General features: G+C 43.3%; 3 protein-coding genes and 3 long non-coding RNA genes across 9 annotated transcripts; 3 read left to right on the plus strand and 3 right to left on the minus strand.

Annotated features, from left to right (window-relative positions):
• The first annotated feature begins 8313 nt into the window (after positions 1 to 8313).
• Positions 8314 to 10611, plus strand: LOC125449134 (uncharacterized). The gene is made up of 3 exons (XR_007246842.2): positions 8314 to 8434; positions 8710 to 8817; positions 9597 to 10611. It is a non-coding gene; the product is annotated as an uncharacterized LOC125449134 (long non-coding RNA).
• Positions 10612 to 28982: 18371 nt separating this feature from the next.
• LOC125449174 (uncharacterized) lies at positions 28983 to 53750 on the plus strand. The gene is made up of 4 exons (XR_007246854.2): positions 28983 to 29156; positions 33892 to 34069; positions 47719 to 47808; positions 53588 to 53750. It is a non-coding gene; the product is annotated as an uncharacterized LOC125449174 (long non-coding RNA).
• Positions 31583 to 46286, minus strand: LOC125449172 (uncharacterized). Its single transcript, XR_007246852.1, has 5 exons — positions 46189 to 46286; positions 40807 to 40920; positions 40219 to 40340; positions 38480 to 38643; positions 31583 to 31694 (listed from the first exon to the last, which is right to left on the minus strand). It is a non-coding gene; the product is annotated as an uncharacterized LOC125449172 (long non-coding RNA).
• Positions 49757 to 64409, minus strand: LOC125449156 (gastrula zinc finger protein XlCGF26.1-like). 3 transcript variants are annotated; one of them, XM_048524825.1, is made up of 3 exons: positions 64373 to 64409; positions 62045 to 62158; positions 49757 to 53702 (listed from the first exon to the last, which is right to left on the minus strand). In XM_048524825.1, exon 3 carries the CDS (start codon positions 53397 to 53399, stop codon positions 52263 to 52265), a length of 1137 nt encoding a protein of 378 aa, XP_048380782.1. In that variant the 5' UTR covers positions 53400 to 53702; positions 62045 to 62158; positions 64373 to 64409; the 3' UTR covers positions 49757 to 52262. The 3 variants fall into 3 exon arrangements, with proteins under 3 accessions (XP_048380782.1, XP_048380781.1, XP_048380783.1); XM_048524824.1 differs by having other exon boundaries at positions 64316 to 64405; XM_048524826.2 differs by having other exon boundaries at positions 62045 to 62098; positions 64316 to 64404.
• A 378-nt stretch (positions 64410 to 64787) lies between these two features.
• Positions 64788 to 78717, plus strand: LOC125449154 (zinc finger protein OZF-like). The gene is made up of 2 exons (XM_048524822.2): positions 64788 to 65058; positions 77001 to 78717. The coding sequence occupies exon 2, from the start codon at positions 77108 to 77110 to the stop codon at positions 78647 to 78649; it is 1542 nt and encodes a 513-aa protein (XP_048380779.1). The 5' UTR covers positions 64788 to 65058; positions 77001 to 77107; the 3' UTR covers positions 78650 to 78717.
• Positions 78718 to 94007: 15290 nt separating this feature from the next.
• LOC125449159 (zinc finger protein 239-like) lies at positions 94008 to 99113 on the minus strand. Of its 2 annotated transcripts, none has more exons than XM_059641887.1 (3): positions 99006 to 99113; positions 98600 to 98707; positions 94008 to 95196 (listed from the first exon to the last, which is right to left on the minus strand). In XM_059641887.1, the coding sequence occupies exons 2-3, from the start codon at positions 98629 to 98631 to the stop codon at positions 94287 to 94289; spliced, it is 942 nt and encodes a 313-aa protein (XP_059497870.1). In that variant the 5' UTR covers positions 98632 to 98707; positions 99006 to 99113; the 3' UTR covers positions 94008 to 94286. The 2 variants fall into 2 exon arrangements, with proteins under 2 accessions (XP_059497870.1, XP_048380792.1); XM_048524835.2 differs by having other exon boundaries at positions 98992 to 99107.
• Between the last annotated feature and the right edge of the window lie 45066 nt (positions 99114 to 144179).

The raw sequence follows: 144179 nt of genomic DNA on the forward strand, positions 1-144179 counted from the left end.
TGGCTATCCCACTGCAACTTGCAACCATGCTTTAGAAGAATATCCGTAAAAGTTTCTTTTGCTTCTGATGGCGATTACCCTACCCAGCATTCCGGGCGCTTTGGAAAGTCCTGTCAACAGGTGCACAGAACGAGCAGTGACGGTGGAGTTTTCCTTCTTGTCTCCGGGGAAAGTTACAAGGGAGGTTGGAGACGACGTATCGGAGAAGTAAACGAAACGACTTCGTGATCATGGTAGGTACGGCACAAAACCCAGAAAATACCATTTGGACGGGTCGCTTGCGCGCAGCGAGGGCGAACTGAAGACCAAAAGCTTGCCCTCAGAGACAAGGCCCCGTGTGATGGGCGCCATCTTTATTGGGGGCAGTGGGCGACAGGCTGCTACCATCTTTAGGGGCAATATTTGGAATGACTGGGAGAAGCTTGCTGCCCATTGTTCAGAATGGACGCAACTTGTCCATCAAGCTGCATTAGCCCTTCACACCCAATGTCTTATTGATGAGGCAGAGTGGCCGCAGATTCTACTGGCTGGATCCCACTATCTCACGGGACGTCTTGCACCAAAGTTCAAGGAACGGCGACTTTGTTCAGTCACATGAAAACTGGAGCAGAAATTTCTGACCCTGAGCAGACTTCGTGGTCAAATTAAGAGGCTGTCCGTAATGAGCAGCAAGGAACCTGCGAGGCCATCCTGAGAAAGGATGGGGGAATGTTGTGAATTTCTATTCTGAACTGATAAAAATGGAGTTTTGGGCTTAGAAAGGGAGGATCTGCATACAATGAAATCAGACCAAGAGAGATGTTTGTCTCTTCTGAATGCTTATCTCGACTGATGGTGAAGGATTTTGTCTATGTCCTCTTTCAGATCCTCAATGAGATTGCTGTGGTATCGCCTGCGCCCTATACATTTTCTCAACTTTGAGACTTTTCTCTGACTCCAGTATTTTTTTTTCTGACACCTTTCCAGCTGCAGGCTCCATGAGATTTCAAAACTGGAAACAGTTGTTGTTGTTCCGGAAGTGTGTATTTTTGATCAATCATCAATAATTTTGAGCTTTTTCTGTAGTACTCTGTTATCTTTAAGATGTTTGATACATCAGATATTTAGTTTGTTCAGCTTCCAGAACAGATAAATTTAGTTTGAAGTCTGCAAATTATTACAAGCAGAGAATTTAAGCTGACTGTTTTGAGTAGTCATGTAAGAAAATTCCACAGTTCAAGCCAAAAAAAACTGGGAAGAATCAATTAAGTAAAATTTAAGAATGGTATATGTAGGTGTGATTTCTGTGAAGTTCAATTTTTATAAATTGATGGTACTGGGAAGGAGATTGAAAATTTTGTTTTGCTTGGAGTTTAAAGACTTTCATGACATGGTCTTGATATTGAGAAGGTTTTTTTTACCCCATCTTTATGTGGTAAATGCTGCTCTCTTGTGGAGACAATAACGATTGCTTCATATGAATATGTCTCAATGGTAGTTCAGTATGTTCCCCAACTAAAGAAGATCAGAAACATTTTATCAAACCATGTTTCATTCTTGATATTGAATTGTCCAATCATCCCATCAGCTGGAGTCACAACAATTAGGGGAGTTAATTCCAGTGCTAACAAGAGAATTAATAAGAATTCCAGCAGCAGATGAGCAGAGATTGGAGTGCAGTGATTTTGCTGACATGGGAAGAGGCAGACTGAGTGATGATGAAGGTATATCAGTGGAAAGTCATCTTGGTGTGAAATATTTTCTGAACAGCCCAGTTCAGCCTCAGACATTTACTAGAATGTGGGGTGGAGTCAGTGACAAAAGGTGGAATTTGTCATTGGGGTATGAAGACAATAGCTTCAGTCTTCCCAGTATTTAAAATGATAAAATGTCAGCTCATTCAGAATGGGACGTTTTTGTGATTTAGAGGTGATTGTATTCTCATAGTCCTGCTATCCTTCACCACCTCAGAGGTGGAGAATGAAGGTTTGGGAGTTTTTGTCAAAGTTCTAGAGAAATGAATGGTGTGAAGTCTCCCTCTCTCCTCTGTCTCCTGTATTTCTCTCCCTTTCAGTCTGTCTCTTCTGACTGCCTCCTTCCACCTCTCCCTCCTTCTAAAGAGGCTAGAGTCTTTAGGTGGGTTCAGTCTGGCTGATGGGTCTCCCTTCCCTGGGGGTGTTACTGAGCCATTTGAGTTTTTACCACAATCCAGCAGCTTTTATGGTCACTTTCTACTGAGATAAGCTCCACAAATTACCGGATTCATCCCCATCCATTTCACAACCTGACTTTCCATTTTGTGCATTCTCTCTCACTCCCTTCTTTCTGTTTCACAACAATTTCGCAAGGTATTAGAAGTGGAGAATCTGCAGTTAGGAAACATCATACCAGGATCTGTCAGAGTCACTCGAGTTTGTCATGACCTGAAAATCACTGGATTTTGAAAACAATAGGAAGAAATACCATTGAAAATGGGGAGAAATCATGGAAATGTAGAGGCTGTGACAAGCATTTCAGATCGCCATTCACACTAACAGTGCATCAGCAAATTCACACCAGGGACAGGCCTTTCACCTGCTCCAAGTGTGAGAACGATTCACTCAGTAAACCCACCTGCTGACACACCAGCAAGTACACACTGGGGAGAAAAATTCACCTGCTCCAAGTGTGGGAAGGGATTCACCCTGCCATCGACACTGCTGAAATGCCAGTGACTGCATACTGAAGAGAGATCATTCATTGTGAGATGTAGGGGGCGAGGATTCACTGATTCATCCAACCTGGTGAGGCATCAACAAGTCCACACTGGGGAGAGACCATTCACCTGCTCTGAGTTTGGGAAGAGATTCATTTGATCCTGTCATCTGCGAAATGCCAATAAGTCCACACTGAAGACAACCCATTTATCTACTTTGTGTATGAGAAGGGATTTTCTGATTCATTCAGTCTGCTGACACACTGCCGGGCTCACACTGGCGAGAGGCCGTATTCCTGTTCCGAGTGTGGGAAGATGTTTGCACTGCCAACTATTCTTGTGAAACACCAGCCAGTCCACAGTGGGGAGAGGCTTGGTTTAAATTGGCTAAATTTGAAGACTTGATGTCATGGTAAAAATGCTGCATGGCTGTTCAACACAAAATGTTTCAATCTGGGTGTTATCTGTGCACCATCACTTTAAAATGCTGTTTAGGCATCATTTCAACTCCACGCACTGGAAAGAAAGTCTTTTAAAGGGACAATGCAATACTTTCCCCCATTTTACAATCTTACACACAACAACTTCGCAACAGTTTCCAAGACGATTGATGAGGGTAGTGCTGTTGATGTGATGTATGTTGACTTCCCAAAGGCATTTGATACATTGCCTCATGAGAGAAATGAGAGTGTTAATCCTGTTCCTCTTCTGTTGGTGCATGTAGACCAGCCTGGTCATTGCTCCCATGCTTCTTATTTACTCTGTTAAACATGACTGAACTCCTATTTAAATCAACTGTTTTAGAGGAGTAAAATGCATGTGGACATGACAGTAAGGCATGATGGCTAATCTGTCATTGTCATGCTGGGATACCCATGAGGGAATTTAAAGTCCATAGAACAAACTTCGATACAACATTGGCTGTATAATTAGAAGCAGGGTAATGGTTAATGGGGATCTTTTGGGTTGGAGGAAGGATTGTGTCGGAGCTCCCTAGGGATCAACATTATGACCATTCTTCATCCTGGTTTATATGAATGAGCAAGTGACTGGTGTTCAGCATACAGTTTCAAAGTATGAGGGAAGTATAAAGCTGGGAAGCATTGTTAACTGTGAGGAGAATAGAGTTAGACTTCAAAAGGACACAGACAATGTTGTAGGAGTGAACTGATAGCTGGCGGATGATGTTCAATTGGATGAAATGTGAGGTTACTGCTTCTGGTAGGAAGATCAGCATTCTCTTGTCTCCTACAGTTTAAATATTGTTCTCCCTTTGCATTGGGATTATGAATTGTTCTGACGAGTGCAAGAACTAAAGTTTCAACAAAGTGGAGAGGACAAGTCAGTGGCAGGTGAAGTTTAATATGGAGAAAGTGAGCTGACAGACTTTGTAGGGAACATTGTCCTGTAATGAGTCCTAATCTAAAGGATGTGCAGTCCCAGAGGCCCAGGTGTGAACATGCAATAAGCAGTAAGGGTGTTTGGACAGCTGGAGGGAACTGTTCATAAAGCAGGCCGTATCAACAATAGGTTCACACATAAGAACTGTGACAAGGTTATGGGGAACGTGTGTGAGCCACTGGTCAGACCTTGGCTGGAGTATTGTCTCTTGATCTGATGCCACACTTCAAGAAGGATGTAAATGCATTGACAGCATGCAGAAAAGTTTGATGAGAATGGTTCCAGGAATGAGAAACTTCAGGTATGAGCTTAAGTTGGAGAAGTCGAAACTAATTTCCTTGAAGAGAAGAAGGACAAGAGGAAGTTTGTTGCAATATTTCAAAATTCGGAGAGGTCCTGACAGAGTCGACAGGAAGAAACTGTTCCCATCAGGAAGAGGGTCATGAATAGGATGGCACAGATTGAAAGTGTTCTGTAAAAGAAGCAAATGTGAGAAGTGAAAACAATTCTGTTTGACACAGCATGTAGTTAGGATCTGGAAGGCACTGTCTAGTTCAATTGCCACATTCATGGGAGCATTGGATTATTGCTTCCATTTCAATAATGTGCAGGATATTGGGGAAAGGGCACAAGAACCCAGAATTGTGTGTATGGAGAAATTTAAGAATATATATTTCACCGCAGCTTGTGACAGCAAAGTGACAATTGTAATGCTGTTTGTTTAAACTTCACAGTTGAAGTATAAATAATATTGGACTGCTGTCAGTGAATTGAAACGTGGTAATCCAGTTGGGAGTTCAGCTGACACTTATTGTGCCTTATAACAAGGTGTGGAGCTGGATGAACACAGCAGGCCAAGCAGCATCTTAGGAGCAGGAAAGCTGACATTTCTGATGAAGGGTCTAGGCCCAAAAAGAATTTCTTTTCTGATGAAGGCCCAAAGCATCAGCTTTCCTGATCCTAAGATGCTGCTTGACCTGCTGTGTTCATCCAGCTCTACACCTTATTATGTCACATTCTCCAGCATCTGCAGTTCCTATTATCACTTATTGTGCATTGACTGGAGTTTAGGAGGCTGCAGGGGAGTGACATTATAGAGGCTGATAAAATCATGGGGAACATAGATAAGGTGAATAGCAAAAGTCTTTTTCTTATGGCAGGGGAGTTCAAAATTAGATTTTTAGGATTTAAAAGTGACCTGAAGGGCAGCTTTTTCACACAGGGTGGTTCATATGTGGAATGAACTGCCAGAAGAAGCAATAGATGCAGTTACAGCTACAACATTTAAAGACATTTGGACAAGTACATGAATAGGAAAGGTTTAGTGGGATATGGGCCAAATGCAGGCAAACAGGACTAGTGTGGTTTGGGAAACTTTGGTCGTCATGGATGAGTTGGACCAAAGGGTCTGTTTTCATGCTGTATGACTCACGTTTCTCAGTCATAATGCTCATACGCAGAGCCAGTGCAGACACGATGTGCCAAAAAGCCTCCTGCAGCATAACAATTGTATCATAGTTTGGGACTTAGCCATGTTCATCAATGTCTGCTTCTGTTGATGTAAATAAATTCCAGTCCCAGTCAGCTGCAAAGGAGTGAAAAGGAACACTACCAACCTGCCTGGATGAATGCAGCTCCGAAGCACTTGGCACAACACCATCCAGCAAAACACTGTCTGTCCGTCTGACAAAACTTCCATGAGCTTCAATATCCACTTCCTTCAACACTCAAGTGCAGTGTGTGCCATCTACAGGCTGCACTGCAGCAAGGCTCCTTCAATAGCATCTTTGAAACCTACAAACGAGAAGGACAAAGGTATAGAAGTATCCGAACACTACCACTTACAATTCACTTCAAGCCATGCGCCATCCTGAGTTGGAAAGAAGTTGCCACGAATGCACTGCGGTGGGTCAATATCCTGAAACTCCTCTCTGCACAGCACTTCAGGTGTCCCTACACCACATGGACTGCAGCACGCAAGAAAGCAGTTCACAACCCCCTCAAATTTAAGATGGGCAATATATCTATGCAGTGAAGACTAAATCCTATGAATAATTAGAAGATGAAGGGTTTCTGTTATGTGGGGAGAGAGAGAGAGAGAGAGAGCAGCTCAGTTTGTTTCTAGGAGATTTTATTTGCAGAGAGAGAATTATTTACACTGGCTGCATGTTTCGCAAGTACAGAATGCAGCTTTCAGAGAACTGAAAGATAATGTAGGGTGCCAATGTCGAGATTATTTTACTCAAGTCCTGACGATCTGGAACAGACTAAATGGTAGGTGGAAACAGATTCTGCAGTCATTTTCAAAAGTGATTTGGAATTTAACCCAATGAGGAAATATTTATCAGACTGTGGGCACAGGGCAATGAAGTTGTAGATAGATTTGCAGTATTTCACAAGTGAGAGATTGTACCAACAATGGGCTGAATGGCCACCAGCTGCTGTGCTCAGTGATACTGTACCATTCACTGTGATTGATGAAGCTCATTCCAGGGCAGCAGAGAGAGAGATGCTGTTGAATTGGGAGAAGGATCACACACATCGCTTTTAAAAAGATATGTTTCCAGAATATTTTACAGGCAGTTCATGGGTTGCAAACAGGTTCCATTCTGGAGTCTTTTGCAAGTCAATTTGCATGTAAGTCAGAACACAATGTAGGAAGATATAAAGGAGCCACTTGTTAGTACAGAAAATGTTTGTCTGTTGGAGCTGCAAAATTATATCCCTCTAGGAGATTGCATTTGTATATACTAGCTTTCGTATGTTGTACATAAGGGAACCCCTGTCCTGGAACCAATTAATTGGGCTAGTAACATCAGTAAAAACAGATTATCATCAGATCATCAAACTGGTATGTGATTAACAGCAGCAATAACAGATGGAAACTAACACCTACAGTTAATCAATTACCTTGCTGGTGTGTCAGTGGGTGCTGTTGCTTAATGAATCCCTCCCAAAACACTGAGCAGGTGGATATCCTCTCCCCTGTGAGAGTGTATTTGTGTAAATGCAGGCTGTCAGACTATTCCCCATACCCTAACCACAAAAATCAAGGCAAAAGTTTGTTGGTCATGTACTTCTTTTCTGCTTTGAACCAATTTCCTTAATTTCGACTGTACCTGCAAGTCATCTTTTTCAATAGCATTTGTAAGATTAGCCCTTGTTATGCTGTAGCTTAATCTCACAATTTTCAATATACTCCACAGTGTTGTGCCTATGATTTCCCGACTTTCCTGAGCTCCTTTTACAGAGTGGGAAGTTTGTGAGTCTGGAGGAGTTTGTGGAGATAGAGATGATTGTTAAGGGTTGGGTGTGATTGTAGAGATAGTGAGAGTTCTTAGGCTGGAGGAGATTGCAGAGATAAGGAAGATTGAGAGTCTGAAGGAGATTACAGAAAAAGGGAGTTTTGTCCAGATTGGAGGAGGTAAGACATAGGGATGTTTGTGAGGCAGGAGGAGATTATAGAAATAGGGATGATTTTAAGGCTGGACGGATTTACAGGGACAAGGAAGAATGTAACGTTGGTGGGGATTAAGCGGGGGGGGGGGAGCAGTGAGGTTGTGCAGGATTACAGAGAAAGGCGGGGGCTATAGTGCTTACAGCACATGGACTGCAGCCGTTCAAGAAGGAAATTCGCCACCACTTTCTCCAAGTCAAATAAACAGGGACAATAAATATTCGAGATAATGGGAACTGCAGATGCTGGAGAATTCCAAGATAATAAAATGTGAGGCTGGATGAACACAGCAGGCCAAGCAGCATAAATATTCGTCTGGGCAGCAAAGGCCACACCCATGAATAATTTAAAATTAAGACGGATTTTCGTTTCGTAGACAAATAGAAGCTCAGATAATTCTCCTTGGAGCTGAGAACGTTAACCAGTGACTTAGTTGAAGTGTAGATTTGTTTTCAGTATATATCATTTGGAGAAAGGGAGATACTGTTCGCACTGTCACAGTGTTTGGTCGCCACGGAGGACAGCTTTCACAGAATTGGCGAATAATCCAAGGTGAAAATGTGAAGATTATTTCACTCAGCAACTTCTGAGAATCTGGAACAGCCTGAACAGCAGCTGGATGGAGATTCAGCATTCATTCTCAACATCGGTGAACTGGCTTGATTCAGATCACAAGCCTTCGAAATGCTGCTCCCTCGTCAGGTGAGGGCACTGTGTCAACTTCTAACCAATGGGAGTGAATGAGGGGCGGGGCGAGCCCAACGACACGTGATCAGTAAAGCCCCTTTCCGGCTTTGCTGCGTGAATGCCGAACTGGCGCCCGAGTGTTTGCGGGAGAAGGGAACGGGTAAGGTGAGGAGGTACGGCGGACACCGGGAAGAAAATTGAGTCCGACTGGAGTGGTAGGTTTCATGAACACTCAGTGTAGGCTGCTAGATTCGAATGAGAAACTCGAAGTCCCGCGTTTGCAGCAAACGGCTGCGGGCCCCAGGCCACGGTAGCCATCTTTGTTGGGGGCAATGCGCAGCAGCGCGCATCCGCTTGCTTCTTGGAAGGGGCGGGGCGATTTGAAGAGTTGCATTTGTACAGTAACTTGAAAACCAAGAGAACTGTCTGTCTTTACTAGAATTCTGCCCTGGACTGACAGTGATTTTACTTTTGTGAATTCGTATTACAGGATATAATTGAGAATAATTTGCAGACTGGGATCTCAAAACAAGTTCTGACAGCCAGCGGCGCCATCAGGATCTGAATATCATTGGCATTTAACTGTGGAAGGAAAAAGGTTTGTCTGTCCTGTATGCGGGAAAATATCTCCGATGTGTTTTTAACTCAAAAGCCAGCAACATGTTCAAATGGGGTGTGTGCTTAGTTCTGCCGCTGAGGAATTAGATATTGGGCTGGGAGGCAGCGTAGCTTTATCTAAATAACGCATTAACGCTTTGAAAGAACTGCCATATTTCATCCCAATCGCCCACTTTATGATTTTAACCTATACGTTTATTATTCTCAAATACCTGTAACCTTTCCTTAAAATTCTTTATGAACTCAAACACTGGCACCCTTTCAGGTGGAACGTTCCAAATGCTGACAACACTCAACTGATCTTGAGCCTTCAAATGTGCTGAATTGAAAGATGAACTACATTGGATCAGTATAGGAGGATGAGGTCAGCGTAGGTGTGAGGAGACAATTAAAATGACAAGGCTGCACTGTTGAGTGCTGCTTGGCTCGGTGAGAGTGCTTTGGAGCTGAGTGTTTTCAGTCAAAAAGTTAGGTGAGGCAGGGAGATCTAAACCTATTAGAAAACAGGACTGAGTTGTAGATCTATAAATGCCTCTTCCTCGTGCCTGCCTCTCCCACCTTTATCTCTTCCTGTAGTTTTGTATAAACGTTGACTGGTTCCCTTTTCTGGAGGAGATTCATGAACAAGTTCAGGTTTAATGATAACTCAGCAGCCTCTCTCAGTCTCTTCTCCAAAACTGACCAGATTAATTGCTCTCAATTTCACAAGCTGTGTGTCTTTCTGGTTTCTCCTAATACATTTGTTTTCTGTTTGAAAAGTTGATTTGCACTTCGACTTCAAATGAAGCCACATCGAGATCCGATGGTCACTTTGAAGGAAAAAGACCCATTCACACAGGGGAGAAACATGCACTGTCTGTGTGTGGAAGAGTCTGTGAAGATTCATCTGAAATGTCCAAACGCCAGTGCAGTCACACTGGGGAAAGACTGTGGAAATATGGGGATTGTGGGAAGGGATTTCTTTACCCATCCCAGCTGAAAACTCACCCATGCAATCACACTGGGGAGAAGCCATTCACCTGCTCTGATTGTGGAATGGGATTCACTCAGTCATCGAAACTGCAGATACACCAGCGAATGCAGAGGAGAAAGACACCATTCACCTGTTATTATTGTGGTAAAGGATTCACTCACCCGTCTAGTCTACAGGAACATCAGTGTGTTCGCACCGGGGAGAGACCATTCATCTGCTGTTCGTGTGGGAAAGGATTCACTCAGTCGCCTTTCCTGCTGATATACCAGCAAGTCACACTGGGAAGAAACATTCACTCAGTCATGTCACCTGCTGATATACCAGCCTATTCTCTCTGTGGAGAGACCTTCACATTTTCTGTGTGTGGGAGGGGATTTCAAACTGTTAACACACCAATGAAATGACACTGGATGGATCCCGTTCACCTGCTGTGTTTGTGGAAAAGGCTTTGCTGTTTGCTAATACACCAGCAACTTCACAGAAAGGCCACAGGTGAAGGATCTGGCTTTGACTCACACCAAGGAATGAATCTTGGTTATTGGATTGATGTTATTAAACCCTGCTCTATTAAATGGGCTGATATTGTACATAAAATGTTGATGCAATTGTTTATCTTTAGGATAGGTTTTGAAAATAACCACATTGCAGCTGCACATTAACATCTTTACACTTGCAAAGACTGTCCACTTGTTTATTGTTTGTGAAGTAATTTTGAGACTCTGCACTCTGTGCCGGGTTGAGTACAGTGATTCTCCACAGCTTGTACTTGCTTGGTAATAAAAGGATTTGTATTTTTCTAAACAGGTCAGTGTCTTCTTATTGCAGCAAGAGTGTGAGGGTCTCTGAAAACGAACTTGACACCCAGTATCTGTCAGGATTGGATTTTGATGCTATTGTTATCCAAATCCAAACCATGCTTTCTGGCCCTATTTCTGTTGTTTGTAAACGCCTCAGATTCAGTTACCTGTTGGGATAAAAATAATACAAATCTAAAACTAAATCGCATCAAGTCTTTTTCTTACCTCTAAGGCACTCAGAACGAGAGAATCAGTACCCTTCACGTGACCAGCTGGGAGAAGGCACATCCCGGTGAGAGAGAGCCTGAAATGCTGGAAATTTAGTTACAAGTGCTGTTGGGGAGTGTGCCACTTAACTTTAGCAAGAAGATGGAATCTAGAGAGAATGCCCAAAAGAGTCGGAAGAAAAGCGAAGAATCAACAAGTGAGTCAGGAAGGCATCAACATTGGGGAGAAGGGTGTTTCACATTGTTATATGGCATTGATTTTAATGCTAAGATTGTGCCAACTTAGGCAGATGAGTTGAGGATACAAATTAAAACTGGGGTATGATAACATTGCTGTCACTGAGACATAGAACATTACAGCACAGTACAGGCCCTTCGGCCCTCAATGTTGTGCCGACTTGGCATACCGATCTGAAGCCCATCTAACCTACACTATTCCATGTACGTCCATATGCTTGTCCATGGTTGAGAGAAAGACAGGGTTGGAAACTCAGTATTCTAGGGTACAAGGTCTTCATGTGAGACAGTAAAGGAGGCAAAAGAAGAGAAGGTGTAACAATTATGTTTAAGGAATTTATTATAGCAATAAAGAGCGATGATGTCTTAGAGGACTGAAACCAAGTGGAGCTGGTCAGCAGGCAAATGTCAGGGTAATAGGGTCATGACAGTGGCAGATTTCAACTTCCACAAGATAGTGTGAAAAGTTTAAAATAAAATACCATGGAATGTTTAAAATAAATCCAGAACAGCTTTTGAAGCCAGAATGTAGAAGTCCCAACAAGAAAGGGGGAAAATCTAGACTTTTGGTAACAAAGGTGCACAATTAGCAGAAGTATTAGTGGGGGAACATTTTGCAGACAGGATTGTTATGGAAAGGACCAGGATGGGCCTCAAATCAAAGGACTAAATTGTTTGATTTTAGTAAGGCTAGCTACGATTTGGCCAGAGTGCACAGGGAGCAGATACTTCCAGCTAAATGTGCAAGAGTGAATTTAAGTGGGGAGATATGTAGAGCTGTAAGGGGAAACATGAATTGATACAGCCAGGTAAAATTAAGGAAAATGCTCAGTTGTTTTACAGTAAAGGATACAGGGGGAAAGAGTAAGGCCCATTAAATGCAATCACAAACCTCTCCCTGATTTGTCTCTCTCACTAGTGAATACTGACACAAAGAATTCATTTAGAACCAACCATACATCCTCTTGTTCCAGGTACAGATTACTGCTGTGTTCCTTGAAGAAATTAGAATAGAGAGAAGGCCTCGAGTCATCTGACAAGCTGAAATGTGGGTAAACCTCCAGAGTCAGGTGAAATGTATCCTCCGTTGTTGAGACGAAAATAGCAGGGCTGCCTGCAAAAATTTTCAGTGCTGGTTAGAGCTGCCCATGACTGAGCAGCACAAAATGTCCAACAGCTGCCAATGACTACTGACAGTCACAGTTACTGACAAGGTTGCTAAATGCGCATAAGATATAAATAATAACATTTAGTGTTTGAGTAACAATACTGCCTCTGTAAGACATAGAGGATAACATTTAACTCTTGATTCAGCTAATGCGTAAGACAGGTAATAATATAGTCTTAACAATAGCGGCTCTGTAAGACATAGATAATAACATTTAGCATTTGGCTTTGAAAAAGGACATCTCGCACTAACTGTTTCAGAGATAATAGCGACTGCAGATGCTGGACAATCTGAGATAATAAGGTGTAGAGCTGGATGAACACAGCAGGCCAAGCAGCATCATAGGAGCACGAAAGCTGATGTTTCGGGCTTGGATTGAGCTCTACATCTTGTTATCTCGCAGTAACTAGCTGTTTAATTAATAATTACAGATATAAACTCTGAATTAGTTACAGAAAGGAAAAGAGGCAAACCAGAACGCACGTAGTTAATATAATAAAGTGTGAAGCTGAAGTCCAACACTGAAATGCCTTCATTGTCCAGCAATAACAGTACCCCTGGACCCAGCTACCACAGGAATTCCACAGCAGTCAACATAGGAATTAGAACGGGACAGCACAGGAGCAAGTCCTTCAGCCCTTGATGGTATGCGGAACATGACACCAAATTAATTTAATCCCTTCTGCCTGCCCTTGGTCCATATCCATCCATTTCCTGCACACTCATATGCTTAACAAAAAGTTTCTTAACTGTCCCAATCATATCAGTCTCCACCACAACCCCTGGCAGCGTGTTGCACACTCCTATCACACTTATGTAAAAAAAAAGGTGCCCCTCACATCTCCTTTGAATTTTCCCCCTCTTACCTTAAATGCATGCCTCCTAGTTTTAGACATTTCAACTTTGGGAAAAAGATTCTGATCTTAACTTTATCTCATAATTTTATACACCTCTATCATTCACCTCCCAGTCTCTGCCTCTCTAGAGAAAGCAACCTGAGTTTTTCTTGCCTCTCCTTATCGTTCATATGCTTTAATCCAGGCAGCATCCTCATAAACCTCATCTGCACCCCCTCCAAAGCCTCCACATCCTTCATGAATTGATAGCAGTACTATAAGTGTTGCCTAACCAAAGTCTTATAAGGCTGCAATGACATCCTGACTCTCGTACTCAAGTCCAAGACTAATAAAGGTAAGCACACCATTTGCCTTCTTCAGCACCTTATCTACTTGCATGGCCACTTTCAGGGAGCTATGGACTTGAACTCCAAGATCCCTCTGCACATTAATGCTGTTCGGGGTCCTGCAATTAGCTGTATACATTTCCTTAATACTTGATCTCCCAAAGTACAGCACTTCACACTTACCTGGATTTTATCTGCCATTTCTCCACCCATATCTGCAGCTGATCTTTAACCTGCTGTATCATTTGACAGCCTTGTGCATTATCCATCATTCTACTGATCTTCGTATCATCTGCAAACTTACTGGTCTATTCATCTACATTTTCGTCTAAGTCATTTATATATATATATATCACAAACAGCAGAGGTCCCAGCGCAGATCCCTCCAGAATTTCACTAGTCATGGACCTCCAGCCTGAAAAACGACCTTCCAACACTACCTTCTGCCTTCTATGGGGGAAGCCAATCCTGATTCCATGCAGTGAAGTCACTGTGGATCTCATGCATCTTAATCTTCTGGGGAAGTCTGAAATGAGGGATCTTGTTGAAGCCTTACTAAAATCCATATAGACAATATCCACTTGTCATCGATTATCTTCATCAACTCCTCAAAAAATTCAAGTAAGTTAATAAGACATGGCATGCCCTGCACTAGGTCATGCTGACTGTCGCTAATTAGGCCATGTTTTTCCAAATGTGTGTAAGTCCAATCCCTAAGAATCCTCTCCAATAGCTTCCCAATCTCCGATGTGAGGCTCACCAGTCTATAGCCCTACCATATTTCACATGGCCTGCAAAGCCACTTGCCAGAATGACCTCTACGCCTGCTATGGTTATTCAGTACATTGGCCGTAATTCGGGAAGGCCCAAGAGCCCACTACTATCAACGAACTCAGATCATCGTTAAGACTGAGACTTTAACAGGAACTGGATTGACTCACACAGTCAGCACAGCCACTGAATGACGTCTTAAAGGGCAAGAGAACATCAAAGGAGGTTATCACCCACAGCAGAGCAAAGAGATGCTTTTAGTAATCAACAAGAAAGGTCTTATCCTAGGCACCAGCTTTGGGAATTCCTGACAGTGGGAAGCCATTTACCCTTTTTGTAAATGAAAAGGAAAGATACTTGGGGAAGAATATGGGGATTTACAAAGACATGTTGGATATTATCAGCTAAACTGGATGCAGTAGCCCTGCAATGGTGAAGCCGCATGTTGGGCCGTGATGGCCACCACAAGTTTGGTCCTCGCCAAAAACTAACTATCAAAGTGTCCCCACACCTTACTCACTTTACTGTCAGTGAATAGAGTAACACCAGCAACAGCAGTCAGGTGGACCCACTGGACAGCAGTCTTAGAAGCCCCCAGTCTCCGTATCGACTGAGCCAACCAAGGTTAAATCTGAAACTAAGGTCCCAGTGTCCAAAGAGCGAGAAGAGGGAGGAGGTAGATACGAAGAAGAACATGACTACGTGGAAATTTTAAAACAAATAGATGAAGCAGCTCTAGCAGCACAGGAGCCTCTGCAGAACGCACAACTTATTCTTTTTACAGACCAGTCTGCTTTCATTGAAAACAGGATCAGATAAGCAAGATGGGCAGTCACCAGTCTGCATGAAGTCATGGCGAAAGGTAATCTACAGGCTCGATCATCTACCCAACAAGCTGAGCTAAATGCTCTATTGGAAGCAGCCAGGATAGCAGAGGGTCAGGCAGCAAATATCGACATGGATTTCCTCTCCACATTTCGAGTAGCTCACAATCTTGGACCATTGTGGCAAAAGGGGAGATTCCTTACAAATGCAGGTACCCCCATCCAAAATGGTATTTAAGCCATACAATTACCCGAGAAATCTCCATCCTGAAACGTAAAGCCCATGCCAAAGACAACACCGTAGAAGACCATGGAAACACTCTGGCTGACGAAGTGGCCTCACAAGAAGAGCCTCCGATGGAACCCACCTTAAGGTATAAATTAAAGATGCTCAGGACTTTAACACAAGCCCTGAAGAATATGCAGTGTCAATGCTCCCGAGAAGAAAAATGTACTTGGATTGAGGCAGGAATTAAACTGTGCGATAATGGTGCCTGGAGACAAAGAGAGATGGACAAGCCCATCGCCACACAGGCATTAGTGCCCTACTCATGAGGGTATTTGGCTTTCAACAAGTGATAGCACAATTCCATAAGAACTGGTGGCATTCGGATTTTAGAAAACATGCCCAGGTGATAGGAGACCATTGCATGACCTGTCAAAAGAATAACCCTGGAACCATCACAGCTATGCCCCCTAGTGAGACCATTCCAACAACTACAAGTCAATTACATACCCTCCCTCCATGTTCAGGCTATACTAAAGTCCTAGTTATCATCGACAAATTCTCCAGATGGGTAGAAACCTCTTCAACCCAATGAGCCACGGTCAATCATACAGCTAAAGTTTTGTGCGAGGATTAGATTCCTCAATGGGAAGTCCCAACCAGTGTTGACTCTGACCAAGCGACACACTTCCAAAATGCTGTCTGCCAGAAAGTTTGCAGTTTGATAAACATTAAATGGGGCCTCCACTGCCCTCAAGTCCTCAGGGCAAGTGGAACACACCATCCGCACAATAAGCCAAAGATTCGCTAAGCACCACTGAGAGGGAGTGGCCTGGCCACAAGCCCTGTCAATCATACAATGCAGCATCCACGCAAACCCCAAGTGGACAACAGGACTAAGCCCTTTTGAAGTCATCCCCAGAAATCCTATGTCAATGCCAGGAACAATTGATTGATGCACAGCTGATTGCCACTTGATGGGTGATGCGCCATTGAAGTATTTTCAAGACCTAACCAATGTTCTCAGATCTGCTTTCCAACAGGTATTGGCCGCTTTGGGTGATCCACCAGTGGGAGGATATGATATCATCCATAAAAAACCATTGGGAGCCAAGTGAGAAGGACCCCACCAGATGATGCTGACCACTCCAGTAGAAATAAAAAGTCCATGTTCGGGATGCCCAAGACAGAACAGCATAAAATAGCTGATGAAAGCCCCAACAAGTTTTACAATACATGTTTAACAGAAATTAAAGAGTGTGGGAAAGGCCTGTATTCTAAGCACTTAAAACAATAGCTGTCTAAGCAAGATTGTATGTGCTGGTATCTGTGATAAGAACAATTCACACCATTTAGTTGTTTCTCTGAAGATTTTTCAAAATAATCTGTTTGACTATTATGACTCGCTTTTAATTAATTAAGATTATCAAGACAATCATAGATATAGATTCAAAAGTGGCTACATATATATGCAGATGTATAAAAATATAAAAATAAAAATACAGGCAAATTTTAAAAAATGAGAAGGAATAGTTTATTATCTCTTCACAAGGACAGTTTGAGAATTAAAAGGGACATATTGTATCCACTTCATGAAAGAGCTCAGAAACCGCTGTCGATGTTGCTGTCTTGTATGAAAACATAGATTAAGCATAATTGGAAGATAAAAGTTGCCAGAAATACCTGAATTTAACCTTCTCTTGCATTAGATTAGGCCAATCAGGACACAGCAACAAGCAATTACTAATTGGAGGGATGTACTAAAACCCAAGCATAGTTGGACAACTCAGCACTAATTAACCAGAAGAATATAAGGGGAGGGAATTTGTGCTGCCACGTTAAAACATGAAGAAAATGTATAAAAGACAATTTGCTTGTATTAGAGTCAGAGCATCATTGACTCCTCTCCAGATCTCAGCCAAAGATTAGGGGGTGGGTGGGGGAAATTGTGCCTTTAAATCAAAGCCAGATTCGGGGTGGTCACTGGCCCCTCCCTGCATAACACAGGTGAATGCTTCAATGAACTACCATGTGCCTGAACTTTGCTGTCTCCTGACATTTATTGCCTTCTAAAAGTTGTTCCTACACCCATTTTCTTCACAAATTCAATTTCACAGAACATAAGGGGAGGGCTTGCAGTCAGTGAAACTCAAACCAAATAACAAATCAGCATCTGACAGAGCTATTCAGTTCACCAGGACTTGAAAATCATCACCCTTTAACCGCGGCAGCAAAAGGTACCAAACAATCTTCGGAAAAGTCATGGAAATGTGGACATTGTTGGCAGGGATTCAGTGGCCCATTGGAACTGGAAACGCATTGCCACAGTCACACTGGGGAGAGACCATGCACCTTCCCACAGTGCGGGAAGGGATTCACTCAGTTATCCAACCGTTTGAAACATCAACAATAACATACTGGAGAGAGGCTGTTTGCTTTCTCCAGATGTGGGAAAGGATTCACTCAGTCATCGCACCTGCTGACACACTGGCAAGCTCACACTACGGAGAGACCTTCTAAATGCCTAGACTGTGGGAAGTATGATAAAACCTTGGGAGAACTGATGTCCCAACAATGTGCTCACACTGAGGCGAGACCGTGGGACTGTGCTCCAGTGATTATCTCAATTCAGTGAACATCAGCAGATTCACATTGAGGAGAAGCATTTTAAATGCCCAGAACTGTGGGAAGTGCTATAAATGTTCTGGGAAATTGACATGTCATCAACGGGTTCACTCTGACTTGAGGCCATTCATAGTGGGATTGGGTTCAGACAATCATCTCAACTCCCTGTACACACTAAGGAGAGGCTGATCACCTGCTCTGACTGTGGCAAGGAATTCACTCAGTCATCCCACCTTCTGACACACCAACTAGTCAACAATTAACAGGCCCTTCACTTCCTCCAAGTGTGAGAAGAGATCCACTCACTCATTCAACCTGCCGAGACACCAGAGAGTTCACTCATCACGATCGTGAGCACATTTGGGGCTGGGCTGTGATCATTGAGATCAGTTTCTGATAATGGTGGATAAACTCCAGCCTGGTCATAGGGATTAATATTCTGAATAAAAGTCAAATAAATCAGATGTGTGAAAATGTTGCAGCTTCTTAATACCTCTAACACAAGGTAGCTCCTTTTTGAGGGACACCCTCTTCCAGTCTCCTTCATTCCTATCCCTAAGTCAAGGTGAATAGCAACGGCCTTTTCCCAGAGATGGGTGAGTTTAACACCAGGTGGGCATATTTTTAAGTTGAGAGGAGAAAGATTTAAAAAGGACACAAAGGACATTTTTTTGTTACACTGCCAGAGGAAGAGGTGGATGCACTCTCAGGGTAAAATGTAAGAGCCTTTGGCTTGTTATGAGTTTGCACGATATATGGCAAGAGATCAGATGGTATTGTCACGGGATCCTTGCAAACGATTTGATTAGGTTCCCGGAAAAATGTATTATCAAAGGAATGATGCATAACCTGTCTTATTTTTCTTATCAGTTTTGGTCACCCTGTGAACAGCTTTGGTCAACCTGTTATAGGAAAGACATAGTTAAACTGGAAAGCGTGCAAAGAAGGCTTACAAGGATGATGCCAAGCCTGTAGGCCATAATCCTGAAGACTGGCTGATCATATCAAACAGCATTTCCCTTTGATTGTTCACACAGCAATGTAATGACCATACTCAACCAGTCGATGCTGGCAAAATTCAAAACAGTCTCCAGCATTAAATGCAATTCTGCAATTGGACGATATACAAAGAACAAAGAAAATTAAGCGCAGGTACAGGCCTTTCGGCCCTTCAAGCCTGCGCGGATCTAAATATGTTCAAAATATTCCACAGTTACTCATTACAACTGCTAATTGCTAAGAATTACACTGATAATCAATTCAAAGTGGTCACTTCAGATCACAGTCTGGGTGAATTTGCATGCACTGGAAACTACGTGTGTTAGTAGATAAAGCCCTGCTTTTCGCACACGGAAAGGACACGGACATACATCGCGTCACTTTCCACACAACAAAATAGGTGTCAACATTCGGTGGTTAATTTCTCAGGGCAATGCCAATCACAGGCCTGAGTTAAAACTTCAACAACGCTGTGAAATCTTTGAAACAGCCCCACAGGGTTCCGCCTGAGTAAAGGCACAAACAACTGCACCTCCCAGTCGCAAACCATTTCCACTCCCCCTCCCATTCTCTTGATGACATGTCCATCATGGGCCTCCTGCACTGCCACAATGATGCCACCCGAAGGTTGCAGGAACAGCAACTTATATTCCGCCTGGGAACCCTGCAGCCATATGGTATCAATGTGGACTTCACCAGTTTCAAAATCTCCCCTTCCCCCACTGCATCCCTAAACCAGCCCAGTTCATCCCCTCCCCCCACTGCACCACACAACCAGCCCAGCTCTTCCCCCCCACCCACTGCATCCCAAAACCAGTCCAACCTGTCTCTGCCTCCCTAACCGGTTCTTCCTCTCACCCATCCCTTCCTCCCACCCCAAGCCGCACCCCCAGCTACCTACTAACCTCATCCCACCTCCTTGACCTGTCCGTCTTCCCTGGACTGACCTATCCCCTCCCTACCTACCCACCTACACCCTCTCCACCTATCTTCTTTACTCTCCATCTTCGGTCCGCCTCCCCCTCTCTCCCTATTTATTCCAGTTCCCTCCCCCCATCCCCCTCTCTGATGAAGGGTCTAGGCCCGAAACGTCAGCTTTTGTGCTCCTGAGATGCTGCTTGGCCTGCTGTGTTCATCCAGCCCCACATTTTATTATCTTGGAATCTCCAGCATCTGCAGTTCCCATTATCTCTAACAGAAAGGACCACTTTGCTCATGGAGTTCAAGAGAGTTTCAACCAATAGGGGAGCTCCAGATCTAGTTTCCCAACCTCTGTCATTCCGATTGGTTTGAGGAACTGCCATTCACACTCAGCCCTGTAACCAACAAGGGTTTCATTAAGCTGAAAAAAACATTATGAATCCCGACAAATTAACTCGAAAATAAATGAGTTATCATAGATTTTTTTCCCACTGTTTCTTAAATTCTTCTATTTCTTCAGGAGCGTTCAAACTCCACTATCTCGAGATAATTAACTGAGCTTTTAAAACTTTTTTCCCTCTCTGATCGGTACTGAAGGTTCGACCCTTGCTGGTTTCAATCCGACAGCCACTGATTCGAATCTCATTCTCTACCTGTGTCCTAAATATTCGAAATTCATGGAATGATGCAGTCAGGTAAAGTTATTCGGCCCAACGCATTTAACTGGCCGCTTAGCAATTCATAACCAATTCGTTTTACTGGCAAAGTCAGAGGGAGTCGATATCTGCTGTAGAAGTGTCAAGGGAAACTTTCCAGTTAGTTGCTTCTCACATGCACGTACGCCTGTGCAAAGACCGATTACTCAATGTAGTTCGCAAATATTAAGAGTTCACTGGATAGCTGAGTACTCAGAACACGAGGTGGTGTGTATTTTAATAATTCTATTCTGGTTTTAAATCTTTCATGAGCTGCGTGCTCATAGTCAAGTGGGGACATCCCGACTGTCCAGGTGTTTATCTCCCTGAGGTCTCTGTAATTCTCAGTGCTTATTTTTGTGTTTTCTACTATATATCAGTGTCATGCAGTTCCTCATTTTTAAATACACAGATTTTACTCATTTAGTTGCATGGTTTCATATTAAAATTGTACAGGAGTAAAATGGCAGGAAGGTCTAAAAGATGCAAGAAAAATGTTTTTTTTCTAAGTGGAGACTGCTAAGTCAATTGTTGCTTGTTGGTTGCTTGACATTTTCATTCAGTAATATTCAACAGTTCCGGGGGAGAAAAATTACCTTGGAAGCAGCTGAGGGCTGGTGCGGAGGGGACTGGAGGCTTAGAGCGGACCATGGACAGTGTTGGACTGGAGACTGGTTGGACAACGTGTGGAAGCCCCTGTACTCAGCTGCTGTTTTGTTTATTTGATTTTTTTTTTGTCTGACTGCAATGTCAATCTTCCAACTATGTCGTATTTCGAACTTAGTTTTATAAACACTGTGAAGTAATCTAACTTCTTTTTCCTTGTTCCTTATGTATCTAAGATTTGTGCCTAGTCACATGTACCGAGGGTAGTGCCAGTAGACATGACAAACCTTTTCACTGTACCCCTGTGTTTCTGTACTTGAGCACATGTGGTAATAAAGGACATTCTTTTCAATTCCAATTAATCAGACAAACACCTAATTCCTGTTAAATTGATAATCCAACAGCCACAGAGAGAATGATGTTGTAAATCCAAACAGCCCGAACTGAAATCCCTCAGGAATGAAACATTTCTGCTGCTGTCATAATTCACAAGAACAAAGAAAGAGCAATATCAACCATTCATATCACACAAATGGATATATTGCAATGACGAGGAAAATCTGAAAGTCTTTTCCTTGGAAAAGAGAAGGCTAAAAAATGATAAATTAGCGATGGAAGGCGTTGTTCTTGTTTTGCATTTACCAATTCAGCAGAACCTACTGGTTCACTTCCAGCCAGGAAAGGTCATATTTATGCATTAACCTCACAGCACATTTCCAGCCTTCATCATTATTATTTCTGATTCTAAACACAGTGGGCGGCACAAAATGAGCTTAATAGTGGCTGGGGCAGCACAGTGACTCAGTGGTCAGCACTGCTGCCTCACAGCACTAGGGCTTGGGTTCGATTCCCCTTGGAAAACTGTCTGCATGGAGCTTATACATTCTGCCCATGTCTGCGTGGGTTTCCTCTGGGTGCTCCGGTTTCCTCCCCCAGTCCGAAGATGTGCAGGCCAGGTGGGTTGACCATGTGTAGATTAGGTAGGTTTGGGGAATGGGTCTGGTTGGGACGCTGTTAGGGTCAGTGTGGACTTCTTGGGCTGAAGACAAAACCAGCCCAGCTCGTCGACTCCTCCCACTGCATCCGTAAACCAGCCCAGCCTGTCTCCGCTTCACTAACCCGTTCTTTCTCTCACCCATCCCTTCCTCCCACCTCAAGCCGCACCTCCATTTCCTACCTACCACCTCATCCCGCCTCCTTGGCCTGTTCATCTTCCCAGGACTGACCTATCCCCTCCCTACCTCCTCACCTATACTCTCCTCTCTACCTATCTTGTTTTCTCTCCGTCTTCGGTCCGCCTCCCCCTCTCCCCCTATTTATTCCAGAACGCTCTCCCCATCCCCCTTTTCTGATGAAGGGCCTAGGCCCGAAGCTTCAGCTTTTGTGCTCCTGAGATGCTGCTGGGTCTGCTGTGTTCATCCAGCTCCACACTTTGTTATCTAGGGCTGAAGAGCTTGTTTTCACAAAGTAGGGGGTTCTTTGGATGCTCAGGAATTATAAGGGATTTCCTATTCTATGTCCAGGAGCTCTGAACCATAGAAGGAAGTGGTTGGAACAATACTTGCTCTGCTCAGGAGTAACTTGCTAGTTCAGCCCTGGCTGTGGTAAAATGCAGCAATATCCTCAGAATTAAACCTCGACAGTCGTTTGTGAACTTGATGTTGCAGCAGCTCAAATGACTGAGTGAATCCCTTCCCACAAACAGAGCTGGTGAACAGCCTCTCCTTAACGTGAATGTATTGGTGTTTCAGAAGTTGGGAAGCACAATTAATTCTGTTCCACTCATGGAGCAGGTGAATGGTCTCTCCCCAGTGTGAGTTCATTCATATGTCACAAGGAGAGATGAAACCCTTCCCACACACTGAGCAGGTGAATGGCCTCTCTTCAGTGTGTGTGTGTTGGTGTCTCAGCAGATTCTTCATGCTTTTAAAACACTCCTTACGCTCAGAACATTTCAAAGCTTTCATCTCAGTACGAACTCGCTGGTGTCTCAACAGGTTGCTGAATTAATGAACCTGTCTCTAAATACAAACTAGGTGTATGGCCACTGCTGATGTGTCCGGGGTGGGGTGGTTCAGATGGTATTCTGAATCCAGTGCTGCAGTGAGAGCACCTGAAAAGGAAGATCTGAGAATGGATACAGACAGATTAAGTCTGTGGACAAAAAAATGGCAGATGTGTGAAATGAGACATTGTTCACTCTGACAAGTAGGATAAGAGGTTAACTATTCTTTCAGTGGAGAAGGAATGCAGAATGCTGCAGCTTTGAAAGAACTGGATGCCCTGATACATGAATTATAACAATAAGAATATCACGGCTTAAGGAGTGGGAACATAGCAGCTGAACATCCCTGGATAATCCACTATGTCAGGCGGGAGAAGGGCATTAAATTGAAATAGAGGTTTTACATTATTGGTTAATAAATCATAATTATGATCTGGGATGATTTAATAACCAAACCGTAACATAAGGCCTGATGGGTAGTGCTCCACAGAGACCGCCAGTTTGTCCTGAAATGGAAACTTTAAACAGAAATAACAGCTACATTTTAAAATATCACTGCAATGTGATCTGTAGGACGCTGCACTGAACCTGTCGCCAGATGTTTCCACCAGACAGTGGTCCGAGGTTTATTTTCTGCTTCAAAATGAGATGTGCGGTTTCAAACCGGCAGCAGAGAAACGGGAAGTTGTGCTGTGTGAGAATGAAACAAGTGGTCAGTTTCATGTCATCAGCACGAACAGATTTCCTGCCTGTGATGGTGACAGCACACTGACAACGCCAAGAACAAACCCACAGATTGCTACTGCCCAGCATTTTAATTCAACACCACCGTTCATCCACTTATACCTTTTCCATTCCTCTCTGCATATACCATGCAGTCTCCATACTCACTGCATCTACCTGAGCACAGTTGACATAATTAATATCTTCCTTCTCTGGAGCAAAAAACCTAACGGAATTTGGACATGCAATGGCAATGTCCCTGCCTCTGGGCCAAAAGGTGCAGGTTCACATTTCACTTGCCTCAGAGGTTTGTCAGAGCTTATCCAAGCAGGTTGATGGATAAATATAAAGAGCAGTAACTGACATGGAAGTCAGGAACTGTGTATCTTTATTATTTCATCTTTATAAAAATGATTGTTTGGCCTGTTTCTCTAAACAGCCTGCTCAGAGATGTTATTGCACACCTCGACAGCAGGATGGGACTTGTACCCAGATCTCCCTGTTCAGGGATAGGAATACTACCGCCACACCATGAGAGGTCCTACCTGCTATGTTTTACTCTCTATAAGTAAATCTGTTCCAGACTATCCAGTAACGACTGACTCCGGTTTCTTCCTTCACCAATTGTCTATCAGGAGTATTACAACAGGGTCTGGATTAATACTCATTAAAGTTAATGTTATAACTTGGCAGGACCAACCTTCAGTACTTATTTCCCAGCCTTGTTGTTCCCAATGATTGAAACTGCAGCCCTGATAATGATCCTGGATAATTAAGAGTTTATCGCAAATTCGAATAGGCAATCTATGATTAACTGTTTGTGGTAAAGTATATGAATCCACCAATGTCACAGCTTCTATTTTCATGAGTTGCTGACAATCAGAATCGTCTGAGCATTAAATGTAGTGTATGCATCACTGACACACACAAATACAGGTCTAGTATGTGAATGTTGGTATAACAGGCTCTGTATTAATATGAACTGATACAAGCTGGAGAACTGTAATTACTCATGCAGCCTGGATTACTTTCAACCGACACAGTTTCTTGTGCAGGAATTCCTGATCCAGGGCCAAGGTTAAGGTAAATTACAACCTGATCAACTGCAGTGATAACTGTCAGAGTATTAAGTGTATCATTGTCCAGTACAGTGCAATTTGGGTAAATTCTTACAAATCCAACAGAAACACAATTAAAGTTTTATTCATTCAGATAGTTGCCAGAAAGACGATGCTTTTTCAGCACTGCAGTGATTGAGACAACAGGTTAATGTGAGGCTGTGAATCAGACGTCAAATTCACAATCCAGTGTTTTTGAAGTTAGATTCAAATCTACAGGTTAACCATAACATTGGGTAGCACTGTTGCTGTTAAATTTCCATACGCTAATAACTCAAACAGTAATTTCAAGAATGAAATTGCATTGATTTGGATGGATGAGAGTGATACCGCTTGAACAACAGAATTTTACAGGAGAACAAGGCCATTTGGCCTATCTAGTCAGCTGTTTTAAACAATCATCCAATTGTTCCACTTCCCCAATCTTTGTCCAAAGTCCTTGGAAACCTTTCTTTTCAAATATACTTACAATTTCCTTTTGAAAGTTCCTATTGAAACAGTTTCCACCAGGCGATTAGGTAATGCTTTTCAAATTAGATTAACTCACATGTAGGGATGAGGTATGTTCAAAAAAGTGTTGTTTTTAAAGCATTATCAATGCAAGAAGAAATTATTGGCCATAGTGCAGGCCCTTTTAACTGGGAATCAAACTATAATCAATGTGAAAGGAGCATAGAGATCCAATTGTATACCTCCATTTGCAATTTTACTACAGATTTTAACTAATGCATTTTAAATGTGCTTTGGTCAATAAATGAATATTGTAACACAAAGAGGTTCAAATGTTGGAGAATTATCAAGTGCCATTTTCAGACTGGAAACTTAAAGTGTTGCTTCACTTTCAGTCAGCATAGATTAGAAACAGACATGCATGTGTTTTAGATCTCCAGCACCTGCAGTTCTTTGTTTTGTCTGATAAAACAGGTCACAGTTTTGACACCAATTTCTGATTTTTCAGCATGTTTCCAGTATTCATTGTTATTTTTCCTGACTTTAAACACATTTGCAAGGGAGCTGCTGTTTGGTGTCAAGGGCTCTGAACCAAGGAAGAGAGTGACTGAGAACTATTTAGTGTGCACCTCAGGATTATACCATGATAACTCAGTTGTCTTTGAAGCGAGATGAGAAAGATTGAAGTCCATTTGTCCTTTGCAATGTGACCCTAATAGACTGTGTCAGGGTTAAAGACCTGTTTCTGACATATGATCCTCCTCCCAGATTGTCCTTTATGACTCCAACCAGGTGATGTTAAACATTCAGGTGAGAAAGACAAAGATTACAAAAACGCGTCCAAAAAAGGTGATTAATTTTACATTTATGCAGAATATAAGAACTCATCAATAAATCAGGATGAACAGAGTGAATATGGTTCAGTCCTGTATATGATGAGCAGCAGCAGAAAGTGCAGAATCCAAACCCTGTTCTCCTGGAACATTCCTGCTCTTCCAGAAACCTGATTCAACCAAACCAAAATAAGTCAAAATGAATAACAAAGCATCAAGAGATACAAAGGGAATCCATCTAACAAAGCCAGAATATTAAATTGAGTGATTGATTTATTGTCACATATACCGAAGTACAGTGAAAATCTTTGTTTATGAGTAGTACAAGCAGATCATAGTAAGCAAAGATGTACAGATCGAAAAGACTTAGACAGAAGCATTCAGGTTACATTACACAGGGTGTATGCTAGGCGAGGTCAACGTTCGCAAGATCAGCATTATTTGAGGCTCAAGAGTTCCATTCATCATGTTAATCACGACCAGGAAGAAGCAGTTCCTGAACCGCTGAAGTGTGTGCTCATGCTTCTGTATCTCTTGCCTGATGGAAGAAGTTACAGGAGATCATTGCTGGGGTGTGATGGATCTTTGCTGGTGATTACAGCCTTTCTACAGCAGTGGACCATGTAAATGGAGTCCATGGACAGAAAGTTAGCTTCCATGATTGTCTGGGCTGTGCACACCACCTTCAGTAGTTTCTTACGGTCCTGGGCAGAGCAGTTGCCATACCAGACTGTTATGGGCCTGGACAATATGCTTTCAATAGTGTATCTGTAGAAGTTTTTGAGGGTCCTTATCGATATGCAAAATTTCCTGAGATGTCTGAGAAAGGAGAGGCGTTGTTGTGCCTTCTTCACTGTCACACCTACGTGGGAAGTCAAGGACACGTCAGTTATCATCATTCCGAGGAACTTGACGCTCTCCACCCTCTCAACTTCAGACCATTGATGTAGGTGGGGGCACGTTCTCCTCCTTTCTTTCTGAAGTCAATGATCAGTTCTTTAGTTATGTCGATGTTGGGAGAGAAGTTGTTTTCATTACACCACGTCACCAGCCTTCTTCCTCCTTTCTGCATCATGGCTCATCATTGTAAAATATCCTTCCCAGTTTGGTGGTATCCTCAGCAAACTTGTAGATGGAGTGCATTTGGAATTTGGCAATACAATCGTGGATATACAGGGTGTAATGTAGGGGACTGAGGAGGCATCCTTGCAGGGGCTCCAGAGGGAGTGTTATTGTGGAGGAAGTCCAGTTACCCATCTTCAATTATTGCGGCCTGTGCGCCAGAAAGCTGAGGATCCAGTTGCAAATGGCAGAGCTGAAACCAAGGTTGAGGGCCTGTTACATCAGTAGGCAAATTGTATGGGATCGAGGCAGGTTAGAAGACTGCAGTTGATGTGGACCATGACCAGCCTCTTGAAGAACTTCATAATTATTAAGGTCAGAGCCACTAGGCGACAGTTATTGCATGTGCCTTATTAGGTATGGGATGATGGTGCTCTTCATGAACCAGTTCAGGGCTTTGGCTTGTAGGATGGTGGTGTTGAAGATGTCTGTGAGTACCTCCATCAGTTGGTCTGAGTCCTTGGCTGAGAACACTGTCTGAGCCCGTCACTTTCCTTGGGTTGACCAATCTGATGTCTGCAGCAGTGACAGAGAGAGCAGGTGTGTCCAGGGTTATCAGGGTAGGCGTCACTGTGGATTCTGCTCATACCAAGCACAGAAAGCATTGACAGTGTCACATAAGGATGTGCCTTCGCCCACTATCTTGCTGTACTTAATTTTGTATCCCGTAATGTCATTTACGCCTTGCCATAGGTGGCGGGAGTCTGTTTGGTAGGTTTGGGCTTCTAACTTGGTCTGGTACTGCCTCGTGACAACCCTGAGAGGCTTGCAGAGGTCATACGCGGCACGGTGGCTCAGTGGTTAGCACTGCAGCCTCACAGTGCCAGGGAACCGGGTTCAATTCCAGTCTCGGGTAACTGTCTGTGTGGAGTTTGCACATTCTCCCCGTGTCTGCGTGGGTTTCCTCCCGGTGCTCTGGTTTCCTCCCACAGTCCAAAGATGTGCAGGGTTGGTGCATCGGCCATGCTAAATTGCCCGTAGTGTTCAGGGGTGTGTGGGTTATAGGGAGATGGGTCTGGGTGGGATGCTTCAAGGGGCAGTGTGGACTTGTTGGGCCAAAGGGCCTGTTTCCATACTGTAGGGAATCTAATCTAATCTAATATCTGAAGTTCTTGTATTAGTCTGGGTCATCCGACTTGAATGCTGCACATCTGATAGTAGGGAGTGGACTTCCTGGTTCATCCAAGGTTTACAGTTGGGGAACACTCAGATCGACTTCTTCGGTACACGGTGTTCAAAGCATTTGCTAATGAAGTCCGTGATGGTGGTAGCGTACAAGTCTAGGTTTTCCACTGAGTCCTTGAACATAGTTCAGTTCACCAATTCCAAGCGGTCCCGGACACAGTCTTCCAAAGCCTCGGACCAGCACTCTACTTCCTTTGTTGAAGGTTCTTCCCGTTTCAGCTTCTGTTTGTAAGCTGTGGGGAAGAACACAGCACTGATTTTCTTAAGAATAGGCAGGGGAATGGAGCGGTAGGCATCTTTGATGGTTGTGCAGCAGTGGTCCAGAATGTTTGGTCCTCTGGTGGGGCAGATATTATTTCCACTGTCGAAGAGACGTTCCATACCCAAGCTACCCAATAACTGTGGAACGTGTCGTCACTTTTCAGTACCCTGTCCCGTTAACTGGCACTAGGACCCAGTTGATACCAGACAACGCCCCCCACTGCTCTCAAGCAATTACGTCAATACGCCGGGACGTAACGGCGCTGCTCCCATGGATGCAAAATGGCGGCAGTTAACCTGAACTTCACCTCTGGAAAAGGCCCCGGGGGACACGCATCCAGGACTTGCCAGTTGTTCATCGCAGTTTGAGGTATTTAATAAGTATTTATAAACCTTCCCCATCCTTCTCCCAGCTCCAGCGCTTCCTCCACGTTCTCACCGCCTGCAGATGAGAAAAAAACAGCGTATGTTCGTGCGCATGCTCCAGTCACTGCGTGGGACGGCTGCGCACAGCTCCCTCGCGACCAGGATCCAGGGTCATTCACCACCGCGTGGCATTGTGGGTACATATACTTCTATTTGGATAGGGGACAATGATCAATAAGACTGGGACGAAAGTTACACTGAAATATGCATGCACAAAGGACAGATAAGGGCAAGAGTTCCTAAAACGTTTTCAGGAACATATTCGGCAGGGTTCTTTTTTGTTGCTTCATTCCGAGGATCCGGCCAATCTGACTGGGCCAGCATTTATCACGCATCCCGAATAGACTTCGCCAAGGTGATGGAGCGGTGTCTTGAAGTGCTGCAGTTCATTTGGTGTGGGACGACTACCATGTTGTTCGGAACGGAGTTCCAGGACTTTGTCCTAAAATATGATTTCAGTCAAAGTCTAAAGTGGCAGTACTGGACCTAATTCTAGTTCACGAGGACGGTCGTGTAAGTTGAATATGGAAGGATTAATAATCGTTGTGTCAAAAGGTTTAGGCTGACGATTATGAAAGTGATGCTGAACAACCCAGAGCACAAATAATTAAATAAGGAAAGCCAATTTAGTCCTCTCAGTCCAAGGGTCCATAATAACGTAACGTAATTTTACGTGAAAGGCTGAGAGGGGAAAATATTTCACCCAGAGGGTAGTGGGGTTTGTCATGCACTGCCTGGGAGATGAATTGGTGTGGGTAGCCTCAACTTTTGCAAAGTACTTGAATGATCAAGTGAAATGTCATGATGTTCAAAGCTCTGGACTTGGGCTTGGACGGTGGTACAAGTGTAAATTTGGTTCAGATTTGACATGACTGACTTGATGACCAAAGGGTCTCTTCTGTCCTGCATGGTGTCTGATTCTCATTTAAGTGGAGTAAGAAGAAAAGTTCACTAAAAATAATTAGGTCAAATATTAACAGGAAAAGAAATGTAGCTGATTAACTGGCTACCTTTTACATAGAACATTACAGCACAGTACAGGCCCTTCGGCCCTCGATGTTGTGCCGACCTGTCATACCGATCTCAAGCCCATCTAACCTACACTATTCCATGTAAGTCCATATGCTTGTCCAATGACGACTTAAATGTACCTAAAGTTGGCGAATCTACTACCGTTGCAGGCAAAGCGTTCCAATCCCTTACTACTCTCTGAGTAAAGAAACTACCTCTGACATCTGTCCTATATCTTTCACCCCTCAATTTAAAGCTATGCCCCCTCGTGCTTGCCGTCACCATCCTAGGAAAAAGTCTCTCCCTATCCACCCTATCTAACCCTCTGATTATTTTATATGTTTCAATTAAGTCACCTCTCAACCTTCTTCTCTCGAATGAAAACAGCCTCAAGTCCCTCAGCCTTTCCTCGTAAGACCTTCCCTCCATACCAGGTAACATCCTAGTAAATAACAACATCGTGGGCTGAAGGGCCTGTTCTCTGCTGTACTGTTCTATGTTCTATGTTTCTATGTTCTAAATCTCCTCTGCACCCTTTCCAAAGCTTCCACATCCTTATTATAATGCAGTGACCAGAACTGTACACAATACTCCAAGTGCGGCCACACCAGAGCTTTGTACAGCCTCACCATAACCTCTTGGTCCCTCTATTAATAAAAGCTAAAACACCGTATGCCTTCTTAACAGCCCTGTCAACCTGGGTGGCAACTTTCAAGGATCTGTGTACATGGACACCGAGATCTCTGCTCATCTACACTGCTAAGAATCTTACCATTAGCCCCGTACTTTGCCTTCCGGTTACTCCTACCAAAGTGCATCACCTCACACTTGTCTGCATTAAACTCCATTTGCCACCTCTCAGCCCAGCTCTGCAGCTTATCTATGTCTCTCTGCAACCTACAGCATCCTTCATCACTATCCACAACTCCACCAACCTTAGTGTCATCTGCAAATTTACTAACCCATCCTTCTACGCCCTCATCCAGGTCATTTATAAAAATGACAAACAGCAGTGGACCCAACACCGACCCTTGCGGTACACCACTAGTAACTGGTCTCCAGGATGAACATTTCCCATCAACTACCACCCTCTGTCTTCTTTCAGCAAGCTAATTTCTGATCCAAACTGCTATATCTCCCACAATTCCATTCCTCCGCATTTTGTACAAGAAGTATTTCAAACACATTCAAAAAGCAGGGCAGAGAAAGTTATGAGATAAGAATGAAGATAAGCAAGAAAAAGTGCATTTCTTCTGGACATGAGAAAATACAGTTGAGAACCTGTATGGTTCGGATGGAAGTGGACTGAATTATAGAAAAGCAAAAAGCAAGTATGCAATGAGACTAGCAATTAATTTGAAAGGGAATACTTTATTGATACAGAAAAAGAGTGACAAAATAGAGTTTTCACAGAGGAAATGATGTAATCAGTTGTGTCCCGTAGGGTCAGTCATAGGAACATTTCTGTGATCTGAAATTGGGAAAATTAGCAGATTAAAAATGAGCAGATTAAAATCTCCAGAGAATGCTAAAGCAGGTACAGTGAGAACTGTTGTCACCCTCAAGAAAAATCATGAATACTCGCATTAATATAACATTAGTCACAATGTCGGGGCATTACACAGCACTTCACGAGACAGTCTGGGAAACGGTCATATAGTAGGAACAAAACGTCACTCTGCAATGTACCTTCATCTACCTAATATAATCTGTTCTAAACTTGGTCACATCTGTCAAGTCTCCACTCAAACTCAATGTCTCCAACCCAATCTTGCTATTAAAATTTCTCTTCCTTCAACTCTTCTTGTGATGTTACATGCTAGTCTGATTTTGGAAACAGGGCAAATTTCAACCAAGAGAAAAGTTTGTCACTGAATTTCAATTTTGACTGACACCCATAACTTTTGGAATCTCATTTTACAGGGAGCTGAAGATTTTGGACAACTAGGCTTTTTCTCTTACAACAATTCTTGGACTATCTTTCCAGCTGCAACATCCAGCAGGAGAATTTAAATTTGAAATCAGTGAACTTATTTCAGAATTGAATGTTGTTGAGCATCCATTTATGATTTACAGCTTTTCGTGCTATGCTGTTGTTCCATCTCTCTGGGTCTGATGTGAGTCTTTTACAGTGGTTCTAAATCCATGTCCTTTGTTTCACCACTCTCGCCCTGATCATCTTTTTACCATTGTCCAACTTACCGTTTGGTATTTTGCTGTTATGTTTAACAATGTGTCTACATGGGGTTTCCATTGCTACTCATCTGCTGATTATGTGCTGCTGATTCACCAGCATTGCCTTCCAATGGTCAGCAATTTTATTTACTGAATGAGTGATCAATTCTCTTCTGAGCTAACATAAACCATCATAGTCTTTGCTATTTTAATTCACCACATGCATTCTGCACATTGTTGAATGTTAATTCTGTGCTGCCTTGACTACAAGTACGTTTAAGCATTTGATAAGGTTCCCACAGTAGGCTATTGCAGAAAATTTGGAGGCATGGGATTGAGGGTGGTTTACCAGTTTGGATCAGAAATTGGCTAGCTGGAAGAGGACAGAGGGTGGTGGTTGATGGGAAATGTTCATCCTGGAATTCAGTTACTAGTGGTGTACCGCAAGGATCTGTTTTGGGGCCACTGCTGTTTTATCACTTTTATAAATGACCTGGATGAGGGCATGGAAGAATGGGTTCGTAAATTTGAGGATGACACTAAAGTTGGTGGAGTTGTAGATGTTGCGTGTTACAGAGGGACATAGATATGCTGCAGAGATGGGCTGAGAAGTGGCAAATGGAGTTTAATGCGGAAAAGTATGAGGTGATTCACTTTGGAAGCAGTAACAGAGTACTGGGCTAATGGTAGGATTCTTGGTAGTATGGACGAGCAGAGGGATCTCAGTGTCCATGTGCATAGATCCCAGAAAGTTGCCACCCAGGTTGATAGGGTTGCTTAGAAGGTGTACGGTGTGTTAGATTTTATTGGGAGAAGGATTGAGTTCCAGAGCCATGAGGTCATGTTGCAGCTGTATGAAACTCTGGTGTGGCCGCACTTGGAGTATTGCATACAGTTCTGGTCTCTGCATTATAGGAAGGATGAGGAAGCATTGGAAAGGGTGCAGAGGAGATTTACCAGGATGTTGCCTGGTATAGAGGGCAATTCTTATGAGGAAAGGCTGAGGGACTTGAGGCTGTTTTCGTTAGAGAGAAGAAGGTTAAAAGGTCACTTAATAGAGACAGACAAGATGATCAGAGGATTAGATAGGGTGGACAGTAAGAGCCTTTTCCCTCGAATGGTGATGGTTAGCATGAAGGCACATACGTTTAAATTGAGGGATGATAGATATAGGACAGATGTCAGAGGTAGATTCTTTACTCAGAGTAGTAAGGGCGTGGAATGCCCTGCCTGCAACAGTAATATGCACGGCAACTTTAAGGGCATTTAAATGGTTATTGGATAAACATATGGATGATAGTGGAATAATGTAGGTTAGATGGGTTTCACATTGGTTTTACAGGTCGGTGCAACATTGAGGGCCGAAGGGCCTGTACTGCGCTGTAATGTTCTATGCTCTAAGTACTACATGAGCTGTTGAGTTTTCCAGCCTTTCATCTTTTGTTTTATTTTAGTTATCTGATATCTCTGGTATTTTGCTTGTTCTATTCCAGGGCTTGTTCGGAGAACTGAGTCCACATACACAGACAGACTAATCAAGAACTGGTTTGCAGTACGGCAGTGTTGGTTCCAGAGGTTTACTCCCTGTATCCGATTCATGTCCGTTTTCCTAGAATCATGGAAAGATCACAGAACAGGAGGCCATTTCATACATTGTCAAAGCCAAAGCAGGTCAGTGAGTTTCACTCCCTTTTTCATTGTAACCGAAGGAGGTTTTTTTTCCCACTTGACCTGGTTCTTGGGAATGAGCAGGGCCATGTGTCATTTGAGTATTTAAGGGATGGTGATTGTTGTGTCAAGAGGTTTATGCTGATGATTATGAAAATGACACTGAACAATCCAAAGTACAAATAATTAACTCGGGAAAGCCAACTTCTTAGTTGAAGGGTCAATAATTAGTCAGCGTAATTTTAATGTGAAAGGCTAAGACGAGATTTGTGGTGAAAATAATTCACCCAGAGGGTGGTGAGGGTCTGGAATGATCTTCAGGTGCTTATCCAGTTCTCTTTGAGCTGGAATGGAGATGGAGGATGAGCTGCTCAAACCTCCAGAACCCAGTTAACTCCTGGAATTTCCGATCTCTAATTGTCAAAGGATGGTAGGATTTAGGGGAGATCAGGTTGTGAAATGGAAATGGTGCATTTAATCAAATAAGATGCTATGTTAGGAACAAGCATTTCTGCAGATGCTTCTAATCCATTCTATATGTATGGCCATGTTTAAAATTTTTTTTTTAATTGATCTTGGGATTTGAGAATCACCACCGAGATCAGCAGAGTATATTGTTGCCCCCGAATTACCCGTGGACCTTTTTTGAATGCTACAGTCTGTGGTGATGGGAAGACATTTCGATTTAAGTGGTCTGTTTTAGTGAGCATCTTTAAGAACAGTGCGACCTGGAGAAATTTAAGGAGGAGTTTCCAGAGCCTGGGGACTTGGCAGCGAAATGAATGGCCACTGGTGGTGGAATGACTTAAAATTTAGAAAATTCAAGAATTTGGGGTTAGATGAACACTGATTTCTGAGTGCTGGAAGAGATTAGAGAGATAGGGATGATGGCAGCCAGGAAGGGATTTCAAAATAATGCTGAGATTTTTTTTAGCTTTTGTGCTTTGTAAGCGGAAACAACAGTGATGATGGGTGAACAAGGATTAGTGTGACATGAACAATAGAATGAGGATAACCTTGAGATTACAAGGAAGATGAATGTGGGAGGATGGCCAAGAATGTGTTAGAACATTTAAGTCTACAGGTAACAAAGAACTGGATGACCGTTTCAGAGGAGATGAGACGAGGGCAGAGTTAAGTGATGTCATTGAGCCGGACATAGACAATCTTGGTGATGAGGGTTTGAGGTCACACTCTTGACTGCTTTCTCATCGCCCCTATGCTCTCTTGTTGCCATCATTCCCACTCTTGCCCCTTGCTCTCACTTTCACTCCTCAATGCTGCCTTCCTCACACCCAATTCTTCCCCCCCCACGCCCCCCGCCGAGCCAGTCCCCGCTTTCCTCATGCTCCCCTGCTTTGAGACCTGTCCTGTCCTCCATACTCTCTCTTTGTTCTCTGTTCTTCCATAGACGTCAGAGATTTTGTCATCCATTACTAGGAGGGGAATACACTCATTTAATGTAATCTGAATACGATCGGATTTTGAGTATGGAAAGAGAAAACACTGTTCACCGTGGGGAGAAACCGTCCATGTTTTGAGTGTGTGGACAAGACCTCAGTCAATCCTCTGACCTCACAAACCACAAGTGCAGTCACACTGGAAAGAAGCCATGGAAATGTGGAGATTGTGAGAAAGGATTCAGATCCCTGTCTGAGCTGGAGATTCACCAACACAGTCTACCACTGGATGTGGGATAATCAGTCTGATCATTTAGTAACAGAAGAGAAGGGAGATCGATGTTGTTGAGGGTGGAGTTGGCTGCTGTCAGTGTTGATGTGAAAACTAACGTAGTTCTTCTGGATGCTCTCATCTTGTTGTAATCTGAAACAGGAGGAGCAAAGGGTAAATGTGGGGTGGCTGTGTGGTGACCATTGCTACCTCACGGCACCAAGGACCTGGGTTTGATTCCTGACTTTGACAGACCATCAGTGTAGAGTTTGTCCGTCTTGCTGTGTCAGCAGGATAGGTGAATTGGCTTTGCTAAAAATTGCATTGTTGTGTGCAGGTTAGGTGGTTAAAAACCCCGTATGGGTTCATGGGGATGGGATGGGATGGGATGGGTTGGGTTTGGATGGGATGCTCTTCGCGTCAATGCAGATTCAATAGCTGATGCTTATTTCTGCTCTGTTGGGATTATATGACCTTTTGGGGAACACCACATTTGAGGAAAAGGCAGTGAAAGATCGTGTGGTAATTTGTTCAGGCAGTGTGGTGAAGGCTTGTTTTTTCCTTTAAGGACGAGTGATAATTTGGATCTCCAGGTGAGGGGTACAGCTAATGTAGAGGATTTGAGCAGTCAGCGGTTTAATGGGAATAGAGTTTAAGGATTACAAGGTGGATCTCATTGACGTGATCAGCTTTAGCAGAGAGAACCTTGAGAATATGGGACTTCAGGATTCACACAGGAAGGAACTGTCAAAGCAGTTTTACCCAGTGAGGTCATGGGAGGGAAGCAGTAGAAACAGCCGATCAGATTGATACAATCTCAGCAAGAAAGAAGTTCCATCACCACCTCACACTTGGTGTTGTTGGTGAGGATGGAGCAAACAAGGGAGAGGGTCAGCCCTTCCAAACTAACTGGCTCAGAACAAATGTGAGAGAGATATTAAAATGATTTCCCCACACTGTTTAATTATAAAGCTGACTTATTTTATTTCTTATTCAGAATATTAACAGCTAAAACTGAGCTGGAGTTTATTAACCAATGAGCATAGTTCAGTCTTGGATGTGACTAACAGCAAAGTCCAACTCCTGTCATTCTGTGTGAGGTGAGTCAGCAGGCAGGCTTTCCAAGTGAATCCTTTCCCACACTCTGTGCAGGTGACCAGGCTCTCCTCAGCGTGAATTCACTGGTGCTCAGTGAGGTAAGATGATAGCTTGAATGCAGTCCCATAGTGGGGGCTGTCTCCTGAGTGTGAACATATTGATGGATCCTCAGCAAGGAGTCTCATAGGACTTACTGCAGTCTGGGCATTTAGAAGATTGGTCCCCAGTGTGAACATGTTGATGGGTCATTATTTCCCGAGAACGTTTAATGCGTTTCCGGCAGACTGGACGATTAAAAGATCTCTTCCCCAGTGTGCACTTGCTGGTGTGTCATGAGTTGAGATGACCAAATGAATTCTTTGCCACACTCAGTACAGTGAAGTACTTTTCCCCAGTGTGAATTTCACTGGTGGACAGTGAAATGAGATGATTGCTTGAACCCAGTCCCACAGTGAGAGCACCTGAATAGTTTTTCCTCGCTGTGAACACGTTGATGGTGCATCATTTCCTGAGAACTTTTGAAGCACTTCCTGCAGATTGGGCAATTAAAAGATCTGTCCTCAGAATGAACTCACTGGTGTCCTGTGAAGTGTGATGACCGAACAAATCAATTCCCACACAGTGCAGGTGAATGGCCCCTCCCCAGTGTGAATTCTCTGGTGGACAGTGACTTCAGATGATGATTTGAACCCTTCCCACAGTGACAGCATCTGAACAGTCCCTTATCAGTGTGAACACGTTGATGGGACAGCAGTTCGTCAGAACGTTTATAGCACTTTGCACGTACTGTGCATTTAACAGGTCTCTCTCCAATGTGAACTTGCTGATGGGTCATGAGTTGGAATGACCAAATGAATCCTTCCCCATACTCTGAGCAAGTGAATGGCCTCTTCCCTAGTGTGACTGTTCCGATGGGTCTCCAGCTCAGGCAGGATTTGAATCCTTCATCATAAAGCTAAGGTAGATCTTTTTGCAACAATAAAGGAATTAAGGGATACGGTGAGAACGCAGGTAAGTGGATCTGAGTCCACGAAAAGATCAGCCATGATGTTTTTGAATGGCAGAGTGGGCTTGAAGGGCCGAATGGCCTACCCCTGCTCCTGGTTCTTAAGTTCTTATAATCCTTACATTTCCATGGCCTCTCCCCATTGTTGACTGCACTTGTCACCACAGATCAGATGACTGGTTGAAGCTTTGTCTACACACAGCACATGTGTAGGATTTCTGTTCATTACGAACTATGCTTGTTCCTTCCATGTTCAAAATCCAATTACATTCTAGTTGTGATACATTGAAAGCCCCCATCAGATTCTGAGGTGATGCTGGATCTGTGAACCCTGACTGTAAATCCTCCTCCTCTGGCATCCTCTGAAACCTTTCTAAACAGGGGGGAAAAAAATGTGAGAGAACACTCACAAGAACAGAAAAACTGACATTGAACTGAATGAATATGGCAATTTGTTGGGCTAGCATTGAAAGAAATTAATCATGAAACCTGCCAGAATGTCAGAAAAACACATCGGGAAGGGAATCTACCACCTCAGTCTGAACATGGATAAGTTTCTGGCTTTGTGCAATGAAACAAAGAAAGAAGAGAGAGAGAGAGAGCGGCAGAAGCAAAGGAGTATGATTGAATGTACTTACAGCTTGCCCAGAACTTGGACAGAATTTTCCAAACTCAGCCTTCACTGTCTCGAAGGATCAGGGAGGAGATGTGTGTAGACACCATCATCTCTTAAGTTCCTCCCAAATCTCTCACTGGTCTGAATTGCAGAACAGGAGGAGGAGACGTATCTTCCATTAATGCACTGGAAAGATGAAAGCAGCTGCATTAATCTCTGTTACAAACTCCACCTACTAGTCCCCAAAATCAACCCTCTGTCTGACAACAGTTGATGCTCAAACAGTCCCGTCAGAACAACAGTGTCGTGCCCAAACTAAACTAAAGCTGAAGGGTTGCTTTTCAAACTGGAAGCCTGTGACCAGTAGTGTGCCACAACGATCGGTGCTGGGTCCACTGCTTTCTGTCATTATATAAGTGATTGGAACGTGAATATATAATGTATGGTTAGTAAGTTTACAGATATCACCAAAATTGGTGGTGTGGTGGAGAGCAAATAAGGTTACTTCAGATTACAGTAGGACCTTGGTCAGATGGGCTGAGGAGTGGCAGATGGAGTTTAATTTAGGTAAATGTAAGGTGCTACGTTTTGGAAAGGCAAGTCAGGGTCTGGAGAGTGTTGCTCAACAGAGACACTTCGGAGTGCAGGTTCATAGTTTATTGAAAGTGGAGTTGCAATTAGACAGGATAGTGAAAAAAGGTGTCTGGTATGCTTGTCTTTATTGGTCAGTGCATTGAGTGTCGGTGTTGGGAAGCCATGTGGCAGCTGTCTGGGATTTGGTTTGACCACTTTTGGAATATTGTGGTGCAATTCTGGTCTCCTTGCTATAGGAAAGATGTTATAAATCTTTTCCAAATACTTTTAAAATTGCACAAGGATGTTGCCAGGGTTGGAGGGTTTCATCTATATGGAGAGGCGCTGGAACGTTGGAGGCTGAAGGGTGACCTTACAAAAGTTTATAGAATCATGAAGGATATGGATGGGGTGAATAGCCAAGATTTTTCCTCAGAGCGTGGAAGTTCAAAACTGGACGACATAGGTTTTAGGTGACAGCGGAAAGATTTAAAAGGGACCCTGGAGCATCTTTTTCGTGTCGAAGGCATTGTAGGGAATGAGCTGCCAGAGGAACGTGGTGGAGGCAGGTACAATTACCACATTTGAAAGTCATCTGGGTGGGTAAGTGAAAAGGAAGGGTTTCAGAGTGATACGGGCCAATTGCTGGTAAATTGAACTAGATCAGTTTAAGATTTCTGTTTGGCATGGATGAGTTGGACCAAAGGGTCTGCTTCCGTGCTGAGCATCTTTATGACGCTAGGCAACATACTGACAACATCACCGAGACCACCTACTTCACATCAGTTACACCACCCAACATCCCTCTTGTCTTAGTTCATCCAGTTATTATGTCTAGACTTTTAGTCATCCTTCTGCACCATAAACAGAGGTGATGGCTACATGGTATTGTTGGTGGACTATAATGTAATAATAATGGCCTAGTAATGTCCCGGGGATGCAGGTTAGACTCCTACCATAGCAGATGGGGGAATTTTGAATTCAACAAAAAAATGAATCTGGACTTAACTAACAATGATTACAAATCCATTGCTGATTGATCGAAAAACCCATCTATTTCACAAATTTGCAATGTGGCTGACTTTTAAACTGCTCTCTGGGCAATTAGTGATGGGCAATAAATGCTATCCTAGCCTGTAAAGCCCTCATCCTGTGAATTAGTTTTAAAAAACAAACCTCCCAGCTGACCTTACATATTCAACTTCTCACTAATTTTCAGGCGATCCAAAATACTGCTGCTTGTGTTCTTGCTCCTAATATGTACATTTGTGTTTGCAGACTTGCTTGTAAATTCTGCAGATGCTGGAAGTCTGATACAAAAAGAGAAAATATTGAAAATAATCAGTAGGGTCAGGCAATAACTGTGGAGAGGGGGGAAAAATGTGATATTTCAGTACGTACTAAACTAAAGGGAATTAAACAGTGCTGTATTTGACTGTCTATATAAGCTCAGAGGCAGAAACAAGCTGCAGTGGAAGAAAAACAGTTACTGCTGATGGGGAAAGTAAATCTGGTAAATCAACATCAGCAGCAGCACGCTGCTGGGGCAGTGGAAACATCATTTAGACATAATCTGCACAAACAACAACCAAATACTAAATGTGGTTAAAGTACAAACATGATTAGAGACAGAGGAAGCTAGACAAGGGGAGACAGGTGATCAGGGAAGACAAAGATGTGACAAAGCAATGGATGGATATGGATATCAATTTGGATCCACAGAAATGGAGCGGAGAGCTGAAGCTTCAAACTACAATAATGATCAATAATTCTAACCTCTGAAACAAGTTCATTGTCTTCAATTTTAAAATCCCTGGCTGGATCCAGATTCTTGAGAGAAATCAGAAACCCTAGAGGCAAATAAAAATCTGTCTTCAAATCTTCTAACTCCTGTAAAAGGATATCACAGAAGTTATGTGTCAGTAAAAGACAGTACTTTGGAGGAGATAACCATATTCCTTGGTTTGAGTTTGCAGTATATATATTATCCCTTTACCTCCCCTTGCAAGAAAAGTTTTTAAATTCCCTGCCCATCAATCTAGGACAGAAACACTCAACATGAGCTTTCTCCTTCTTGAGTGAGGATGGTCATGCATGTACTCAATCTCTTTTCACACAGCAACTCGTCAACACCCCAGGTTTCTCGATTTTTTTGTCTCATGGTAGAAAACAAAAGCATCTCTGGAAATAACGAGCTGTCAATGGTCTGACAAAACAAGGAAGTTAAAGAAATCAGTATGAGGAAAGAAATTAAGGGAACTAAACGATAAGAAATCCCCTTCACCGAAGAGCTCCATTTTAGCATTTTAAAAACTGAGCTGTTGAGAGAGTGGTTGCTTTGCCTTCAATCTTCCAGGGATTCACGGAGACATCAACACTCAGTGGGAACCCAAACCCCAGCCACCTACTGATGTCAGATAGATAACAAACAAGCAGACATATGGAAGTCATTCATTAGGCTGTAGCACGAGCCCTGTTTGCAGCCTGGTCGGTCCAGAAAATTTGTATTTGTACTCAATCTCAGTGATGCCTCCATGAAATCCTGGAATTCCCTTCCCAAAGGCATTGTCGTTCTCCCTACGGCATAGGGACTGCAGCAGTTCAGGAAGGCAGCTCATCACCATCTTCTCAACGGAAACCAGGGGTGGGCAATAAATGCTGGCCCAGCTAGTGATGCCTCCATGCCACACATTGGGTTCATTTCCCATCTGCCATGGAGGTGTGTCTTCTCATGTCTGAACTGACAGATTAAAAGGAAACATTGAATTGCACTGGTGAGGGGATATTTGGCAGGACTGGAAAGTTGCAGCTAGGAGGAAGGGTTGTCTGGGTTAAGCTTGTGGCACGTGAAACACGAAGTAGGGAAAGATTAGATTGAGGTGTAGTGATTGTAACGAGTTCAGCCAGGCCAACTTCACAGAATATGAGCTCCCTGATTATGGCTGTTAACCTGGTCCAATCAGGGGGCCCTGGTTTACAGATAAGAACAGGAGTGTCAGACATCCTCTTCACTCTGAGGGAGCTGGATCATGTGTAAATAAAGGTTGACTTGCTAACAGGAAACCGGTCTATGTCATGTTCTGTCAGGAGGTGTCTAAGGTTATGAGGGTCCGTGATGGAGTGGATGAGAAGGAGTTGTTTCCCTCAACACAGAGCTCAGTGACTGGGGCTGGGACAGGGATTGAAAGGGATTGGTGAAATGACTAGAGGGAGTGGTCAGGGCCAGATCCTCACCTGTTCAATTCTGTTCTCCCTGCTATCGGAAAAATGTTGTTGAATGTGAAAAGGTTTACAAGGACGGTGCCAGAGTAGGAGGGTTTGAGGTATAGGGAGAGGCTGAATATGCTGGGGCTATTTTCCCTGGAGCGTCAGATGCTGCGAGCTGACCCTACAGAAGTTTTTAAAATGCATGACAGGCAGGAACAAGGTGAATAACCAATGTCTTTTATTCCGAGGGTAGGGGAGTCCAAAACTAGAGGGCATAGGTTTAAGGTGGGAGGAGAAAGATTAAAAGGGATCTAAAGGGTCAACTTCTTCATGTAGAGGGTGGTGCATGTATGGAATCAGCTGCCAGAGGAAGTGGTGAAAGCAGGGATGATTGGGAAATTTAAAAGGCATCTGGATGATTAAATGAATAGGAAGGGTTGAGAGGGGATATAAGCCAAGTGCTAGCAAATGGGACTAGATTAATGTAATATACCCACAAAGGCATGGACAAGTTGGACTGAAGGGTCCATTTGTGTGCAGTATGACTCTATGATGTCACAATGATGGCGGTTATCCTGGGAAATCCTAACACATCACCAGGCAGATCTCGGCATGTGACTCTATCCCTAAAATGGTGGCCGATAGTCTGTTGCTCCTTGGCTTATCTCTGCCCATGGGATAAACAGTGGGGCCTGAGTCCCAAGTATCTCTGCCAAGCTCCACAGGAAGTCTGCCTTCCACGGTTTCTATTCCTGACCTGAATCACAATGTCCTTCCGCTGTCCGCACCTCCTGTCTACTGCCAGTGACCTTGAACATGCTCAGAGCACCAGCCAGTGCTGCACCTGCACCTTGCGTGGACTTATCTAAATGTCTTTTAAATGTTGTAACTGTATCCACATCCATCACTTCCCCAGAAGGCATTTCGTGCACGAAACACTGTGTAAAAACAAAAAAATTGCCCCTTGTCTTTTCTAAATCTTTCTCCTTTCACCCGAAATCTATGTCCACCCCATCTTGAAACCCCCCATCCTTGGGAAAAGACACCTGCCATTCACCAGATCTGTTGATCTATATACTTCTATAAGATCATCTCTCAACCTCCAACGCTCCAGTGAAAAAGTCCCAGCCTATCCTAGGAGCAGCACGGTGGCTCAGTGGTGAGCACTGCTGCTTCACAATGCCAGTGACCCAGGTTCAATTCTACCCTCGGGCGAATGTTTGCATGGAGGTTGCACATTCTCCCCATGTCTGCGTGGGTTTCCTCCGGCTTCCTGCCACAGCCCAAAAGATGTGCAACTTAGTTGGGTTGGCTATACTAAAAATTGCCCGTAGTGTTCAGGGACGTGTAGCTTAGGTGCGCTATAGGGGGATGAGTCTGGTGGGATGATCCGAGGGACGGTGTGGACTTGTTGGACCGAAGGACCTGTTTCCACAATGTAGGGATTCTATGATTCTTGATTTTGTTTTTATCCAGCCTCTTCTCAAAACTCAAATGCTCCATCCCTAGCAATATCCTGTCAAATGTCTGATGAACTATCTCCAGCTTAACAATATCCTTCATTATAACAGAGAGACCAGAACTGGAAACAGTATTCCAGAAGAGGCTTCACTGATGTCCTGTAGAACCTCAACAAGACATCCCAACTCCTGTTTCCAAAGGTCTGAGCAATGAAGGGAAGCACACTAAGCCTTCTTAACCACTCTATCGAGATGCGATGCAAAGTTCAAAGAATTATTGAACCCTTCAATAACTCTATTCTACTACACTACCCAAAGCCCTACCATTAATTGTATAAGCCTTGCCTTTGTTTGTTTGTACACCATTGGGGGTGTAAACCACAGGCAGAGATTGAGCCTAATGAGAGAGAAAAACAGTTGGATAGACATTGATGTGGGGAAAGGACAGTCTGGGAGAATTAATAGTTGCTCATGTCGACTATTAGCAGCCAGCAATAGGTTGTATGTGGTAGCAGCCCATGTGATGACAAGGCTTGGCGTGTGGAGGTTGTAGTGAGGATAATGGGAGAAGGTGCTCAAGCCCTAAAGTTGTTGAATTCAAGTTTGAGTAGAGGAGACTACAGAGTTTCCAAGTGGAAAATGAATTGTTGTTCTTCCAGAGATAGAATGTACTGCTGATGCTGGATTCAGAGAACACAGTGTGGAGCTGGAGGCAAACAGCAGGCCAGGCAGCATCAGAGGAGCAGGAACACTGACGTTTCGAGCCGGGACCCTTCTTCGGAAATGGAGGGATAAGGGGCCTCTGAAATAGAGAGAGAAGGAGGGGGTTGGCCTGGGGAAGGGAGATGAGATGTGATAGATCATAGTGGGGATTAGTCAGTGATGTGGAAGGAGCGGACAGGTGGGAGAGAAGATGGACAGGTTAAGGAGGTGGGGATAAGAGGGAGGGTTGGTCTTGGGATGAAACCGGGGGTGGGGACATTTTAAACCCAGTGGTCTCAACGTGGACTTTACTAGCTTCAAAATCTGCAGCCACCATCAGTTCTGAGGAAGGGTCATTGAACCCGAAATGTTAACTCTTTTTTTCCCCCCTCACAGATGCTGCTGACTTTTTCCAGCAACTTTTGTTTTTGTTCCCTCTTATCCCTGACCTGTCTGTCTTCTCTCCCATCTATCCACTCCTCCCAGCTCATTGACCATCCCCAGCACTACCTACCTACACTCACCTAACACCATCCCAACTACCTTCCTTAGTCCAGAACCCCCTCCTCCATTTCTAAAGAAGGGTCCCGACCATCATCCTCCGAAACTTCTGCCACCTACAATCCGACCCCACCACCCAAAACATTCTTCCATCCCCACCCTTGTCTGCCTTCCGGAGAGACCACTCTCTCCGTGACTCCCTTGTCCGCTCCACGCTCCCCTCCAACCCCACCACACCTGGCACCTTCCCCTGCAACCGCAGGAAGTGCTAGACTTGTCCCCACACCTCCTCCCTCACCCCCATCCCAGGCCCCAAGACGACTTTCCATATTAAGCAGAGGTTCACCTGCACATCTGCCAACGCAGTATACTGTATCCAATGTACCCGGTGTGGGTTCCTCTACATTGGAGAAACCAAGCGGAGGCTTGGGGACCGCTTTGCAGAACACCTTTGCTCGGTTTGCAATAAACAACTGCGCCTCCCAGTCACGAACCATTTTAACTCCCCCTCCCATTCCTTCGACAACATGTCCATCATGGGCCTCCTGCAGTGCCACAATTATGCCACCTGAAGGTTGCAGGAACAGCAACTCATGTCCCGCTTGGGAACCCTGCAGCCCAATGGTATCAATGTGGACTTCACAAGCTTTAAAATCTCCCCCTTCCCCCCACTGCATCCCAAAACCATACCAACTCGTCCCGCCTCCCTTACCTGTTCTTCCTCTCACCCACCCCCACCTCAAGTCGCATCTCCATTTCCTACCTACTAACCTCATCCCACCTCCTTGACCTGTCCATCCTCCCCGGACTGATCTATCCCCTCCCCACCTATGCTCTCCTCTCCACCTATCTTCGGTCCACCTCCTCCTCTCCCCCTATTTATTTCAGAACCCCCCGATGAAGGGTCTCAGCCCGAAACGTCAGCTTTCTTGCTCCTCTGATGCCGCTTGGCCTGCTGTGTTCCTCTAGCTCCACGATGTGTTCTCTCAGGTTATTCCAGCTTGCGTTGAGTTTCATTAAAGCCCCGCCCCTCATCGCTACTATTGGTTGGAGGACCAGCCGCACCCGTTAGGCCCGCCAGTCCTCGCCCGCTGTTTTCTATTGGTCTAGGGCTACTGTCAATCAGCCGGGACGCTGTGAGTTCACGTGCTCAGGCAACTGCCTTGTGCTATTACCTGGTGAGGTCCCTTCCGAGGAACCGGAAGGGAACGTTCTTTCCAGTGGCTGGATTACCCAGATTCAGAAATACACCGAGACCAGAAGACTGAGAATGTTAAATAAAACCTACGTTTAGGGTGTTTAATCTGGTGGCAGCTTCTCAGGGTCTTGCTCTCATCGGACCCGAGTTCGATGCCGCCATCTTCGAAGAAGCGGGTCCGCGGCGATGGCGCATGCGCAAAGCCTTTCCTTCACGCTCATTGGTTGGAGGACCAGCCCCGCCCCTCTTTCACTCCCATTGGCTCATACAGCAGTAAATGAGGAGCATTGGAGCGAGGATCAGAGATACTGGGAACTGCAGATGCTGGAGAATCCGAGGTAACAGAGTGTGGAGCTGGATGAACACAGCAGGCCAAGCAGCATCTTAGAAGCACAAAAGCTGACGTTTCGGCCGTAGGCCCTTCATCAGAAAAGGGGGATGGGGAGAGGGGGAGGCGGACAGAAGATGGACATGAGAGTTGCAGTGGGAGAGAGATCCCTTGAGGTTGGTCCGGAGGGAGGGTAACTTTTTCAGGTTAGGCATCCCTGGAAGAGGCTTTGCAGTGGAGAGAAGACAGACAAGTTAAAGAGGCGGGGATGGAGCCAGTAAAGGTGAGTGTCGGTGGGGACTGCATTTTATTGATTTATTATTGTCACTTGAGCCGAGATAGAGTAAAAAGTATTGTTTTTGTGTGCTATCTGGACGAATCATACCTTACATTCTGACATCAGGGCAAGAGAACAGAATGCAGAATATTATGTTGCAGCTACAAAAAGGTGCTGAGAAAGATCACCTCTAATATGAGAGGCCTGTGCATAAGCCCCATTGTAGCAGGAGAAGCTGTTCTTGAATCTGTCAATATGTGTCTTCAAACATTTGTATTTTCTGCTCGACAGACAAGGGTGGAAGTGGTCTTTGATTATGTTGGCTGCTTTCCAGAGGCAATGGAAAGTGTATACGGAATGAATAGAAAAATGGCTGGTTTTCATGAGCTGGGCTGTATTCAAAACTGAAACCCCCAGAGTAGGTATCAGGCCATGGTTGGGAAGTTCAGAGTCCCCTGGTTACACTGATTCTGCAGCAGTGGGGCTTTACACCAGTTACATCCAGGGTTTACAACCACAGTCTTTATGTGGGACAATGGGAAGCGGTGTACTTTGTTGTTTTAATCATGTTGGGCAATTGGCAAAGGATTGCGTTTTCCACAAGTTGAGCAGTGTGTGTAGTTCTGGTCACCTCATTTTACAGAAATGATGGAATCGCACTAGAAAGGGTGTAAAGAAGAATGCTGAGGGTTTTGAAAGATTTGGGAAAAATCTTTTCTCCAAGAGGATGGTTGGAACTCAATTACAAAAATGACAGAAGAGACAGAAAGACTTGATTCACGTGTAATGTGTCTGGATCAGCATGTAAAGTTTTGTACTCTCGAGAGTTACAGGTCAGTTGCTGCAAAGCAGGCTGGGGTGGGTAGCTCATTTTTCAGCTGGCACAGACACAATGGCCACTTTCTATATCTTGACCTTTCTATGATTCTATGAAGCAAAGCCAAAACAAGAAAAATGTTCATCATTCTCTTCTATCCAGGAGTGACAGGTTTTTTTTTGTAATCTCCTTTTGCAGGACATTGGAAGTGGATGTTTTTAAAAGAAATCACAATACACTCTGGTGACATTTAAATAATCAGGAAATGGGTGTTATCAGACTTTGAACGTAAGTGTTGTTCTCCGTGACTTGTTCCCAGTTTATATTACTCATCCTCCCACTCCCTTTATCTCCTGCTGAAAATAGGAAACCTGTGCCTTGTAATTCTTTTACTGCCTGCTAACGGGAACAGCATTTCATTTCTTTTACTAAACTATCTTGATCTTGCATATCTCAAGTCTCAAACTAACTCCAATGGAAACCAGCTCCAGTTCAAAGACAACTGTTGATGACTCTGTTTCCTGTCACTCAGTCAATTTCAGATCGATTTTAATACTGTCCTTCTTATTCATTTTGATCTAGGTTTTGTTCACTGGGCTGTAACATAATTTTATCAAATAGCTTTTGCCAGACAATGTTCATCCTATAAATTGAAATATTTGCCACGTCAAAAATATTGAGAGTTCATCATGATTTTCCGTGAACAATATGATTTTTGCTTTCCCGAATGAACCCACATTTTTGAATGGCTGCTCACTTTGTCTTGTAGGACTTTTGTGATATATTTCCTACCACCCAGGTTTATCTGACTGTACTTTCAGTGCTGAATTAACTGACGCAAGGTTTCATGTGGCAAAATCAAAGGGAGTAATAATGGAGATGTAAAGACAATGAGATGTGTGTGGATGAGGTGTGAATGTTATTCAGATTTCCTAAATACAAAATGATGGTTTTGACCTCGACCACAATTTCAGAAGCTGCCAGTTCTTCTGGATGTTTCCAACATTTTCTGTTTTTACATCAGTTTGCCAGCATTTTGCTTTTGATCTTATTCTTAGGACCAATTGTAATTAAAAGGTGTGGAGACTAAAACAGGAACAGTTTCCTCCTTCAGTCCTGTATCTCCCAGCTCCGCCTCTCCTTTTTGTAGTTTTGTGCAAACACTGACTTTAATGTTGGGTTTTAATGATAATCGAAGAATTTACATGGTAATATTTCTCCCCAAGTATTGGACCCACAAAGGATCAGATTAGTTGCTCTCAATTTCACAACCTGTGTGCGTCCTTCTAGATTCTCTATCACCATTCTTTGTTTTCCATTTGAAAGGTTGATTTGCAATTAACAGATTGATACGAAACCACATTTGGGTCTGACAGGCATTCTGTTCAGCAGAACCAAATATCAAAGGATTTTGAACATGACAGGAAAAAGCACTTTCCAACACTGGGGAGAAACACACCTACTGTGTGTGTGAAACAGTCTGCCAGCATTTATCTGAAATGTCCAAACAACAGTGCAGTCACACAGGAGACTGGGAATGCGGGAGTTGTGGGAAGGGATTTTTTTTTAACTCATCTTGCTGGAAACTCATCAAATGTTACACTAGGGAGAGGCCATTCACCTGCTCCGAATGTGGGAAGACATTCACACAATCATCTGACCTGCTGAACACCAGCGAGTTCACACTGGGGTGAAACTGTTCACCTGCTCTGTGTCGGGGAAAGGATTCAGTCAGACATCCAACCTGGTAATGCCCCAGCAAGTTCAGACTGGAGAGAAACCATTCACTTGCTCTGATTTTGGGAAAGTGCTCACTCAATTATCTAACCTGTTGAGACATCAGCAAACTTCGCAAATAACCACAGTTGAAGGATTTGTTTTCTCTTATTCACACCAAGGAATGAACCGTGGTCTTTGTCAATTAAAACATTAATAAAATTGTGGATCTGGATGGCTCAGTTTTGTAAACATTCAAAACACTGTCGTACATGCACACATTCACATGGGTTAGAGACTGTACATCTGTGATCTGAAATAACAATTAAAACTCTTGGAGAAAGTCTATAGAGCTAGTAGGAACTGCAGATGCTGGAGAACTTGAAATACAAGGTGTAGAGCTGGATGAACACAGCAGGCCAAGCAGCATCAGAGGATCAGGAAGGCTGACGTTTCAGGTCTAGACCCTTCTCGGCATGAAACATCAGCCTTCCTGCTCCTCTGATGCTGCTTGGCCTGCTGTGTTCATCCAGCTCTACACCTTGTTATCGGAGAATGTCAACAGGTCTGGAAGCCTCTGTGCAATATCTTCTGAAGACGAATCACTGGAATTGAAACATTAACTATTTCTCCACAGTGGTACCAGATTTGCTGACTTTTTCCAGCACTTTGTTTTTACAAACACCTTACAAGACCCTTATCTCTTGAGACCATAAAAAGTGAGGGCCAGTCAAATCCTTCTGTTCTGAATGGGGATTGGCTTTAACAAAGAGTTGAAACCCTCAGGATTTCCATGTTACAAAACACCATGATTTAGTATAGATTTAAGAAAACAAATCAAATTCTGGAAAACTGGAAAGAACAAACATGGGGATAGGTTCCGTGTCAATAGAAAGTGATAATGCAGGCATTTTCAGGTGAGACACCTTCAGATTAAACACTTCCCAACCCCAACATTGTCCTCTATTATACCCACTCTTGACCAAACTATGTACAGTTATTTAAAAATGAAAGTTAATGTTTTGTCAACCTTCCCCCATGGTCACACTGTTGGTGAAGTATAATTTGTAGCTCATCTTAGATTGCCAAACGCTGATATAGATAAAACAATGTAGGGGAAACTTAAACCTGCTGGTTCACTTCCATTCAGGAACCGATCACAGTTTTACACTAATCTCTGAATAGAAACACATTTCCAGCACTCGCTGTTGTTCTTCCACTGACTCTAAACATAGTTGTAAGTGAGATTCTGTTCCATGGCTAGAACTCTGAGCCATGACATACTATGGCTGAGACACATTTCTTACACACTGCAGGATTAATCCACACCAGTACTTTGATATCAGTGAAGAAGATGAAGACCAAAGTGCTATTTGTCCCCATCAGTGTGACCCTGAAAGATCTGTCCAGGGTGAAGTTCTGTTGCTGCCATATAATCCTTGCCTGATATTGTCCTTTTGAGCTCCAGGAGATATTAAACATTCGGGAGAAACCAACAATCTACTGTGACGTATTTGAAGCCAAGATGATTTATTTGACATTTCTCCAGAATATTCAACTCCAGTCCAATTTGTGAAGTCATTAACACCATCAGAAACAAATTCTAATTGTCAGAATAAACAAATCGGCAAGTTGCAGCACAGATGGAGGTCACTTGGACTATTGTGCTTTTATTGACGGAAGGAGAACTATCCCAGCTGATCCCAGACCATAGATGTTCTCGGATTTGAAGCGCATCCATCTTGTTTCATTTTAATGTGATGTGGGTTTCTGCCTCTAGCACCGATCAGACAACCTTCCAGCTCCCCATTATCTGTGGATTAAATAATTTCTCTCCTTCCCCTCTTGCTGTGAATGCCATTAAACCTAAAACGCCCAGTCCTTGACCTCACTGTTAATGAATAGCTTATTCCTAATCACTCTATCTGGACTCCTCAATATCATATCACTTCAATTAAATCTCACCTCAGTCTTCTCTGTTCCACAGAAAACAACCCCAGCATATCCAATCCCGGAAAGATCCTCATCAATCTCCTCTGTGCCCTCTCTGGTGTAATCACATCTATTCTGGAATATGGGGTCCCAAACTAGAGCAGTACTTTAGCTGCGGTCAATTTAGTGTTCCCAACAGTTATACAGAGTTGCCTCCCTGTTCTTATGGTTGCCCCAGACACAAGTAGTGTCCTGGTTTACCCACATGGAACTATATGTGCACTCCGTGGTACTGGGATGTGTGTTTATTTCGTAACTAAATCAAAATAAATTTCAGGTTAAAATACATAAAGATTCAGCACTACTCACTAATTTACTTCCTCCATTCTACAAGTTAGCTTACTTTTCAGGGAGTTCACCAAAATATTTTTTCTTATATCCATATTATCTAAACATGACAGATTTTGATTCGCTAAAAAAATTCAAACGTCTCCATTGCGACAATCCCTTTTTTGTTAGCTTTATCTTGATCAGCAACACTTGATGAATTTAACACTAACTTTAATTATGCAAATATCAAACTTACTTGAGTTTTATAATAATTAATGAAGTTTCACTTTCTTGTTCATTAACATGTCAAACAGAACTGCCCTCAGTACAACAGCTATGCTCTAACTAGTGTTTTTTAAAGTTCCAGCATAATCTCCTGACTGGCATTTTCTTGGATCAACCAAACACCACCTTATCTACCTGCCCAACCAACCTTCAGGAATCTGTGGGCATCACTCTGAGGTCTTGCTGTTTCTCTACAATTCCCAGTATCCAACCAATTATTGTGCGTTTTCTTGCCCTATTTTCCCCCACCCTCCCAAGTCTATTATCTCCAGAATGAATTCTATTGGCCATGTTACCGTTCATTTGCGTAGTCCATTGTCATCACGCAGGCGCAGCTTTCTTCCTCATTGTCCACCACCCAGCCAACTTCTGTGATAGCTACAAACTTCTTCAGCACGGCCCCTAAATTGAAGTCAAAATCCTTGATATATACACCACAAAACTGTGAAACCCACTGGAAACGGGCAGCCAGACAAGGTTCAGTTCTGGATGCAGTTAACAGCAGAATCCAATTGCTGCTCTCCTAGGTGAAGCTGCTGGTGTCTCAGGAGGTTGTGTGACTGAGTGAATTCTTTCCCACACATGGAGCAGACGTATGGTCCCTCCCCAGCATGAATTTGTTGATGTTTTAGCAGATTCTGTTTACTTTTGAACCTCTTCTCGCAATCGGAACATTGAAAAGGTCTCTCATCAGTGTGAACAAGTTGGTGTGTAGTGAGGTGAGATGATTGAGTGAATCGCTTGCCACACAGGGAGCAGATGTATGGTCTCTCCCCAGTGTGAACTCGCTGGTGAATCAGAAGGTCGGATGAATCAACAAATTCTTGTTTGCAGTCAGCACAGGAGAATGGCCTCTCCCCAGTGTGAACTCGATGGTGTCTCAGCAGGTGGGATAACCGAGTGAATCCCTTCCCACAGACGGAGCAGTGGAATGGCCTCTCTCCTGTGTGAATGTACTGGTGTTTAAGAAGATGCTTTCTGCTTTTAAATTTCTTCTCACAGTCAGGGCAGCCAAAAGGTCTCTCATCAGTGTGAACAAACTGATGTGTCAGAAGGTAGGATGAACTAGTGAATCCCTTCCCACACACAGAGCAGATGAATGGTTTCTCCCCAGTCAGAGCGCGTTGGTGGTTCAGCAAATCTTTTTTACTTTTAAAACTCTTCAAACAGTCCGTACATTTAAAGGGTCTCTCATCCGTGTGAACAAGTTTGTGTGTCAGGAGGTGGGATGACTGAGTGAATCCTTTCCCACACACTTTGCAGGTGAATGGTCTCTCCCCAGTGTGACTACGTTGATGTATCAATATATCTTTTCTGCTCTTAAAACTCTTCTCACAGTCAGAACATTTAAATGGTCTCTCATCAGAATGAACCTGTTCGTGAGTCCGGAGGGTTGACAAAGCATTAAATCCCTGCCCACACACGGAGCAGGTGAATGGCTTCTCTCCAGTGTGAACGTGCTGGTGTGTGTAGAGGCTGGATGACTGAGTAAATCCCTTCCCACACACAGAGCAACTGAAAGGCCTCTCCCCAGTGTGACTGCGTTGATGGGTTTCCAACCCTGATGGGTAACTGAATCCCTTCCCACACACCCCACATTTCCACGGTTTCTCCATGGTGTCAGCGGCCTTGAGTCTTTCCAGGTTCAATGAATGACTGAAATTGATGTCCACGGGCAGAGCAAATTGATTGTCTCTCCCCGTTGTCGATGGTGCAATTATTTTTCAGACTAATTAATGCCTGACGTGTGTCTGTGTCTCGGTGCTTTTGCAGTCACATTGATGATTAAATTCTTCTCTCACAGACATCATTTCTCCTTCAACATTCAGAGGCCAATGATGTTCAGATCCTGTTGGATTGAGTGACCATCAGATTTTGACGTGTTGTCTCTGGTTTGTAAATACAATCTTCTGCATACCCTGTTAAATGAGTTTAAATCAAAATATTTAAAATATGAAATAAACATACAAGCCATTCAGTTCAATTACTGCACTGTTTTTATTCTTCCCCTCCTATTTCATTCACTTCATTCCCAATTGTCCAACTGATTTTTCTGATCCTTTTTCTGACTCAGACTCCTGTGGATCACATTATCAGTTCATACAATGATTTCTCGCACTATCTGCAGCCAGGGTCTTTGAGAGGCTTCCCCTTTTTGTGAATTCACTGGCGGGTCTGAAGGGCAAATGATATAGAGTGTCACTTTCCTGACTTCGTGCAGCTGAATAGCCTCTCCCTGGAATGAACTCACTGGTGAGTCAGCAGATAGGATGACTGAATGAAGCTCTTCCCACACTCCACACAGGAGAATGGTCTCTCCCCAGTTGAACACTCTGATGTACAGTTCGGTCAGATGACCCCCAAAACCAGCCCCACAGTGACAGCATCCAATATACAGATGGATTATCAGTGCCCCAGATGTTTTTCGGCACTTCCCACAGCCTGTGCACTGAAATGATCTTTTGTCAGTGTCAACAAGCTAATGGTATTTAAGTCTTCCGCAGCTGATATAGGACTTCCCACAGTTCAGACAATTAGAATCACAGAATCCCTACAGTGCTGGAACAGGCTATTCAGCCCAACAAGTCCACACTGCCCCTCCGAACAGCATCCCACCCAGTCCCATTCCGCTATATTTCCTATGTCTAACCCACCTGAACTAAACCTCCCTGGGCAATTTAGCATGGCCAATCCACTTACCCTGCACATCTTTGGACTGTGGGAGGAAACTCACGCAGACACGGGGAGAATGTGCAAACTCCACACAGACAGTCACCCGAGGGTGGAATTGAACCAGGTCCCTGGCGCTGTGAGGCAGCAGTGCTAACCACTGAGCCACCATGCCACCCAGAATTAAAAGGTCACTTGTCAGTGTGAACTTGTTAATGACGCACCAGTTCCCTGAACCTTTATCGCATTTTACACAGTCTGAGCATGTAAAGGTATGAACACGTTGACGGGCTGTAAGTTCCCCAGAACTTTTAATGACACTTCTCACAGTTTAGGCATTTAAAAGGCCTGTCGTCAGTGTGAACACATTGATAGGACATCAGATTGCTGGAACTTTTATCGCACTTCCCACAATCTGCACATTGAAGAGGCTTCTCCTGAGTGTCAACAAGATGGATGGCTGCACAAATCCTTTCCCACACTTTAAGCAGGTGAATGGCCTTGCCCCAGCATGACTATTGGCGAATTTCCAGCTCAGATGGGGACCTGACTCCTTTGCCATAATCCCCACATTGCCACATTTTCTTCTAATTGTGTGCGCACTCGTGGTTCTTGAGGGCAGAGATTATCTGAAGCCTTTTCCACACAGAACACAAAAGTGCTTTCTCCCAGATTTATTTCTTTTCCCTCCTTCAATGTCCGTTGATATTCAATTTGTAACAAATTTAAAAAAAACCCATTATATCCTGATTTGACGTTTGACTTGAATTTCCCAACTGCAAATCTTCCTCTTCTATAATCCTGATAAATTGACTTAAAAAGGAAGAGAGAATCCACAAAACAGGAAAATCAGGTTGTGAAATTGAGCTCAATGAGTCTGGTAATTTTCAGGAATGGCAGTCATTAAAAGTGAGCATGAAAGCTGCTGAATTGATTTAGTAACTGAACTTGTTGTTTTTCGATGAGATAGAGAGGAAAGTAAAAAAAGGTGGAGGAGTTGCACTACTAATCATGGAGTATGTTACATCTGCACTCAGAGAGGACATACTGGAGGTACATCCACTGAGGCAATATGTCTGGAGCTCAAAAATAAGATGGGTGAAGTCGCTCTGATAGGATTATTCATAACAGCCACCAGGACATCGAGGCACAAATATTTAGGCAGATTATGGAAATAACCAATAAAAATAGAGTTGTCATACTGGGTGACTTTAATTTCCCTGATATTGATTGGGACTCCCTTACAGCAAGAGACTTAGATGGGGCAAAATTTGTTAAGTGCATTCAAGAGGGATTCTTGAAACAGTACGAAGACAGTTCAACTATAGGAGGGCAACACTGGACCTTGTATTGGCAAATGAGACTGGCCAAGCGACTGACCTTTCAGTGGGAGAGCACTTTGGAAACCGTCATCACAACTCATTACATTTTAAGCTGGCTATGAATAAGGATAAGTCAAGACCTTGTGGCAAGATACTAAAATGGGGAGGGCAAATTAGGACAGTATTGGGTAGAAGCTAGAGAGGAACTATTATCAGACAAGTCCACATTTGACATGCAGGAATTGTTTAAAGGCCTACTGATGAGAGTTCAGGACTACAATGTTCCAGTAAGGAGGAAGGACAAGGATAGAAAGGTAGAGGACTCTTGGATAATGAGGCAGTTTGTGAATTTAGTCAAAATGAAAAAAGAAGATTTAGAAAGCTAAATTCGGACAGGGCCTGTGAGGAATATAAAGAAAGCAGGAAAAAACTCAATTAGGGAATTAAGAGAGCAAGAAGGGGCCATGAAATTACTTAGACAAGTAGGGTTAAAGAGAATCCCAAGGCATTCTATCCATATGTCAAAAACAAGACGATAACTAGAGATAGCAAGAATTGTAGATGCTGGAGTCGGAAATAACAAAGTGTGGAGCTGGAGGAACACAGCAATCCAGGCAGCATCACTGGAGTGGGAAAATTAACATTTCAGGTCGGGACCCTGCTTCGGGGGAAGGGAACTCAGAAATAGAGAGAGGAGGCTAGGGCTAGAGAAAGTAGGTGGGAGTGGTGTGGATTGGTCAGTGAGATGGGAGGGGCAGACAGGCGGGAGAGAAGATGGACAGGTTGTGTCAGGTCAAGGAGGCAGGGATGAGAGGGAAGGTTGGACATGGGATGAGACCGGGCGGGGGGGAGATTTTAAAGCTGGTGAATTCCATGTTGCGTCCATTGGGTTATAGGCTCCCAAGGTGGAGTATGAGGTGCTGTCCCTCCAGTTTGCGGGTGGCACCATTGTGACAGTGGAGGAGTCACAGGATAGACATTTCACCCAGGGAGTGGGAGGCGGTGTTGAAATGGTTCGCGACCAGAATGTGCTGTCGTTTGTCCCAAACAGAGCGCAGACGCTCTACAGTGGTGGGATTATTGGAGAAAGTGGAGCAGATGAGGGAGTCATGGAGTGGTCCCTACGAAAGGTGGATAGGGGTGGGGAGGGAAATATATCTTGGTTGTGGGGGTCAGATTGTAGGTAGCGGAAGTGGTGGAGAATGATACATTGGATGCAGAGGTTGGTGGAGTGATATGTGAGGACCAGGGGATTCTGTCTTTACTTTTGTTAGAGGGAGGTGATGTGAGGTCAGAGTTGCGGGAAACGCAAGAGATATGGTTGAGGGCATTTTCGATCACCGGGGGGCAGTGGATGTTATGGTCATTGAAATAGGAGAACATCTGGAACCCCTCCATCTTGGGAGCGGACATGGCGGAGGGGGTGGAATTAGGAGTAGGATATCGCTTTCTTTTAGGAAGGTGGGTGATCGGAGGTGTAGTCTAGGTAGCTGTGGGAATCAGTGGTCTTGAAATAGATGTTGGTTTTGAAGCAATCACCAGAGATGGAGACAGAGAGGTCCAGGAAGGAGAGGGAGGTATCGGAGATGGTCCAGGTGAATTTGAGTTTGGGGTGAAAGGTGTAAATAAAGTTGATGAACTGTTCAAGCTTCTCATGGGAGCACGAGGCAGCACCTACACAGTCTTCAACGAAGCGAAGGAAGAGTTGAGGGATAGTGCCAGTGTAGCAGTGGAAGAGGGACTGTTCCACGTATCCTGCAAAGGGCCAGGCAGAGCTTGGGCCCATGCAGGTGCCTATTGCTGCCCCCTTAGTTTGTAGGAAGTGGGAAGAGATAAAAGAGAAGTTAGGGGTAAGGACGAGGTCAGTGAAGTGGACGAGGATGTCGATGGAGGGGGACTGGTTGGGCGTGCAGGAGAGGAAGAAACGGAAGGCTTTCATCCGCATGGGGAATACAAATGTACAGGAAATGGATGTCCATAGTGAAGATGAGGTGTTGAGGAACAGGAAGTCTTGGAGGAGGTGGAGGGTATGGGTGGCGTCCCAGACATTAGCGGGGAGTTCCTGGACCGGGGGGAAGATACAGAGTCAAGGAAAGCGGAGAGAAGTTCAGTGGGGCAGGGGCAGGCAGAGACAATGGGTCAGCTGTGGCAGTTAGGTTTGTGGATTTTGGGAAGGAGATAGAAATGGATGGTGCGGGGTTGGGGAATGATGAGGTTGGAGGCTGTGGGTGGGAGGACACCTGAGGTGATGAGGTTGTGAATGGTTTGAGAGATGATGGTTTGGTGGTCAGAGGTGGAGTCATGATCGATTACAAGGGAGAAGGTAGAACCACTCCAGGATAAAAGGAAGGAAATCATGCTTGGAAGCAGAGGATGTGGGTGAGATTCTAAATGAGTACTTTGTGTCAATATTCACTCAGGAGGTGGATATGGAGGACAGTGGGATTTTTGTGGATCATGCAAAGACTAGGGCATCTTGAGATGAAGAAAGAAGTGGTGTTGGGTCTCTTGAAGAGCATTAAGGCGGATATGCCCCAGGGCCTGATGTTATCTACACCAGATTGTTAAGAGAGGAGATTGCTGGAGCCTTGGGAAAGATCTTTGTATCCTTGTTAACCACTGAAGAGCTTCTCGAGAATTGGTGAGTAGCTAATGTTGTTCTTCAGTTCAAGAAGGAAAATGAGAATAATCCAGGAGATTATAGGCTAGTGAGTCTCACATCAGTGGTTGGGAAGACGTTGAAGAGAAATTCTTAGGGATAGGATTTACATGCATTTGGAAAAGCCTGACCTAATTAAGGACGGTCAGTGTGACTTTGTGCAGGGCAGGTCATGTCTTACTGACTTGATTCAATTTTACAAGGAGGTGACAAAGGTGATTGATGAGGGTAGAGCAGTGGATGTTGTCTACATGGATTTTAGTAAAGCTTTCAACCAGGTCCTTTATGGTAGACTCTACAAGAAGATTAAGATGCACGGCATCCACAGTGACCTGACCGCATGGATTCACAAGTGGCTGACCCTTAGAAGACAGAGTATAGTGCCTGAAGGGTGTTTTTTCTTTTCAGGCTGGAGGTCCATGACTGGTGGTGTTCTGCAGTAATCTGTATTGGGACCTCTGCTGTTTCTGATACAAAAAATGACTTGGATGAAAATGTGGATGGGTGGGTTAGTAATTCTGCGTATGATATAAAGATTAGTGGAGTTCCGGATGGTGTAGAAGGTTGTCAAAGTATATACAGTAGGATATAGGTCAATTGCAGACATGGTGGAGAAATGGCAAATGGGAGTTTAATCCAGGTCGTGTGAGGTGCTGCACTTTGGGAGATCAAATATTGAGGAAACGTATATGGCAGGACGCCGAACAGCATTAATGCACAGATGAATCTTGGGATTCAAGTCCATAGTGCCCTGTAAGTGGCTACCAAGTAGACAGGGAGTATAAGGCGGCATATGGCATGCTTGCCTTTGTTGGTCTGGGAACTGATCACAAGTGTCTGGATGTCATATTGCAGGTTTATAAGACTTGGTTAGGCCACATTTAGAGTATTGTGTTCAGTTCTATTCGCCACATACAGGAAGGATGTGGATGCTTTAGAGGGTGTGCAGAAGAAGTTTGCAAGGATGCTGCCTGGATACAAGGGTTTGTGCTGTAAGTAGAGGCTAGCAAAATTCAGTCTTTTTTTTCTGGAGCAGCAGAGGTTGGGGGGAGTGATAATGGGAACTGCAGATGCTGGAGACTCCAAGATAATAAAATGTGAGGCTGGATGAACACAGCAGGCCCAGCAGCATCTCAGGAGCACAAAAGCTGACGTTTCGGGCCTAGACCCGTCATCAGAGAAGGGGATGGGGTGAGGGTGTTGGAATAAATAGGGAGAGAGGGGGAGGCGGACCGAAGATGGAGAGAAAAGAAGATAGGTGGAGAGGAGAGTATAGGTGGGGAGGTAGGGAGGGGATAGGTCAGTGCAGGGAAGACGGACAGGTCAAGGAGGTGAGATGAGGTTAGTAGGTAGGAGATGGAGGTGCGACTTGGGGTGGGAGGAAGGGATGGGTGAGAGGAAGAACAGGTTAGGGAGGCAGAGACAGGCTGGACTGGTTTTGGGATGCAGGGGTGGAGGGGAAGAGCTGGGCTGGTTGATGGTGCAGTGGGAGGGGGGGACGAGCTGGGCTGGTTTTGGGATGCGGAGGGGAGAAGGGGAGATTTTGAAGCTGGTGAAGTCCACATTGATACCATTGGGCTGCAGGGTTCCCAAGCGGAATATGAATTGCTGTTCCTACAACCTTCGGGTGGCATCATTGTGGCACTGCAGGAGGCCCATGATGGACATGTCATCTAAAGAATGGGAGGGGGAGTGGAAATGGTTCGCGACTGGGAGGTGCAGTTGTTTATTGCGAACCGAGCGGAGGTGTTCTGCAAAGCGGTCCCCAAGCTTCCGCTTGTTTTTCCCAATGTAGAGGAAGCCACACCGGGTACAATGGATACAGTATACCACATTGGCAGATGTGCAGGTGAACCTCTGCTTAATATGGAAAGTCATCTTAGGGCCTGGGATAGGGGTGAGGGGGAAAGTGTGGGGACAAGTGTAGCATTTCCTGCGGTTGCAGGAGAAGGTGCCGGGTGTGGTGGGGTTGGAGGGCAGTGTGGAGCAAACAAGGGAGTCACGGAGAGAGTGGTCTCTCCAGAAAGCAGACAGGGGTGGGGATGGAAAAATGTCTTGGGTAGTGGGGTCGGATTGTAGATGGCGGAAGTGTCGGAGGATGATGCGTTGTATCCGGAGGTTGGTGGGGTGGTGTGTGAGAACGAGGGGGACCCTCTTTGGGCGGTTGTGGCGGGGGCGGGGTGTGAGGGATGTGTTGCAGGAAACGCAGGAGACGCGGTCAAGGGCGTTCTCGACCACTGTGGGGGGAAAGTTGCGGTCCTTGAAGAACTTGGACATCTGGGATGTGCGGGAGTGGAATGCCTCAACGTGGGAGCGGAATGCCTCATCGTGGGAGCAGATGCGGCGGAGGCGGAGGAATTGGGAATAGGGGATGGAATTTTTGCAGGAGTGTGGGTGGGAGGAGGTGTATTCTAGGTAGCTGTGGGAGTCGGTGGGCTTGAAATGGACATCAGTTACAAGCTGGTTGCCTGAGATGGAGACTGAGAGGTCCAGGAAGGTGAGGGATGTGCTGGAGATGGCCCAGGTGATCTGAAGGTTGGGGTGGAAGGTGTTGGTGAAGTGGATGAACTGTTCGAGCTCCTCTGGGGAGCAAGAGGCGGCGCCAATACAGTCATCAATGTAATGGAGGAAGAGGTGGTGTTTGGGGCCTGTGTAGGTGCGGAAGAGGGATAGGGATGACAGAAGTCTTTAAAATTATGAGATGCATCAGAGAGTTGACAGCCAGGATCTTCTTCCCAGAGTTGAAATGTCTAAAATTAGAGGCTTGCATTTAAGGTGAGAGAAGGAAAGTTCACAGGAGATGTGTGAGGGAAGTTCTTTTCACACAGAGAGCGATAGGGGTGTGGAAAGCCCTGCCAGGGGTGGTTATTCTAGGCAAATGCGATAGTGGTGTTTAACAGACTTTTAGATAAGCACATGAATGTGTAAGGAACAGAGGGATATGGAATAAGGGCAAGCAGAAGGGATTAATTAAATTTGCCGTCATGTTCGGCATCATGAGCTGAAGGGCCTGTTCCTGTGCTATGTTGTTCTGTGTTCTGTGTAACTCTTTCGTAAGTGTCCATCAGAGAAGGATAACTGCCACCTAGGCTGGACCTACACAAGAATCTCCCCTCTAAGGAACGACAGAGAGGAAAAAGAGAGAGAGAGAGGCAGACAGACAGAGAAAGAGAAATGGGCTGGAGAGGAAGACCGCAGAAGGGATGAGAAGGTGTAAAAGGGAGCAAGGTGAGAGAAAGAGAAAATACAAAGAATAGAAGCAAGGAGAAGCATCTGGGAGTTACAGGGCTGTTTGTGAGTGAGGCCTGTGCAAACGTAAGGGAGGCCACATGTGTGCAAGTGGATGAATCAGTAGCATGGAGTTGGGAACTCAGCAGTAATGGAAGTCTGATTTAAACACAACTGAAGAAATAATGATAAATTATCACAAAGGGTTAAAAGCATTCATTATTAAAGGTAGATATGGTTGAACAATGGCAAGGACATTATCAGGGAGGGCAGAGATGAATCGGAGCAAAAGATGGACAGGGATCACACCACACCCAGATCCATGAATCACAGCAGAGAAAGATAAGCATTGAATTGTAAATGAATGCTCAAAAATACTCACCTCTGAAATGATTTCGTCATTACAAAATGTAAAATCTTCTGCTGGGTCTTGCAGCTGCGAAGACAGCAGAACTGGAATTAAAGAAATACTTTGGTTTTCATACCATCCATTTCTCTGTAAAATGAGATAACAAAAGAAATATGTATCAGTCGAGACATTCAGAAGGGACAAACATTTCTCTTGCTAAACTTCCACCTGTCAAAGGAGTTTCCAAAATCCATCACCACCTGTTCAGGACAAGAATTTGCAAAATCATTAGAGGGATGAGCTATTTCAATGTCAAAGAAATGTAGAGTAAGGTTGAGAGTTTTGATAGATGTATCCAAGTTTAGGACGTTTTGTTCTTCCAAAAAGTATTTGGACAGCAGATGCTTCAAATGCAGGAAGGAGAAATATATTAAAATAGAACAATCAATCTTCAGTAATAATTGAAGTCAATGGCAGGGTATGTACTAAGCATCACCTGTCATGATTAATGTTTTCTAGCCACACCACTGGATGCGGAAGTACTCATGTTGGAATGGGGTAGATAAAGTCAAAATTCACATGACACCAGGTTTAATTTGCAATTACAAGCTTTATGAGCGCAGCCCGTTTGTCAGGTGCAGTGAGAGGTCAGCACCACAGTCACAGAGTTTATAGTCAGAGAGATCAAAGGATCATACAACTAGTGAGAGTTAGCTGCCTCCTGTTGAATCTTCAATCATTCATACATCCCTGCATTCTAGAAACTGCACAAGCAGGAGACGGAGAATGCTATTAGTTTTGATTGATTAAGCTGCAAATTCCAGAATCTGTTTGAAGTCACTGCCCTGAGATAATTATAGGTTTCATTAGTGTCTGCCTAACTCTCCAAACTTCAAACAATCAGAGCAATAAGAATATACAGTAGGTGACATCTCAGGTCAAACACTGAATTGTAGGTGTGACATCTTGTCCAAAGTCTCAGTTTTAACCTGGAAACAGGCTAGGTTTGTTCCAAAAGCAGGAATGCCATACTGACTGGATGGAACGATCTCTCACACACGTACACGCACTCTCTCACAATGGGTTTGTGTGAGTGTATTTGTGAGAGCGTGTACATATGCATGCGAGAGATCATTTCATCCCAAGATGTCTGTTTAATTGCCGATACATTCTATTATGTTCAAGAAACACACAATTTATAGTCACAGTCAGTGTGTAGCATTTTATACATTCCTATTTTTGGAACAAAATCAACCTAATTTCAGGTTAAAACTCTGGACAAGGCACCACACCTACAATTCAGTGTCTGTCCTGATATGTCACCTATTGTATATTCGTATCGCACCCCCGGTTTGAAGTTTGGAGAGTTAGGCAGACACTGATGAAATCTTCAATTATCTCCAATGAGTTGAAACAGATTCTGGAATTTGCATCTTAATCAATCAAAACTAATAGAATCCATTACTTCCACCAGCGACGCTCAGTAACAGCTGTGTGTACCATCTGCAAAATGCAGTACACAAATTCAGCAAAGATTCACAGACGGCATCTTCCAAGCCAAAGGACAAGGGCAGCAGACATATGGGAACACCACCACTGTCAATTTTCCCTTCAAGACACTCACCATCCTGACTTGGAAATATACTGCCTTTCCTTTACTATCGCTGGCTCAAAATCCTGGAATTCCCTTCCTAATGGCATTGTGAGTCAAGTTATTGGAGGTTGACTGCAGAAGTTCAAGAACGCAACTCATCACCACCTTCTCAAAGGCAACTAGGGATGGGCAAGAAATGCCGGACAGCCAGCAATGCCCACATCCCACAAACGAACAGAAAAGAAAACCAGGGTTTTCCAGCGTCCTGCTTCTGCAATTTCTGGAATGCAGGCATGGTCTGAATGATTAAAGATTTAACAGGAGGCAGTCAGTCAGCCATTTTCGGCTTCTTCACTGGCTGCAGTTGTATGATCCTTTGATCTCTCTGCCTGTAAACTATGCGTCTATGGTGCTGTCCTCTCAGTGCACCTGACAAAGGGGCTGCGCTCCAAAAGCTTGTGACTTCAAATAAAAACCGACAGAACTGCAGGTGCAATGATTTCAAATAAATCTTTTGGACTATAACCTAGTGTTGTGTGACTTTTGACCTCGACACCGCAGGAGAAGGGCGCAGGCGCAGTGCCGGCTTTATCGACGCAGTGGAAGCGGTGGCGATGGGGAGAAGTCGCTTTGCAGGCGGTGTGGATCCGTGAGGTGGGGTGGGTGGAATCGTAAGAGATTTAGAAACCCCGTCTGGGGAAGACGGGTACCTTGGAACAAGAAGCTGCAGGTCAGTGCAGTTCCGTGTCTTCTCACCGGGAACACACCTTGGAGTGTACAGCCGCCATCTTGGTCGGAGGTCCGGGCGCATGCGCGGTGGGTGTCTGCGACGTCATTGCACGGGGCGGGGCTTGTAGGCGAATCGTGCAGATGCTGGAAATCTGAGACGAGAACAGAAAGTGCAGAAGCAAAGTTGCTGGAAAAGCTCAGCAGGTCTGGTATCATCTGTGAAGGAGAAAGCAGAGTTAACGTTTCAGGCCTGGTGAGCCTTCCTCAGAGCTCCAGAAAGTGATGGAGGACTTCAGCCGGCCTGGCAGCTTCTACGCAGAGAGAAAAACAGAATTAACGATTTCAGTCCAATGTGCATCTTCTTTAGAGCCCTGGGCTGGACCTTCTTCAGCAGCTGCACGCACAAGTGATATTTGCACCAAACAACAATCACCTTTAACCCCAAAACTTGCCTGCAGAAAATATTTGTAATCAACGTGTTCAGACGTGTTATGTAACATCTCTGGAGCAGGTAGGACGTCAGAATCCAGGCCTTCTGAGCTAGAGGAGAGTTCCTCAGGATTCTTAGCTCAACCATTTTCAGCTGCATCATCAATGACTTTCCCATCAGAAGTGGGGATGTTGGCTGATGATTGCACAACGTTCAGCACCATTTGTGACTGCTCAGATACTGAAGTAGTGCATACCGGTATGCAGCAAGACTTGGACAGCATCCAAAATCAGCGTAAGTGGCAAGTAACAATCGTTTGTTAGTAGTTGGAACTATGACATTATTTGCAATTACACAGACGTGGCTGAAAGAGGGACGGGACTGGCGGCTGACTGTCCCAGGATTTAGATGTGTTAGGTGTAATAGAAAGGATGGTAAAAGGGGTGGTGCAGTTGCATTACTGGTAAAGGTGTATCTCACAACTGTACTGAGGGAGAATACATCAGATGACTCATGCAGTGAGGTAATTTGTGTAGAACTCAGGAATAGGACAGGTGAAGTCACAGTGCTGGGGTATACTACAGGCCTCCTAACAGCCAGTGGGAGATAGAGGAATAATATGTGGACAGATTTTGGGAAAGTATAAAGACAGCAGATTTGTTGTGATTTTAATTTTTCCTATATTGATTGGCGCTGACTATGTACTAGGGGCTTGAATGGAGTAGAATTTCTAAGGACCATTCAGGAGAATTTCTTGACACCACATGTAAACAGTCCACCCAGGGAAGGGGTTATTATGGACCTAATTTTAGGAACTGAGTCTGGCCTAAGTGAGTGAAGTTTCAGTGGTTCAGCATTTCAGGAGTAGTGACCATAATATTGTGAGTTATAAGATACTCATAGATAGGGATAACAGCAGTCCTTGGGTGAAGGTTTTAAATTAGGGGAAGGCAAACTACAACAATTTTAAGCAGGAACTGGAGAATGTTGATTGCTAGCGGCTGTTTGAAGGTAAGTAAATATTGGACATGTGGGAGAATTTCAAAAGGCAATTTATAAGAATTTGGAAGCAGCATGTTCCTGTGAGAATGAAGGATAGGTATGACAAGTTACATGAACCTTCGATGACCAGGAATGTTATGACCTTGGTCAGAAACAAAAAGGAACCAAATATAAGGTCTAGGAGGATGAGCATTGTGAACGCACTCGAGGTATCTCAGGAAAGTAGGAACTAACTTAAACAAGGAATTAGAAGGGCTCGAAGGAGTCATGAAAAGTCATTAGCAAATGGGATAAAGGAAAATCCCAAGGCTTTTTACACATGCATAAAAAGCAAGAGAGTCACCAGGGAAAGGGTTAGAACGTTCAAGAACAAAGGAAGGAGTCTATGTGTGGAGCCGGAAGACGTAGGTGGAGGTCTTAAACTAATACTGTGTGTCAGTACACACCAAAGAGAAGGAATTGGCAGAGGATGATCTCACAGAAGGGAGTGTCAAGGTTCTAAGCCAAGTTGACGTTAAAAAGGAAGAGATGTTGTGTGCCTTAAAAAGTATTAGGGTAGGTTAGACCCCAGGCCCTGATGGGATTCATCCCAGAATATTGAGGGAGGCAAAAGAACAAATTGCTGGAGCATTGACAGATATTTTTGCATCCCGTTTGGCCATCAGTGTGGTCTCAGCAGACTGGAGAATAGCCAATGTTGTCCCATTGTTTAAGAAGCATAATAGGGCTAATGATAGAAATTACAGGCCTGTGAGCCTCCCATTGGTGGTAGGGAAATTATTGGACAAGATTCTCAGGTGCAAGATCCATATGCATTTTGAAGCAAATGGACTTACCGGTGAAAGACAGCATCATTTTGTGCACTGGAGGTCATGGCCTCATGAACTTGATTGAGTTTTTTGGGAAGTGTTGCAGATGTTTCATGAGGGAAAAGCAGTTGATGACATCTAAATGGACTTCAGTCAAGCCTTTGACAAGGTCCCTCATGTCAGTCTGGTACAAAAGGTGAAGTCACATGGTATCGGGGTGAGCTGGCAAGGTGGATACAGAACTGGCCGGAGATAGGAGACAGAAGGTAGGGTGGAAGGATGCTTTTCAAAATTGAGAGTTGTGACTCATGGGTATTTCACAGGGATCAGTGCTGAGACCTCTGCCACCCACGATCTACGCAAATGATTTGGAGGAAAAGATAACTGATATAATTAGCAAGTTTGTGGATGATACAAAGATTGGTGGAGTTGCAGATAGTGAGGAGGATTGTTAGAGGATACAGCAGGATATAGTTCAGTTCGAGGCTGTGCAGAAAATTGGCAGATGGTGTGTAATCTGGACAAATGTGATGTGGTGCAATGTGGAAAGTCAAGTACAGCTGGAAATTATTCAGTGAATGGCAAACCCTTAGGAATATTGATATGCAGAGGGATCTGGGTGTGCAGGCCCGTAGATCACTGAATAGACTAGTTATGCTGCAGCTTTACAGATCTTTAGTTAGGCCGCGCTTAGAATATTGCACACAGTTCTGGTCACCACACTACCAGAAGGATGCAAATGCTTTGGAGAGGGTACAAAAAAGGTTTACCAGGGTGTTGTCTAGTATGGGGGATTTTACAATGACGAAAGGTTGGATAGACTGGATTTGTTTTCACTGGAATGCAGGAGGTTGAGGGGCAACCTAATCCAAGTTTATAAGTTTGTGATTGGCATGGATAGAGTGGAAAGTATGAGGCTTTTCCCCAGGATGGAGGGGTGAAGTAGAAGGGGATACATGTTCGAGGAGCAAGGGGGAAATTTAAAAGAGATGTGCAAGGCAAGACTTTCCCACAGAGGGTGGTGAGAGTCTGAACACATTGCCGGAGGTGGTGGTGGAAACAGACACCATAGCAGAATTCAAGAAGCACCCGGACGAATGCAAGAATAGGAGGGGAATAGAGGAATATGGATCCCTTGAGTGGAGACAGTTTTAGTGTGGAAGGGCAAAATACGTTGGTGCAAGCTTGGAGAACCGAAGGGCCTGTGCTGTGCTGTGTTCCTCTTAGTTCTTGCTATCGTGTAAGTGCCTGGCAATGACCATCTTCAGCAAGAGAGAATGGTAAGATTCTTAGCAGTGTAGATGAGCAGAGAGATCTCGGTGTCCATGTACACAGATCCTTGAAAGTTGCCACCCAGGTTGACAGAGCTGTTAAGAAGGCATACAGTGTTTTAGCTTTTATTAATAGAGGGATCGAGTTCCGGAACCAAGAGGTTATGGTGAAGCTGCACAAAACTCTGGTGCGGCCGCACTTGGAGTATTGTGTACAGTTCTGGTCACCGCATTATAAGAAGGATGTGGAAGCTTTGGAAAGGGTGCACAGGAGATTTACTAGGATGTTGCCTGGTATGGAGGGAAGGTCTTACGAGGAAAGGCTGTGGGACTTGAGGCTGTTTTCATTAGTGAGAAGAAGGTTGAGAGGTGACTTAATTGAAACATATAAAATAATCAGAGGGTTAGATAGGGTGGATAGGGAGAGCCTTTTTCCTAGGATGGTGATAGTGAGCACGAGGGGGCATAGCTTTAAGTTGAGGGGTGAAAGATATAGGACAGATGTCAGAGGTAGTTTGTTTACTCAGAGAGTAGTAAGGGAATGGAACGCTTTGCCTACAACGGTAGTAGATTCGCCAACTTTAGGTACATTTACGTCGTCATTGGACAAGCATATGGACGTACATGGAATGGTGTAGGTTAGATGGGCTTGAGATCGGTATGACAGGTCGACACAACATCGAGGGCCGAAGGGCCTGTACTGTGCTGTAATGTTCTATGTTCTAGAATCTGAGTATCAGTCCATAATATTCAACAGCATTACCATTGTTGAATCTTCCACAGTCAACATCCTGGGGGTTACTATTGACCAGAAACTGAACAGGACTAACCATACAAATACAATCGATACCAGAACAGGGTAGTGGCTAAAAATCTAGCAGCAATCAACTCACCTCCTGACTGCCACCATTTACAAGTCATAAGTCAGGTGTGGTGTGGAATGGTCTTCAATTGCCTGGAGGATTGCAACTTGAATAACACTCAAGCTTGATACCATCTGGAACAAAACAGCACTTTTAGCGTCATCTTCAACATTTGTTTTATTCACCATTGATGCACAGTAGCTGCAAAATGTATCATCTCTCATGTGTGACCTCCCCGTGGACAGGAAACATGTGATGTCCACCAGTCGGCTAGGTACCTCCCACAACAAGTTGGCACCAATGTCTCAAAGACACTGCGAACATCAACCTGGTTAATTCAGGAATGTTTGTGATCAGAGATAATGGGAACTGCAGATGCTGGAGAATCCAAGATAACAAAGTGTGAGGCTGGATGAACACAGCAGGCCAAGCAGCATCTCGGGAGCGCAAAAGCTGACGTTTCATCATAGACCCTTCATCATGCTCTCTGATGAAGGGTCTAGGCCCGAAACGTCAGCTTTTGTGTTCCTGAGATGCGGCTTGGCCTGCTGTGTTCATCCAGCTCTACACCTTGTTATCTCTTATTCAGGAATGTTCCTTTTTGCATCTTTTAGTGTGATTGAATCATGTTTGCGAGGGGTTGTGCAATAGAGGAAAGATGCTTGACAGAAATTAGATTTTATTGTTCTGACATTTTACCCTGTACGGACAGTGATGTTTGGAAATAATTTTACAAGAGTAGTACGAAGAAAGACATTGAAGATGGGAGAGTCAAATCTGACACTGTCAAGATCCAACAGAGTCACTCAATTCATCAGGATCTGAAGTGAAAAAAAACTCAAACATCAATGTAAGTGGTAACATGCCAATGCGCGCGCGCGCGCGCACACACACACACACACACACACACACACACAGGAGAAACTGTACACATGTCGTGTTTATGGTCAAGGATTTAGCAGATCAGCCAAAGTGGAGAGGTCCCACGAAATCAGTATCACGGAAAAACTGTGGAAATGTGTGGATTGTGTGAAGGGATTGTGCAACTACCCAGGCCAACTGAAAGCTCATTGACTCAGTCAGTCTGGGGAGAGATGGTTCACCTGCTCTGTGTGTGAGATGGGATTTGCTCGGTCATTGGCTTTGTGTCACACCAGTGGGTTCACCGACAAGAGAGCTTTTAAATGCACTGACTGTGGAAAAAGCTTTAAGAGCTGTAAAGGTCTAATTCACATGGACATATTCACACAGGGGAGAAGTCGTTCAATGGATCCACATGCAGGAAGGAATTCACTTGGGGATCCAGCCGAATGTCACACAAATGTCTTCACCAGGGGCGGGAAGCGATACACTTCACAGTCCAGCCTAATGCCAGTCAATCGGGTTCACAATGGAGACAAATTGTTCATCTGCCCTGCGTGTGGGAGGAGACTCATTTCACTTCTGTCACACAGTCGAATTCGCACTGGAGAGAGACCTTTTACCTTAGTGTTTGTGTGTGTGTGTGTGTGAGTGTGAGTGTGAGTGGATTCACACCATCATCCAGCCTGAGGTCACCTAAACTATCTTGCACTGGAGAGAGACCGATCATCTGCTCTCATCTCACTCAGCCATCCAGCCTCACTGAACATGGACATGTTCACAGTGGAGAGAAGCCATTCACCTGCTCCATGTACGGGAAGGGATTCACTTGTTCTGTACACTTCACTTATCACAGGCATGCTCATTCTGGAGAGATACCATTCACTTGTTCTGTGTGTGGGAAGGGATTTGTTCAATCAGCACAGCTTCTGATACACCAGCATGGTCACACTAGCAAGACACCACACGAATGCACTCAGTGTGGGATGAGATTCACTTGGTGATCTGTACTTAGTGAGCACCAGCATATTCACACTGGGGAGAAACCTTTTAACTGCTCTGGATGTGGAAGGGATTCATTTGGTCCTATAATCTCAGCAGACATGGGTTTATTCAAACTGATCAGAGACCAATAAATGCTGCGAGAAGAGCTTTAGAAGTAGCAATGATTTGACAAAACACCAGAAAATGCATTCTGGGGAGAAGACTCTCGGCTGCGCTGTGTGTGGCAAGCGATTCAATGATTTGCCCACACATCTGAGTCACCAGCCAGGTCACGTATGATTGTATTCTGCTGTTACTGCAGACAGAACTCAACCATGTTCACTTTGGAAGTTGTGGTTTACTTCAGTGGATGTGCATAATCTCTTGAGCCAGACTAATTTTCCATGCAACAATCACATCAGATACACAGAGTTTGTATCCTTGATTTCTCTCAGATTAGAGGAGACTGATAAATGTCCCATTTTTGGCCCATTCTTGGCCCTTTTCTTCAATGTTAATGCAAGGTTTGTATTCATACAATATGTTCACATGTTCAGAATGACCGAATGTGCATCACAGCAACTGAAGTCCTTGTGAAGTGTTGTCACTGTGTTAGGAAATGCAGCAGCTAGATTGTATGCAACAACCTCTCACAAACAGAAATAAGATGCTGGAAATACTCAGGAGGTCAGGCTGCATCTGTGGCAAGAGATACAGAGTTCACAACAGAAATGTGGCTATGACACAAACCCTGTTCAGCGATGATCCTTGCAGGATGTATATTGAGCAGTAAACCTGATACCGGCTCGGTTCTTTGAAATAATTTCAATGAATCTTTCATGCCCATCTGTGAGAGAAGATGTGGCTACATCCAAAGTTTCCCTCTGAATGACAGGTTCCCTGACAGTGCAGGGCTCTCTGAGTCCTATATCACAGTATCAGCTGTGATTTTATGGTGAAGGGTTTGGATGGGATGTTTGAACTCAGCATTCTGACTCAGTGATGAGATTATAATCACTGAACATTAACACCTCATCATTGCTGGAGATTGTTTCAGATCTGGGGTGGCACGGTGGTTGAGACATGGCTCACAGCACCAGAGACCTGGGTTTGATTCCAGCCTCAGGTAACTGTGCGGAGTTTGTGCATTCTCCCCATGTCTGCATGGGTTTCCTCCAGTTTCCTCCCACAGTCCAAATATGTGCAGGCTAGGTGGATTGGCCATACTAAATTGCCCATAGTGTTCAGGGGTGTGTGGGTTATAGGGGGATGGGTCTGGGGTGGGATGCTCTCAGGGGCAGTGTGGACTTGTTGGGCCAAAGGGCCTGTTTCCACACTGTAGGGAATCTGATCTAATCTTATCTAATCTGACACTTTTGAATGACAAAATTGTTGTGATGCAGTAAGAGGCCATTCTGGCCATTGTATCTGCACTGGCTCTCTGAGTTTTGTTCTAGCTCTTACACCTTTGGTTGTTCACACAGTGGGCTCTTGGTTGATGTCTGTGCTTGTCAAATAGTTAATGGTGGTTTCCAGAGTGACATGAGCTGATTCTGCAGCAGGAATTGTGGAACTGTTTTATGAATTCATGAAGAAACCTATTGACATCAAAAATTACAACATGCTGACAGTATAAGCTTTGGCTTCCAATGACTTGGCCTTAACCATTCAGGCCATTTGTGCTCATTCAACACAGAGCGCTTGACAACAGAAGATTTGAAGGTTACCTCTAAATTAATGGCAAGCACTTCTGTCTGTGATGCAAAGGCATTATTTAAAACCACCAAATGTGGGATTAGTTGTTCTGAAATATAACTTGATGTGAGTTTCTGCCTAAACCATGCAAAGAGAAAGTGAGCTGGAGTTTAAAGGAATAATCCAGAAAGTCACAAAACCCAGGTGGTTCCTGGGTTTCAGAAAAAAAAATTGGTTTGCGGAATAATTCTTTACAGATTTAGAAACAAATTTTGTTTTTCTTTTGAGTTTGGGCTAACATGGAAGAAAAATCCAGGCACCATTGACTGGGATACTGTTGAGCCGTCGATGCCACCTCGATATGTTTCTGCTCACTGTTCAGAGGGGAATGTCTGAATCCTGCTGAATACAGCCAATAGGCGTCGCTGTGGTCGGCGATGACGTCCTCGGGCTCCAAGCTCAGGCCAGGCGCGCGGACGCCGGAACCCCGCCCCCGCCCCACTCATGGAGCCAACGTTTCCAGGGCAACCGCTGGGGTCGGAGCGAGAAGCCGCTGCCCCGCCCCCTTCTTCGGGCGCCAGCTCAGGAATTTGGGGAGGGGAGGACACTTAGTCAAACCTCTTCCCTTCATTTCCCTCCTCCAGCCTCGGCAAAATTCCTGTAAACCTTTTCTCATTCAAAGATCAATGGTATTCAAGTTAAGATAAATTCAGCCAACTATCCTCTTCCCGTACCCTGTAAAATCTGTTCAGAAAAGTTGTTGCTTGAAGCGGAAGATAGAAATCAGAACACCTAAATTCTTTTGTCTCCTGTTCCCCAAAATCTGTAAATCCTAGACACACACTCTCCCTCCTGACTAGGCTAAAGTCCAGTCCCATCTCCCCCATTCATTTCCTCGATTCCCAGTTTCCTCCCTCTCCTCTGCCTGTCTCCAGTTCTCCGGTTCCCCCCCGCAGACTGAGAATCAAATCAGTGAATCAATCATTACCTCTCCTGGTCAAATTCACAGAAGTTGGGATGTTCCCTTGTGTTTCAGAACAGACATTCAGTAGGCTCGGCACTGTACCGTCTCCAAATCAACATTGAATCATTCACCAAGTGGCATTCCCAGTCCTTCAGGTATAAACTAATGAAGGCTTTGTACAGCTGGACAAAAAACATTCTCTCTTTTCCATAATTTCTTGAACAGGTTGTATAGTGAGGGGAATTGGATTTTATAAATGAAGCCATTCTCGACCAGAATAAATATTACTGCTGATAGTCCCCAATTTGAAAGCAAACACATAAAAATCATCCGTTCAACTGTTCATATCATTTTGGCAGGGACATTTTATTAAATTTGACACAATGTGTTGGGACTGCAGACAGTCGCCCACCTCTTTTGTTTTAAATTAACTCTTAGATTCCCAAGAAGTATTGGATTGTTAGGTGAAAGGTGGGTGTTGGCTGTGTTGGTGGGGATAAGCAGTCGGGACAACACAGCAGGTCAGGCAGTATCAGAGGAGCAAGAAAGTTGACATTTCGGTTCGGGACCCTTCTCCAGAAATGGGGAGGGGAAGGGAGCGAGAAAATAGAGAGGAGGGATGGGGCTGGGAAAAGGAAGGTTGGTTGGTAATAAGTCGATGCAGGTAGGGAGTGGGCTGGATTGATCAGTGGGATGGGTAGGGCGATAGTGTCAGGTTCGTTTTCGGAGACCCTCACGGACTTGCTGCAATAACAAGACGCTGACCTGTTTAGAAAAACACAAATCCTTTTATTACCAAGCAAGTACAAGCTGTGGAGAATCACTGTACTCAACCCAGTGCAGAGTCTCGCAAGCAATTCTCCCCGAGCAGCAAATAGTCCCTGCTTTTTATACTTTACAGAAGACATGATACAGAAAACAATTTCACAATTTACAAAAGACATGATTCATGAAACAATTACTACAGCATACAAAGACAGGATACCAAACAAGTATTGCATCAAGAACGTAAAAGACCAGTATATAGTATCGATTGCGAGTGAAGTGGCTGCTAATGGCAGGAGGCGATTTCGAGTTGTTGTCCGGGACAGATTCTGATTTCAAGTTGCCAGTGTGTCTGGCTAGAACAAAGTCAGTGCCCTGGTCCCTTTGTCAGCGACGGAAGTTACATGCTTTAGAGGTTTCACACCTTTACAAATTTTCCCCACCTAACCCTATTTGAAACAGTTTGATTCTAATTTTAATCCAGTCAGGAAGTTTAAGACAGTGTCTGCATACCGATGTGTGAGAAGAAAAGGAGTTCCAAAAGCTTTACACTGAATTCCTAGCTGGGTAGGAAGGTTCAGGGCAATGCCTGCATACCGATGTGTAGGTAGATAAGAGTTTACTTCTATAAATTAAAGTCTCTGTATAGGAATCAAATGCAGATAAATGACTTTCATTTATAGAAGCATAGAAATCAATGGGCTATTATCACATTAACATCTCAATAGGTGGGAGAAAAGATGGACGATCTCCGAAAAGAACATCAGGACTTTTTTGAGAGGACTTTCAAAAATAAAGTTTGCACAGACAAAATAATTTGAATTGGTTCTCACTGTGCTGTGACTTCTATTAATTCTGCGGCATTCATCAACGCTCGCGAAAAATAAGATATCGAGCTGCAGCATTATTTCACAGGCGTGACACTTGTTAATGTTGTCGGCGTACTACTCTTCCACTGAAGTACTTTTCTCATTTTCATCACACGTAAAGCTGCTGATTTAAACCACACAGAAACACGATCAAATGGCTGAATATTAGAGAGAATGGAATTTTTATAGATCGCGTTTTAGAGTTTAACTGAATGCGTTAACTGACAGGTGTGCAACATTTGCCGTTCCTCTGCTCGGAAAGAGCATTTGCTGAGACTCCAGGAAGTTCAAGTCTGTTAATCAGTTTATTTTGTACTGTTAAACACTTCAAGGATAGAAACATGGTGAAGGATCCTGGTGTACTTGATTGCTTAGTGATTTTAGATCCTTAATTCAGATCGTAAATCAGACCATTGAAAAAAGTGCTTGTTAATTACAGAACACCGAGTTTTTAATCGTGGTGCTGCCACCCAGCATCCGTGGAGAATGGGAATGCTCTCTTTTCGCCGCAGGAGATGGTTGCGCAGGCGCAGTGACAGTGAGAGACTGAGAGTATGCGTAGTGTCGGTTTGGGAAGGGTCGGCGTTGAGCCCACGGAGAGAACGACGAAGGCTCTAGGCCCGGAACGTCAGCCTTCCTGCTCCTCTGATGCTGCTTGGCCTGCTGTGTTCATCCAGCTCCACACCTTGTAATCACTGACACGGAGTATATGAGGTAATGAGAACTGCAGCCACCGGGGGAAGAGGGAAGGTTTCATAAGCACTTGGTCTGTGTCTCAGACCGTCAACAAGAAGCCCCTGCACTCCAGTGTGCATCGAATTGGCGACCACCAGCCTTTGCCCAGGATTTCAGCCCGGGGTCTGCGGTCGCCATCTTTATGTGGGGCAATTGGCAGCGGGGCCGACGCCCATATGGGGGCAATTGGCAGCGGGGCGTCTGTGCATCCGCCACGCGCAACTTGAACAAAGACGAGTGAAGTGGTTCTACGTGGTGGTTCAGGTCAATACCTCCACTGTTTCTTGTACAGGTTATTCCTGCCGCTGTTGTGTGTCGACGATAGAGGGACACATACTTAACATTACGATACGTTTATTGCAAACCCCAATCCATATTTAGAGTTAACGTTTCAAGTCTGGTATGACTTCAGTTCTGAAGAAGAGCTCTACTGGGCTCTTGACGTGAACACAGATGCTGCGAGGCCTGCTGAGTTTGTTAAATGTCCTCAATGCCTTGTTTCCAAACAAATGTGAGTTGAACAAAGATGTCAGAATGAGAGGAGTGCTGCTACAACTCTTGATTGCCAGGCTGCAGGAGGTTACAGAAATGGGGAGAATTGTGAGGCTGCAGGAGCGTGACAGAGAGGGGGAAGTTTTGTGAGGATGGAGGAGATGACCAAGTTAGGAAGGCCCTTTAGTGTTTCATAAAGTGGAGCCAGGGTGATTGTGACGTGGATAAGCACAGAGGCAGAAGGGGTTTGTACGCCATCAGGACTAGAAAGAGGTGAAATGTTGGAGGCTTGTCAGATCATCAAGTCTAGAGGTAATAAAGGCATGGATGAGAGTTTCAACAGCAGATGAGCTGAGACCAGGGAGGAGTGGGATGACATAACTGAGCTGGCAATAGGGAGTCTTGCTTTGGAAGTTCACCTTGGGGTGAAATATGTCACATTGATAGTGAACAGTCTGGTTCAGCCTTAGAGAGTTACCAGGGAGAGGGATGGAATCAATTGTGAGAGTGTACTGTTTGCAGCCGAAAAAATACTGACTTCAGCATTCTAAATATGACAATAGGGGAATTTTCTGCTCACCCAGTACTGGATATCAGGCGGTGTGTAACTGGGAGTTGATGGCATTTACATCTACCTGCTCTCCTGGTTTTCCTTGTTAGTGGAGTCTGAGAGGTTTGGAGATTCTATGAATCCTCTGCTTGGTTGTAGATTGAAATCTGTCTCCTCCTCCCTGCCTGTCCTACTGACATTCTCTGCTCCCATTGCGGGGACAGCCTTATTTAATTCCAAAAGGGTGGGAGGCTCCCGACCCTGAAGGATATCAGAACAGTTGGGTTTTTCTGACATTCTAGAAGCTTTAATTTTCCTTGTCCCAGCTGTGCCTCACTCCTGGTTTTTTTTTTAACGCATTGTATCTTTCGAACAGGTTATTAGAAGGGAAGGATTTGCAGCCAGGAAACTGAAGCTAAACATCCTGTTAGGAAGTGACAGACTCACCATTTGGCATAAACTGAAGAGCATTGGATTTTGATCATGGAAGCAGAAGGATCCATTCACACTGAGCAGAAACTATACATGTGTCCTGTTCGTGGACAAGAATTCAGCCGATCATCGGGGCTGTGGAGACATAAACACATTCACAGTGGCGAGAAGCCATGGAACTGTGGAGGGTGTGAGACTGGATTTATGTGCCTGTCTGAACTGGAAACACATCAGTGTAGTCACAATGGGGAGGGACTGCTTACCTGCTCTGAGAGTGGGAAGGGATTCACTACTACTTCCACCATGCTGGCACGCCAGCAAGGTCACACTGACGAGACACTTGTTAAATGCTCAGATTGTTGGAACTGCTGTGAAAGTTCGGGGGAACTGCTGTCTCACCAACATGTTCACACTGATGAGAGACCATTCAGGTGCTGTCACTGCGGGAAAGGGTTTAGGTGCTTATCGAAGCTCACTGTTCACCAGCGACTTCACACCGGAGAGAGACCGTTCACCTGCCCTGAGTGTGGAAAGGGATTCACCCAGTCATTCAGGTTGCTGAGACACCAGCGGATTCACTCTGAGGAGAAACCATTTCAGTGTCCAGACTGTGGACAGTGCTATCGAAGCTCTGAGGAACTGGTGTCCCACCAATATGTTCACACCAATGAGAGACCCTTCAGATGCTCTCTCTGCGGGACTACATTCAAACGAGGAACTGACCTTAATAAACACCAGCGTGTTCATACTGGGGAGAAGCCATTCCGCTGTTCAGAGTGTGGGAAGGGTTTTATTAGATCATCCCAACTGTTGACGCATCAGCAAGTTCACACTGGGGAGAAACCGTTTAAATGTACAGACTGTGGGAAATGCTGTAAAACATCCAGTGAACTGATTTCCCATCAAATTCTTCACACTGACGAGAAGCCGTTCAAGTGCTCTCACTGTGGGTCTCATTTCAGGCGATCATTTGAACTCACTGTACATCAGCGAGTTCACACTGGGGAGAGGCCGTTCATCTGCTCTGAATGTGGGAAGGGATTCACTCAATCGTCCAAGCTGGTGAAACATCAGCGATTTCACAGGGGAGAGAAACCGTTCCGATGTTCTGAGTGTGGGATGGCATTCTCAGAGTCTTCCAAGCTGGTGAAACATCAGCGATTTCACACTGGGGACAGGCCATTCAGATGTTGTGAGTGTGGAAAAGGATTCACTGACTCATCCAACCTGCAGAAACATAAGCGAATCCACACAAGGGAGAGGCCATTCACTTGTGCTAAATGTGGGAAGGGATTCATTGATAGTTCTCATCTGCTGAGACACCAGCGGGCTCACACGAATGAGAGACCTTTTCAATGCCCGGAGTGTGGGAAGTGGTATAAAAGTTCTGAGGACTTGATCCGTCATCAGCGTGCGCACAGTGACGAGAGACCATTCAGGTGCTCTCACTGCAGCACTGGCTTCAAGACATCGTCCGAACTTGTCAGACACAAGCGCAGTCACACTGGGGAGAGGCCATACACTTGTTCCGAGTGTGGGAAGAGATTTGTTCACTCGTCCAGCTTGCGGAAACATCAACGAATTCACCAGTAATGACTGTGATAGATTTTGTTGTTCATCACATCTGGAAATGAACCTTGTTCAATGGTGTCAGAGATAATGGGAACTGCAGATGCTGGAGATTCCAAGATAATAAAATGTGAGGCTGGATGAACACAGCAGGCCAAGCAGCATCTCAGGAGCACAAAAGCTGACGTTTCGGGCCTAGACCCTTCATCAGAGAGGGGGATGGGGGGAGGGAACTGGAATAAATAGGGAGAGAGGGGGAGGCGGACCGAAGATGGAGAGTAAAGAAGATCGGTGGAGAGGGTGTAAGTGGGGAGGTAGGGAGGGGATAGGTCAGTCCGGGGAAGACAGACAGGTCAAGGAGGTGGGATGAGGTTAGTAGGTAGCTGGGGGTGCGGCTTGGGGTGGGAGGAAGGGATGGGTGAGAGGAAGAACCGGTTAGGGAGGCAGAGACAGGTTGGACTGGTTTTGGGATGCAGTGGGTGGGGGGGAAGAGCTGGGCTGGTTGTGTGGTGCAGTGGGGGGAGGGGATGAACTGGGCTGGTTGAGGGATCTCCCCTTCCCCTACTGCATCCCTCAACCAGCCCAGTTCATCCCCTCCCCCCACTGCACCACACAACCAGCCCAGCTCTTCCCCCCCACCCACTGCATCCCAAAACCAGTCCAACCTGTCTCTGCCTCCCTAACCGGTTCTTCCTCTCACCCATCCCTTCCTCCCACCCCAAGCCGCACCCCCAGCTACCTACTAACCTCATCCCACCTCCTTGACCTGTCCGTCTTCCCTGGACTGACCTATCCCCTCCCTACCTCCCCACTTACACCCTCTCCACCTATCTTCTTTACTCTCCATCTTCGGTCCGCCTCCCCCTCTCTCCCTATTTATTCCAGTTCCCTCCCCCCATCCCCCTCTCTGATGAAGGGTCTAGGCCCGAAACGTCAGCTTTTGTGCTCCTGAGATGCTGCTTGGCCTGCTGTGTTCATCCAGCCTCACATTTTATTATCTTGTTCAATGGTGTCTGTCTCAAATAATTCTGATGTACCTCAGCCATGTTTTATATTTATTATTATTATTATTATTATTATTATTATTATTATTATTATTCAAGAAATAAGTCAATTTTGTGTCAAACACAAAAAGCGTGTCAAGTCTTCAAGGTTTCATATACAAATTAAGTCCTTTCAAAATGCTCTTCTTCTCCCTTGTACCATCTGAACTTCCAGCACGAAGTGCAGGAGCTCATGGAGTTTCCTTGTCTCAATGTTAGTGACAATCTAATCAGCTGCCTCTGTTGCATCATTCTCTCCCACTAGAAAACTCCCCTTTCTTGAGTCCCAAACCTACACCTTTTATTCAGTTTCTCTCCCATCTTCCCATAATTTTCAGTTATTTGCTCAACCTGTACAGGGGACTGACCTCTTGCTCCCTCAAGTCCATTCCAAGTAAGTGGTCACATAATCTTCATACATTTACTGATGTTTGTGGATTTTTTTTCTCATAAAATCCGTGCTCTCTCGCTGTCTCACAACTGTGCCATTACCACCTCTTGTGGAAAAACATACCAATGCCTCAAATGTACAATACCACCCCGTTTCCAATGCTCACTTCTTCGTCTGTGTCCTTGAAAGTTTTTTTTTGTCACTTCCTGAACCCCTTCTTGTCGTTCGTAGAATTCCACATTCCAATTCCTCTGTTCAGATTTCTGTCTGTGCCACTGTTGCACAGTTCATCTTCTATAAAATTCTTGTCATCTTCAAGTTAAAAGTGTAAACCAGTCTCAGGGAGTGTATAAACTAAGGATAGTTGTAATACTGACATCTTCCCAAATATATGGGAAAATTGCCCAGAAGTTGTTTTTTCTTTCCTGTCCTGCAACGAAATGGGCCAAATCCAATCTAACCAGTTGCTGCCCCAACATTCAGGTGCCAATTATCAACAAACCGATGGGACGTGACACGGAAGTACTGTCAAGTAGTACTTACACAGCAGTCAGCTGTTACTAATTCCCACCTTGGGTTCTGCCAGGAAAGCCGTAGACTATAGAATGATATGGCTGGGCTGGTCAGATGAGCTGAACAGTGGCAAATGGAATCTAAACCTGCAAAGCATTAGGTGATGAGATTTAAGAGGACTGACAAGGCAAGACAGTATACGATAAATCATTTCAGCTGCTAGCCTTGAATTAGAAACATCTGCTTCCATGTTTTGCGGCAAACAGCTATAGGCCTCAGACAACGTTAGGCCAAAGTTATTGCTGTTGTCGTTAATATGAGCAATGTTTCACGAGACTAGTGCCGCCATTTTTAAGGGGACAATGTGCAGCAGGATACAAAATCCTGGAACTCAATTGATCACAGCATTGTTTCTGTTCCTACTTTCCAATGATTATCGCAGTCCAAGAGGCACCTCACTGTCACATTCTGCAGGGCAACCAGCGATGGAACATAGAGACTCACAAACACCATCCACATCATGTGAATGAATAAAATAAATTGTCTGACTTTGAAATTGTATTTGAGTTCAAGTGCACAGCTACCTCATATTTTTCAAACTGTAATTTGCAGTTAATGGTAACTTGAATTAATATAATTTTTAACAGAATAATTTTTGACTGCTGCTTTTATTGACACTAACAGAAACAACAGAAACATTAGTGGGTCAGGCAATATTTTTGGAAAGATCAAAAGTTGAGAAATAGGTCATGTGCTCCAAAGCTTCCTCTAGCCATTAGCTGGAAGAAGACTGGATCGTGAAAAGTGCAGAAAAGAAATTAAAGAACAGTGGCACTGGGCACAGAGAAAGCTGGTATGAGAAAATACTGAATTACTTATATTCCAAAATTTCCTTCATTTTTACATCCAGTTGTACATTTTAATTGGAGGGTTCTCCCTGTCACTCTAGTCATCTTACAGTCTGCTGCTTTTGAGCCCAAACCCATCCCACCCGCCCCAAGAATTTATGAATTTGATTTTGGACAGAATCACTGATGACTGAAAATGAAATCCTCATCCTACAATATTGTTTTTTAATTCACAGCGATGTGTAGATCTCCTGTGCTTTCAGTTCATTCTTAATGGCTCAATCTCAGATGCATTTCATTTCAGAAAGGTTTATGTTTAAAAGAATGATGTATATCAACAAAATGCTTTACTAATGGATCTACTTCTTGTTTGTGAAGCTTTGAACACCCCTGTACTGTGGAAGTACAATGCAGACACTGCCTAGCAAAAGCATTTTCTGTTCTTCTGTTCTAATCTTTTCCATGTGCCCATTTTACTGAAAATTAATCGCACCAGACTCAGCGTTAACTTTGTTTCTCTCTCCACAAATGTGGCCAAACCTACTAGGTTTTTCCAGCACTCACTGTGTTCTTAATTTCATTAGTGTTAGCCCTAACAATTTTTAACTTCATAGTTTAATCACCTTATCAACGAGAGAGACAGATTTGGGCACCTTAAAGATCAACAAGGTTGTCTTTGCGTTGAACTTCAGGTGGTAGGAGAGATATGAAATGAATATTTCGTGTCAGTTTTTTTCCTGTGGAGAAAGAAATGGAGGCTAGAGAACTCAGGGAATTACATACTGATGTTTTGAAAATAATTTATATTTGCAGAAGAGGAAGTGATGGAGGTCTTAGAAAACATAACGGTGGATAAATCTCCAGGACCCGAACAAGTATATCTTATTAAATTGTGAGAAGCTAGGGAGGAAATTGTGAGGACCCTAACAGGAACACTTGTGTCATCCACAGCCGTGGGTGAGGTGATGGAGGCGTGGAAGATGGCTAATATTGTTCTTTATTTAAGAAAGGCTGCCAGGAGAAGCCTGGGAACAATAGACCAGTGAATCTGACATGGGTGGAGGGTAAGTTGTCAGAGGTGATTCTGAAAGATAGGATGAACTTGCGTTTGGAGAGGCAAGAAATGATTAGGCATTGTTAGCATGGCTTTGTGCAAGGGAAATCATGTCACACAAACTTATTGAGGTTTTTGAGTAAGTAGCCAAAAAGATTTGAGGGCAGAGCAGTAGACATCGTTTAATTGGACTTTAGTAAAACCTTGGATAAAGTTCCTCATGGTAGACTAATTAGTGGAGTTAGGTCACATGGGATTCAGGGTGAGCTTGCTAAATGGATACAAAATTGGCTTGACTGTAGGAGACAGACTGGTGGTGGAGGCTTGTTTTTCAGCCTGGAGGCCTGTGACCAGCAGTCTTCCACAGGGATTGGTACTGAGTCCATTTTGCTCTGTCTTTGATATAAATGATTTGGGTGAGAATATTGGAGACATGGTGAGAGAGTTTGCAGATGACACCAAAATTGGTGGTATAGTAGACAGTGAAGAAGATTATCTAAGATTACAAAGAGATCTTGATTAAGTAGGTCAATGTGCAAAAAAAAAGTGGCAGATGGAGTTTAATTTGGATAAATGAGAGGTGTTGCATTTTGGTAAAACAAACAGGCAGGACTCATACAATTAACGGTGGAGCAGTGAGTAATGTTGTGGAACAGAGACACCTAGGGCTTCAGGTACATAATTCTTTGAAACCTTCGTCACAGACAGAGTGGTGAAGAAGGCATTTAGCGTGCTTGTCTTCGTTGCTCAGACCTTTGAGTTTCAGAGTTGGAATGTCGTGTTGAGATTGTACAGGACATTGATGTTGCTGTTCTGGAGTAGTGTGTGCAGTTCTGGTCACCTTGTGAAAGGAAGGATGTTATTAAACTGATGGTTCAGAGAAGATTTACCATGATGTGCCTGGAATGGATGTGCTGGGACATTTTTCACTGAAGTTTAGGAGGTTGAGGCAGACCTTTATAGAGGTTTATAAAATCATAAGGGGCATAAGTAAGGCAAATAGCAAAGATCTTTTCCTTGCATGGAGGAGTTCAAAACTAGGCAGCATATTTTTAAGGTGAGAGGAGAAAGATTTTAAAAAGACATGAGGGGCAATTTCTTTCTGCAGAGAGTGGTTAGTGTGTAACATGAACTGCCAGAGGAAGTAGTGGATGCAGGTCGAATGACAATGTTAAAAGGATATTTGGATAAGTTCATGAATAGGAAAGGCTTGGAGGGATATAGGCCAAATGCAGGCAGGTGGGACTAGTTTAATTCGGGAATAATGGTTGGCATGGACCCATTGGACTGATGGGTCTGTTTTCATGCTGTATGACTCTGTAACTCTCAAAATTAGTGAGTAATCAGACAAGGTATTGACTAGAATCTCCCTTCTCTCTCCTGTTCATTTCATCTGCTTGTTATCCTTTACTTGTGAATTCTTTAGTCCTTCCAATTTAGGAAACCCTTTGCTTTTAGGAATCATCCTTTCACTTCTCTGTGTTTAATTTCACTGGTTAGGTTGCCATCCCATTCAAATTATTGAATGATGATGGATGAACAAGACTTGGAGGGCGTCTGCACAGGAGCAGTGGGGTTTTGGATGATCTGGAGACTACAGGTAGGTTGAAAGTGGGAGGCTGACTGAGAGCGTGTTAGGATAGTTATGCACAGAGTCAACAAAGGAAAAGTCAGCATTCCCAGTTGGGAGAAACCCAAACACATAAAGGACAATGCAATAAGCTTGAATGCTATCCCATCCAGCAGCTTCAACATTCAGTCCCTTCACAGTGAATCGCAGAATGTACCACCTACGGGATTTACAACAATACATCAAAAATGTTTCTTTGACAGCACCTTCCATACTCATAACTTCTCCCATTGATTAGGACAAGTGCATGGAATCACTAATGACTACCTCTCATCCCAAGTCACACACTACCTTGACTTGGAACCATATTTTTTGTTATTACCCACTTGTGGGATGTAGGTAATGCCTGGCCCAAGCGCTGCTTGCTAAGACATTTCAGGTGGCAATTGAGAGTCACCCATTTTGTTCTTGGTCGAAAGTCACGTATAAGCAAGACCAGGTGAAGACAGAAGTTTCCTTTGCTGAAGCTGGGATTTTACGACACTCAGCAATAGTTTAATGGTCATTTGTAGATGTTCATTTCCAAATTTTCTTAAATTGATTTCAAATTTCACTCTCTGCTGTGGTGGGATTTGAGTCCAGGTCCCCTGGAGTTACTGGATTAATAATATAGCAATAGTACCGGTCAGCCATCACCTCCCCTTTGCCATTATATATGGCAATTAACTCACTGTCAGGGGGATAAAATGCCAAAACACCCCTCCTGAATGCATTGTGGGGGTACCTACATCATGTCCAATGCAACATTCCAAGAAGCAGCATATCATCATCTTCTTCAGGACAAGTAAAGATAGTCAATAAATATTAATGTATGCAGCAGACCAGATGCCATGAATGAAGAGCACTTGGCAGTTTTCTGATATGTGGCATGCTTGTAGAAGCTTGGAAAATTCTCTTTGGAGCTTAGAAAGTTATCATTTTGTCCACATATAAATTTATTTCCAGAAGAATTCACCTGCAGAGACGGAGAAATTACTTGCAACAACAAAAACAGAAGTTGCTAAAAGAGCTTAGCAGGTCTGGCAAGATCTGTGAAGAAAAAAATTAATAAGAGTTAACATTTTGGGTCTAGTGACCCTTCCTCAGAATTGATTCTGAGAAACCAGAATGTTCGGCAACCACAATTCAGCTTTCAGATAATTCACATATAACATAGGGTGAAGATGTGGAGATTATTTTACTCAACGAGTTCTCGGGATCTGGAACAGACTGAATGAGAAGTGTAAGCGGATTCAACTGTCATTCTTAATACTGATTTGGAATGTAACTTAATAAGGAATGGTTTGGAGGTTACATTGTACAAAGAACTGAAGTGCTGGACATCTGAAACAATCAAATTACTCGAGCAACTTTGCAGGTCTTGTCACATCTGTGATTTGACAAGAAAGACAATGTTTCGAATACAGTGACCGTTCGTCCAATCTGAAAGCAGCTCTGAAACAATTTCACTGCTTTCAATATTAGAGTCTCATAGTGGAACTTGCAACCTAAAAGATATCAGAAGCATCAGAAACAGAGGATCCAATTTGACACATTAGCCGATATTCCATGCGTTTTTACTTTTGACCAGTATGCCATGTGGGATCTTGTCAAATGCCTAAATACTCAATTCCGCAAAGAATTCAATCAAATTTGTTAAGCACAGCCTTCCTTTAACAAAGTAACACTGACTTTCTAAAACTAGTATGTACGTTTTTAAGTGACAGTTCATCTGATTTTCCGGGAGTCATCTTTTCAATTTGCCCATCACCGAGGTAAGATTGACTAACCTAAAGCTGTTTGGCATTTCCTTTGTACCCTTTTAAATAACAAAACCATATAGGGATTCCTTGAGCCCTCCATCACCTCACCTGTGTCTAGAGTCATAGAGCTGTATAGCATAGAAACTGACCCTTTAAGTCCAACTTGTCCATGCTGACTAGATATCCTACATTGATCTAGTCCCTTTTGCCAGCATTTGGCCCATATCGCTTAAAACCCTTCCTATTCATATGCCCATCCAGATGCCTATTAAATGTTGATATTCTACCAGACTCCACCACTTCCTCTGACTGTTCATTCCATATATGCTTCACCCTCTGCATAAAAAAGTTGATCCTTAGGTCTCTTTTTAATCTTTACCCTCTCACCTTAAACTTATGCCCTTTAGTTTTGGATTCTGCTACACAAGGAAAAGACTTTCACTGTTCACCTGATCAATGCCCCTCATAATTTTATAATGGTCACCCTTCAGCCTCCGATATTCTGGGGAAAATAGCTGCAGCCTATTCTGCCTACAGCTCAAACCCTCCAAAACTGGCAAAATCTTTGTAAATCTTTTCTGAACACTTTCAAGTTTCACGGCATTCTTCCCATAGCAGGAAGGCCAGAACTGAAGGCAGTATTCCAAAAGTGCCGAACCAATGTCCTGTACATGACAAAGAAACAAAGAAACCTACAGCACAGGAACAGGCCCTTCGGCCCTCCAAGCCTGCACCGATCAAGATCCTCCGTCTAAACTGTCATCTATTTTCTAATGGTCTGTGTCCATTTGCTCCCTGCCCATCCATGTACCTGTCCAAATATATCTTAAAAGACGCTAACGTGTCTGCGTCTACCACCTCTGCTGGCAACGCGTTCCAAGCGCCCACCACCCTCTGTGTAAAGAACTTTCCACGCATATCTCCCTTAAACTTTCCTACTCTCACTTTGACCTTCCAACTCCTATACTCAATGCACTTACCAGTAAAGGCAAGCATACCAAACCTTCTTCATTAACCTGTCTACTTGTGACTCTATCATCAAAGAACTGTGGACCTGCACTTCAAGGTACTTTGCCATCACTCCCCCGGAAATTAACATCATGTATATGAGTCCTGCCCTATTTTCCTTGTCAAAATGCAGAACTGCACATTTATCTAAATTAACCTCCATCTACCACTCCTCAGCTCACCTATCCATCTGATCAAGGTGCAGTTGGACTGTGAGGTAACTTTCTTCACTGTCCATTACACAGCAAATTTGGTGTCATGTGCAAACCATGTTCATATCCAAAACATTTATATAAATGTAAAAAAAACAGTACGCCCAGCACCGGTCCTTATGACACAGCACTGATAACAGGCTTCCAGTGTTTTGAAGATTGGAAAATAATCCTCATAAAATCTGCTATTTCCTCCTTGACCTCCCTAAAGATCCTAGGGAACAATTCATCTGGCCATTGTGACTTATTCACTTTCAATAATTCCAGCTCCTTTAATACTTCCTCTCTCATTATGATTATTTTGTCTAATATTTCGCACTGCTCCTCTCAGCTGACTATATCCACATCATCCTTTTCTTTTGCGAACCCTGCAGTGACAGTGTCTAAACCAAACAGTGCCAACAGACTGTGTGTTGCTCTGCAAAAAGGGGAGGGAGGGAATATCACCCACTTGCCATTATGAACAAATTGTTAAGTAGTTGTAAACACGTAACATCTCTGAATTTGACTTAAAACACGGATGAAGCTGCTGGAGCATACTCCTGATTCTTGGACAGTGATAAACTTTGTACTTCATTGTGAACTTCATCAAAACAAGAGATTGCTGTTTGTTTGCATCAAGAATAATGTTTCTTCATGAAGAAGACAAAACTTGCACGTAGACTCCAGGTGTGGCTTCACAAAACCCTGCACAGCAACTGTAAGGTCTCTTGTCCTGAAACCCTCTTGCAATGAAGGACAAAGTTCCATTTGCCTTCCTAACTGCTCACTGCACCTACATGCTTTTTGCTTTGAATATCTGGTGTCCACACGTACCCAGATTCCTTTGTACATCAACGGTTCCAAATCTACCATTATATAAATAATACATTGCCATTGTGAATTTTCTACCAAAATGGATAACTTCACAATGATACAGCATCTGTCATGTATTTGTCACTCACTCACATTGACTGAATCACTCTGAAGACTTTTTATTTATTTATTAGATTAGATTAGATTAGATTCCCTACAGTGTGGAAACAGGCCCTTCAGCCCAACAAGTCCACACCGCCCCTTGAAGCATCCCACCCAGAACCATCCTGCTATAACCCAGTTTGTGTACTACTCACTGACAATCCCCATAGTTTTGTGTCAACAAACTTGGAAATATTACATTGGATTCCCTCATCCAAATCAGTGATGTATGCTTTGAATAGGTGGGGTCCAAAGACATCCTTGCAGCGCCATACTTGTCAAAGCCTCATACTCTTGAAAAATATTCATTTATTTCTCCCGTGTGTTTCCTGTCTGCTAATGCTTCAGTATATTTTTTAAACATGATTTCACCCATCTTAAATTGACAGACTGCAGAGAATATCCTTTGACTTACACAGGTCCCTTCACACTGGGCAGTCAAAAATCACAGCCATGCTCCATGGCAGCACTTTCTCCAGGATACGTGAAACAAGTAATCAATGCTGATCCAGGCAGCATTGTTCACACCCCAAGAATAAATCCATATAATATAAAAAACTAAAGCTCCCTGTTCAGCCATGCATTTTTAAAACTCCCATCCTTGTTTTCAAATTCCTCTATCGTCTTTTCTCTCTATTTCTACGTGCTTCATATCTCTCCCCACAGGCAGAACAGAGAAATCTCAATTCTTCCCAGTCAAAGACTGAACATACTCACTTTCTGTTTCATTAAATAACTCTTTCAGTACTTGGTCCAGTTCTTCTTTCTAAAGAAAATTCACAAATCCTGTACTGTATTGCATACAGTTCTGGTCACCACAGAAGGATGTGGAAGCTTTGGAAAGGGAACAGAAAACGTTTACCAGGATGTTGCCAGGCATGGGGGCATCTAGCGTTGAAGAAAGGTTAGGTAGACTGGGTTTGTTCCCACTGGGGCACAGAAGGTTGAGGGGAAATCTGATAAAAAGTTTATAAGATTATGAATTGCATTGATAGAGTCGAAATATATATGAGTTTTTTAAAAGGTGGTACAATCAATAATGAACGGACACAAGATCAAGGTGTGAATGGAGAAGTTTAAAAGACATGCAAAATTGCAAGTAGTGTTCAGGGATGTGCAGCTTATGTGAGTTATTGGGGGATGGCTCTGGGTGGAATACGCTGAGGGTCAGCGTGGATTTGTTGGGCCAAAGGGCCTGTTTGTACGTTGCAGGGATTTTATGATTCATGATTCAAACATGTGTGAGGCAGGTTTTTGAAACAAAGGGCAAAGGGTGGTGAGTGCCAGCAGCGCACTGCCAGAGGAGGCGGTGTAAGCAGATGCAATAGCAGCATTCAGGAAGTGCCGGGATGAAAACATGAATAGGAAGGGAATAGAGGGATATGGATCCTGACCGTTTTGGTATGGAAGGGCAAAAGATGTCGTTGCAGGCCTTATGGGTCTAAGGACCTGTTCCTGTGTTGTATTGTTCTTTGTTATATAACCTGGAAGAAAATAAAAGGAAGAGGTTTTCGAAACTGTTCTCCATTCCCCAATACCTCACTTGGTTGGCAGCGCAAGCGCGGTGTGGCTGACGGCAGTGGACGGGGCTCAAGAAGTCTCTTTTCGGAGCAGCAGCCTCTGGAGAAAGGCAGCTCCCTGAGCGGCTTCTCACTCTGGCTCCAGCCGGCCGCCAGTTGCTCTGGAAATCTTGACTCCATGAGGGGGAGGGGGGAAAACGGGCTCCATTCCCCGCACACTTGGCTTGCAGCCTGGAACCCCTGGACGCCAACGACGAGCTCAGTGATCCCTACCTGCTGCTTCAGGCAAGGCCCATTCCAGTTTGGTTCAAAGTGAGACTCCCTCCTCTGTGCAACATCTGGAGCAAAACGATGTTTCCCCCTTTCCATTTTTTTTCTCATGCTGGGAATACTGTTCACTTTCAGCAAGTGAAGGGAGAGGAACTGATTCCAGGGTCGGAGGACTCTCCGGAAATGATATGTCTCTTAAATTTATTACCATTGTTTGTTGTCTCAGCTTCGCACATTTATTTGCCTGCCTAACAGGGTGGCATCTTTCCTTCTGACAGGATTTCTATGAGGGCTGGTCAGGAGTTAAGCGGCAGTAAATTAGAAATAATGCACTACATATAAAACAGATATGATGCCCTTATAGATACATAACACATTTAGGGTGGGAGCCAGCATAAAGATTTTCAGGACTGTGTGTCCTGGACATCAAGTCCTGAGCAGTTAAACTAAAAGAACTGCGGATGCTGGAAATCAGAACAAAAAGAAATTTTGAGAAAAGCTCAGCAGGTCTGGCTGCATCTGTGGAGAGAAATCAGAGTTAACATTTCGGATCCAGTGACCTTTCTTCAGAACTGGGTACTGAGCAGAGATCTGTTGACTAACATGAATTTTTGCCTTCTAGGGAATGAGTGTGAGGGGGAAGGCAGGTTTTGTGGGAATGTGACTGCCAGCATTTGGAATTAATCAAGGTTTAAGCAAGGGGATTGAACAAGAACAGTCAGCATGCATTTTTTCAAGGGGAGTTCATATCTGACCAACTTAATTTAGTTTCTCGGAGGTGTCCAGTTGTGCAAATGAGGGCAATACTTTTAATATAGCCTTGTTGGATATCGGCAAGGCATTTAGTCAGGTCCTGTATAGGAGACCGATAACAAAGGTAAGGACCCACGGATTTCATTGAAATTTGGCAAATTGTATCCACACTTCTCTGCATGGCAGGAAGCAGCAGGTGATAGTTGAGGACATTTTTTCCGATTGGAAGTCTGTTCCAGTGGGGTCCCATAGTGGTCAGTGTTGAACCCTTGTTGTTTATGATTTATATAAATTATTTAGATTTGAATGTAGAATGGTTGATCGGTTACTTTGCAGATGATACAAAGTAAGTAGTGAGGAGGATAGCCTTGGCTTTCCACATACTAACAGGTGGGTCAGATGGGCTGATCAGTGAGAAGCAACATATTTGTCATTGCTTTCGGCTGTTAATGAAAAGATTAGTGGTTAATTGACAGGCCAGGAAAGGAAGCCGATTTCTTTTTCCCATCAGCGTACTCTGTGAGACAGTTCTAGATTGTCAATGGGGATTTTGTCTGCAAAACAATTTTGCCTAAAAGTTGCTCACTCCACAGTTAACCTTGTGACTCCCAAACAGGCAGCTTCCAATGCTTCTGAATTAATTCTGTCCCTCTGAATTTCGTTCAATAGTATCCCCACCATCAAGGTGAAACTGACTGGCTTCGTATCCTGATTTATCCCTTGCTCCCTTCCCAATTAAAAGCTCCAGTTTGACTATTCTCCAGTCCTCTCGCACCTTTCTTGTGGTCAGAGGGGAATTGAAAAAATTTGCAAGCATTCCTGTTCACTGGTACCAACAATGTAGAATATACTTCACCTGCCTTTGGAGGTTTAGTTGCATTTAAGCCAGTCAGTGGACTCAAAACTTTCTTGCTGTCTACCAAAATGTTAACTTTCCTGCTCCTATGATGCTGCATGGCCTGCTGTGTTCATCCAGCTCTACACCTTGTTACCTCAGATTCTCCAGCATCTGCAGTTCCGACTATCTCTGGTCTCTATGCTAATTTATTTAAGGACCACAGCAGTTATCCGTGTGTGGAACCAGAGGATGTTGGCTAAATTTGAAACGAACACTGTGACAACATTCATTAGTGAAAGAGCAATCAGGGAGAAGTATGTCATTGAATTTAATCAGGCTTACTCTTTCCCCTGTTATCCTTTAACCGTCAATGGACCTGTAAAATAACTGAGCATTTTCCTTTATTTTACCTGGCTGCATCAATTCATGTTCTCCAATTCATAGCTCTCCATATCTCCCTATTTAAATTCTCTCTCGCACACTTGCCTGATAGAATCTGCTCCTTCCCTGGTCACTCCAGCCAAATCATATCTGGTCTTATTAAAATCAACCAATTTAGAACTTTGATTTAAGGCTAATCCATGTCCTTTTCCAGAACAATCCTTAATCTTTTTAAATTTAGTCTGCAAAATCCTCCCCCACTGATACTTCAACCACTTGTCCATTTTTGTCACCTAAAATTAACTCCAGGAGCTCCCTTTTCCTTGTTGGGACTTCTACATACTGGCTTCAAAAGCTGTCCTGGATTTATTTTAAAAGTTCCTCTAAACCTTTCACACTGTGCAGATGACAGTAAATGTTGGGGAATTGAAACTGCCCACTATCATGACCCTTACTACTGTTATGCTTCCCTGAAATCTGCCTCCTATGGGCTCTACTTGTTCTACCCATACAGGTTTATCTAAGGAATTTTCTAAAACATTATTTCTCCTTATCGCTGTAATAAATTCTCTGATAGACCTTATATCTTTCAAAAAGAATCAGAGATGCAGAGCGCACTCAAAATATGACCTTTTATTTGCTTAGTTACAGCTCAGTAACAGTGTATAGCAAAAAAAAGGCGCAAAGTCATGAAGGTACAAAAAAATGTCCACAGACTTGAGAATATCTGTCTTTTAGAGCGCTCACCACCACCCCACCCTCCATTATTATAGTTCAACAGAACTGAGTTGGCACTTTCATTTTCACTGAGATGAACAGGTTTGTGGCTCAATTATAGTCACTATAACGTTTTTGAAACTTTTCACAACAATTACTGTCCGAATAATAGTAACCAGAACTGCCAATTAATTAGAAACTTCTCATTACAGGGAAAACAAAAGAATATTGACTTTGATCAGTTCCACAAAGTTATGAGCTTCAGCGCATTCCAATATCTTAAGTGTGTGCGTGTGTGTGAGAGACAGAAAGGAGAAATCTTTTGTGCAGGGCTTGCTTAACTAATTGTTGACCATTTGTGGTCTGGTTTAATTCCGTTTATGAACTAAATTGGTTCTATAATATAGGTTAACCACCTAATTAGCGTGAGATAGTCAAATGTGTCGAATGTTATTATCTTATGTGTTAGCTGCAAATATTAAACATCTTATCTGCAGCTTACAAGAGTTGCAAATGTTGTTCTTAAAAATGTTCTATGTCTTCTATTGTCTAACGTTGTTATCTTGTGTGAGCTCCAAATGTTAATTGTTTTATCTGTGGTTTACAGTGTGAAATCAAATAACAAATGCTGTTAGTTGCAACCTTGAGAAAATGTTGCTGTCAGCAATAGCTGTGGCCAGCCACAACAATCTTATTTTGTGCTCAGTTACGGGCAACAGTAACATTCCCCAAACACAGCTACGACACCTCCTCTTCCTTTGCATTCTTCGCTGTATGGCATGAAGACCATGCATCTTGGAGTTTTGGGCTTCCAAACCTACCTCTCTCTGAACCATGTCTCAGTGACAGCTGTCATAATACACCATTTTTAATTTGTACCCTCAACTCATCTGCCTTGCTCGTCACACGTGCAGCATTCAACTCAATGCCATTCAACCGTGTCAAACTCCCTTGTACCCCAACTGGCCTGTAACGTCAATGCCTGACTCACTTGTTGATTCCTCTCTTCTTAGCCTTTCGGATATGCTTTCTGGATCCCATCCCCTTGCCAAGTTATGTTGCATGTTCACCAACAACACTTGGAACTAAATTTCCAGCATTCCAGACTTTCTCTCACTCTGGATGTGCCTTCCCCCAACTGCTCATGTGATGGGTACTGATTATCTTATCTCTAAGGCACTCAGGATTAGACAAAAAGAGTTGATATAACCTGGGTTTTAATAAATAGCTGATTTGTATTATTTTTATTCCAAACAGGTAACTGAACCTGTAGTGTTCAGAAACATGGTCAGAAATAGAGCCAGAAAGCATGGTTTGGATTTGGATAGCAATACCATCAAAATCCAGTGCTGATGGATATGAGGGAACTTGTTTAACCAGTTCTGATGAACCTCAAATACACTTTGCAAACAATATGCAGATGGATACTCATTACAGAGCATAAATATGTTGAAATAATCACAGTGCTTATTTTCAAAACCTATTCTAGAGACACAACTGTATCATTGTTTTATCCTCAAGATCAGCCCCTTTAATAATATCAATACAAGTGGTCCAATGACCAAGGTTTATTCCTTGGTGTGTGAATAAAAGCAAAACCTTTCACCTGTGGTTCTTTTGTGAATTTGCTTGTGCACAAGCAAATTCACAAAGTCTTTTACATGAACACAGCAGGTGAATGGGATCCACCTGGTGTCATTTCATTGGTGTGGTAACATTTTAAAATCCCTTCCCACATGTAGAACAAGTGAACCGTCTCTCCATAGAGTGAACAGGCTGGTGTATCAGCCAGTGAGTTGACCGAGTGAATGCTTTTCCCCGGTGTGAACTCGCTGATGTCTCAGCAAGATGGTTGACTGACCGAACGTTTTCCCACAATCAGAGCAGATGAATGGCTTCTCTCCAGTATGTACTCGTTGGTGTGTTAGAAGTCTCGATGAGCAATTGAATGCTTTTCCACATTCAGAACAGGTGAATGGTCTCTCCCCACTGTGAATTCGCTGGTGTATCAGCAGATTACATGAGCGATTGAAGCCTTTTCCACATTCAGAACATGTGAACGGTTTCTCCCCAGTGTGAATTCGCTGGTGTATCAGCAGTTTAGAAGAGTAATGGAATCCTTTTCCACATTCAGAACAGGTGAATGGTCTCTCCCCAGTATGAATTCGCTGGTGTTTCAGCAGGCTGGATGATGAAGTGAATCCCTTCCCACAGTCAAAGCATGTGAACGGCTTCTCCCCAGTATGAATACGCTGGTGTATCCGCAGGTCGGATGACTGAGCGTATGCTTTCTCACACACTGAGCAGGTGAATGGTCTCTCCCCAGTGTGGACCCGCTGGTGTATCCGCAGGTGGGATGACTGCGTAAATCCCATTCCACAATCAGAGCAGGTAAATGGCTTCTCCCCAGTGTGACTGCGTTGGTGAGTTTCCAGTTCAGATGGGTAAAGAAATCCCTTCCCACAATCTTCACATTTCCACAGTCTCTCACCAGTGTGACTGCGTCGGTGAGTTTCTAGCTGGGATGGGTAAAGAAATCCCTTCCCGCAATCCCCACATTTCCACCGTCTCTCCCCAGCGCGACTGCGTTGGCGTTTGGACATTACAGGTGAATATTCACAGACTCTTCCACACACAGATGATACGTGTTTCTCCCTGGGGTGAAAGGTGCTTTTCCCTTCAACGTTCAAGATTCTGAAATAATTAGGTTATGATAAACAGAGTGACTGTCGGATCTGGATCTGGTTTCATTTGAAGTCTCTAATTGCAAAACTCCATTTCAAACGTAAAACAAATTAGGAGAATGAGAAGAAAATACAAGTTGTGAAACAGAGATCAGTTAACCCGGTCGGTTGTGGATATGACAAAGGGAAAATGCTGGATTATCATTAAAACCGAACTGTCCTTCAGGGAAGGGAACCAGTCAGTGTTTGCTCAAAACTGCAGAAAGAGTTAGAGGTGGGAGAGGCAGCATGAAGAAGTATTTGAGAGATCTACAACTCAGCCCTGTTCCCGTTTTCTCCCCATACCTTCAATACCTCCAGAAGGATAAGAACAAGTGCATAGTTCCTTGAAAGGGGAGTTGCAGGCAGCCACGACAGTGAATAGGAATTTTCAATGCTTGTCTTTATTGTTAGGGCATTGAGTGCAGGATTTGGGAGATCATGATGTGGCTTTTTTTTAAAAAGACATTTGCTCGGTGAATTTTAGAAGACTGCATTCTGTTCTGGTCCCCCTGCTGTCAGACAGATGTTGCTAAAGTTGAAAACATTCAGAAAAGATCAACAAACTTGTTGCTGGGATTGTAGAGTTGAGCTATAGGGAGAGGCTGAATAGGCTGGGTTTTCTTTTCTTCTGGAGTGTAAGAGGCACAGGAATGATCTTATAGAGGTTTATACAATCATGACGGACATGGATAGACTGAGTAGGAATGGTTTTTTTCCCCCGAGAGTAAGACAGTGTTCAAAACTAGTGAGCATGGGTTTAAGGTGGGAGGGGCAAGATTTTAAAAGGGACCCGAGGGGCAATCTGTTTACACAGAGGGTGTTACACGTATGTAACAAGGTACCAGAGGAAGTAGTGGAGACAGGTACAGTGACGACATTTAAACTGCATCTACATGGATGCATGGACAGGAAGTGATTATAGGGATATGAGTCAAATGCTGGAAAAATGGGACCAGATCAGGTTAGGACATCTGGTTAGCATGGATGAGTTGGACCAAAGAGTCTGTTTCAACGCCGTATCACTCTGTGACGCTAAGTGCTTAAATCAAATGGTGGAAATCTGAACTAAAATCAGGAAATGCTGGAGACATTCAGTAGGCTTCGCAGCATCTGAAATGGTGGCAGATGCAGGAACCATTGCAACCAGAAAGAAACGTTTAGATGATCCTACAAGCAACTATGATATAGTTTACATTCTGAGTGCTGGAAAATGAGTTTAGAGTAAATAGGTGCTAGATGATCAGCATGGATATGATGGGGAGATCGTGTTCAACAATTTTATATCTGAGACTCTGATTCAATTTTCTTCCGTACTTCTCTGCCAGTCTCTCTTTCAGTAAGGAGGCCAGAGTGGCAGGCAGTGAAAAGTGCAACTGATATGTTGGCCTTCATAGTGAGAGGATTTGAGTACAGGAGCAGGGATATCTTTCTGTAAAGGTATTGGTGAGACCACACCTGGAGAATTGTGTGCACCTTTTTCAAGGAAGGATGCCCTGGCTGTATAGAGAATGTGAAGGTTTACCAGACTTATTCCTGGGGCATCAGGACTGACATATGAAGAAAGACTCAATCCTCATTTAATCCTCCTTTCTTTAGTCTCTCTGAGCCGCTGACTAACTAATAATCTACCTGCGAATTCCCAATTTGAATCTGACCCCTCCACGCTCACACTTTGGTTCCCAACCCCCTAGTTTAAAACTTCAAAAGAAACTATCAAAAACCTTCATGAGAATTGGCTCAGCTCTGCCTAGGGGCAACTGGTCAGCCTTGTCCAGGTCCCAATGTCCACAGAAATGGTCCCAATGCCCCAAGAATCTAAACTCTTTGCTGGTGCACCATTTCTCTAGCTACATGTTCATCTGATCTATACTCTTATTCCTGGTCTCGCTAGCACATGGCACTGGGAGTGAGTTTTTCATTATTGCATTTGAGGTCCTTGATTTTAATACAGGAAATATGAGATATCGTCAGCTTTCAGATCTTCATCTTTTGTTTAGCTGTGTCGTGGGTACCTATGAATTCCACAACAACTGGCTATTCACCTCTAGCTCCAGGATGTCTTGTGGCTGCTCTACGATATCCCTGATCCTGGCACCAGGGAGGCCACATAGCCATTCCTGAGGCAGTAGACATGCACCCAGGATGGTATCTGTATCTCTGACTGTTGAATCCACTACAGGCTTTCCATTCTTTTTCCTCAGTTCTGTGCAGCAGACCCAACCATGGTCCCTTGAACTTGGCTGTTGCCGATTTCCCCTGAGGCCACCCCCGAAGTATCAAAATCAGTATATCTGTTTGAGGGGAGGATGACCACTAGTGACTCCTGCACTTCCTTACTGAGCATTAGTCTTTATCTGATGGCAATCCATTCCCTTTCTGCCTGTGTAATTCTCACCTTTGGTGTAACCAACTCACTAAATGGGCAGCCCATGACATTCTCAGTGTTGCGGATGCTCTGCAGTGATTCCACCCACCGCTCCAGCTCCCAAAAGTGGTTAGCCAGTAGCTGCACATAGACACACGTCCTGTTCATGTGGCCATCAGCAACTGTGGAAGCTTTCCATAACTCCCACATTGCCAGAGGAACACACCACAGGTCTGAGATCTCCTGTCATGACTTCTTTGTAAATTAATTTAGTTAATCACTTTAAGAGAATTTAATTGAGCTACAGATTTTCTTGCGTTGCAAACATTTGTTATTATTGAAAGCCCATTACAAAAGCTCAATCTTCAAAATTGGAAGAAAATACTTTGCAGGTACTACTGATGGTTCTTTCAACTGGCACTGTATCACTTTCTGAACTGCCCAAACTAAGACTGAGCACCACTGTCAATTTTCAGCTTCACCTTCTCCTTGACTACCTGCCTGTTTTCACCCAACTCCAAAGCACTCTCATTCAAAGTGCAACCCTGTCATATCAACAGTCCTCACATCTACACTGACTGCAACCTACTTTACTATTCCAGTGCACCTCACTGGGGGTTCAGGGAGCAGCATCTCAACTTTCCTTTCAGCACGTTCAGAATCAACAAAGATTTGTCAGGACCTGGTAAATTTCACCTGAAGGGATGTTGGAATTCGACTCTGTAGTGAATTTGAAAAGGAAGTTTGCAGTTATTTGAGAATAGGAAATGTATAGCTTAAAATCCTTAAGTGGGCAATTGAGATGAAATATGACAGTTCTTTCAAAGAGTCAAGGTATTATTGGGATAAATCTGTGCCCCTTCTCAGGTCAATATCAATCTACTTCCTCAGCTGCAGGGCCCAGAACTGAACACATACATGATCAAACAACAGATTTGAATATCTTAGCTGCTTTTCAAGTTAAAAGCATGTTGGAGACATTTTCCCACAGACAGAACAGACAAACCTTTTTCCTTCCAGAGTGAAATGCCAAGACATTCAGGTCCTGATGTCTCTGCTGATTGTCTGAACTTGTTTTGAGATCCCAGTCTGCACATTATTCTCAGTTAATATCCTGTAAAACGAATTCAAAAAGAAGAATCGCTCTCAGTCTAGGGTAGAAATCTAGAAAATAAAATAATTTCTCTTGGCTTCAGTCTGTTCGGTAAATGCTCCCCTTCAAGTCGCCCCGCCCCCACACAGGAAGAAGCCGGCGCAAGCGCATTACTGCATATGGCCTCAAATAAAGATGGCAGCGGGAACACGGAGCCTATCACCGCCTGAGGCCCGCAGCCGTTTTCCCGTTTGCCACAAACGCGGGACTGGAAATTTCTAATTCAGCTCTAGTCGCCTACATACGGTGCTGATACAACCTCCCAATCGAGACTGACGCCATTTTCCTCCCGACGTCCACAGACTCTCCCGCCCTCGCTCAGGCAGAAGTACAGCGACGATGCGCCGGCAGCGTAAATGGTCACGTGTCATCCTGATCACCCCGCCCCACATTCATTTCCATTGGTTGGAGGTTCAGCCGCCCACGGTGTTGTCCGCCAGCCACGCCCCCATCTCCCTATTGGTCCAGGCTGTGCCGTCAGTCAGCTGGGGCCCAATACGAAGTGAGTGGTGGGACCCTCCCACTCTCGCCCCTGGGATGGGCTGCAGTGAAGCGCAGGAGCTGGAGGAGAGATATGATGGGAAGTGCAGATGTTGGAGAATCCGAGATGACAGTGTGGAGCTGGATGAACGCAGCAGGCCAAGCAGCATCAGCGGAGCAGGAAAGCTGATATTTCTGGTTTGGACCCTTCTTCCTGCACCTCTGATGTTGTTTGGCCTGCTGTGTTCATCCAGCTCTACACCTTGTCTCAGATTCTCCAGCATCGGCATTTCCTACGACCTCTGAATAAGTGCTACATCTAAGTCGTGTCTTGAATACATTAACTGCTTTGGCATCAACTGCTTCCTGCGGCCATGAATTCCAAAATGCTTACCACTGTTTGGGTGAAGAAATGTCTCCTCATCTCCATCCTAAATTGTCTACCCCGAATCCTCATACCGTGACCCCTCGTCCTGGATGCACCCACCATCGGGAACATCCTCCCTGCCCTTAACCTGTCCAGTCCCGTGACAACTTTATAAGTCTCCATGAGATTGGCCCCTCATTCATCTGAACAATATCACAGAACGCACAGGCTGGTGACTATTCGTACTCGAGAAATGCGGCGAATTTATCCCAATTCTGCACCACTCCCCCATCCATAGCTAATATCTTTCCTTAAAAAGTTAAATTCCAAATTTACTTTACGAATAACTGTTGAATATGCATCAAGCTGCTGTTCAGATTATTCCAGATCCTCAGAAGTTGCTGAATAAAATAATTCACGCTGCATTATTTGCCAATTGTCTGAAAACAGTGTTCTGTGGTGACCAAAGATTGTGACAGTGTTAATAATTTCTGTCTCTCTGCGAATGAAATATCTCGAAAACAAATCGACTCCACGACTAGATCACGGCTTATTGTTCTCAGATCCAAGAGAATGATCTGATCTTCTGTTGCCTCTCTTAAAAACCAAAAACTTTTCTTAATTTTAACTTGTTTTTGGAGTATGGTTTTTGCTGCCCAGACCAGTACTTATGCATGTAAAAATGATACACCAATTATCGTGGGGGATTTTAATCTACATATTGATTGGTCAAGCCAGGTTGGTCATGGCAGCCTTGAGCAGGGGTTCATAGAATGCATCTGTAATAATTTCCTTGAATAATATGTAATGGAAGCTACGAGGGAGCAAGCTATGCCAGATCTAGTCCTGTGTAATGAGACAGGAATAATGAATGATCTCACAGTTAGGGATCCTCTCGGAAGGAGTGATCATAGTATGGTCGAATTTAAAATACAGATGGAGCGTGAGAAGGTTAAATCCAGCGCTAATATCCTATGCTGAAACAAAGGAGATGATGATGAGGTGAGGGAGGAGTTAGCTAAGGTAAAATGGGAGCAAAAACTTTATGGTGGGTCAATTGAGGAACAGTGGAGGATTTTCAGAATGATTTTTCGCTGTGCTCAGCAGAAGTATATTCCAGTGATAAGGAAGAATGTAGGAAAAGAAATAGTCAGCCATGGATGTCTAAGGAAATAAAGGAAAGTGTCAGATTTAAACAAAAATACATACAATAAAGCTAAGATAAGTGGGAAATGAGCAGACTGGGAAATCTTTGAAGGCCAACAGAGAGACACAAAAAATGTTATAAAGAAAAGTAAGATAGATTATGAGAGTAAACTAGCTCAGAATATAAAAACAGGCAGCAAAGGTTTCTATAAATATGTAAGTCGTGAAAAAGTGGCGATGGTAAACATTGGTCCTTCAGAGGATGAGAAGGCCAATTTAATAACAGGGAATGAGGAAGTAGCCGAGGCATTAAACAGTTATTTTGTGTCAGTCTTCACAGTGGAAGACACAAATAAAATGCCGCAAACTGACGGCAAGAAGGTTATAGCAGGTGAGGACCTAGGAACTATCATTAACACTAAGGAGGCAGTGCTGGGCAAGCTAATTGGGTGAAAGGTAGACAAGTCTGCTGGTCCTGATGAAACGCTTCCCAGGGTACTAAAAAAGGTGATGGGGAAAATAGCAAATACACTAGTAATTATGTACCAAAATTGACTGGACTTTGGGGTGGTTCCCACAGATTGGAAAACAGCCAATATGACACCACTGTTTTAGGGTGGCACGGCAGCTCAGTGGTTAGCACTGCAGCCTCACAGTGCCAGGGACCTGGGTTCAATTCCAGCCTCGGGTAACTGTTAGTGTGGAGTTTGCACATTCTCCCCGTGTCTGCGTGGGTTTCCTCCGGGTGCTCTGGTGTCCTCCCACAGTCCAAAGATGCACAGGCAAGGTGGATCAGCCATGCTAAATTCCCTGCAGTGTTCAGAGGTGTGTGGGTTATGGGGGGATGGGTCTAGGTGGGATGCTTCAAAGGGCGGTGTGGACTTGTTGGGCTGAAAGGCCAGTTTTAACACTGTAAGGAATCTAATCTAAAATAAGCAGTAGACAAAAAGCAGGTAACTGCAGGCCAGTTAGCTTAACTTCGGTCATGGGGAAAATGCTTGAATCTATCATTGAAGAAGAAATAGCAAGACATCTGGATATAAATTCTCCCATTAGGAACACCCAACATAGGTTCATGAGGGTAGATCATGTTTACCCAATTTGGTGGAATTCTTTGAGGACATTACTTGCGTGGTGGACAGTGGGGAACCTGTGGGTGTAGTGTATCTGGATTTCCAGAAAGCATTTGACAAGGTGTCACACCAAAGGCTGCTACATAAGATAAAGTTGCACTGTATTACAGGTAATGTATTAGCATGGATAGAGGATTGGCTGACTAGTTGAAAGCGAAGAGTGGGGTTAATGGCTGTTTTTCTGGTTGGTGGTCAGTGGCTAGTGTTGTGCCTTGGTGAACAGTGTTGGGTCCGCAATCATTTACAATTTACATAGATGATTTAGAGTTGGGGACTAAGTGTGGTGTGTCAAAATTTGCAGATGACACTAAAATGAGTGGTAGACCAAAGTGTGCAGAAGACACTGAACGTCTGCAGAGGGATATAGATAGTCTAAGTGAGTGGGCAGAGGTCTGGCAGATGGAATACAATGTTGATAAGTGTGAGGTCACCCATTTTGGCAGAAATAAGAGCAAAATAGACTGTGTTTTAAATAACAAAAAAATGCAGCATGCTGCTGTGCAGAGGGACTTAGGCATTTTTGCGCATGAATTGCTAAAAGTAGGATGGCAGATGCAGCAGGCAAGTAAAAAGGCAATAGGAATTTTGCATGTTATTGCTAAAGGGATGGAGTTTAAAAACAGGGAGGCTGTGCTGCAACTGCATTGGGTCCTGGTGAGGCCACACCTGGAGTACTGTATGCAGTTTTGGTCCCCTTACTTCAGAAGGGATATACGAGCACAGGAGAGGGTGCAGAGGAGATTCAGTCAGCTGATTCCAGAGTTGAGAGGGTTGGATTATGAGGAGAGACTGAATAGTCTGGGATTTTACTCGTTGGAATTCAGAAGAATGAGTGGAGGTCTGATAGAAACATAAAAGATTATGAAGGGAGTAGATAAGGTGGAGGCAGGGAGGTTGTTTCCACTAGCAGGTGAAACTATAGGACTAGGGGGCATAGCCTCAAAATAAAGGGAAGCGGGTGTAGGACTGAGGTCAGAAGGAACTTATTCACCCAAAGGGCTGTGAATCTGTGGAATTCCCTGCCCAGTGAAGCGGTTGAAGCGACTTTGCTGAATGTGTTTAAGACAAGGCTAGATAAATGTTTGAACAGTGAAGGAACTAAGGAATATGGTGTGCAAGCAGATATGTGGAGCTGAGTCTCCAAAAGATCAGCCATGGCAGGGCAGGCTCGAGGGACCAGATGGCCTACTTCCTGCTTCTAGTTCTTGTGTTCTTAAATTCTTATATTATCCCATATGTCTCAAGCCTTTTTTTTCACCCTATGATCTGTATGTCCTTGCTTACTATGATCTCTCTGTACTGCTCATAAACAAAGTTTTTCACTGTACTTCGGGACATGTATAATTAATAAATCAATCAAACAATATTGTCCAACTTTATTTGACACTGAGAGATGAATAGAGAGAGAGAGAGAGAGATAGAGGAAGAGCAAGGGAAAGAGGAGAAAGACAGTGGGAGAGAGAATGAGCAAAAGAGAGAGAGAGTGATTCCCTGTGACTGATTTGTTGGAGATGATGGAATGATTCTGTTTCTGGAAGAGAGGATACATCCACCTCTGAGGGTTGGACAGAGAAGGACACAACATTATCAACAGACAGAGAGAGGGAGAGAGTGAGTATCTGTGAGAGAGTGAGTGCCTGTGAGAGAGCACACATTCCTGTGAGAGACAGTGAGTACCTGTGAGAGAAAGCACGAGTGTCTGTGTGTGTATGTGTGTGTGTGTATGAGAGAGAGAGAGAGAGAGAGCGAGAGTGTGTGTGTGTGTGTGTGTGTGTGTGTGTGTGTGTGTGTGTGCGCGTGTGTGTCTGTGTGTGCGCGCATGCACGCAAGAGAGACAGACAGAGTGTCTTCAAATATGGGAGGCTTTTAGGCAATTTCATTTCATTACAACTACCTTTGAACATTCAATGGCCAGTTTGTATATCCAGCTATCATTTGATATTCAGTTTGTCTGGAACTATCAGCAAGAATTAGATTAAATATAATCCCTCAGCACTGACCATCTGACAACATCTGCTACCTCAACACTGGCCCATCAACAGTAAACAGTCCATTAACTCTGATCCTTTCAGAGTGAACACATCCCCAGCATTGAGCCTTCCACAGCGCCCATTCCCTCAGCCCTAGCTCTCTCACACTGCCCAGTCTCTTGATAACAAAGTGTGAAGCTGGATGAACACAGCAGGCCAAGCAGCATCTCAGGAGCACAAAAGCTGACGTTTCGGGCCGAGACTTCATCAGAGAGGGTGATGGGGAGAGGGTTCTGGAATAAATAAGGAGAGAGGGGGAGGCGGATCTATTTATTCCAGAAACCTCTCCCCATCCCCCTCTCTGATGAAGGGTCTAGGCCCGAAACGTCAGCTTTTGTGCTCCTGGGATGCTGCTTGACTTGCTGTGTTCATCCAGCTGCACACTTTGTTATCTTGGATTCTCCAGCATTTGCAGTTCCCATTATCTCTGAACCCGGTCTCTTGATATTCTGGTTAAGGCCTGGTTCCCAGTTCACTGTTGTAGTCACTTGCAGTGTTAGATCTCATAGTTTTCAACGAGAGTCTAAGTCTGGTGGAAGGTTTAGTCAACCTTGACTGTGACACATATATAAGTTACAACATGGCAAAAAGATGCCAAAACAGTTTCTAAGCTGCTTATTTTAAACAGCTCCAGCTCAAAGCACATACACCCACTCCCACCCCCGTTGTTTGCTATTCGTGAGAAGAGCTGACTTGTTCCTTTATAACTGAACTGTTTTGTCCTTAACCCGAAGGAAGTATTGCCACACTTAGCAATTTAAATGTATATATTGTATTCAAATACATTCCTTCCCAAGAATTTGCCAGCTGCACCATGTTAGCTGCCAGTTCACCTGTCACTGAAAGGCATTTTAAATTCCTTGTTAAACTCATTGTAGGAAAAACAAAATAATATTGATTTTTGCTAATTGTTATTATATCAGTTCCAACAAACCTAGTGTTAGAATTCTTTTACTAACAAGTTGTGAACAGACTGATTAAACAATTCAAGAGAGATTGCTGTGAAATTTACTTATCTATGTCTTCTGTGTTAGGCACTGCAACTGAGCTTGTGTCAACAGAGCTACTATTGTTCAACTTGTGGAGACTACATTAAGCAAATATCTTCCCAAGCTCTCTTAACTACTGTCAGCTATATCCTTCTGCATTAGCCACGGACAGCCATCGGCCATTTTGTACGGCTCAGTCATAGGCAGTTCTAACAGGCAGATATCTTTTCTCCTTCATTACGACTGGGTGAAAATCCTAGAATTCTTCAAATAATAACTTTTTTTTATTTATTCATAGGATGTGAGCATCACTGGCTGGGCCAACCTTTATTGTCCATTTTTCTTTGCACTTTGAGAAGGTGGTAATGAGCTGCCCTCTTGAACCACTGCCATCTTGGGTGCAGGAACATTCACAGTGAATCATGGAATCCCTACAGTACAAATAGAGGCCATTCAGCCCATTTAGTCCGCATCAACCTTCTGAAGAGCATCCCACCACAGCCCCATAACCGCACATTCACCTTTCACCACAGTTGAGCTACCTAACCTGAACATCCCTGGCAATTTCAGGTGGCCAGTCCACCGAGACTTCATATCTTTGGACTGTGGGAAGAAGCTGGAGCATCCGTTGGAAACCCACGCAGACACAGGGGAAAGAAAATGTAAACTCTACACAGACAGTCACTCATGGCTGGAATCAAATCCGAGTCCCTGACGTTGTCTGACAGCAATGCTATTGTGTCACCATGAAATTATGGAGGAACTCCAGGATTTTGGCTTTTAATGAAAAACTGCAGGCGTTAAGTACCAGATGGTGTGAGTTCGGGGTCAGACTGAGGTCATAGAGGGATTAAGGAACGCTCAGGGTTATGAATGCTATGATTGAGGTGTGGTCAGGGGAGGGGACAGCTGTGGTAAGAGCTGAGTGAAGATGACAGAGAGGGGCTGGTTGATGCTAGGACCAGGAGTGAGGCTGGAGCATGGAGGCCGGGAAGGGTGTGGGACTTGTGGGCAAGACTGTTTGAGGGAATCGGGAGGTTGATGACTGGAAAACTGAGGCTGGGAATCGGGAGAAAGTTCCAAAACACAAAATGGATGAACAGATTGGGAGATGGAAAGAAAAGTATCAATCACATGTTCAAAATACCCATGGCAATCAGCTTAGTTCCCACTTAAACAAATCACCAAATTGCAGCAATCTGGTTCTAAATTCCTTTGGTAACAATCTTGAAATTTGAGCAATGAAATAAGATTTTTTTGAAGAGAAACATTTTGGAATTGTATATTGCAGGTCGCCATGTTTCATTAAGTGATCAATCTGACCCTGGTAATAACCAAATGCTGCATTTCCATACTATCCTGAGATAAGGTTAGGGTGAGGGTTATGGTTAGGGTTAGGGTTATTGGAGTGAGGTGGAGGGGAATCCCCTTAAGAGTAACATTGAGTTTAGATTTGTGGTTTTCTCAGAGCTAACACTCCACCAGCTCAGGAGGCAACAAGTAATGCCATCTCAACGTGCCTTTCAGAGTGGGGCAACGGATTGGGATTCACCATTTTCCCCATTGATATATCTCCTATCCCATCAACATTTCCCCCATCTACAGAATCCCCGAACCCATCTCAGTTTCCCCCAATTAAGACATCCCCTGTCCATCATCTTTTTGCCTATTTACAGGCGTCCCTTGTCCCATCGCCTTTCCCCCCAGTTACAGGCCTGTCATGTTACATTGCTTTTTTTCCCCCATGTGCAGACATCCCGTGTTCTGTCACCATCTTCTTCACTTACATTTGTCTCCTGTCCCATTACCATTTCCCCCATTGTCAGACCCTTACTGTAATAGCCAGGATTTACTGCTGGAAATTTATAAGACATTGATGATGTCACTTCCAGAGTTTGTGTGCAATACTGCTCATTACATTTACAGAAATGATGTTATTGCTCGAGAGAGTACAGAGGAGTTTGACAGATTTGCTGACAGAGCTTGAAAATTGCAACAATGAGAAAAGGTTGGATTTTTTGCAGTTGTTTACTGTAAAATACAGGAGACTGATGGGTAAAATTAATTGATGTGTACAAAATATAAAAAAAGGGACTCAATTTACTGGGGGCACAGGTTTAAGACAATTGTTGGAGGCTTTAGAGGCGACGTGAGGAAAATCTTTTACACCCAGGGGGTGGTGGGTGTCTGGAACTGGCTGCCAGGTTTAGTTGTTGAGCTGGAAACCTGCAACTCACTGAGTTGGAATCTACAGCCGTTCCTGAAACACTGTAACCAACAACAGGCTAAACAACGGGCACTGGTAAATGGGATTAGAGAGGGCACCTAGTTCAGTTAGCCAGCAGACAGAAAATGGGACTGAATGGGCTGATTCTGTGCAGTAACCTTCCAATGGCTTTATCGTGAGAAACTGGATAAAAATGTAATCCCAGAGCTCAGGCCAGGAAATATCTGAGAAACAGTTTGGCCCAGTGCTCAGATGGAAGGAGGAGTACAGTTGATCGGATTGTCTCATGCTTAGAAGATCCATCAGCTTCTCTCATTTATTGGGAAAACACTTCAAATAAGACCCTAGTTTAACAAAACGTTGATTTTTTTTTGACATTTTACAGTTTATTAACACCATTACCTTGGCTGGAGTTCATTGACATCGGCAGAACTATTCTCCAGTCACTAAAGTTCAGCTCTCAGTGAAATTAATGGCAAAACCGAATTGATGCAGTTTGTGGTGAACTCGCTGGTGATTCAGCAAGAATGATAAAGCCTTCAATGCTTTTTCAGACTAGGAGCAGAGAAACAGTCTTTATCCAGTGGCATCTCGCTGATGTGGCCCCAGGGTGGATCAGTGAGCAAACTCCTTCTCACAAACAGAGCAGACGGATGGCTTCTTCCCAGTGTGAACACGCTGGTGGGTCATCGGTGCAGATGACACCAATGAATTCCTTTCCATACTCGGGACAGCTGACCGGTTACTCCCCTGTACGGATTTGCTGACGTCTCAGCAGATGTGCTGAATGAATGAATCCTTTCCCACACTCAAGGCAGGAGAATGGTCTCTCTTTACAGTGAACACGCTGGTGTTGCAACAGGTTGGATGAGAGAATGAATCCTTCCTATTTGCCTGAATTAATGAGTTTCCAGCTCAGAGGAGAGTCAGAATGCCTCCTCACGGTCTTGGCATTTCTATGGTTTATGTCCATTGTGAACAACACTTTTGCTTTTCACATTAAAAATCCACTGATATGGGTGTTACGATGAATTGAATCAGAACCTGATGTGATGTATTGTTTTAGCCTTCTGACTGCAAACCATCTCTTTCAGATACACTGTAAAATTGATCTAAAACAGGAGAAAAGGAATTGAGAGAGGCCAACAAAAAAAAAACACAAAGGCAAATTTTAAGCCACAGCGGAATGAATCTGCCCATTTGTGCAGCCAGCAGAAGGAGATCGTGACATAAAAGCTTTCGGATTGTGATAAACAAACCAAGGTCCTGATGTCCTTCAGGAAAGGGAAGCTACCACGCATCCAACCATGAACAGAGTCTGGCCTTTCTCAGAGAAGGGATGGCAGTGGGGAGAGAGACTGAGAGAGAAAGTCAGAGAAAAGCCATTTTGAAGCTAAACTATTGTTCAAGCTGATCAAACGTCATCTTGTAGACATTCAAATCCAAGAATAATATGTGTACAAAATTGATTGATAGCATCTTCAGCAATACTTGTCCTTAAAACTGTTACTTTATACAAAGGATGTCAATTCAGTAAACTGAACTCCCCTATAATCTCTCTCCTGTCACCAACTTTATGTTGGACATTGCATGACCTGACTTGATTCCAAAGTCTTTGGGCCTAACTCCAGCAGCTTTTCTTCCATCTCCACTTGAGCTGAAACTGATGGAAGTAAGATTTTCAAAAGGGAACTGCATGAGCTCCTAAATTGCTGGACTACATGAAGAGGGCAAGGAATAGGGAAAATCCGATTCACACATGCAGAAAACCAGCATGGGCATGATAGGCTAAATGAGCTCCTGCAGCACAGAAGGAAGCCAACAGTTCTCTGACTTAATGATAAAAAGACCAACAGTGCAACTATATCTCGACAGCTAAAAAAGTGAAGAATGTGTTCAGAATATTTGACTTTATTGCTCAGTCCTTTGAGTTTAGGAGTTGGAAAGTCATGTTGATGTTGTAAAGGATGTTGGTGAGGTCTCTTCTGGAATGCGGCGTCCAGTCCTGGTCAAGGTAATAAAGTGTGAAGCTGGATGAACACAGCAGGCCAAGCAGCATCTCAGGAGCACAAAAGCTGACGTTTTGGGCCTAGACCCTTCATCAGACCACTTAAAGGAAGAATATTATTAAACTGGAGCGTGTTCAGAAGAGGTTTACCAAGATGTTGCCGGGTATGACAGCTTTGAGTTATAAAGAAAGGCTGGATAGGCTGGGGCTGTTTTCACTGGAGCACAGGAGGTCGAGACATGGCTTTATAGAAGTTTATAAAACAACGAGGAAAACAGATAGATTTAAGGGGTTGTCTTTTCCCTTGAAGGGGGAACTACAAGATTACGGTGTGTATGTTTAAAATGAGAGGAGAGGGATTTAAAAATGGTGTGAGGTGGTTTTTTTCTACACAGAGTGTAATTCGAGCGTGGAATGAAATTCCTGAGGATGTGGTGGGTGATGGTATAGTTACAACACTTAAAAGACATTTGAATAATTACACAAATAGGAAAGGTTTGGGAGGATATGGGCCACAAACAGGCAGATGGAACTAGTTTAGTTCGGGATTATGTTCAACATGGACTGCATGGACTGAAGAGTCCTTTTCTATGCCATATGATTCTAGAGACCAACCCCTGCCACAATCACCCACCTGGATACAAAGCGCCTGGAATGTCTGGAGTTTCCAAACTCTGTCCTGTGTGCCCATGTGATACAATAATAACAAAACACTGTAGATGTTGGAAATCTACCATGCAAAAATTCTGAAAATAGCCAGCAAATCAGGCAGTGGAGAAAGAAACAGATCTAATATTTCATGGAGTGTAGAATATATTGTAGAGAATATTAAACATGCAGAATTTGATAGTCAATAACCTCAGAAGTGGATGAAAACGGGCTACAGCCCAGGAGAGAAAAAAATAAAAGGTCTTAAAAGGAGTGTGGAAAGGTCCAGCTGGTAAATCTGCAACATATTGTCAGTTTATAGTCAGCCATGGAAATCTGGCCAAGAAAACTTGGGTAAAATAGTTCCACTGTTAGAGACAGAACAGTTATACAATGTCAGAGAGGTGATCAGGGAGGGCAGAGGGGAAACTGAGCAATGGACAGACATGGATTCAGATTCACAGAAAAGTTTTCACATCAGCCCCAGAGCCATTGATAGGAGAGCTGTCTTAGATAGCAGAGCACAGTACTCAAAGGTCCACATTGTACACGAATAGTTAAAAAAAATCAACTCTAAAAAAATTGTAATATTCCATATAAAAATCTGTTGCTGGAACCCACAGCTGCGAACAGATCAGAGACACTGGAGTCAGGAACAAGTTGAGGATATACCAGGGAGTGGATGATATCATCGCATAATGGTTGGAGCAGTACATGGTAATAAGGAAGAGGTGTTCCTGCTCATGTCTGACCTGGTGCGATGATATTTCAAGGGGTCCAGAGGAAATTTTGAAAACTCTCAGGGAAATTCCCTCTTAGTGTCGACCACTGTGCTGTGTCTATCCTTCCATTGGGATTCCTTTTTAGCGGCTTGCTGAGCCATCTCCTGGGGCAGTTAACAGTCAGTCACATGTAAGTTGTGGGTCTGCAGATATCCTTTCAGTAAGGATGGCAGAATTAAATCCCTACAGAACATTAGTCTTTATGATAATGTTGTTTTTGAAGTCCAGATTTTTACTGCATTAAAATGCCACTCTTTATTAGTGCAAATATTCTTCCTGGTTATAAGGGTGAATGCACACTGACAGCCTAAAAAATATTCATCCAGATTGTTGTTGGTCTCAGTATTGCATTCAATTGAATTTCCTTTTTCTAGAATAAAACACAAAACATACAAGATGGTGTATCATGTCGTACATTAACTGTGAGAGAGATAATCTCAGTTTTAACACTGGGCGAAAGGAGCTACATTGTTAAAAGTAGTTTCGTTCACAAACCTTTGTTGAAAAACAGAAAGCTTTAGGAAGGTTTGGTGCTATCTCAGGTTAAAGAAAAAGAGAGGCTGCATCAGTGAACTGTCTTTCAACCTTTCAATTTTCCACAGGTGATATTTGGTTTTTTTTATCCATTCATACAATATATCAAGAATAAATGTTAGGTATTGTTACTTTGGAACTGCTCTTTTAAGTAAGACTGTTTGACAAATTTCTGAGAGAAAGAGGGGAGGTAAAATGATTTACGAGGTGTGGTGTTATGCCACAAGATTGAATTATGTAATCATCTCAGGAAGCAGTAATCAAGTCATTAATTGCCACCCAGGTTGACAGGGCTGTTAAGAAGGCATACAGTGTTTTAGCTTTTATTAATAGAGGGATCGAGTTCCGGATCCAAGAGGTTATGGTGAAGCTGTACAAAACTCTGGTGCGGCCGCACTTGGAGTATTGTGTACAGTTCTGGTCACCGCATTATAAGAAGGATGTGGAAGCTTTGGAAAGGGTGCAAAGGAAATTTACTAGGATGTTGCCTGGTAGGGAGGGAAGGTCTTACGAGGAAAGGCTGAGGGACTTGAGGCTGTTTTCGTTAGAGAGAAGGAGGTTAAGATGTGACTTAATTGAGACATATAAAATAATCAGAAGGTTAGATAGGGTGGATAGGGAGAGCCTTTTTCCGAGGATGGTTTCGGTGAGCACGAGGGGGCATAGCTTTAAATTGAGGGGTGAAAGATATAGGACAGATGTCAGAGGTAACAAAGTGTAGAGCTGGATGAACACAGCAGGCCAAGCAGCATCTCAGGAGCACAAAAGCTGACGTTTCGGGGCTAGACCCTTCATCAGAGAGCTCTCTGACGAAGGGTCTAGGCCCGCAACGTCAGCTTTTGTGCTCCTGAGATGCTGCTTGGCCTGCTGTGTTCATCCAACTCCACACTTTGTTATCTTGGATTCTCCAGCATCTGCAGTTCCCATTATCTCAGATGTCAGAGGTAGTTTCTTTACTCAGAGAGTAGTAAGGGAATGGAACGCTTTGCCTACAACGGTAGTAGATTTGCCAACCTTAAGTACATTTCAGTCGTCATTGGACAAGCATATGGACATACATGGAATAGTGTCGGTTTGATGGGCTTCATAATGGTATGACAGGTCGGCACAATATCGAGGGCCGAAGGGCCTGTACTGTGCTGTAATGTTCTACGTTCTATGTTCTATGAATTCTGCACTTGTTCTGAGTTCACGAAGAGTGTCTTCAGACTGGTATTCTTAAATTAACTAAGAACAAATATGAAGGTGTGAAAATAGAACTAATTAAAGGCAGCTGCTAAATCATTGAAAGGAATAATTAATAACGTTGCATTAACAGATATATAAGGTAAGAAGATATTTCAGAGTGTGCCATACAGGTAATTTCTGTAAAGTGAAAAAACAAGACCCAAGGGAAAGAGTCACAAACCATAGTTAAAAATAGAAAAATAGCATCAAACTGAACACAAATCAATATCATTGCACACGGTTAGGTGAGAAGTCAGATGGTTGGACAATGTAGATAAAAGTTGAAGAATAAAAGTTTAAGAAGGAAGAACGTATCAGAGTAAAAGTAGAAGTTAGCTAGCAAGGTAAAACAGACAAGTTAGAGATAATATTGATATACTTTAAAACATAGTTAAGAAGAAGGACATCTTATCTGTGGAAATTGAGTCAATGAAAGCAGGAACCATAATGAGATGGATAGTTAATTGCACAGGTTCTTATACTACAATCCTCTCATTAGATGATTTAAGAAACACATCAGAAATAGCTGATAAATAAGGAAAACAAATTGATGTTAAGTTAGCAATGAACCTACAATCACCAGTTTTCCTGAAGTATACTTAAGCAAATAACTGCAGGCCCTTTTTGATATTCCAGGGTTATTGTGGATTACACGTTAGGGCAGTGCAGACGTGATTTGTAAAGCATTTCATGCGTTAGTTTTTATCTGCCAAAATTCCTGAGATTCGGGGATTGTTCCAGTAGATTGGAAAGTTATGAAATGGAATCCTTGATTAAAAAGAGATAATACAGAAAGCTGTGAACTACTTTCCAATTAACTCCCACTCCTTGGATGTCATGTCCATCCTAGGCCTCCTCCAGTGCCACTATGATGCCACCCGAAGGCTGGAGGAACAGCTTCATATTTCGCTTGGGAATCCTGCAGCCCAATAGTCTCAATGCGGACTTCACAAGCTTCAAAATCTCCCCACCCCCGACTTCATCGCAACGCCATCCCAGCTCGTCCGTGCCTCCTTGACCTGTCCGTCTTTCCTCCGACCTATCTGCCCACCCTCCCAATTGACCAAACCCCATCCCAAATCCCTACCTACACTCACCTTTGCTGCCTCCAACCCCGCCTCCTTGACCTGCCCATTTTTCTCTCACATATCTCCTCCTCTGCCCACCTTCCACCATCGCCTCCCCACCTCTCTATTTATTTCAGAATCCCCTTTCATGCTTTTCCGATGCTGCGAGGCCTACTGTGTGCATCCAGCTCTACACCTTGTTATCTGTGACTCCAGCAGTTCCTACTCTCTCTGCCAATCAGCTTAACATCTTGTATAAGTGATATGTCAGAAAACAGGTAGAGTGTGGGTAAGCGGCGTTGAAATGCCCATCAGCCATGATTAAACGGTGGAGTGGACTCGATGGGCCGAATTTCGTTACTTCCTCTCCTCTGTCTTATGGTCTTAAAGTATTATTACAAACTATGAAGGTAATCAGGTGGATTAAATGTTTTTGGAATGGGACAATTATGCTGACAATTCACGGTGGATTTTCGACAAACTGCATGCCACAGTTAGTGCTTTCCTACTTGCCTCAAATTATCGTTCATCATCCCATCTGAAAGGTGGTGTGGAGCCACCACTGTGTCAAATTTCAATGACACAGAGCCTCCCAGGAGTCAATAGCCGACGGTTCAATTAAGGTTTTGCTCATTATTAACACAAGATGCCATTTTGTCCTGTGTTGATTTGTGCGTGTGACAGTATTTCTGTGTGTGCATGCAACTATACGTTTATGTTTGTATCCGGGTCTGCAGCTCTGTGAAGCACATCATGTTTTCTACAAGCCAATTTCTTTGCCAGAGGCTATCAGCATGCTCCAGTCAATAAAACGAGTTCACATGCATTTCAGATTGTGTGGCTTCATGCAAAGTCAATTTTCTGCTTGCCAAAGAGATCGACTCCAAAGAGGCAGTTTCTATAACCAATTGGTCATGCACGCCTACACCATGTCAATATGCGTTATTAGCTTCAACTGTAACATCCGAGGTGATGTCTCATGATCCTGATAGTTCATGCCAAACCAATGGAATTCTTATGATTTGTCATAATGGGCTCTCTCCAATGTATACTTGATGTACAGAAGGGCGGGAAAAAGAGTGGAAGGGCGATAGTCATTGGGGATTCAATTGTAAGGGGAGTAGACAGGCGGTTCTGCGGTTGAAAACAGGACTCCCGAATGGTATGTTGCCTCCCAGGTGCACAGGTCAGGGATGTCTCCGATCGGCTGCAGAACATTCTGAAGGGGGAGGGCGAACAGCCAGTTGTCATGGTGCATATAGGCACCAATGATATAGGCAGAAAATGGGATGAGGTCCTACAAGCAGAATTTAGGGAGTTAGGAGCCAAGTTAAAAAGTAGGACCACAAAGGTAGTAATCACAGGATTGCTAACAGGGCCACGTGCTAGTCAGTGCAGAAATGAAAGAATAGCCAGGATGAATGCGTGGCTTGCGAGATGGTGTAGGAGGGAGGGGTTCAGATTTTTGGGACATTGGAACCAGGTCTGGGGAAGGTGGGACTAATAGAAGTTGGACAGTCTACACCTGAACCGGACTGGAACCAATTTCTTTGGGGGTGCTTTTGCTAATGCTGTGGGGGAGGGTTTAAACTAATGTGGCAGGGGGATGGGAACCAAATATTGGATAGAAAAGAGGTAGAAAAATAAAGCCTGTAGGGAACTAGATAATGGAGTCAGTCTGACTAAAGGGAATAGTAGTCGGGAAGCAGATGATGAACACAAAGGGACAGGTGGTCTGAGGCTTTAATGCGAGAAGTGTAGTAGATAAGGCAGATGAGCTTAGGGCTTGGATCGGTACCTGGAAGTATGATGTTGTTGCTATTACTGAGACTTGGTTGAGGGAAGGGCATGACTGGCAACTAGTTGTCCCAGGATATCGATGCTTCAGGCGGGATAGAGAGGGAGGTAAAAGTGGCGGAGGAGTTGCAGTAATGGTCAAAGACGATATCACAGCTGGACTGAAGGAGGGCCCAGTGGAGGACTCAGGCAGTGAGGCAATATGGGTAGAACTCAGAAATAGGAAGGATAGAGTAACAATGTTGGGGCTGTACTACAGGCCTCCCAACAGTGAGCGTGAGATAGAGGTACAAATATGTAAACAGAAAATGGAAAGGTGTAGGAGAAACAGGGTGGTGGTGATGGGAGATTTTAATTCTCCCAACATTGACTGGGATTCACTCAGTGTTAGGGGTCAATATGTAGCAGAATTTGTAAGGTGCGTCCAGGAAGGTTTTCTAGAGCAGTATGTATGTAGTCCAACTCGGGAAAGAGCCATCCTGGACCTGGTGCTGGGGAATGAACCCGGCCAGGTGGTTGATATTACAGTAGGGGGCTACTTTGGAAATGGCGACCACAATTCTGTAAGTTTTACAACACTCATGGACAAGGATAGGAGTGGTCCTAAAGGAAGAGGATTAAACTGGGGGAAGGCCAACTATACCAAGATTCGGCAGGGTCTGAGGAACGTAGATTGGGAGAAACCGTTTGAAAGTAAATCCACATTTGATATGTGGGAGGCTTTTAAGGAGAGGTAGATTAGCGTGCAGGAGAGACATGTTCCTGTGAAAATGAGGAATAGAAAAGGCAAGATTAGGGAGCCATGGATGACAGGTGAAATTGTGAGACTAGCCAAGAGAGAAAAGGAAGCATACATGAGGTTTAGGCGACTGAAGGCAGACGAAGATTTGCAAGAATATCGGGAATATAGAGCGAATCTGAAATGAGGGATTAAGAAGGCTAAGAGAGGACATGAGATATTGCCAGCAAACATGGTTAAGGAAAATCCCAAAGCCTTTTATTCATATATAAAGAGCAAGAGGGTAACTAGAGAAAGGATTGGCCCACTTAAGGACAAAGAGGAAAGTTATGCGCTGATTCAGAGAACATGGGTGACATTTTTAACGAGTACTTTGCATTGGTATTCACCAAGGAGAGGGGCATGATGGATGTTGAGGTTAGGGATAGATGTTTGCTTAGTCTAGGTCAAGTTGACATAAAGAAGGAGGAAGTGTTGGGTATCCTAAAAGACGTTAACGTGGACAAGTCCCCAGGTCCGGATGGGATCTATCCCAGGTTGCTGAGGAGAGCAAGAGAGGAAATAGCCGGGGCCCTAACAGATATGTTTGCAGCATCCTCAGACACGGGTGAGGTCCCAGAGGACTGGAGACTTGCTAATGTTGTCGCCTTGTTTAAAAAGGGCAGCACTGATAATCCAGGTAATTATCGACTGGTGAGCCTGGTGTCAGTGGTAGTGAAGCTACTGGAGAAGATACTGAGGGATAGGATCTATTCCCATTTGGAAGAAAATGGGCTTATCAGTGATAGGCAAAACGGTTTTGTGCAGGGAAGGTCATGTCTTACCGACTTAATAGAATTCTTTGAGGACATGACAAAGTTGATTGATGAGGGAAAGGCTGTAGATGTCATATACATGGACTTCAGTAAGGCGTTTGATAAGGTTCCCCATGGCAGGCTGATCGAGAAAGTGACGTCACATGGGGTCCTGGGTGTGCTAGCTAGATGGATAAAAAAAAAACTGCCTGGGCAACAGGAGACAGAGGGTAGTAGTAGAAGGGAGTTCCTCAAATTGGAGACCTGTGGTGTTCCACAGGGATCTGTGCTGGGACCACTGTTGTTTGTAATATACGTAAATGATCTGGAAGAAGGTGTAGATGGTCTGATCAGCAAGTTTGCTGATGACACTGATATTGGTGAAGTAGCTGATATTGAAGGGGACTGTCAGAGATTACAGCAGAATATAGATAGACTGGAGAGTTGGGCAGAAAAATGGCAGATGGAGCTCAATCCGGGCAAATACGAGGTGATGCATTTTGGAAGATCAAATTGAAGGGCCAACTATACAGTGAATGGAAAAGTCCTAGAGAGAATCGATGAACAGAGAGATCTGGGTGTTCAGGTCCATTGTTCCCTGAAGGTGACAACGCAGGTCAATAGGGTGGTTAAGAAGGCATATGGCATGCTTTCCTTCATTGGGCCGGGTATTGAGTACAAGAGTTGGCAGGTCATGTTACCGTTGTATAGGACTTTGGTTCGGCCACATTTGGAGGACTGTGTGCAGTTCTGGTCGCCACATTACCAAAAGGATGTGGATGATTTGGAGAGGGTGCAGAGGAGGTTCACCAGGATGTTGCCTGGTATGGAGGGTGCTAGCTATGAAGGGAGGTTGAGTAGATTAGGATTATTTTCATGAGAAAGGTGAAGATTGAGGGGGCACCTGATTGAGGTCTACAAAATCATGAGGGCTATAGACAGGATTGATAGCAAAAAGCTTTTTCCCAGAGTGGGGGACTCAATTACCAGGGGTCATGAGTTCAAAGTGAGAGGAGGAAAGTTTAAGGGAGATATGCGTGGAAAGTTCTTTACACAGAGGGTGGTGGGTGCCTGGAACACATTGCTAGTGGAGGTGGCAGACACAGACACGTTAGCGTCTTTTAAGATATATTTGGACAGGTACATGGATGGGCAGGGAGCAAATGGACACAGACCGTTAGAAAATAGGTGACAGGTTAGACAGAGGATCTTAATCGGCGCAGGCTTGGAGGGCCGAAGGGCCTGTTCCTGTTCTGTAGGTTTCTTTGTTTCTTTGTAAATTCACAAGTCATAAGCTTATGTCTTGTATACATACTGAGGCACATTAGTTTGAAGATGTTAGAACTCTGTGTTTGAGAGGAATGCCTCATTCGAAATTTGTCTTCTCACCTCCAAAGTGCAGCATTCCAACTGACATACCCTCATCCACATCTCGATTAAACCCAAAAATCCCCACATGTCTCCATGCAGCATCAAGAAATGAAACAAGATGACTTTTTGCTCCTCCCTTCACACCACCTAGCACCAAAAAAACTCCTTGAAAATACTTATGGGCCTCTCAGACTTGCTCTGTTTGCTCAGCCTGAAGTGAAGATACTGGCTGTTCTTGTGATTTGGAGCAAACACCACAACAGCTCTGTTACTGGAATTATGCAGTAACATGCAATGGTTAACAGTCACACTGATAGAGCACAAAAATTCATTGTACCTCCAGATGACAAATGCAATGTTCTCAAAACTGAAATAAGTATCATTTTTAAGTGAATCATTAAAGATTTGAAGAACATTAATAGATTGTAAAATAACAACTAATTTGGATTGGAAAGGTTATGTTTTGTTCTGAAAAAAGTCGGTTGTCTGCAAGCTAGCCATTTCAGGAGAACGCCGATGATTGTTACGCAATCATAATTGAAGAACATAGATCAAAAATAGCATGATGGAGACATGCCAGTGTTAAACTGGGGTGGAGGAAGTCAGAAGTCACAGAACCCCAGGTTATATTTCAACAAGTTTATGTGAAACACAAGCTTCTGAAGGGCTGCTCCTTCATCCCGTGAACTGCAGGGAAGTACACAAGCCTAGAATATGCATGCAGAGAAATAATGGTAAAATCATTCAGGCAATGAAGAGTGCCAAAACGTATATACAGATGTATGAGTGAAGTGTCAACAGGCTGAATAACAAGTCTTTGCAAGTGTCAACAGTGTGAGAAAAGTGTCAACAGTTGAATAGCAGATGAATGGCTTCTCCTCAGTTTGATTATGCTGGTGTGTAATGTGAAGTTACATGATTGCCAGACCCTCCTTCACCAGTCAATGCAGCCGAATGGCTTCTCTTCAGTGTAAGCCTGCTAAAGTGACAGGAGGCTGGTGGGCTTAGCAAATTCCTTCTCCCCACATGGAGAAAGTAAATAGCTTCTCCCTCATGTGACTGCGCCGATGATTTTCCAGAAGGGAAGAACAATTGAATTCTAGTTTCTTTCGAAATGTTTCCCTTTCTCCTGCCCCAAAGTAGTAAATTATGGCACTCCACACTATCCCTTCTCTATAGGTTGATATCCATATCCAGTTCAGTTCTCCACCTTGTCTACAAACTGCGCAGTGATTCAATAAGCCAGTGATATTTCTCTTAGGGTCACTGGGATTTTGAACCTTTCAGCTCCACCCCTACAAATTGACAGATTCATTCATCTCTAAATTGCAACCCCACCTTTGAGTTTTTCAGGATATTGCTATCACTCCCTTTTTCTGTTTTAAGGGCACCTTGTCCAAACTCAGAGCCTGGTCTGTCAGAGTGAAATTTGTAAACCCTCGTTGACACCAAGACAGCCACAACATGAGAATTCTGTTCCAGAAATGATGATTGAAGACGTCCTCATCAACAAGGACACCAGTAAGGCAAGCACACTCAACAAAACCTATCTGTCCCTTACCAAGGTGGCCATCCATGCAACCATTCTCTCAACAATACCCACGTCCCCCTCACCAAAATGGTGGTCAGTTGCTGGCGTAACTGGGAGGAAATATAGCCCTCGAAGGGCTAAACACACGTCCTATGAGGCTCTTATTCAGGGCCTCCGGACTCACCCAGGAGTTTATACATTACCCTGGTGCCTTCCTCCTGTGGTTTCCTTTCCTGCCCTGCCCGACAAGTTTCAACTCCAGGGGCTGGAAAAGCATCATGTCATTCTGGACTGGAGATCTCCCTGGGATATTTGGAAACCTCTTGCCTAACCTCCATCCTCACACAGTGAGCAGCACTGCACTTTCTGAATGAGCATACCAGAGAGAACCTTATCAAGTGCCTTGTTAAAATGCATATACACCACATCCGCTGCTTGACCTTTATCAACGTGTTTTGTCACATCCTCAAAGAATTTAATAAGGATTGTGTGACATGACCATTCCCTCACAAAGTCATACTGACTATTTCGAATCGAACCGTGCTTTTCCAAATAATCACAAATATTATCTGTCAGAATCCCCTCCAATAATTTCCACTACAGAAGTAAAACTCACTGGTCTGTAATTCCCAGGATTATCCATATTTGCTTTCTTGAGCAAGGGAATAACATTTGCCAATCTCCAATCGTCTGGTACCAGTCCAGTGAACAGTGAGGATGCAAAGATAATTGCCAAAGGTGCAGTAATCTCCTCTCTCGCTGCACGTACTATCCCTTTGGCACATCTCATCTGACCCTGGGGACTCAATTATCCTAATGTTTTTCAAAATTTCTAAACATTTAAGCAATTTCTAAACAGCATATTATCCTGTTTCATGCTGTCCTCACAACATTGAATGTCCTTCTCACTGGAGAATACTGAGTCAAAGTATTTGTTAAGGACCTCCCCTACCTCCTCCAACTCCACACCCAAGTTCCCTCCACTATCTCAGACCGGCCCTACCATCAAACGGGCCATCATCGTGTTCTTCACGTAATTTTTTTAAAAAGTGCCTTGGCTTTTCCTTCATCCTACCCACGAAATCTTTATCATACCCCCAGCTAGTTCTCCTAAGTCCCTTTGTCAGTTCCTTCCTGGCTACCTTGTAGCTCTCTCGAGCCCTGCCTGATCCTTGATTCTTCAACCTTAAACAAGCTTTCTTCTTCGTCTTGACTAAATGTTCCACATGTCTTGTCATCCAAGGTTCTTTTGCCCTACCATCCCTTCCTTGCCTCAGTGGGACAAACCTATCCAGTACTTGTATCAAGTGTTCCTTGAACAACCTCTACATTTCTGTCATGCATTTCCCTGAGAAAATCTGTTCCCAATTTATGCTTCAAAGTTCTTGCCTCATAACATTTTAATTCCTGTTCCACTAATTAAATACTTTCCCATGTCATCTGATCCTATCTATTTCCGTGGCTATAGTAAAGCTTCAGGGATTGTGGTCACTATTACCGAAATGCTCTCCCACTGAGAGATCTGACACCTAGCCCGGTTCATTGCCAAGCACCAAATCCAATATGGACTCCCCTCTAGTTGGCCTATCGACATACTGAGTTAGAAATCCTTCCTTGACACACCTGACAAATACTGGTCCATCCAAGCTATTTTCACTGAAGATGTTCCAGTCTACACGAGGGAAGTTGAAGTCACCCATGAAAACAATGCTATTATTTCTGCACCTTTCCAAAATCTGCCTCCCAGTCTGTTTGTCAGTGTCTCTGTTGCTATTGTAGGGTCAATACAAAACTCCCAATAAAGTGACTGCCCCTTTCCTGTTTCTGACCTCTACCCATATCCCCCTTTCTGCAGGTATAATTCCATCCCTAATGAGTGAAAACATTCCTCCACGTCTTTTACCACCCTCTCTACTTCTTTTGAAACAGCTAAACACTGGAACATTTGATTTGAACATTTAATTTGATGAAAATGTTCCCTCCCCATGGCCAAATTGAAATGTTATTGGGATAAAATCCCATTGGTTTCTATATTTTCTATAACTGAATGCTCTTTATCTGCTTACACAGAGTATGCAGACACTGTGTTAAAACTTCCTGCCCGACTAGGATTAGGTATAAACTTTGTAAATCTTTATCTTCCTGCACAGGGGTATGTGGAAACTGTCTCAAATAAGATTAGGTGGGATGATTTTGTAAAAGTGTGAGACTTCTGAAATCTTGCAAAGTATATAACTTCTGTTTATTCTAAAGGGGCCAGGGCAATGACTTTCGTTCAAGCCAGAAACGTCAGCGGCTTGAAATTACATTCTGTCACTTCAGCAACTTGAAATTGCCTCCTGTCGTTAGCAGCCACTTCGTGAATGATCGATACTGTATCCTGCTCTCTATATGTTTTCGATGTAGTAATTGTTTGTGTATCATTTCACTGTCCGATGTAGTGATTGTTTCATGTATCATGCCATTGTGAGATGTACAACTGCTTTATGTATTATGCACTCGATAAGGGATAAAAAGTGGGGACAGTCCACTGCTCAGGGAGAATCACTTACGAGACTTTGCATTCTGTGCCTGGTTGAGTAGACTGATCCTCCACAGCTTGTACTTGCTTAGGTATAAAGGATTTGTGTTTTTCGAAACAGGTCAGTGTCTTCTTATTGCATCAAACCGTGAGAGTCTCCGAAAACGAACCTAACAAAATGCTCAGGATTTTCTTCTTAATAACTCAACGAAATATCTATAGCGGTGTGGTCTTAATAGGAATTTGGACAGCATACTGACCACTGTGCTGTCAAACGTCGTTCATGAAGGGGTAAGCATCTTAAGGAAATCATAGAGGCTGGTGTGGAATGCAGAGAGAATTTATTACTGTGTCTTACTGCACATGTACACATTTCTGCAGCAATTACCTAGTGATATCCCTTTGAAGGTCTTTATAACCTGTAGTTGTGTGGACAAAATGTTTGAATTGTTCATGTGTGGCATTACCAAGATTAAAAATTTGGTTTTGTAGTTGCAGCTGGAATGGTGGATTGTCAAAGAGTCTGTGGAGATTCTATGTTCTTTCATGACAGCAGATTTTCCCGCTTGGAATAATGACAGATGTGATTGGCTGATCACAACATCCGGGCGTACACGTTTCAATAGGAAACTTGCAGAAATATATTTTAATACTGGAAGTTTTTATCCAACAGATGTTGACCTGAAATTAAAACTGTGAACATTCCAATTCAATTCATTGCTTTTTCTTCAATCTCCACTTGATGATCAGGAATATCACTGGAGAATTAGATTCATTGGGTGTCTTTGGGATGTACAATCCAGGCGTATTTTTCTGTTGAATATCTTACATGCCTTCAACAAGGGCAGGCAAACAATCCTGACATTTCACGCTCCTAAATGTGCTGGAATGTTGTACGGACAGGTAGATTAGAAATGGGTTCTGACGGGTCTGAGTTGATTTTAATGCAGCTATTTAACTGTGTTTAATTACAGCCCAGGAACTGATAATGTTGGTATTTGATTAATGATATAAATGTGAGAGTGCGTGACACCCATTGTGAGGGGTATCGTGCCTTCCATTGCACAGTACTGGCTAATCTCAGAAATAAAACTGGCAGGACCAAATGGCATGATATGGGTACCAGAAATGACAAGGATGGCCATACAAAACCTTTCTTACCAAAATTGGAGGGCTGCTTGCCTAATGGTTTTGTTGGTCAAGTTAGATCACACCTGCAGTGCTTCCAGAAGACAGCTCAACACCAGCTTCTCGACAGCAGCTCAGGATGGGCGATAGTTGTGATCCCAGCCAGCGATGCCTATGTTCCATGACAGAATAAGAAAACTTGCAATGGAAAAAAATTGTAACAGGCACTGAATCAAGGAAATTCTGCTGGAAGTGGATTGACGAATAACACTTGCATATATTCGATGAAATGAAAAAATTAAGATAGACGAAAGCAGCACCGAGCACATTTCTGTCTTGAATTAGTCCTTCGGGGAGAACCGGGTGTACACGTATTTAGAGATGAAGAGGCATACGTAAAGAAAATGTGCTAAAGACCCGGGCATATGTTGTGGAAGAGGCAACGATTTCAATTGGACTGACACAGATGGGGAGGGTATTAGGTGAATATACATCAGGGAGTCAACGGCAGCAACACGAAAACGAAGACAATTAACACTTCGAGGAAAGTATATTAAGAACAATCAAACGGAACGAATGAGAGAGAAAGATCTTGAGAAAAATTAAGGCATATTTCACGCAAGAAGCTATGGCGTCAACATTGCTGCAAAGAGTAATTCAAATGACGTAGAGATGTCGACACAGAGGTCAATGAACGAATGCAGAATGACTGACCTTATTGCATAAAGATAAAATTTAAGAAGAAGCTTGCAGATAGTACAGATTTAGAAGCAAACTGTATGGAATGAGCAGACAATGAGAAAGAAAGTGGAAAAAGTAAGGAAATAACAGTCGAAGTAAGAGATCGTGGAAAGCATTGAAAATACATGAACATATCATAGCATGTGGCACGAATAGGTTGAGATTTGGGAGCTACGCGTCCTCCTGGAAGAACATGGGCTCATCATAACCGTGCAACGCACTGACGGCACACAGCAATGTGAGAGAACTCCATCAGCTGGTGATCTGAAATCCATGTCCAATTGCTGAAATATCATCGAATCCTCAAATGAATGAAGGGTGTGGACGTATTATTATGTCACATTGGTCTTGTTGTCACAGTTTCTATATATTTTAATACAGCGAGGCATTAAAATGAGAAGACAAATCAAACTAGTTGGGCGGAACACCGTTTCGGCAGTATGAAATGTCAAAGCTGCAGTGAGATTAACTATTTGCAACCATTAACTTCTGACACTTGCAAACAAATTAAATATGAACCCACATTTAATTAAATCCAATCTACTCTAAAGTTTTGAATGGAGCTTCTGTACTTAACTTCTCTATAGCTGCTCCCACCAGTAGAGACTTTTACTTAATTCGATGAAACTGCAATGGTGTTGGAAATCTCAAACTTTCAATGCTCTGAACTTCCAGATGACATTTGAAAAGGAGACATAGCATTAATGCCTGAATTTAAAAAAAAACTGTTGATCAGACTATTTTTCTGGTTGTAGGTTAATAAAGGCATCGACGTGTTCAACAATGAAACAATTCTTTTCAGAATGACACTATCTGTATCTTGCTCAAGGCGTTTCCATTCACTAGCTGTCAGCTGACTGGAACTGGTCTCATAGTGCTATTGTGAACACGAGGAGTAGAAGTCAAATCAAGCTAACATGCAACAGCAGTTGTCGAATAGAACGAGCTTGTTAACCTTTCCACCTCCACATCCATAAATTGGAGATCAAGGCTGCAACTGATCAGTGTCTGAATTGTTTGGGGAGCATTTCCGACATGTAATTGCAGACAAAACAGGTTTCAAATTGAACAATGTTTTAATTTAAATTTTGAACACAAGTCTGTTTGATTTTTTTTCGGTTAAACATTTACAAATCTGAGTGTGGAGTTTCCATCACGCAGCATCAGATGTTAAGACACAACAAATACGAACTTTAAACTGTGCCTACGAAACTACATGGATTAGCTATTATGTCCCATGGTATGAACAACGGCTGAACTCACAGCCTGAATTCATATTCTCTGAATGCGCGAACGATGGTGGACAAGAGCAGAATTTTGTAAAATCCGTTTCTCTGCTGAGACCTCAAGAAAATACACCTGTTTAACGATCTTGGGTCTGCAACAAACATAAAGAAAAGAAAGGAAGAAAGAAAGGAAGAAAGAAAGAAAGAAAGAAAGTAAGAAAGAAAGAAAGAAAGAAAGAAAGAAAGAAAGAAAGAAAGAAAGAAAGAAAGAAAGAAAGAAAGAAAGAAAGAAAGAAAGAAGACACATTCCTACTGGTATGAAAAAAAAGTGGCATCAACTGTGCAGAGGTAAATTCCAGTGCTTCAGAACAGTAATCACAAAAATAGGCAGAAGTCAGTTTTATTTGTTCACTATTAACACAGAAATATACAAAACATGAGGGGAAAATAGGCGAAATCTCTTCTAATCTGCTCGGCACCCTGTCCCTGTTTTCTACATGAAGGATAAATCTTGACACAGAACTACGGAGATGACTCGCTTTATTATTTAATGAAATGACGAGGTGCATTTTATGTTCCTTTAAGAATTTGGACAGAAATTCCACACAGAAAGGCATGAACTCTGGCCATTCAGAATTTCTTCAGCATTTTGTTTGGTGTACTGACACACCTTGAGAGTTTTTATCTTATATTTCTCGACTTTTGTGGTTTAAGTCTACTACTTATTGCTTGTAAAATGAACATGGTATATTCTCCAGCACACTGATACAGATTCAGAATGGTGATGAGGTGTTTTTTTTAACGTTTGAAGCATCCTGTTAGAGTGGTGAAAGGACACATCAGCACTCTTTTTAGCTCCTCTCGAAACTTTTTCTGAGTTACTGCATAGATGAAAACATTGTTGCAGGAACTGATTATTTCGAGCATGTTGGTTGTTTCTTGGAGGATGTACTGTGGATCTTTGAAGTTCAGGCTGCTGATGTAGCCCTCATGTGCAAGCAATCGATAGAGGAAGCGACCTATATAAGTGGCCCACAGGAGGAGGAAGCTGAGGGAGATTGCGAAGAGCAGGGCTATGGATCTTTTGCGGTTTGCAATCTCTGGATCTTCACAATCCTCAGTGCGTCGAAGCCTTTTGCGTGCTCTGCTGGCCAATACAATGTGTCTGACTGTCAGGGCATTGAGCAGAAGAATGAACAGGAATGGGAGAAATGGGGCTAAGACTCGGTCGAGCCAGTGCAAAGCCTGCCAGGCAGGTGAAGTGTGGAATGTGGGCTTGATATCACAGAACCAGGGCATCCCTTCTAGAAAAAAAAAAGGGCTGATAAATGAAATAGAAAGGGGTGTTCTTGACACAGCTTAGGGCACAGGTCACTCCTAACACCAGTGATGCAAATTTCTTCGTACAGTATATGTTCTTCAATCTCTGGCAACAGATGGCCACAAAACGATCAGTTGTGAAGGCTACAGTCAGCCAGACAGAGCAATCTCGGGCTGCATACACCAACACCGTATTTAGACTGCAGCCAGGAGTAGTGGAAAGAATACTGTTGCTGAAATAAATACGGCCAATCCTGTTCAGAATTCCACCTGTGATGATGACAAGGAAATCACTCACTGCTATGGCCACCAGGTAGTAAGTGACACACTCCGAGAGCCCGCATTTCCCTTGGGATAGAATTATAATCGCCAGCAAGTTGGCTGTGAAAGATACCAAGGGAGGAATATATCACCAAGTGAACTCGAAACACAAGCTATAGCTTCATGAAATCTTATTGCAGTACCCGTCCAGATGCATCCAGTAGTATCGGCACGGATTAACTATTCCAAAGCCTTTTGCAGTTGCTCTGGAGCCAATGTTGGAAGCAAACATTTCTCCACAGATGGGAAATCCCCAACCCTTCCAGAGACAAACGAATTTGTATGACCACTGAGACTACACGAACAGCTTGCTACCAATTTAAACACTTTGAGCCATTTGCTGCCTGATCTGTTATTCATAACAAGTCTCATACATTCATGACCTCTATACTTGCTCATCTACGTTGGCATTCCATCCACCAACTTCAGGGTTATAATAGTCTCATGCATCCTGATTTTGAAGTAATGGTGCAATCTTCCCACGATATCCGTAAAATTGTATAGCCAGTTGTGATCACTGCAACCGTAATTCTGGTATGATACCAATCTTTAACTCAGTAGCAGTTATGAATTGATATGTAGAATTTCGGATCTGCATTATTCAATTCCTCAACTGATCTTGTCCGCTAGTCTATTTCGAGACATGTTTATAATATTTCTGAGATCAAGGATCTGGGTATCACATTCGATATCTCCTTCCGTACTTCACAGTCAAATTTATTTGTAAAACATGCTAAGTGGCACCCCCAACAAACAAACATCAATAACTGAAGATACAAACAAACTCTATTACGAAGTCAATCTCCTTGCGAGAATGAGCAACAGACGTCTATGGATGAAAAGGTTTGATTAACAAAAGTACAAGTAAAATTTACAACACCTATCAGGACAAAGCCAAAGTATAATCTCTCCAAGTTCTTGCACTGCCAGTCTCATTTCAAAAGTCTCCATGATTAATTTCGCTGACCACATCAACATGTTAAGTATTCATGCAATATGCTACTGATGTTATTCTTAACTAGAAACATTAAACACGCTGTGTGAGGCTTTTTTTGCGACATGGAGATAATATCTAATTATAGCTGAATTGAGCAAATTTCATTCAGGGCGATTCATATTTCAGCAATCTAATATGTGATATTTTTATAATCACGTTGCGTAATGTATTGAATAATTTCGTTTCAGATTCCATACCACAAGTGCAAATAATGTTCTATAACTTACCACTGTACCGTCTAGTCACATGGTAGAGTGCTGAATGTTGGAAAAAATTCGGATTGATCCTAAAAGTGGAGAAACTAAATTAATTCATCTTCATAAAATGACGTACTGAGATCAGTTACTGACCTGGTGCACCAATATTGGCGAGAATGGGGTAGCAAATCGCAAAAAAGAGCCCATTCGCTGGTCCGTGCATTTTTTCCAGAAACACAAACAATTTCAGAAACGGCAAACCTTATTTCTGTGACACATTGAAATCGGTCCTTATTTATACCAACAGGGAGCCTCCAGAAGCATTATAAAAACACAGCATGCATATTAGTTACAGTTCAGCAAACAAACAGACAAATTCACGGTTTATAGCTTGGGTGAATGGGTGAATGCCTAATTGTATCTGTCTGTGAGCTGTTAAATGCAAGGTTTACATTTGTCCTTTCCGAAGGAAAAGCATTTCTGTCTCCATTAACTGAAGCTACTACTTTTTAAGACTGAGATGACATACTATCTCTAACGTAAAACAGTTTCATTTTATTAAGGAATATAGGAAAATAGGAACGGGAATAGGCTATTCAGTTCCTCGAGCATTGTTCGATGAGATTATGGCAGATCTGTAGCCTAACACCAGGTTACCACCTTTGGCCAATATCCCTTAGCGCTTTGGTTTCACTAAAATAAAATATTTAACTTGGATTTTAAATTAAAGATTAATCCTTTGTTCAATTCCATTTGTGAAAGTGAATTCAAAACATCCACCAATTTATGTGCAGAGAAGAGCTTCCAAACATCTCTTCTCAAATCGTTGGCCCTAATTGCGGTGCTATGCTGCCATTTTTTTAGGATTCCCAAGGAGATGGAATAGTTCATCTACCGAAGCGGTTTATCCCTGCTAATACATTTGGAATTCAATCAGATCATCCCTTAAACTTCCAAATTGTATGGAAACAGGCCTAATTTACATTATCTCACTTTACAAATTAAACCAGGAAGTTCAAGCTTCGAACCACTAAAACTGCTTTGTACTCCCTCCAAAATCAATATATGTTTCACAAAGATATGGTGCCCGTTCCTGCTCACAATACTCCAAGTATGGGCTAACCCGAAATTTGTATAACTGCAGAATATCGGTACAACCTTGTACACCAGTCTTCATATATGAAGAACAGTATTTCATTAGTTCTCTTGATTGTTTTCAAAAAGTTTAATCATCTGTGCAGCTGAGCCGTAAGTGTCATCGAACATGCACTGTTTTAAATTTCATACTATTTAGAACGTGACTGAAAGATTTAGTTAATGACCCTACAATGTGCTCCCCTGCTTTCTTCAACACATTTGAATGGAATCCATTAAGTCCTGGAGATTTGATCCATTTTAATTCCATTAATTTCCTCATTTCCGATGTTTTGCTTACTTTAATTTTATTCAGTACCTGTTTCTGATCCAGTTCTGGCAAACTATCATTCTTTCTACTGTAAACGCTGAGACATAATAATTACTGAACATACTGGCATTTCCACACATCCATTGACAATAATCCCACTTGCTGTTTTAGTCGGCTAACATTGCTTGTGACCACTTCTTCCTTTTTACGGAAATATGAATTATATGCTTCAGTTCAAGTAATTTCTACTTAATTTTATACCCCACAATCGTCCCTTTTCTTATTTTAATGCCCAAGAAGGTCATTAAGAAATGAAACGTTTACAGAATAACATGAAACATTGTACAGTCAGTGGAGGACTGCGAATGGAGCTGGGGAGGGAATGAGGGATTGTATCATGGTTTTGTGGTTGGACTAGCAATCAGGAAGGCCAGGCTAATGTTTTGGGTATGCAGCAGCGGTTGGAGCATCAACTCATTCACATTTAATCTTGTATTAACTCGACAAAGTAATTATGTTCGTGAAACTGTCATCGATTGTTGTAAAAACCCAAATGGCTCTTTGCAACCTAATAGGACTGGAAATCTGTCACTGTTAACTGTTCTGGGCTTCATTTAACTACAGATCGTGAGCCTTTTGAAATAATTGAGCAAGTTACTCAGACAAAGAGCTATCACTGGCTGTTTCTGTAATGCCTACATTCCATAAGAGAATGGAAAGAAAAACATGAATTATTTATCCACACATTACATCAGTAATTCATTCTTCTGAGTCCAGTCTATCTCGCATCATTTTTAAGTGCAGCCTTTATTTTAACTTGTCTTCCACTTGCTGAACATATTTTTGAAATAGTTCAAATGTAACGATTGATGAAACCCCTTTTCTCTGTCTTATTTGATATTGTGCAGTTCATTTTCTGTATTTTTGAATGTGAAAGAAACCAGTGTTCTTTTCAACAAACATTGGACTCTGGCTGCATTACATTCTAGCGATTGTTTTTCTCTCCACCTTTTAAGAAAAAGAAAACGACATGAAACGCACAAAAATACTTACAGTGATGATCCCAGCATTCAGAGGCAATGCATTTGAAACACACTATACAACCGGACATTTTTCTTCCCTCAAGTAACAATAAAATTGCTACAGATGCTTACACTGATGAAGGTTTCTTGGCAGGATAATCATAAAGATAATGTTTTGGACTGGGGAAGATTCCAAAAACTGTGATTCTTCAGTGTAAGAATTTAAAAGCATCTAATCGAAAAATTAACAGAATCCTAATTCTTTTCAGTTTATGGAACACACAGGTGCCAAGGGCAGTTAAATCAAATCCATAGATTCATGAAAGAGACGTCAGGTAAATAGATGAAAGCGAAATGGAAATAAGGACAGAGATACTGGGAACTGCAGATGCTGGAGAATCCAAGATAACTGAGTGTGGAGCTGGATGAACACAACAGGCCAAGCAGCATTTCAGGAGAACAAAAGCTGCCTTTTGGGCCTAGACCCTTCATCAGAGAGGACATGCAGGTAGAAACAGAGGGAGGGGAAAGGGCATTTCTTCTTTGAAGTGACAACACGGATGTAGACCAGTTTTTCTGTTGTTATATTGATGTATGATTTTTTTTTAACTTCATGTCCCACTGAATAAAACTTCTAACGCACCGATTCAACTTAAGTTTTATGAAATGATTTCCTCCTTCTTTAGCCTTGAGTTCCAGGTCTTGGTGATGGAATTTCTGTTTCTCAGTGGGAGCCCTCCCTCAGACAGACAGAGGGAGAATACGCCACTTTAACTGCACCTACGCTGACCAAGGGTATTCCTTATTCTGGTCCCATCAGTACCCATGCTGTCAACCCGAGCTTGCAGTCCGGAGGTACTAGAGCGGTGGTCCTAAATTGAAGATGGATTACGCAGAACAGTTTTATTTTGATGCAGTTCATCAGTCAGTCAACTTGCACCAAATGACAGTCTCGGGGCTACCGCTGTCTGATACCACGGTCTATTAATGTGCTAAGAGTCTCAGTATTGGGAGCGAGAAATGGCAATCGTTGCCACAGATTTCTGGATCAAGTTGTTACCTGTTGAGGGCTGTGCATAACAGCGGGCCACTCACTGATAATTCAGTATATTCTTGTGAGGGCTTATCCAGAGCATATTCCACATAAATATCATTTTAAATCATTCACATCAGTTGCTGATTCTGACACTGTGTGAGGGAGGTTGCTGTTTATTTGAGAATCACTGGAAAGAGGCCACTACAGTGAAGAATACAAAACTCGAAGGGGATTGGAACGAAGTATGTCCCAGTCCAGCCGTCCCACAAATATCTCATTCAACGGAACAAATAATTTTGACACGTAATATCAATTTGCAGTGGACACTAAAGTCTGTCGTATGAAACTCCAAACAATTGTGGCAACCTGATTACAGATTATTTAATGTGAAAGATGATTACACGTATTAATACCAAGCATCTTCAATGTTAACAGGTGCAACCTCATTCTTATCAAGAATTAGAAGCTAATGAACAAAGACCGCTCCAACAACCAAATGTAATGCAGGATTAGCTGTAGGTTTCTGACATGTTAGTGGCTGACCAGAAACCAGACCGAGGGCATCAGTCGAATTGAAATCGGCCAGGAAGATTGATGGAGTTGCTTAATCGTATCTAGATACATCATACAGGGCTTGATGTAAGTCAAGATTCAGTTATCATTTTCTTGCGCATTGCATGGGATTCTGAAGTTGTTGTTTCATGTTCTGTTGTGTGCACCTCTTTCACTGGCTGGAGCACAACACCGAGGTGATCTCGCTGATGCTGATCTCGTTTAACGCACACCCTGTGCAACATAGCCTCTGCGGCTTTGTCGAAGTCTTTTTGATCTGTACATCCTATGCTTACTATGACCTGCCAATACCGCTCATAGCGTTTCACTGTATTTCAGTACACGTGACATGAAATAAGTCAGTTAGCCAAGAGCAGTGGCAACATTTAAAGGAACATTTTGCTTTCCACTGTCCCCGGTAGCAGAAAATCTGTTGGAGAAATCTGGTAACTTATCTGTCTGCTTCTTGTCGAACCTTCTCAATAAATATCTTGGAGATTCGTCGGCATGCTGAATGCACCAGAAGAGCATTGGAAAATGGATTGTGCTGTGCAATTGACGTTCAAAGAACATAGAATACTACAGCACTGGACTGCGGACCTCCAAGTCTGTGCTGCTACATTTTGTCCTTCCAGACTAAAACTGTCTTAAATTATAGGATTAGTATCCCTCTATTCCATTCCTATTCATGTATTGTCCAGGTGATTCTTGAATGCAGCTATTTTGTCTCCTTCCAACAACTCCACTGTCAATGCTTTCCAGGCATCCACTAGTCTTTCTCTGTACCTTCTCCAAAACATTTACATCCTTTTCTTGGTGTGGTGGCCATAACTGTGCGCATTGTCATAGCTAGCAGCTGTAGCAAACTCCGAGTAAGTACAGGGTATTTCTGAATAGTCGTCCTTTATTGCTTCTGACTGGGTCATTGAGCATCCATAAACAGTGGACATAAAGTGCGTTTATGAGAGAATGAGAAAGAAGTATCCCCCGGCAGATGAAATTGGTAAATAATTAAGTATTTAGCTTGGATGTTCTATCCAACTCACTTGTGACCAGGAGAATAACAGCAGTCAAGCAGTACTTTATGTGCATCATTACCGACTGATCTCCAGGGAGAGATAGTTATGACTGTCTGTGCCTTATCTGCATGCTATGCAATCGCTGGGGGTTTCACCCCCTCCCATATTTATTTCTCCAAGCAACCACTTTAAGTCAGAAGGGAAATGTTCAGAGAGCGACCTCCTGTGGCCAGCAGAATGGCTTCTGAAAAGCACTTTGACGCAGTGACAAACAGCGACAGAGAAGCAGACAGATACATCTGCACACGTACACACACAAACGCAGACCCCGACACACACACATGCTGAGAGAGAAATGCAGTATGGAGGAGTATTGGTTCATCTCCCAAGGGAGGACAGAAGTCTAATCCACAGAAGATTTACTACGTTTAACCTGAAGCCATGACACTTCATGAGGTCCAGAGATAATGATGAGGATTCCACTGCATCACCAGCTCTGCTGGGTCTGTCCACAGTTGAGATGAGACATATCCAGACATGGTGACGTTGTGTCTGTGGCTTTGGCTGTCAGATTTGATTCCATAGATATGAGTACGTAAGGCTTTTGCTTGGCTAGACTCTGAGATAACTCTGCAAAATTTGGCACTACTTTTCCTGATCTTGATCAGGGCAACTTTGCAGGGTCCACAAGACTATTTCTGCAGTTTATCACTCCAGTGGCTAGGTCGATTTCAGGTGGCCCGGCCAATTTCACTTCTTTGTTGAGACTTCAGACAGATTGATAGAACTGAGTGGCATGGTCGACCATTGTTGTGGGCGTGGTGTCACATATGGAGCAGACCAGATGAGAATAGAAGATTTACTTCCCTGAAGGACATTAGTGAGCCAGATCGGGTTTCCCATCAATCAAAAATGCTGTTGAGGTCATTAAGAGATTCTTAATTCCAGATGTTTTATTGTATTAAATTCAAACTCCACCATCTACTTTGGCATCATTCAAATCCAGGATCCCAGAGCATTAGCTCACTCTGTGGATTAATCATCAATCGATAATATGGACAGGCTGTCAGGTCCCATGTTTATGACATTTCCCCAAAGCTTTCCGTTTCAACTTTACTTCTCATTTCCTTTTGAGAGCTCTGATAGAAATTATTTCCATCATCCTTTCAGGTAATGCATTCCAATCCATTTTAACATGCCAGTATGGATGATGCATATTTCAAAGGAAAGCCTATTGAAAGCAGAAAGCAGGGAACAACGCAATTATTGTAAACAATGCAGGTCCATCTTTATCTGGGATGAAACTACCTCTAACTGCATTTTTGGTACTGATTTATTTGATATATTTAAATGTAATTTTGTAATTACGTTAATATGGTAACTCAAACATGTTCAAATGTTGGGGAGTTATCAAATGCCATTTTGAAACTGGAAACATAAACTTTTGTCTTTGCCTTCAGTCCGGAATAGGTGACAAACATAGACTTCAATGTGTTTCAGATCTCTAGCACCACAGTTGCGTTTAATATTATGAAACAGATCACAATCTTCCTGTGAAGAAAATACTAACTGCTCAACATGATTGAAAAAAAACACCTTCACAGCAGGAAGATATTGTGCTCAATCTGTAAGTAGTTCAGGCTTCAAGTGATCACCCCTCTTGAAGAGGTACAAAGATGATATCACCGTGGAGAAACCATGGAAATGTGAGTGCTGCCACATGGGATGCAATTACTCCGCCACTGGAAACCCTTCAACGATCGCATTGTGGGATGCATTTCTTGAGTTTGTACTGAACACGTCTGAAGCAGAACATTGAAGGACCAAATAATCTAATGCCTTTTGTGAAGAGAAAGGGCAATTATTAAGCTTGCTGTGAAGAAGCTTTGTAGAATAGGACTACAAGACTGGAATTTTTAATCAGGTTTCAAAGTAGCACAGTTTATCCTGGAATCTAAACAATGGAAATTATGAAGATGGGAGTGGCAGATTGGCTGTGATGGCTTGCCAAAATAGGAAAATAATTTGAAAGTGGACAAGTAGCAGCGAATGGTTGAAGAAGTATTGTATGATAATTTATTCCACGGAAACAGAAATATACAGCAGGAAAATTAATTAACTACGGGTGACAGAAGTACTGAAAGATTACATTAGAATAAAAATAGCTTGTAAGGCTGCAAGGAACAGCGTTAAGTCAAAAGATTGAAAGTAATTTAGAATTCAAAAAAGAATAACCAAGAACAATGTTAAACAGGAAAATAGAAGAGGCATGGAATCTCAGAGGAATCATAAAGGCGGACTTAAAGATCGCTTACATAATGACAAGCAGAACATGCAAAAATTTGCTTGTTGGACACCCAAATCATCAGCTTCAACATTCATTGCCTCATCAATGATGTGCATTTACTGAGGTGTGGCCACAAGATACACGACGATGACTCACCAAATGTCTTACAGCAGAACCTGTTCACACCAACCACCACTGGGAAAAACAATGGCGGCAGAAGCAAGGAAACACCCCTTATTGCAACTCAGTCCTAGGGCATGCTCTGTCGTGACATTCTTTCACCATCCGTTGGTCTAGGCCCCAAAACTCTTTTCCTAAGTACAATGTGGGTGCACCAACGGATGTAGATGTCAAGAAGGCAGCTGGCCACCACCTTCTCCCAGGAGGTTCGGATTGTTTGAAGTTTATCTCCCTATTTCTCTGCGCTGAAATTAATATAATGGCATTCTTTGCTGGTGGCTCGGCGCCGCTGCGCAGGCATAGTGTGAAAATCATTTGGAATTCAGTCAGAGAAAGGACAATGATGCACAACACCGTTAAAATTGACAGCTTGTTCCTTCTGTACCCAAGAATAAGAGGGTGAGAGTGTTTCATTGCAGTGATCAGTTTCAACCAATCAACTTATATATAATCGATTCATAATTGTTCACCTGCATCTGGGATCTATTCATTCACAATAATTATTAATTCATGAACAAAAACCGAAGTTTCTGGTAAAGCTCAACATGTCTGGCAGCATCTGTGAAGACAAAAAAATAAAATCAGAGTTCATATTTCGGATCTGATGGCCCTTCCTGATAACTAATTACTAATCCATGTTACATACAGAAACCTGGTCCGTGTTTTCTGTTAATTCCTGTCCGAAGGCCAGGCAAAACAGGGATTCTGTGAACATCTTCTAGTAAAAGGAGATTTTGGAAGATGTTTGTGTGGTTTGAGAACTAATCCATCAGAGAATGGTAGTTGAAGGCGTGCGTTTGTGTGTGTGTGTGTGTGTGTGTGTGTGTGAGAGAGAGAGAGAGAGAGATTTCAGAAAAAAATACGGTTGATGGTTATATGATAACGAGTTACCAAGTTTGATCTTCGTGTTTCCTGTTTGCATTGTGCACACAGTAGAAATGAACGTTCAGACCGCACGACTCTGAGGTAGCTTTCAATGACAAATGAAGTTTTTAGGGTTAATGCTGAGACAGCTCTCTTGTTACCCCAAGGCGTATCAAAGTATGGAATAACGTTTCAGTACAACGTGTGTTTTAAATTCCCTGAAATCACTGGGTACCGCAGTTGAAGGAAAACGTGTAGAAAATCCTTGGATAGCAATGTAATTCCGGGAGGGGACATCGACCCGTTTTGATCGAGCGCGATCCAGTCAATTTGTGTTGAGAAAATGTACCTCGCAATAACCAGAAGTCGCCACTGGAGGGCATTGTGAATCTGGATATAAGTTGAAAGTGAGGCGGGGAGGGAAACCACAGACTGTGGGAGCAGCTGTCGGTGTGAAGACTTGGTACTGAAACAGAAGCACCAAGACACAGCTTCTTCCATAACTTTGAAAGAAGGCGGCTCTGAATTAGACTTGAAGGGATCACTTTTCTAATTATTAGCTCGTGTTTCTCAACAGAATTCTGTGCACCTTACTTTTCAAGTAAGTTGCCAATGTCTCAAATTTACAGAGTTCTTTTGTTGCTTTCCACTCTAATCTACACAGAAGTGACCGGCGAAGATGAAGTAATGCAACTTCCTCAGTGGACAACTGTTAGCGAAGCAGGAATCGCTTCCATGAACTGCTCTACAACCACAAGATTTAGGGTGGTGCATTGGTACCGGCAACTCACGAATCTTCCACCCCAGTATCTGGTGATGGCCAAAACAAAAACTGAACAAGGCGAGAGGATCACCGCTTCAATCAATACAGACTACAAACACAGTACTCTAACGGTGAAAGATGCAGCTCTTAACGACTCTGCCATCTATCTCTGTGCTGCTGATGGCACAGTGTTACAAACAGAAGGAGAGGCTAGACTAAAACCTCGACTGATTGGGAGGGCAACGATGATGAATTTGAAGTAGCAACCTTACTAATTTAGGCCTCTATAATTCAATATTAACGTGAATGAAGACAAAAAGAAAAGAAAAACAGATGTAAAGAGCATGAGAAGTGAAGAGAATTAGAAATCTCGGCGAAGATAAAGTAAGAGTGCGCATATACTAATATCAGTGATAGAAAACCATAAAGAAAAAAACAGAATTAACATTACATACCTGTAAGTGACTGAATGGTGAGAAACTATTGAAAGAAAAATGGAAGAAAGTGGAAAATACGAGAGTGATGCAAAGAGGTAAAATATTCATTCAAATTAAATCATTAGTCAACCATGAAGGTAGTAAAGTGGCCTTTCTTTTAACACAATTCACATTTTATTAATAGTTACAAAATCCAAATTCGTCAAAAACGTTTCCTAAATGCTGATAATTGGATGTCATCTCATTCACCAAGTTGTTCATTTCCTTGTGGTGCAACATTACTAGATACCCAGCCAGCAGACGCTGTAGTCCCACTCACATCAACTCTTGCAGCCTCGTTGTGTCATCCTCACCACTTGCCTTCCCATTTATTTTTGTGTCATTCATAAACGTCACAGAGTAATTATTTTCCTTCAGGATTCGTGTTCATGCGTATCTCTGCTGTCTCACCATCCCCATTCAAACTTTGAGAATAAAAAACTGCACATTAATGTCTTCCTTAAAATTTTCATTTGTGGAATTTGGGTGCTGCAAGAAATGCTGGCATCCAGTTGTAATACACTTTGAAACTGCAGCAGTGAATCGTCTTTTTCAGCTGCTGCCAAGTGTCTAGTATAGATACTGTAGTTGCATTGCATGGCAGAAAGCAAAATTTGAGAAACGTCAGTTGCTATGAATCTTACCAGAAAATGCAACAAAACGACATTCCCAGCTACAGTTTAAGTAATTGACATTCTGGTTGTTTAATCACCTCATGGTTATGTCCAAATCTCTCACACCAACTGACCGCCTGCATGGATTGAAGGGAACTCTCAAAATCAGAGGCCAGCTCTGTTATCTGGGGAGCTCCAGTTCTGATACTCGAACATGAACTGTGTTTCTTCTCTGATTTTGGCTCTTGGCAAATAAAACTATTAAATGTCAGAATTAGTTTGATGTTTGTTTAAAACACCATGGTATGGTGAATGAATTCATTGTGCTCCTTTCCGACCCTGCCCAATGAAATGGAGGTCAATGGAACTTGAAAAATGAATTGAAGAGCGAAGGCGTTCAAACAGCATTGGCTGTCCCCTGATGTCTTTGTCAACAATGAAGCAATTGGCAGAGATACAGAAATTACTTGACCCCTTTCTTGACTAAAACAAATTCAGCTTCAACGAGTTCTGCTCACACTCACTGTGATCTTGTGGAACTATGTCTCATGGAGCATTGTGTTTATTCCTCACATCTGCAGCTGTTCTAACTGGCGAGCTGACAGCTGGTGGAACTCTTGGTTTCATATCATCAGTTGCCATTACATTTACACAAGCAGTTCCACCAAAACAGAGTCAGCAATACATTCTCTCCGATGAGAACAATCACCCGGAACAAAACTTGTCCTAATACCCAGCACTGATTAGGAGAAGTTAGGAAATGTGTTCGAGTGAATGACAATGGAAGACTTAGGCTGAGCAATCAGGCAGAGCTGAGTCTATTGAGGTGGATTGGCAGAGGTAACAGTTTTAATCTCATGGGCCATTTGCTATTTTCTTCTCAAACGTCAGTTGAAATGGAAATTGATCTCGTTAGAAGGTGTGATCTGTTTATTAAAGATCATTGTATTTAATCTGTCAAGGCTTTTCCTGTGACAGCAACTGAGTTGTACAAATGGATTTTTGTTTATCTTCTGACTTATTTCTCAGATTATTGTTCAAGGTGATAGATGATTATGGGCAAAAAGAGTAATGGAGCATTTTCTGTAATTTCCTGATTCTCCTGGGTCTTGCTGGACTTTGTCAAGGAGATCCTGTCTCACAGAGATGAGCATCAATTGCACTGGATTGGGATGAGGGAAGATATCCAGTTGTTCTACACTCTGTCAAGCAGCGATGCTAAATATTCTGATACCGTCAAAATTCCAGTGACTTCATGGAGTTTCTGATGTGGAGAAGCCAATACATCGGGAGCATAGAGAGAGTTCCATGAGACAAATTTCCTCAGTGCTTGTTCACAGCACTATCAAGTTGAAAGGGATGACAATGGGATGACAGACTGCCTGGTGTACCACTGCGTACTGAGCCACAAAATTGGGCTGAACCTGTGTAAAAACGGTCGGAGTGTCACTGAATATGACAGCGCGTCAGGCAGACAATGAGATCAGAAGTGGATCTGAAACGCTTCCCGAATTCACAATGATCTCCGATATTTTTCGTTTGAATACATATCTTTATTCATTTTAAGCATATTGTTGAATTAAACTGAAGCTGTTAGTTCAGTGAGTGCAAAGAAAATAATTTATTTCGTGACGTTTAAACAAACTCAAAATGCTCCACCTTTTCAGTGATGAAATAACATAGAAAATGCATCAACCAATTACGTCCAATGAAAGATTTAGGTCTTGTTCAAGAAACAATAATCTGTCACATGATTCAAATAACGAACTGCTCGAGCAACTTGAATAACTTCAAGCGTTTTTTGTGTTATTCAAAACCGCCCCAGCAGCTGCATGTTAACAGTTCCAGGATGGCGAATGATAGAGTCACTGGCTCAGGAAAATGTAAACTTGATTTAAAATATCAACCAGAAAGTGTATGAAACTCACGTTGGAAGAGCAAGAACGAAATGAATATGACCAGTAGCTGCTGATTAATGAGCCAGGGTCACCACTGGAAGTCTCAATGACAAAATTGTCTCTGCTGTTCGGCGATCTAGAATTGAACATTCTTCACCGACGACCTACATTTGTTGATTTCTTGACAGTGGTTCATATCTGGAAATGTCAGTTGCGCAAACACCAACGGATTCCTTTTATTTCTCTGGTGACATTTCAGAGAAATCATCTCCTGCTGTAACCCAAGCTTGCCTTAGAGTAGGCAACGATGATCTACTTCCTGAACTGTTGAATGGTTGGGTAGCAAAAACAGCCACAATGCTGTTAACAAAGCAGTTCCAAGATTTTGAGCCAGCGGCAATGAAGGAATGTATACTGTTCAAAGCCAGGAAGGTGACTGAATAACGGGGAAAGTCAGAGATGGTATTGTAACCCAGAAGCTCTAGATTTTGGTTAGTTATTGTTTATTCTAGATCAATGCCTCCTGTAGAATTCGGTTAATCTGACTGCCTTGACACTTCTCAGTGACTCCAGCTGGGTTACTCTTGTGGGTAAAGTAACTAATGAACTGGCACTGATATCCCATTTCCCCGGATCGATCTAAGATCCGTTATCTGACAACAATGAAATCTGTTGTTTCTGGACAAACAATTATAGAAAAGCAACTCTCCCTGTTATTGTAACCGAACTATGAGCCACAATTCGAACAGCATTTGTGTCTAAAATTTTGTTCTAGTTCCACCTGATGGTCTTCACTCTTCTCTCTGCCTGACAGAAGCATATTTAACTGTCCCTAATCTTCAGAGTTTTGGATGTGCAGTGAGAGAGAACAGGGAGTGCGGTACCAATGTTTTTCCTCCATTTACCGTTCACTTGTTCACTGTCCCTGGGAAGATAACGACGGGAAATGGTTCAAAAATTCCAGCATGACGTGTGGACAGTTGCCATTAGCAGGAGTTCGACATCAGCTTTGCTGAAAACGGTCTTTACCCGCCCTCCCACTGTATACTGAGCAGGACTTTGTACAGCTGCAGCAAACCTTTCCCTCTTTCCTATCGCAGCCTCTGTAAAATATTGTATAGCAAGGGGAATGAGATTGTAGATACTCTCTCATATAAATTAGGGTGGTTTGCGTCAATTTGAGCATTTTATTTAAAGAAACAAACGCGGTAACATCATGTTCCAAAGTAAGAATTGGAAGGCCAAAATCTTTTTAAGAATTTATTGCCCAATTACCGATATCATTGACCGAGGTACAGTCTGCGCAGGCCCTGAAGAAGCTCCAGATACTCGTCCATGATTATGTTTCTTACGTCAGCGCCATCAGAGCGGTACTGGGCAATGTCTGAAAAGAGATAATTCATGGCGAATTTAGCGCTAATATGAAGATCGGTCGTGAATGTGAACGAGGTTGATGTTAGGAAGGAGAATGTGCCAGAAATTTTGAAGAAAAAGGATAGATAGGCCCACTAGGCCAGGCAGTATATCACCAATGTTACACGGCAAGTGAGGGAGGAGATTGCCGTGCCTTTGCTGATGATCTTGGCGTCCTTCTGGTCCACTGGAGCAGTACCAGATGATTGCCGATTGGCAAATGTTATTCACTCGTTCAAGAAAAGGAATTTGGGCAATCCTTGGAATTACGGAGCAGGTAATCTTACTTCTGTGATAATGGGAACTGCAGATGCTGGAGAATCTGAGATAAGGTGTGGAGCTGGATGAACACAGCAGGCCAAGCAGCATCTTCGGAGCACAGAAACTGACGTTTCGGGCCTAGACCCTTCATCTACTTCAACAAGTTTTGGTCTTCAGGTCTTTCACCACGCTTTCCCCCATCCCACACATCAGGTCTTGTTATCATTGAATCAAAGAGTTTTGCAGCATGGAAAAAGTCAATGCCCAACGTAATCACATGCAAGATTAGTTTCACCTGTCCAGTTCTGACCCATATCTGTCCTAACCTCTTGTTCACGTAATTATCAAAATGTTTTTTTAAATGTTGTAATTGTGAACACGCCAACCATTTACGTTGTTACGCAATAATAGTTCCCCTTTCCAGCCATTCATTCTTCTATATTGATCATGACTCCAATTGTCTTTTACTTCCTTTTGGATCCATCTCAACTTATAGTTTATACCTTACACTGGAATCCCTTCGCTAGCTTCTGCATAAAACCAACTGTTTCCTCACTACCACCAGTTCTGAAGAAGGATCGCCGAAGCCAAACATTTGTTTCTCTTTTATCATCATAGATGATGCCAAATCTGTTGTGCATTCTCAGCAATTCCTGTTTTTCTTGTAGAAAAATGTGAATTGGCCCCAGCTACTTATGATGCTTTTGTCTCTAGTTTAAAAGGCACAAAAATTTCGATAGAGCCCTTCTGGTTTTGCTGTTGGTGCTATCAATAATTCCTCATCATTTTAACGTTTGTACAAGAACAACAAATTGCCCTCCCCTGGCCAGGGATGAAACCTAGCTTACAACAGTGCAAGTTCCAAATGCGAACCACTAGGCCACCAGGGAAGATGACACCCTGGCTTGCATCCCTTTTTAGTGATGCAGCTTTTGATTTCTTTACAAGAATTATTTTCTCCTCTAGGGCAATCAAGTCATCGAGTGTTACAGCGCCAACAAGGCCCTTCAGCCCATCGTGTAAATGCCAGTCATCACCATGCATCATTTCTCATCTAAGTTACCAGCACAGGGCCCGTAGCCATGTGCATTCTGATGCAGGAGGGCTCATCTAATTAGTTCTTCACTGTCTTGAGGATTGCAGTGGAAGACAAAGAAAGCTCTTTCAGCCAATGTTAGGAACAGTGGCTGTTCACTGGACCATAAAATCCACAACAACCATCTTGAAAGTCTGAAGTCTTTCTCTGTGTTGTTCCTCACTTTTGCAAATGTGTCACTCGGTGTTAGGCTTTCTTTCAATGTCCATGAGCAGCACTTGGAAAGGTGCATTTGAGCTTACATATATTGCACAAATGTCACTGTCTTTGCAGTGGTGAAGCAAAAAGAGACAAAATAGAATAGAATAGAATGGTCTTCATTGCCAAGTGCACTCGACTGAGTTCAGTGAAAAGCTCATGACATTTGATGCCATCCTAATTACAGGATAGCTAGGTACAGATACTTAGGCAATTATTACAGAGTTGGGAGAGTAAAACTAAAATCAACCGAGAAATACAAAGTTTTTAAAAATACTCAAATTACTCAAAGTCCAGAATAAGATTAAACACATCGTTAAAAATTGCACATGAAACATTTGTTAACTCTGAGTCCATGCCAGCCCGACTTCATAACTGGAGGCTTTGCTGCATCCCCGCACTGGTCTATTTCGAGAAACCCGCTACCAGGGCACGTCCATCTGTGCCAGCCTGGATTCAGACTTCCTCCCAGGTCAGACTCTGGCCCGAGGCTTCACCAACAGGACTTGCCTGTGGCACTTGTCATCTATGCAGGCCAGGGTCCTGGCTCGGACTGCCTTCTGCGCTGGGCTGTGTCCCTCGTCTTGCTTCCAGGACTCATCTCTCAGTCTGCCCTGTGCTAGGAGTGCCTCCTGTGTCAGGTTCCGCCTAACGATTGACCTTTGGGTCCACCTCCTAGGCCGGCTTAGACTGAGTCTGCCTCTCGACAGGCTCTTGCCCGCTTCTCATTTCAAGGATTTTCCTCCCATGCTGGCATGGTCATTGAGTCGACTCAAATAGCGGGATTGCCTACTACATTCTGCATTTCCTTGGGGTAAGTTTAAGGAGTTGGAAGTTGGTGAGGGTGAGGGGAAGAGAAAACTGGAAAAAAAAAGGATAAATAAGAAAGATAAAGGAAAAAGAACTGACAAAGCAGAGGATCTCCAGCTGGAGCGCCGCACACAAAGTCGTTCAGGAAAAATCCGAGATACTTCCTGAAAATGTATGTCACTGGGATTGAAGAGGAACCTTCAGATGCAGCAAAAAGG

The sequence above is a fragment of the Stegostoma tigrinum genome, chromosome 43, assembly GCF_030684315.1.
Source record: "Stegostoma tigrinum isolate sSteTig4 chromosome 43, sSteTig4.hap1, whole genome shotgun sequence".
NCBI classification, from domain to species: domain Eukaryota; kingdom Metazoa; phylum Chordata; class Chondrichthyes; order Orectolobiformes; family Stegostomatidae; genus Stegostoma; species Stegostoma tigrinum.

Excerpts from the sequence above, each read along its gene's own strand:
- LOC125449156 (XM_048524825.1), bottom strand. The coding sequence starts at position 53,399 with ATGGAGAAACCGTGGAAATGTGGGGTGTGTGGGAAGGGATTCAGTTAC.
- LOC125449154 (XM_048524822.2), top strand. The coding sequence starts at position 77,108 with ATGGAAGCAGAAGGATCCATTCACACTGAGCAGAAACTATACATGTGT.
- LOC125449159 (XM_059641887.1), bottom strand. The coding sequence starts at position 98,631 with ATGTCTTGGCATTTCACTCTGGAAGGAAAAAG. Across the intron at positions 95,197-98,599 it reads TTCACTCTGGAAGGAAAAAG|AATCTTGAACGTTGAAGGGA; the intron begins GTTTGTCTGTTC and ends TAATTATTTCAG.